General features: G+C 39.1%; 13 protein-coding genes across 14 annotated transcripts in view; 5 read left to right on the top strand and 8 right to left on the bottom strand.

Moving 5' to 3' along the window:
• LOC107194598 (protein unc-79 homolog) overlaps positions 1-16311 on the top strand; it is a 27767-nt gene extending 11456 nt beyond the window's left edge. Inside the window, exons 15-48 of the mRNA XM_015584240.1 lie at positions 103-333; positions 854-997; positions 2191-2308; positions 2959-3131; positions 3329-3477; positions 3666-3823; positions 4277-4458; positions 4545-4746; positions 4828-5022; positions 5993-6106; positions 7754-7902; positions 7980-8101; positions 8173-8404; positions 8481-8622; positions 8797-8992; positions 9692-9968; positions 10274-10596; positions 11000-11295; positions 11361-11450; positions 11524-11709; positions 12232-12323; positions 12394-12617; positions 12906-13019; positions 13073-13213; positions 13288-13442; positions 13507-13601; positions 13675-13926; positions 14223-14450; positions 14536-14691; positions 14761-14936; positions 15037-15310; positions 15607-15747; positions 15849-15971; positions 16056-16311. Of these exons, the coding sequence (XP_015439726.1) occupies positions 103-333; positions 854-997; positions 2191-2308; positions 2959-3131; positions 3329-3477; positions 3666-3823; positions 4277-4458; positions 4545-4746; positions 4828-5022; positions 5993-6106; positions 7754-7902; positions 7980-8101; positions 8173-8404; positions 8481-8622; positions 8797-8992; positions 9692-9968; positions 10274-10596; positions 11000-11295; positions 11361-11450; positions 11524-11709; positions 12232-12323; positions 12394-12617; positions 12906-13019; positions 13073-13213; positions 13288-13442; positions 13507-13601; positions 13675-13926; positions 14223-14450; positions 14536-14691; positions 14761-14936; positions 15037-15310; positions 15607-15747; positions 15849-15971; positions 16056-16247 (6042 nt within the window). The 3' untranslated portion in view covers positions 16248-16311. The remainder of the gene's footprint in view (positions 1-102; positions 334-853; positions 998-2190; positions 2309-2958; positions 3132-3328; positions 3478-3665; positions 3824-4276; positions 4459-4544; positions 4747-4827; positions 5023-5992; positions 6107-7753; positions 7903-7979; positions 8102-8172; positions 8405-8480; positions 8623-8796; positions 8993-9691; positions 9969-10273; positions 10597-10999; positions 11296-11360; positions 11451-11523; positions 11710-12231; positions 12324-12393; positions 12618-12905; positions 13020-13072; positions 13214-13287; positions 13443-13506; positions 13602-13674; positions 13927-14222; positions 14451-14535; positions 14692-14760; positions 14937-15036; positions 15311-15606; positions 15748-15848; positions 15972-16055) is intronic.
• A 1815-nt stretch (positions 16312-18126) lies between these two features.
• LOC107194857 (cysteine-rich protein 2-binding protein) lies at positions 18127-20804 on the top strand. Its single transcript, XM_015584563.1, has 6 exons — positions 18127-18550; positions 18634-18782; positions 18858-19082; positions 19160-19495; positions 19721-20242; positions 20357-20804. The coding sequence occupies exons 1-6, from the start codon at positions 18147-18149 to the stop codon at positions 20710-20712; spliced, it is 1992 nt and encodes a 663-aa protein (XP_015440049.1). The 5' UTR covers positions 18127-18146; the 3' UTR covers positions 20713-20804.
• Positions 20805-21514: 710 nt separating this feature from the next.
• LOC107194671 (dnaJ protein homolog 1-like) lies at positions 21515-25529 on the top strand. The gene is made up of 2 exons (XM_015584324.1): positions 21515-21705; positions 23160-25529. The coding sequence occupies exon 2, from the start codon at positions 23171-23173 to the stop codon at positions 24236-24238; it is 1068 nt and encodes a 355-aa protein (XP_015439810.1). The 5' UTR covers positions 21515-21705; positions 23160-23170; the 3' UTR covers positions 24239-25529.
• Positions 25530-25786: 257 nt separating this feature from the next.
• On the bottom strand, positions 25787-28603 carry LOC107194597 (A disintegrin and metalloproteinase with thrombospondin motifs 2). The gene is made up of 4 exons (XM_015584239.1): positions 28370-28603; positions 27831-28043; positions 26980-27752; positions 25787-26897 (listed from the first exon to the last, which is right to left on the bottom strand). The coding sequence occupies exons 1-4, from the start codon at positions 28487-28489 to the stop codon at positions 25787-25789; spliced, it is 2217 nt and encodes a 738-aa protein (XP_015439725.1). The 5' UTR covers positions 28490-28603.
• A 3221-nt stretch (positions 28604-31824) lies between these two features.
• On the bottom strand, positions 31825-40300 carry LOC107194664 (histone-lysine N-methyltransferase, H3 lysine-79 specific). The gene is made up of 11 exons (XM_015584314.1): positions 39804-40300; positions 38470-38649; positions 38046-38372; positions 37685-37952; positions 36910-37588; positions 35968-36439; positions 35268-35879; positions 34703-35130; positions 34381-34614; positions 33698-33948; positions 31825-32261 (listed from the first exon to the last, which is right to left on the bottom strand). The coding sequence occupies exons 1-11, from the start codon at positions 39879-39881 to the stop codon at positions 31825-31827; spliced, it is 3966 nt and encodes a 1321-aa protein (XP_015439800.1). The 5' UTR covers positions 39882-40300.
• Positions 40301-41393: 1093 nt separating this feature from the next.
• LOC107194826 (bifunctional arginine demethylase and lysyl-hydroxylase PSR) lies at positions 41394-43814 on the top strand. Its single transcript, XM_015584530.1, has 6 exons — positions 41394-41693; positions 42193-42398; positions 42488-42770; positions 42884-43239; positions 43324-43559; positions 43658-43814. Exons 1-6 carry the CDS (start codon positions 41621-41623, stop codon positions 43683-43685), a joined length of 1182 nt encoding a protein of 393 aa, XP_015440016.1. The 5' UTR covers positions 41394-41620; the 3' UTR covers positions 43686-43814.
• A 439-nt stretch (positions 43815-44253) lies between these two features.
• LOC107194649 (kinesin-like protein KIF21A) lies at positions 44254-54129 on the bottom strand. The gene is made up of 16 exons (XM_015584301.1): positions 53816-54129; positions 52127-52511; positions 51590-52036; positions 51406-51514; positions 51113-51316; positions 50733-51034; positions 50245-50488; positions 49262-50163; positions 48839-49197; positions 48567-48755; positions 48361-48483; positions 47076-47244; positions 46906-47011; positions 46022-46561; positions 45426-45696; positions 44254-44347 (listed from the first exon to the last, which is right to left on the bottom strand). The coding sequence occupies exons 1-16, from the start codon at positions 53848-53850 to the stop codon at positions 44269-44271; spliced, it is 4464 nt and encodes a 1487-aa protein (XP_015439787.1). The 5' UTR covers positions 53851-54129; the 3' UTR covers positions 44254-44268.
• Positions 54130-54464: 335 nt separating this feature from the next.
• On the bottom strand, positions 54465-55465 carry LOC107194937 (eukaryotic translation elongation factor 1 epsilon-1). Its single transcript, XM_015584649.1, has 4 exons — positions 55257-55465; positions 54961-55164; positions 54698-54793; positions 54465-54596 (listed from the first exon to the last, which is right to left on the bottom strand). The coding sequence occupies exons 1-4, from the start codon at positions 55338-55340 to the stop codon at positions 54465-54467; spliced, it is 516 nt and encodes a 171-aa protein (XP_015440135.1). The 5' UTR covers positions 55341-55465.
• A 1007-nt stretch (positions 55466-56472) lies between these two features.
• On the bottom strand, positions 56473-58836 carry LOC107194716 (inosine-5'-monophosphate dehydrogenase). The gene is made up of 2 exons (XM_015584385.1): positions 58354-58836; positions 56473-57897 (listed from the first exon to the last, which is right to left on the bottom strand). The coding sequence occupies exons 1-2, from the start codon at positions 58678-58680 to the stop codon at positions 56653-56655; spliced, it is 1572 nt and encodes a 523-aa protein (XP_015439871.1). The 5' UTR covers positions 58681-58836; the 3' UTR covers positions 56473-56652.
• A 630-nt stretch (positions 58837-59466) lies between these two features.
• LOC107194595 lies at positions 59467-63515 on the bottom strand. Its single transcript, XM_015584238.1, has 13 exons — positions 63428-63515; positions 63150-63233; positions 63024-63078; positions 62809-62952; positions 62616-62735; positions 62415-62543; positions 62249-62321; positions 61914-62162; positions 61521-61826; positions 60131-61377; positions 59847-60058; positions 59589-59779; positions 59467-59499 (listed from the first exon to the last, which is right to left on the bottom strand). Exons 1-13 carry the CDS (start codon positions 63513-63515, stop codon positions 59467-59469), a joined length of 2931 nt encoding a protein of 976 aa, XP_015439724.1.
• A 1815-nt stretch (positions 63516-65330) lies between these two features.
• Positions 65331-67409, bottom strand: LOC107194881 (solute carrier family 35 member F5). Of its 2 annotated transcripts, none has more exons than XM_015584591.1 (8): positions 67200-67409; positions 66979-67116; positions 66837-66908; positions 66530-66793; positions 66277-66459; positions 65881-66197; positions 65549-65794; positions 65331-65461 (listed from the first exon to the last, which is right to left on the bottom strand). In XM_015584591.1, exons 1-8 carry the CDS (start codon positions 67359-67361, stop codon positions 65392-65394), a joined length of 1452 nt encoding a protein of 483 aa, XP_015440077.1. In that variant the 5' UTR covers positions 67362-67409; the 3' UTR covers positions 65331-65391. The 2 variants fall into 2 exon arrangements, with proteins under 2 accessions (XP_015440077.1, XP_015440076.1); XM_015584590.1 differs by having other exon boundaries at positions 66852-66908.
• Positions 67410-68765: 1356 nt separating this feature from the next.
• On the top strand, positions 68766-78394 carry LOC107194933 (Bardet-Biedl syndrome 4 protein homolog). The gene is made up of 10 exons (XM_015584644.1): positions 68766-68906; positions 69329-69471; positions 69548-69660; positions 70152-70246; positions 70809-70971; positions 72490-72643; positions 73544-73666; positions 76839-77010; positions 77839-78032; positions 78288-78394. Exons 1-10 carry the CDS (start codon positions 68822-68824, stop codon positions 78381-78383), a joined length of 1338 nt encoding a protein of 445 aa, XP_015440130.1. The 5' UTR covers positions 68766-68821; the 3' UTR covers positions 78384-78394.
• Positions 78395-85303: 6909 nt separating this feature from the next.
• Positions 85304-100141, bottom strand: LOC107194765 (sex peptide receptor-like). Its single transcript, XM_015584457.1, has 4 exons — positions 99534-100141; positions 87267-87375; positions 86394-86578; positions 85304-85706 (listed from the first exon to the last, which is right to left on the bottom strand). Exons 1-4 carry the CDS (start codon positions 100139-100141, stop codon positions 85304-85306), a joined length of 1305 nt encoding a protein of 434 aa, XP_015439943.1.
• Between the last annotated feature and the right edge of the window lie 42960 nt (positions 100142-143101).

Genomic DNA, 143101 nt, shown 5'->3' with positions numbered 1-143101 from the left:
GCCATTAGTTTACAAAATATTTAATGTTAAGTACCGAGCAGCCTTCGACGACTTATCCAGAATTTACTATATAACGAATGGATCTTTATGAAACGTTCGAAGATGGAGCTCCAAAACGTGGACAAACACACTGGCATCAACACGTGGGTGTGCAGGGACGCCTGCCACCTGATGAAGTCGATCGTCGCCTCGAGCTGGAACAGCTCGCACGTATGCAACTCGGACAGCGACGGTGCCGAGTGCACCTACTGCGAATCACGAGTGATCTGGCACCAGCTCTGCCTGCAGTTGGTCACCTACATGGCACCGGAAAATCCGGCTTACCCGCCTGACGTGAGTCCATTAAGCTGACCGCCACTGAAATAGCCCGTGATCGTATCGCGTTTGGAACAAACCCGTCGTTCGTCGTTTCGAATGACGCATTGCTCCCCGTGCGTTGGAAGAAGTGCGTTTGGAATAGATTCGACGTTGGCCTCTAGAGTCTTGAGCAAGACGTCGCTAACCGATTCATATATCCTTCAGTCTTCCTTTAAGGACGATCAATTCGCCAAGAATAACCGAGTTTAGGATTTCCAATTTCTATTTACTTTCTTGTGAAATGGAGTCTACGATTTCCAGAGAATCACGGAGTATAGGGTCTCCATTTTTTTTTATTTCCATTGAAACGGGATCAATATTTTCCAGAACATCGTGGAATTTAGGATTTCAAATTTCATTCATTCGCAATGAAATGGGATCTACGATTTCCAGAAAATCCTATAGATTCGAATTTTCAATTTTTTCTGTTTCCATGAAGATGAAGTCTACGATTTCCAGAAAATCGAAACATTTTAATTGGATCTGTATTTTCTAGAGAATCGTGGACGAGTCCGCGGAGGAGCATGGTCGCAAGAGTCCCGAAACCTCGCGAAAAGGTGACTCGAAGGCGGACGTCGTGATCAGTATGCCCGTACCGGAAATGCATTCTGTTGGCGGTGTTCTGGCGCACATGCCGCAGGTAAGCTACCCTTTCAATATTCGACTTCCACACTACGACTAAATGGTGATCTTTATATTATATACGTATGTCACAATAAAAGCGTGAAGTTTAGTTAATGTATACACTTACTAAGTCAATGTATGCATTTACGTACGATTTCAGTAGACGTATAAACCGAATATAAAAATGTACTATGTACTTGTAATATTATTTCTAGTAAATGTATTCATTTACTACGTAATGCATACATTTCCTACAGCACGTTAGTCAAAAGCATAACGTCGAAAGTATGTATAATTTTACAAAACATAGATATATTTGAAGAACAAAAATGAAAACTGAAAACTTAACACCTTATTTGATAATTTAGTGATCTTTTCTGAGAAAATCGGTATTTAGGTTATATTTTAATTTAAACTAGTCATTTTATCAGAAATTAATGCATTTCTGTATGTGCATACTTTTACTGAATCATAAATATAAATGTATGCATTCGCTTAGTAAAAATATAAATTTCGTACGTTCTGAATACATTTACTAACCAGATTATTAAGTGCATAAAGTTGCGTCTACACTATATAGCACAACAAGCTATAATACCAAAGTTATAAAACTTGTTAGGAGGACAGAAAGAACAAATATTATGTACCATTTCTCCTGTTATATAGCAGGTCACACGTTATCCATCAAGTGTGACGCCATTATTAATAACGAGATACGAAATATTATGCAAACTTGTTGCAGACTTGTCCAAAACGTATAATCTTGTAAGTAACCAGTTAAAAAAACATGTTGTATAACAACTTATATAAGTTATACAACAACTTGTTACATAACACTCTTGTGTTACATAGTGTAGACGCAGCTTAACATTGACCTAGGAAATGTATAGATTTACTGAATTAACGCTTTTACTGTAACATATACACGCAAAAGTATTTAACACCGCCTAAGAACACTCTCATCTATCTACCCCCCCCCCTATCTCTCTATCTATCTGTGGCAAATATTATTATAAACACTTCTCCGCAAGAAACATAACGCCAGCATGCTGTTCGTCTAAACTGTGTGTGTGTGCCCGCGCGCCTATTCTCTGTCTATCTTCTTCTCCACTGCGAAAAACCGGCGTTTATCTGACCACTGGACACGGTAGGCTAATCTATGTGGCCGGAGGTAGCTATTTTGATCGTTTATATCAGTTCTTCGAACAGATCATGACAGCCACTGTAGAGACAGTTTCGGAGCAGCTCGACCTCGCGGCCATCATGCCCACGGAGAAGGTGATGTCCGCGGTCGCGAGAGCCGTCACACTGTCCGAGACGGATGTAGGTAAGAACAAACATATTCAGAGATTTTCAACAACGAAGACTAGAATAAAAACAGATAGAATCAGATTTTCACTGGATCACTTTTTTTCATTATTTTGATTTACCGATTCACCACGATGTCACGAATAAACGTTTTATCGATCAACTCGAGCTAGTGTTCGATGTCTGACCAATCAGGGACTCATTCTACTTCGACGAATAGTCTCGAGTGTTTAAAGAAGTCTTGAACGCCTTGAAAGGTTTTGAAAGTTTTCGATAGGTACTTTGGAAGATCTAGGAACCTGTTGAAGACCTGGCAAATAAATTGAAAATTTTTTAAAAATCTTGAAAGAAGTCCTGAAACGTTGCGAAAAACTAACCAAAATGTTCGAAACTTTAAAGATTACTGACACTTCGAAGATTTTCGAAACCTGTAGAATCGTTAAAAACTCAAAATTCAAGACTTATCAAGACTTTGAGAAGTTTTAAGTATCGAATCGTGTTTGAAGTGATTGGAATTTTTCGCTACATATACATATACGCAACGATTTGAATTGCTTTAAAGCCCGTCACTAGGGTCCATGCGTTCGACGTCTGACCATGACTAGACGTATACTACTGTAGACGTTAGAGAAGATTCTACAGTGAATTCAACGGGTGTTTCTGTTTCAGCAACGGCAACAGTGAGCGTGGCCAAGCCACGATTAATAGGGGAGAACGATCAACCGCTGAATTTAAGTCCCGAGAACGAGGCTGCCGATTTTTGGCACACTTCCGTTGGAAAGTTTCGGTTCAAGATCGAAGATTTACCAGAGCAACTTCAATACATCCACAAACTATTGAAGGTACCGCAATTTAATTTGTCTTTGATAAAAAATAATATGAATGGTGTGATTTTTGAATTTTTCAAGTGATTATGAATATTATGAATTCTGTGAATTTTTTGAATGATATGAATTGTGTGAATTATGTGAATTTTGTGGATATTATAAATTTTGTGAATGGTGTGAGTGATCTGAATGATCTTGTTCTTCGTTAACAGGAAATAATGACTGTGGAGAAACCGGATATTCTCTACTACATGCTCCAGTGCCTGAACGTGATGTGCCTCTACGGAGACGCCTTCAACACCGCTGTGAAGGATCACCAAGGGTTCTTCATATGGTGCCAAGAAAATCTCCTGATCAAAAAGTACGAATTCAAACGATTCCGATCTATTAACGTAATCTTCTCGCTTACCGTTAGTTCACCTAGTTTACCTTTCAGACGTAATTGAAAAGCCTCAGGTATTTTTGTCTGGATGAACAGTAAATATCACCTCGATTGTAGTTTCTAATACCTCGCTGGTACTTATATTTCCTTCTTCTATCCGTATATAGCCTATGGGAGCTCCTGAACGCGGAGTACTCGCACATAGCTCAAGTCACTGTTCCATTGTTGCTCCATTGTGTGACTTTACCGTGTGGAACCGACACATTCTGGCGGCTGATCCAAGAAGAGTTTCACAATTCCGACTGGCGTGTCCGGTTTGTAGCCGGTAAATTTAACAGAATCGTTTTACAGAAAACGATACAGATATACAGGGTCTCAAGAAGTTAAATGTCACGAGTACCATCACTGGATTCTACACCTTTAGATTAGGGGTGGTTAAGGTAAAAAACATGGGCCTAGCCAGGGGGATGCAAGAAGGCACTTCCACCCCCTCCCTCCTAGAGGGAAAAAAGTGACTTTTGCTATATTCTAAAAGGCAAAAAAATTGAATTTTGCCCCCCTCCCCTCCAGAGGAGAAAAATAATATTATAAAATTTACCTTAGGTAATTAAGAAAGGTACTATAAGATTATATGAATTTCAAGTTCAAGGTCAATTTTGAGACACTCTTGATATCTCCACCAATCCAAAGGTGTAGAATCCAGATATGGTAGATATGACACATAATTTCCTGACACCCTATACACGATGCTCTGATCGATCGATGGATGATTTCACAGTCGAAAGAGTGACATTAATGGCGAGATTCATGGACTCGACTCCTCTGAGGAACGTGACCAGCCTCCAAGCGGCCCTGGCGAACGCCTTCTGCTACCTGATCGCCAGCATGGATGATGGGAACGTATATGTTGCACAGAGAGCCACATTGTATCTCGGTACCATCCACGACACGGCCATGAGAGTACGATCTTACGATTTATTAAATATTTCAAAGTGATATCCTCTAACCAGAAGTTGATATCCTCTAACCTTGATCTTGGATTACAGTCGTTGATCCTCTGCTTGGAGACCCAATTCGATTCGGTGATAGTGGATCGACCGATGGTGCTGCAATCGCTCTATCAGCTTCACAACAGCCTCAGCGACAGGCATATTCTGACCTGGGAATTCTTCTTGAACCGTTTCGACGCTCTGTTCCTCGAGGCTCAGATCAATCTGGAACGATCAGGGGATATATTCTATCTGCGTGGTCGGTTACCAACCTAGTTTCCATTTCCATTGATAGATTATGACGTTTGTAGATGCTTATGATTTTTGAACTGATCTCCAGATCTCAGGAACACCGATCTGAACAGCGAGATCTTTATGAAGAAGCTGCACAGGGCCCAAGAAGCCTTGTCGCAGTCGGACGGAAGCGGGACCAATTCGATAAAGACACTTAGCGCTAGTTTTGGCACTAAATGGCCCTACAAACGCACCATGTCCGCGCCTGCCTCGATGATCCCTAGGCAGGACACGAAGCAAGGTATAGGATCCACTGTGGATAAGTATAATGCGGTTCACCATGTGCCGAGATGAACAGAAAGTACTGAGCTCTTCGTTATAAGATCGTAAGATACCGAATGTTCGATCCAAACAGCGATTATAATTTAGACCACCACCAGACAGTATCCTTGCAACGTTAGAGTAACGTCAGGTTAGATCGTAGATCATCTCAGGATTGTATTAGTGTCGGGTTAATCCTCGAAGAAACCAGGTGACACGGTTTAAAGAAATTCGGAAGATCGTCACGATCCTTTCGAGGGTGCACTACGGTGCTGTCCAACGTGAGCTTCGGAAACATAGACAAGCTTTGAAACACTTAGGGAAACTTCAGGAAATTAGGAACACTTAGAGAAACTTGAGGAACTCCTTCTGTTTCCCATTCTGTGTTTCCTTCACTTCTCACTAATTAAACTATTGCAGTATAAATTTTGCAGAAACATCCAAGATTGAAAAATTACCAAAGGAGGCTAAATTGAACCTTCCAATAAAAAACAATCGTGATAGGTAATCCACAATGATTTCAATATACTGGAAATACAGCTTAAATACAAAACACCTGTCTGATCTTCTGTACAGTCCAAATGGCGGAGAATGATGGAAGCAAATAAAAAATACTATCATTATTTCAAATCAAACAAAATTTTCCCCCAAAAAAATAGTGAACTACTGATACACCTATTACCTATAAAACAAGTCTCTAGAATCCACTAGCTCACTGAAACTTTTTGCTAGCCATCCTACGAATTACCTCAAATCGATTTAAAATTACCCAAAATGAAGCTCGCTGAGGAACAGCACCGAAGTCCGCAAATTTTGTCGCTTGGCCCGAGTAGCCGCAATAGTCGTCGATAATTAGCCAATCCGCGCGCGCAATGTCGGACACCACTTCGCACCCCCCTGACCTGTACACGTGTCTTTCTGACTTGTTTCCACTACCCGTATCCGGTCAGAAAAGGAAAAGGTGTACAGCCGGCAATACTCCGCGCCAATCCTGAAGCGCAAGAGCTCCAGATTCGGACTGGGTCAGTTGCTGGGGTCCACCCCACCTAATAACAGTATACCAGGTAGAGTAGTGCGTGTGTCCGCGCTTACATTAGACGTGGCATTCCTCTGTGTTACGCGTGTATGTTTGCCCACACCCCACCCATGGGCGTAGCCAGGTTATCAGTCAGGGGGAGGAGCAAAAATATTAAGACATCGACTGCCACAGTGAAAAAGGCTGTACGTAGCCAGACACGCTTTATTTTGTTTTTTTTTTTTAAAGTCATAAATTATTGAAAATGTATGTGTTTTGTTAATAGAGGCTGTTGGTTGTGTTTCAAATTATACTGCAATATTAAATATTACGCAAAAATTTTATAACTCTGGGAAAGGAGGGGGGCAAAATCCAATTGTTTTTCTTGTAGGGTGGGGCAGAAGCTTTTTTTCCTGGCCCCGTTGGCTACGCCCATGACCCCACCCCTACGTTTTACCCTCTGTGTACGCGCGGTACGTGTTGGTTCGGACGCGGTACGTGTCAGTTCGGACGCGGTACGTGTTGCTCCGGACGCGGACGCGTGTGTTCGATGTGGGACCATCGGTAAGTCCCTTGTCTATGGGGTAACTTGGAGGATTGCTTTGGGAGTCGAGTGCTTTCTATCGCATGCAAGATGGAGAAAATTTTAAAGTAAAAATAAATCAGGTATCCGGTGAAGTTGTCGTAATGTCGCGAAAATTAATTTTTGAGGCGTCGAGACTTAAATTTTCTTAATATTGTAGAAACCTTATTTTTTCGGGTGGAAGAATTCCATTTTTTTTCATTTAATGTACAATCACTTTGCACTGATTTTATGCACCATTTATATGTGTGTTTGTTATCTTTTTAAGTACATAGTGAGAAAATAAGTTAAATGAATAGTGCATAAATTGCAATTTTGGACGTTTAGGAAGTATTCCATTTCGAATGAAGATACATTTTTTTTTGTTCTCAGAGTTTTTCAGTCTTGATCCAGTTATTGGGGTAAAATTTTGCCCATCTTTGCTACACACTGCTGCTTAAACATTTCAGGATTATACCGATGATGTTCAAGATTTAGGGCCTAGTGTTTACTAGGTTCTATTCTAGTTACTGATGTGTTAGTGATCCTAAATGTTTGAGCTTTGCTGATGATCGAGCTAAATATGCATGTTTTGAGAACGAAATGATCTTGTTCTTTTGATTGTAATTTTTGGTAACTATAAATAACAGCTGCTATGTAGATCTTATATCTATTTAAAACAGCCTATCGACTTTTCTATATTAAAAATATTTCAAATAGCAATATATAGAAATCTATGTATAAAATTTTCCCTACTGTACTAAGCTTTCATGTAAATACTGTAGATCCTTGTACAGCTACAGACAGATCAAATAGCGACACGAGTCCTTCCACAACCATTTCAAATTAAATATCTCAGAGAATGGTAGAAAAGGCCCAATGATCGTCTGATTGTCTCACAACTGTAGCAAATGCCTGTACCTTCTTCTATCTCTAAACATAAGCTACTTTAGTACTTTCAATGTATGTCTTGCTTCGACGTAACTTCGTTATTTTTATAAAATTATTTTTCTGTAATACGGTAAAAAGGGTAAGATTTTCTCACACTTCAGCTACTAATATTTCGTAGATTGAAGCTTTCGTTTGATCTAATCCACATTCAAATGCACGTGTTAATATCATTAAATATTACAGACGGCCACGTTCATTCGTTGAATATGGTCGACGAGGCCAGCGCCCTACCAGGATGCACCAACAAGATCGTGGACTTCGAAGAGGCTGATAAAGAGACGATGCACCTATTGGTGTTCCTTCTGATGCAGTTCCTTTCAAGACAGGATCAGGTAGACCGATCGTTTCTTAATTAAATCGATAAGAAAATGTTCATTCGTAGCTAATTATACACATACACAATCCACAGGCCTATCCAACCGACGAGAAATTATTATCAAAGACCCAGGGGATCGTCCTGCGTCACTTGTACCTTCTGTTGGGCTACAACCAAACCGAACGAACTTTCCATACTTCTCCTCAACGTCTAAGGTACAAATTTTTATAATTGGAAGAAAAATTCAGAGCTTCCTCCACAATATATTATCTATTATTCTTCACAGGGTTTCCCCAGTTTTCAACGTGTTCCTCGCCAATCTGCCCCAGCTACTGGACCAGAATCACGTGATGGGATGGGTGATGACCCCTCCAGTTCTAGCCATTTTACAACACTGTCCCTGTCCACCCCAGGGAGTATTAACCACGGACCATCAAGCTCCCACCTACAGCCTTTGGTACCTAGAACCGCAAAACAGACGTTCCTGGTTGATGTCTCTTCTGGTTATCCTCTATAAGGTATAATTCTCCTCTTCTGAACTGAATCTTCGTTGCTTTCCATTTTGTACATATATAAATCTATCACGTTCCTCAGTGTCAATATGGTCAACAACCGTGGTGCAACCAGCTGCAGGTGTTGATTAAAATAGTGCTGAATACCCTGGACATGCAACATCATCAGTGCAAGAGGATTCCAGCCACTGTGGTGATGGGCGGTCCGCCATCCAGATCTCGTGGTAATGTTAACTGAGAACCTTCTGGTATTCAGGGTTTCTGGTAGTATTATCTGAACATTCGGATCTACAATCAACTCTAGATTAGCTGAACATTTAACTAGTTGGAGGATTAGCTACACATTTAAACCTGCAGACTCTAGCCATGTGGCTAATCTGTAATTATTCCCAATCTAGATGTATCACAGCCATCCCTAGGCGTGGATCACGACCTAGCAGTAGGCACCATAGGAGAATTGAACACAGAAAGCCCTCCAATAAGGACACCCATGGTCTCGGTGCATCAACGCAGTCCAGGAGCTACTCACGGTCAGATGGAGACCCACTGGGAGGAGAGCACGACGAGTTGTCGTTACACCAACAAGCACTCCAGGTCATTTTACCACTGTTTTATTCCAGTGCATTTTAGATGGGACCTTAGACCCTCCCCAAGACCGGTAGAGCATTAGGCTACCCTTAGCTTGGAATGTTCCGTTGACTGACACGTTAGTGGACACTGCACTTTCATGGATTCTTTATCGGACCCCCTCCTCTCGTTGATCTTGCGGTTACTTTACCGTGAAAGATGTTGCCCTACTGATATATCGAGATAGCAAGACGATACTACTTGAAATCCAGGGGACAAAAGACCCCTAAAATGTTACGTAGAGTCGTCATCGAAGATCCTACATGGAAGAATTATCGGGTCGTCAGGCATCAGTCTCATAACAAAATTTATGAAAGTCCTGGGTACAGTATTCTCTCGTCCAAGCTTTTAGACTTTCCAAGACAACAGAGAACACGATTCAATCTATCCAGAGTATCTCACTTTCTTGAGTGTTTTGGTCATTGCTTACTAGTTCCACTTTGTGACTTCTGATTTTGTAGGGCCATCTGAGACAACGTGTCGACAGAGTACTGTACACTGTACCCTTCAATGTTGCATTCTCAAGATAAGTACGATGTTCAGAGCATCCTTAGAGTGTCTGAATAATAGAGTGTCCAGGACCCAGAAACAGTACATCACTCGTGCCTGTGCTTACACTTAGTAGCCGCTTGTTACAATTTCCGCTATTGTGAATGCTCTGCAAAGCTACTCGATCAATGCGGATGATACGGAGTCCGAGCTGGCGGCAATACCCGAGAGCCCAAAATCTGACAGCACCTTACATGGCAGTAGTGGTGGCTCGCTCGGTGAACTGGAGGAGAGCCCGGCTGCCGTCACTAGAAGCGTATCCTTGCACGGGCCCAGGACCACGACGACGCTTGACCCAGTCGGGAAATTGGACTGGAACAGTCAGCACGCTGGCAGAAGGTCAGACTTCACCAGGCCCACTTGGTTCCTGGGGAACGAGGACGACTCTCACCAGGTATTTATTTCAACGTTCTTCGACGAACCTTCTTATCCATTAGACTAAGTCAGGGGTGGCCAACGTATGGCGCATTTCATCATAAAATTTCCTCCCCTAAGCGAAGCAGATCCTACGCCTTTCCCTATTTTCCAACCCCAACCATGAACGTTAGAAGGTAGAAAAGGTGCTTGAATTGCATGGCGCATCTGAACTCGTATGTGAAAAAATTGGCGCATGGTATGTAAAAGGTTGGCCACCACTGGACTAGGTGGAGGAGGTAGAATTCAAGCTATCCCAAAATCAAACAATTTTCTGTCAACCAGCCTGCAAAGTCTGGTCCCCAGAAAAAGTGGAGCGTCCACGAGGGAGTGAAGATGATGGTAACGAGCACGTTCTTAGGCGGACAGCCAGATTTCCATAAGTACGCGCCTATGGTGAAGGCTCTGACTGAAAGAGTGCCAGAGAGGACAATGCCAGAGAAAGGGATCCTTGAGAAAACAATCACGGAGAAGCCAGCGTTGGAGAAAGCCGCCCAGGAAAGGAATATCACGGTGCAGGTGGCGTTCAACGGGGAGACTGCGTCATCAAAGCCATTACCAATGTCCACAGCTTTTGCTACCAGTACTACCACCTCGCAGGCTCAGAAGTAAGGCTTCGTTTCATCGTCGAGGTCTTCCTCAGTGTTTCCCAACCTTTTTTGAATCATGCCTTACTTAAACACCCTCAAAGATCTCTATGCCCCTCTAGCATAATAGTAAACCATGTTCTGAAAAAGTTTAACATCACTAGCTGCTTCAAATAAAAAAGGCTCATAGGTAATATTGTTGTCGATGAAGTGACAAATGTTAATGATTGTAACATGTCCCGTGTTGGGAAACACTGTCCTAGATAGAGGTGTTCAAGTACTCGTAATTTACAAGCTGAGCCGAACTCGGCTCGACCAACTGATCATTATTTGACACGAGATTCGAGCTACTCGAATAATTCGAGTACTCACACACCCATAGTCCTAGATCAATGGAAAAACGTACTTATGGACACTATTGCAGACACGAGGCGCCTAAGGAAAAGCCATCCAGTAATTCGGACTCGCCTACCTCGAAGCACCTAAGTCGCCAGAAGCGTATAGAGCAAACAGTGACGATAGCCTCACCAGTGTCCCCTGGTCAAGTGGTCACAGTTACGAGTAGCGATCAATCGAGTTCGCCAGCTGTTAGCTCGATCTCCTCTCAGATTACCAGCACCGAAAACGGTCAGCTACCCGGCTGGAACGACGTTCCTCATCCTTTGACGACACCCACGGTCGAACGTCTGCTGCCTATAGGGACGACCAGTCGGCCATCAGGTAAGGTTATCTCTTAGAACGAAATCTACGCAGCGAACTGTACGCATTCTGATGCCGATTTTTAGGTCCTAGACCAACGCAACGTGTTCTCCGTTGCGAAGACACCTACGGATCACCTGAGTCCCCCTTGTCGAAGATGGACGTGTTGACAGTCAGTGAGTATTGAAGAAAAAAAAATGTCAAGGAGAGAATCGAGGATTGACAAATTCTGGATAACAGGTTCACCAGGTTCGTCGTTCGATCAGAACAGCGAGACGTGTACCAGCGCGAGCGATATCGCGAGCCCTGGAAGCATTTCACAGCTCGAGCTACCGAAACCCGAACGATTGCTACCGGTTGGATCCCAGGGAATGTGTGACTTTGGTGGCTTGGTCAAGCACGTTCGACAGGCGCTTAATCTCCATGAAATCGATGGTAATATGTACCCCTATTTAGCGATCAAGAAGATCGTATATTACAGTAAATCATGGATGAGTGTTCGAAGGCTCCATACACTGAGTGTTCAGATATCATCCTCGCCACTGAGAAGACAGAGTTGCCAGGGATGGCTACTTTTAACCATGAACTTGGCGAATTTTTGTATTCGCATTCACCATTTAAGTCCACTGGATGATTAAGTCTACAGAGAGTCCAAGTTAAGTTACTATAGAGGTGAGTAAATGGAAAGCAATGGAAGATACCACCTGGACCCTCTGTAGACTTATCCATCCACTGGACCCAAAATGGCGGATGAACATATTCACCTCTCTAGTGCCTCTCCGAAACAAGACCCCTACATCTCTACAAAAATTCGCCAAGTTCATGGTTAATAGTAGATACCCATGGCAACTCTGCCTGCCCAACGGTGTCGATGACGTCTAAAGACTCATCGATGATTTACTGTATAGTAACAGGAACATATTCCTATGATATTGGGTGCTCTGTTTCACATTGCAGATTCGAACGATTTGGACAATAGTAATGGCCATCGAGGGAAAGATCCTGGACCTGGGCCAGTCAAGCAAGACAGTACAACGTCTGAGAATGCGGTACAGTTATCTAATTCAATGAAAATGATATGTCCCTAAATCAGGTATAAAGCTATCAATCGTCTTTCAGTCGGTGTCCTTGGCGCCATTATCAAACGAGGTACATACAAGCAGATCCACTAGTCCAAGAAGACTGACCAAGCAAGTAGCCCTGGAATCACCGTCCACGGTGATAGAGCTCCTGGACCATGACCGTAAGGCGAAGATAAGGGACCACGTTCGAATTCAACGTGACAATCCTGGAAGAGGGATCCTGACACAGGATGGACACCTGTCCAGACACGCTGAGCCCTGGTAGCTCTCAGAACACTATTAACCCCTTGCCCTATAACATCGATTCAGACTCGTGTTGACGATTTTAAAATCGATTGAACGAAGAAGAATATTATCCGATTTTTTTTAGTCAAAGTGAAATGCCACATTGCTGGCTTTAATATTTAATTTTGGGAAACTGTTTTGGGAAACTATCGACAACAATGTAATCCTGGAGCCAGCAAACGTCAAGAAAATCGTAGGGCAAGGGGTTAACAATCAGCTCAAAGATTTGGGAATCCTGGTCTGTAACAATTATACGACTTTCAGGTCCAGTAGCCAATTACAGGCCAGCTTCGACGTTACCTCCCAGCAGGCCTACCGCGCTGACTTGAGCATGAAGCAGAGCCTGTTTCGTATTGGAGACGATTGCATCTACGAGAGGTAATTAGACAGACGTTTGTTTTAAATATAAGTGTAACCCAAGGTACCCACAGGTGTTCAGAATGTGGAACACTAAAAGAGGAGTACTCTGACGAGGAGCTTGGCCTATGCATCATCAACCTGGGCACATTCATTCATCGTGAACCGTCCCTGGCTGCACCCCTCTTGCCAGAGATCCTGAGGGTTGTGACAAAGTTGGTTCTAATTGAATTGGTATATACACTTTAAATTCTGCAGAGGCTCTTAGTGATTATTGTGACTTCGACAGGGTAGCCTTAAACGCGATGTACCCCTGGCAAAGCGAGACCAACATGCACCTCCCAGGTGGCGCGATCAGCGTGGCGCATCAGTTCCTTCGTTGCGTTCTTCATCAGCTGGCACCCAACGGTGTATTCGTGCAGATGTTCCAGACCCACTTGAATGGTAGATTTCACTTGTTTAATTCTCTTCGAGAAACTATTTGACTATTGGCCTATTTATTCCCCAGAATCCACGAGAATGCAGTTCTTCAAGAGCGTCGCGCAGGCCTTGGTCGATTTCAATGAACTCAATCCCATTGCACCTCTGCAACTGTTGCTAGAGGTAAAATTCTCATTACCTTTGAATAAATCGTTATTTATGATCAGAGATTCAACAGCAAGTACTCTTGTTTCAGACCTTGAACGTGAAGAAATCGTTACCTACGGAACGTCTGCCGGTGATTCTCTACAACATAGCCTGCTACCTGGACTGTCTGCCATTGGAGGCAGGTCTAGGTCCCGGTGCAACGACCTGGAGCGGCCTGCTGGCGCAATTCGACAATCTATTTCGACGTCTGGTGCTGATGCTGTCCTCCATCGAAGACACCACGCCGTTATTAAGAATTATGATCTCTTTATTGAAGGTTCCGGGGATCCAACAATCGAAGGTCAGTTACTCACTGTGGCCAATGATCGTAAATACCGCTATTATTCATGATGGCTCCCATTACGACGAATATCGTAGTCTCTTCTGAGAGGGCACAAATGTAGATTTATATGTTGGCCCTTGTATGATAATGATAGTAATGAAGGATTTTCAATAGCGAAAAGCCATTCCAGAGATTTATATCTGGGTTTTACGAAGAGACTGAGTTTTATGATGGTGTCTCGTCCAATAGGCCAGTTTTAAAACTCATTTTGGTTCCTCGATCTAATCATCTACTCATCAAGTACGTGTTCGCAGGGCATGCTGGACCCGTTCGCCAAAATACTGAGCTACGCCATACAAAACTCCACGTTGAAATACAGTTACCTGACGGATCTGTGCTACCTTTGCCACAGAGGCTTCACACGGGACAGGGACAAACACTTTTTCGGCAGGACCATAGTGTTCGAGTTGATCCAGGCCATCAAATTCAAGATCACCATACCAGACTCGAATTTTCTCTTGCTTCTGCACTTCGTGCTTCAGGTGATAATCTTGCAAGATCCTTATCCTGCCCTGTCGATCCGACTTTTAGATTGATCCAATGTATTCCAAAATGTTGAATATTCAGGATATCGGGGGTTCTCTGCCCAACACAATCGCCCTGGAGAATATCCAGACCGATGTGTCGCCGATCTACAACACGAACGCCTCGGAGTCCTTGAAAAGCCAGTTGACAGACGTGCTGGACTTCTTGGCCGACTTCCATACCCTGAGCAAAGTGAAGGTGAGATCAATCTTGTCCACATTGAAATATTCTCTAACGTCTGTCTCATGAGTATCTTCGACTGTTCAGAGCTACAGCAAGGGGATGCAAGCAGGCTTGAACGAAGACACGCTGGGAGGGATATTAAAATGCGGCCTGGCCCAGTACGTGGCGTTGGAGATCACCCGAGGAAATAATAGAGAGAACAGGGCAGTAATTCGGTACCTACCATGGCTTAACAGCGCTCCTTCTGTACTACAACAAGGGTAAATATGTCCCTCTATCGTTGGATGATCCGAAGCTGAACGCTATGCTAAGTCTACTTAAAGCAACAATAAGAAATAACGAAGTCTGATTTTTGTTTAGAGCCCGCGAGTACGTCGACTGCATAGGACACATCAGACTGCTGTCCTGGCTCCTATTGGGCTCCCTAACGCACACAGCCATGTTCTCTGGTAATAATAACGCCCACAACCATGGACCATCGATTCCTACTGCGCAACCGATACCGCAAGAGACTTCCTGCCACGTAGCAGACCACGTGCAAGCGATATTCTCAGGGTTCCCTGAACAATCCAAGGAATCCAAAGCGTCGGTGCTACATATGTCCTCTTTGTTCCATGCCTTCATTCTTTGCCAGGCAAGTCTACGTACCGCTGTCGTTATCCTGTTGACATAAGCCCAATTTAGGGGCATCGTTTAGCCCCAGTATTTGCCTGATACTGGTTATTTCCACTGATGTTGTTTATAGCCATTGTCAGTGAGTTACTTCCGCCATAATTTGCTGTAAACTGATATATAGATGATAGTGAGATCGATGGATAATACCTCATGTAGCTACTAGTAGAGACAATGAATAATAGTCAGTATCAGGTTTCGAATTGTGGCATTAGTTCAATGTATCCCTGGATAATATATATTGGTACAATCGTCTAGTTGTGGACCATGTACCTGGAAGAGCTATCGAAGAACAATCCATCGAACAGCGAGGGTCATAATGTCACCATGAACATACTATTAGAGTTCTGGGGTAAAATAACGCCCTGTATATTGCAGCTGGTTGACTATAATAGAGTCGTAAGTTACTATTTCCTTACACGAAACGAGATTTTGATTTGGTTTGGACGTCTAGAAAATTCTATCTTCTATTGCTAACGGAAAATGTATCATTTTCACAGCTGGCCGAAATGGTGAATCTACATTTCTTAAGTCTACTGGAGGCCCTCCTCGAGTGCGGGTCCATCTTGCTCAGCAAGCTACTGCCACTTTGGAGCCCCATTCTACATTCCCATCACGTTCAGGTTCGATAATTGAACAGTTTCATTTCTCTGTGCAAAAATCACAGCCGTCGAGTGATTTTATAATAAAATTTTTACTATGTCCAGCTACCAGGTCACCTGCAGGTGCGTCTCCAGAACTGCAGGGATTTCCCGCCAAACAAGATGGCGGAGCACTTCACCTCGTCGAGACGAGAATCGAACGCGACACTTTTACGATGGTTGCACCGACTGCAGTTCAAAATGGGCCAAATAGAAATGCAGTCGTCAACGGCTACATTGCAGTTTTACTCGATTTAGGACATAATTTTCGTTTAGTCGATCAGAGTGTGTTTTTATATAGAATACCACAGAAGATGTTGAATTATTACGTAATGTTTGATACGAGTTTTAGAGCCCGTGCCAGAGTTGTACTTTATTAACTGTTACGAAATATATTTATTACATTGAATACTTCAGCAGATTGTTCACTCGCCCGATAAATTATTTTGGCGGGAAATTTAGACTTGGAACATCCTGTTTCGCGGCCAGAAGGTATACCGGGGAATACATGTAAAATTTAACAATCTAAGGAATAAACAACAGGCATGCAAAGACTCACCCGATGATAGACGGGCTCCGCATAAAACTTGAAGAATCTGAAAAAGAGCAATCAAATACGTTGCAATCTCTTCTCAAAAGTCTAGCTGCTTCGGTTGAATAATATAAGTAATAAAATATAAAGATATTTACAGTCTTTGCTGATGGTGCTTCGCCCGAGGACATCTTTTTCAATGACACACTGACTCTACCACCGTGAACGATCACTTTTAAATACAAAAAAATGATAAATAAATGGTTATTAATCACAACCGAAGATCCCAGCCTACGAACTAGTGACTCTACTTTCACAGTTTGGAAACAATTGAACATACGCACTAAACACTGACTCTATTTTCACGATGACTTAGTAAACACTCACTCTACTCGACCGCATTGCGCACGGTCGTTAAATTGTCTGGAAGAAAGGTAAATATCAAACTTTCGACATTTACGTCTTATGCTTCGCATGTCACTCCAACCTCCTCGAGACGAATGACCCTTCGGCTATCTTTGGGGGACCGCGGTGGTTGATGGGTAGGCAAGGGTACGTCCCCTCCCCACTCCAATTTCTATTTAAACGAAACCAAATATTCACCACTGTATTATACTTCCCTATTACATTTTTAACAATGACTATGACATGATAATGACTAATAGAACGGAAAAACAGAAATGCAAGGATGATATTCAATTTTGCACGAGTCCCTAAGTTATAAACAAGTTCAGAGCCATATGTTTTGCACATCTGGTTCACCAAGTTTCGAAAACTCGTAATTCCAATTTACTCTACGGTTAATAAACAAATTCAACTGTGTGCATACCTCGATCCATCTTCTTGGATCGCACAAAATTTGTGATTCCAATTCCTTTTAGATGCGTAGCTTTAATGTACGATGCCTCGTGATTCGTAGCTGCCCTTTTGCGATGTTTTTAAACCTGCGAGGCTTTTGTGAACGCCATCTATAATGATTATTTGCCGCCAATTTAATAATGGCGCCAAAGTTTATGAAATATCTGGGAGATGTTATCAATTTATATAATAGATAAAAAGCTTTTTTTTTTCATTGAAGAAATAAAGAAAACTCAGCTTTAGCAATACTATAGAAGTTTGGCTACCTGAACATCGGTTCCATTAACCATGACTTCCGAATTCAACGTTCTTGTAACGTAAAGGCACAGACGGTCGTAAAGACCGTTTAAAATCACAAGCTTTTTAAGGCGCCAATATTACAAGTCAGCGCTTTTAGAGGATTGGTGACGCCATCTAGCAAGAATAAGGGCATATAAATTATAAGTAGCTTAGGAATTTCGTCACGGATGGAGCTATGGTTGTCTTGACCAACTTCAGGTTGTTACAATAAAAAACAGGAGGACAACATTGTAGATGTATTCAAAAGTTTACTCTGTAAATACACAAAACGCTAAAAGATGTTACGTATAATATAATTATGCCGCGTGCAATTTTTTTAAATAGCCAAGGACATTGTAATAGCATAAAGGTTTGAATAACAATTTATATAAAGCCGATGAAATTGTTTTATTTTCAATATCCTAACCCATATTGAGAATCAACATTTCTTTACAACAACAATCGATAGATTATTTTGGGAATAAATAATGTCTGAAACAACCGATGGAGAAGAAATGAAAGTAGAACCTGTTGATTTTCCTGAAATCGAAATTTGTAAAAATTGCGAATGTTTGTGCGATCCGTACACGAGACCAGCATTGCGTTGTAGTGGATGCTCAAGGAAGATCCATATAGAATGTTTGAAAAGAGGAAGTGTCCCGGTGACATTTGTTGGAGATGTGTTCTTTGAATTTAATTGTTGTAATTGTAGTCCGTTTGGTGAAGAAACAGTTGTTCGAAACAGAATGCCTTGGCTTAATGTAATTATATTGACACTGTATAATTTACGAGAGAAATCAAGTGGTATCAGCAAAAGGGGATACTTTCATTGGAAGTCTGATATCAGTACCTTTGTAGATCGAAATTGGGAATACTTATTTAAGAAAACTGTGTAAGTTTTTATTCATGGTAACAGAATTAATTGCTCGAGAAATATTTACGTGTGTTAATAGTTTTGGTTTCTTATATTTTTAGTAAAAGAAAAAAGAACTGGATTGGTACCATATCAGGAACACTTTCTCATTACAGTGGTATTTTTTTTAAATCAGGAACAGTAGAATTAGGAGAATCTGGTTGGTGGAGATTGATAGACAATGATCCACCAGAAATACTCATTGCCAGAAGTAATGACATGTAAAATATTATGTACAATACTTATAAGACATACATACAGTCCTATTTACAGTTTTCAATTGCAGATGATAAAATGATATTGGATCGTAAGAAACAAGTTGGTAGCCAAGTAAAATCAGCAGGTAGACTGCACGATAGTCCAACTCCATCAGAATCAAGCATTTCAGTTGGCGAAGATACCACTTATGGAAATGAATTGTCAAAAAGTGAAGGATGTTCTATGTATTCAGAAACTTATAGCCAACCAAATAAAACATTGTTCGACTTGTTACTGGAGGAAAATGAACTAAGTACTATACACATATACAATGCAGACGAAATACATCAGGAAATTATAAATGTATTCATCAGTACCTTTTAATTTCAGATATGGATATCGAAGATGATTCGATACTTAACGAGCAGAGCGATACACCGTCTTTGTGCGATTTAATAAGGGACTGTCAGTATCAGTCCAATAACTTCCACTTTTCCCAATTACTAGATGATTTTACATCAGAATGGGCATCTAATACAGATACCACATCTGAAAGTAATACAAATTTTAAAACAGATCAAATAAAAGAAGAAGAAGAAGAAGAGGAAGAGCTATACGAAGCAGAGAGTAGCGATAGTTTAAGTTCAGTCCAGGAACAGCCCCCTGCTTCCTTATTTAATGTATCGAACCAGCGTCCCTGGCCCTGGAAAAGAAATCAGATTATTGGTAACACATATTTGTACAAAGCGCCTCCGGAAAGTGAGAATCCGATCGGCAATTATTAAATAACAGTAGAAGAAAAGAACGATACAAATATGTAGATACTTTGATCCTATAATACATTATTTATTCCTTTGACTATTTTTTTTAATAATTGCCAGTTATATCTGACATTTGGGACGCGACTCGTAGTCATCTTTGTACTAACATGTTATTGCTTCTATTTCGTAGAAGAAAAGGTCCCACGCATGACGCATCAAGAAGAAGCGTACTTATTACAGCAAGTCAATAAATCAAACATTAACTCTGCACCTCCGGCGATCAGACGATTTCACAGAAAATTAGCGACTCGAAAATTAAAACGTGAATACGGTTTGCCTTTACTGGATATTGATAATTTTGGATTCAAAACGGAAATACTTGATAAGCCGTTGAAAGATTCTGGAAGAGTATTGGATCGATTCTTTGGCGATGATTTGGGATTGTTTGAACAAAGATTGCAAGGATACAATGAACCTACGTCTGTACATAGTCCATATACGAATAGGCTTCTGAAGCCGTTCATAAGGAGAGATACTTTGTGCCGTCCTTTGTGGTTAAAAGTAATGGAAGAGCTTCGTTTCAAAGCGAATAAATCGAATCCTAAATGGAAACCGCCGCCGTTGGCGTCAATCGACTATTCCTATGTTAGGCCGCAACACATTCCCGCGATTAATAGTCTATGCAGTAATTTCTTTTGGCCTGGCATTGATCGTAAGTAACTACGGCAATTACGTAACAATACTATATTACATTGTCATCGACAGTTATTTTGATACGTCTCTGTTCTGGCGTAAGAAGAAGCAATGCCGTGTATGATTGTTTCAGTGACGGAATGCTTGCAGTATCCTGACTTCAGCTGCGTTGTTCTATACAAAAAATTGGTCATAGGATTCGCGATTTTAGTTCCCGATGTTGGTTACAATGAAGCGTACATTTCATTCTTCTTGACTCGTCCCGAATGGCGCAGATCTGGCATCGGAAGATTTATGCTGTATCATCTGATTCAAACGTGCATGGGAAAGGATGTCACGTTACACGTTTCCGCTACTAATCCGGCATTAATTTTGTACCAGAAATTCGGCTTTAAAGTGGAGGAATTCGTTCAGGATTTCTACGACAAATACATGCCACCAAATTCACGGGAGTGCCGACATGCAGTATTTTTACGATTGAGCAGATAAATGCAAATTGACTCTGACTGATACGTATGTTGCATGTATACAAAATACATACATATAATGTTGCTTCGATTGACCAGTCTTTTGTCATCACTATCCTATTGTAATGCATTTATGCAATTAAACCATATTTTTATAACGTCATCGCCACGGGACATCGTTTTATTATACTAACTATACAACAGACTATATAGAATTCCTACGAGCAACGTAAATAAACAACTAACAAGGGAAGTAATTAATGGTGAGTAAGAATAAATACATTGTAATTACAATTCCTATATTATGACTACTCGTTTTGAAAATTTCCGGAAGATCTTGAAGAATTCAACTAGCGAATTACAACTTTCAATTCGGAAATGGTATCACAAAAGGTATAGAAATATGTAATTGCGTCTATAAATTTAAAACCGAACATACTTATCATGCGCAGAATTCTTGCCATCTATAGCGTACGTCTACCCTGTATATATCAATACATGCTACAATCGGCCAACTTCAGGCTATAAAAAGACCATATTCCCGTCGTAGTTTTCGTCCGTTTACCATCGATTGCGCGAAATTTCTATTCTTCGACAGTACAACAGAAACCATTCCGCGAATGCGACGCGATAACACGTGTGTCTCGGTTCCTTATCGGTGCACCGACATTATTATTTTGTAAAACGCGCTCTTCGACGCCGATCACGTTTTCGATCCATTAATGCGAGTGGGGGTTACCGACGTCATCGAATAAGCGCCACGGAACTGCCGTCGACCCATTCTCGAAAGTTCCGGAAGCCACCAGAAGGAAAGTTTGTATATATGGACTGCGCAGCTTACGCGACACTTTAGTACGTGACGAGAGGTCTTAAATGTTCATTCGACCGATCTGTCAGAATCGAGAATCTCGTTGATCGTAGTTCGAAGTATTTTTTTCTATTTCAGAGGGCTCAGTGATATTTCAGTGCCAATTGGATTTTGTGATCTGTTGAGCAATCGCCAGAAACAGCACCGGTAAGTATCGAGCGAAAGTCATGAACGACGGGACACTCGATTAGGTTCCCCACCGATATTCTGTCAGATGTTCGCGGAGGGAAAAAGAAAAAATGGGCGACCCACGGTGAAGATTCGTTTCGTAAAACACGGTCGGTCGTATCGTTTTACCAGGGAAATTTTCAAGGTGGAGATCAGAACAAGCGTCGTGGACACGGTTGAATTTATTTTTATACTGCTCGAAATCGTTGCACGCCTATAACAGCGGACACGTTCGTCGCTTATACGCGCTCATCATTGCCAGAAATAGATATCGGTGAGATACATACGTGGGTGTGCGTTAGAATGATATACATGTTCCTTTTCTCGAGAAAAAAAAAAAAACGTGTTGGAAAATGATAAATCGTTGATATTGTATAATTTGATACCTCCGAGCTGATGGTAGTTCCACTTATGTCTTGATCGTTCTAACGAAGCCCTCTTGTAGTCGGAAACATTAGAGCGGAAAACGTCGTTCTTCTAATCTGTACAACTTTGAAAATGATGTAGCCAGCTCGTAATCAGTTATTCTTTCAATCGTAGGAGGTACAAATCGCATATATGTAATATAGCTGTAACGGTAACTACTGCGACGTTAAAGTTCCAGTGCACTCGAGAAAAGGTAGGGTATCGGAGTTTCGAATGGACGGTCTCTTTTCAAATTTAGAGTCTTAGATTGGTTATCTTTGATCTCGGTGCTAATTGTGCTACATACACGATAATCCTGGAGTTTCGTAGAACGAGAAATGACGAGCGACAGGCCAGAATACCGCGATTGTATAGTGTAAGTGGATAGAAAAAATATGTTCGTACTGAAGGTGATCCATGAGAGATGAAAAAAATTCATCGTACCGTGACGTCGAAGTCGTACTTGAAACTTCTGAAAGAGCCGTACTTGTATGGTCACGTTGCGTTAAAGAACGTTTCCCAAACGGTCGATATAGAACGTCGTTGTAGACCCTCGAAAAATACGTCCATAATGATGTAATAACGTTCCAATTAGGGCATGTAATATTATGTGCATCACGATCTTGACATTTACGATACGATTTCATAAAAATCGATGCCTTTTTTCGGTCAGTGTTCCCATGAAAACGCGCACGAATACCGAATCGCCTTTTATATCTGACAGAACTGTGCGCGGTTCAATAGGAAACAATTTAAGTAGATTGAAATAAGTGCACATAATTGAACTTGGTGACAATTTAGAGGGATACCGTAAAAAGACATTAGTCAAAAATAATTTAACAATTATAAGAAAAGCTGGAAATGCACAAAGTCCTTGAAAAATGATTCGCATTTTAAGTACTTAAGTTCAGTGGGTGCTGTAAATAAATACACTTGCATTTTGGTTCACTGAAAGGACTTCTAATGAGCCAAATTTGATACAAAAACTGTATATTAATACTTATACTTCTTTTTTTTTATTGTTACAGACTGTGAACCAATGGGGAAGGATTACTACAAAATATTAGGCATACAAAAAAATGCCACCGACGATGTGATTAAAAAAGCCTATAGGAAACTGGCTTTGAAGTATCATCCTGATAAGAACAGAAGCCCTGGTGCAGAAGAGAAGTTCAAGGAAATAGCCGAGGCCTATGAAGTACTATCTGATGCCAAGAAGAGAGACGTTTATGACAGATTTGGCGAAGAAGGATTGAAGGGAGATGCTGGACCAGCAGACGGAGGTGGAGGTGGAACGTCGTACACTTTCCATGGAGATCCAAAGGCAACCTTTGCTCAGTTCTTTGGTTCTGCGAGTCCCTTCCAAACCTTCTTTGAGTTTGGAGGTCCAATTGGGAATAGAGTATTCAGTTTCCATGACGATGATATGGACATAGATGATCCGCTTAGTGGCCTGGGAGGTGTACCACCGCGTCCAGGTGGCCAGGGAGGAGCCTTCAGATCACATTCGTTCAATTTTGTTGGACCTGCATCCGGTAGAGGTGGAGCTAAGGACCGTGCACAAGACCCTGCTATAGAACATGATTTATGTATCACCTTAGAAGAAATTCTACGTGGTTGCACAAAGAGAATGAAGATCTCTAGGAGGGTTATACAACACGATGGAACTGCTAAGAAGGAAGATAAGGTTCTAACGATTAATGTTAAACCAGGATGGAAGGCTGGCACAAAAATCACTTTCCAGAGAGAAGGTGACCAGGGTCGTGGAAAAGTTCCAGCAGATATTGTATTCATCATCAGGGATAAGCCACATCCATTGTTCAGAAGAGAAGGCAGCGATATAAGATACACCTGTAAGATGAGCTTAAAACAGGCTTTATGCGGTGCTGTCATCGAAGTTCCTACGCTTACCGGCGAGACAATCACTTTAAATCTGACGAGAGAAATTGTCAAACCAAATTCGGTTAAGAGGATTCAAGGTCATGGCCTACCATTCCCTAAAGAACCATCAAAGAAAGGTGATCTTCTGGTTTCGTTCGACATCAAATTCCCCGACACGTTATCGCAAAGTGCTAAGGACATACTTTACGATACTCTACCAAATTGAACACGGAAATCGAATGAAAAAAAGTATATGGATAATTGTCATCACAACGACAGTCCTCTAATCGTCCCGATTGACGAGAGTAAACACTCGTGTACGTTCTAGTACATAATAACGTGGGTTAGAGAGCTGTGAAAGATATTTGTTGAGGCAAGGCAAATAGTTTTATCTCGTAGCTAGGAAAAAAATGTGATTTTCACGTTAGCCAGATGTAAAAAAACAAAAGGAAATCAGTTTTTTGATTTTGATTTAGGCAAGCTTGTTTTCGTTAGAATTTTGAACGAAAAGAAATAAAAAAAAAAGGACAAAAGTTACATTCTTAGCAGAATGGGGAATGTACTTTGCCTCTTCACACGAGATAAAAGATCCTAAATACTGACTAAGATTAATTATATTACATTAAGTTATGCGATTTAACGATGAGAATCTGTTGCAACGCAACTCTGTATGAATGAAGTTTAATTTTGTTCATTATGTACATTCAGAGTATGTAGTCTGTATAGATCTTGAGCGAAAGGAGGTGAATGTTAAAAAGTGTATGAGTGATATGTAATGTGTTATAGTGTAAATGGTATGGAATACATGTAAAGTAGGAGTGCTAGTTTCTGCAGAAATATGACAAATTCAGTTCAAATCATTGTATATTATTTCCACATTCTTCATGCACCGACACTTCATTCATCTTGTTTACATCAAAATATAAATGTATTGTAACAAACTAAATGATTACCATTGAAACATTCTAAAAGAAAAAATGTTAAAAAAGAATTAGCGTACCTTTTTCATGTTCACAATGATTAGTGGAACACTTTGTCATATGAAAGCAATCGTGTGTCTCAAGAAGTAACTATTTGTAATATCGAGCTGATCGTTTTTCTTATGTCGTGCGTCTTCTTAATTTTAATGGTTGGTTAATTATTTGTACGTTAAAAATAATATCGATACAATTAAGTTACACGTGTTCTGTATTTTTTATTCGATCCTTTTTGTCTCTTGACTCGCTCCTACGCTGGATATAACATCGGGACACTCCTAAAATAGACACCGAAGTAGGTGACGTCATCGTCCTATCTCCCGAGATACTTTCACACACAACTGCATGGTGAAACTGTAGAACTCTGTGCAAATACGTGCACGTATATTTATACATACAGAGGGACACGTTACCCCCTTGCTTTTATATATATTCTACAGATAAATGATTGATTTGCAGTTGTCCGGTATATCGGCATAATTCTATTCACACTGTAATACACCAAGGAAGATGAGGGTTAGATAATAATAACTCGGATAGCGGAACACAAATAGATGGACATCGAAAAAAAAATATATGAGTGTATCGAACTTTGTAACATAAGTCACAGTCGAGGATAATTATTTTGAATATAAATCCGTTAAAATGACTGAATCACTGTGATCATTTACAGAAGCAATATTGAATATGAAATAAATAAAAGTGTACATGTGCGCACGTGTACAGTAATGATAAATGCTTTTGAAATTACTAGATAGAACTAAACATAAAATCCTCCATCACCATACGGGGTATCGTTACTTTTTCATTAATCGTAGGTATAGCGGATCGAAGGCAACCTCTTCCGGCGGTTTCGTTAACTCAATGTAATCTTTATCGATCCATTCGTCCTCGTCCGGTGGAAACCCAATACCGTGAGACAGCGAGGTCAACAGTGGCAGACCGTCCGGTCCCAAACTCAGATACTTGATCACCTGATCGTCGAGACGAAGCCCATCGGGATGGGCGTTCTGTGGCCCGAATACATTGTCGTCCCGTTGACGGTCGTTCGACAGGGTTTTCTCGAAACGAAAGCTCTCCGGCAGACAATGATGCTGCCGACAAAAATAATTTTGTCCGTGCTCGGCGTGGCACCATGTTCCATCCGGAAAGTATGGGTCAAGGCCAAGGTCGTTTAATTCGACACGCGGCGTATAATAAGACGCTATGTCTTTTCGCCGGCAGAATATAGCGCAGGCCATCCACGGTCTATCCGGTTCGTGCGGTGCCTGCAACCCGCCACCCTTACCGTCCAATTCTGTCAGCCTTTCGCTGAACTCTGCGCACCTGAGGGTCGCGAACTCGACAATACTACGACGTTTTTTCTTGCAAAGCTTATCGTCCCGGCAAAGAACGACATCGTACCGCGATCCTTGACAGCCCGCTTCCGTGTTCCTTGGAGGCGGTCTGTCGCAGAATCGTCGTCTGCTCTGTGCACCGGTGGACTTAAATAGACATCCACTGGTGCACGGTCCCGGCGACCACTCGCTCCATCCTCCAGGTTGGATCTGAGGGCCGTTCGTTCCCGGGGGAATTTGTAACGCGTTCTTACACTCACCACCACGACATTCCTTCCCTGGCGCGCAATAGGTTCCTACCGTAGCGTCCTTATCGCGTAGCAGGATCTCGCACTGCTTTTTAGCGGTCCATTCTCGTCCTGGCAGATCGAAGAATCGGGTATGATCGAGTCTGTCGTCCGGTTTGCCAAACGGTCGATCCATTAGGCAGGGTTTCGTGTAGGACAGCCTCTCGGCCACGTCACGGCTACATTCTGACCAAACTGTCTCGCCATGAGTGCCCCTGCTCGGGGACATTATGTAACCATCCTTCGGGCACGCGTTGCCCGTCGAATCGTGATGCATCCCTAGGCTTTTTGAACAAGAAATGGGGTCGAGCTCTTGTTGTCAGTGACTATTTAGTCTCGTCTTATATAATATCACTATTCACTTACTTGTGACCAATTTCATGCGCAGCTATATAGACAGACGTGAAGCCCGCGGACGGGAACGGCTTTCCAAATTGATTGGTGACACCTAATTCAGCGATAACACAGGAGTACTGATCGATGCATATCCCGCCTACCGTTGCCAGTCCCATGGTAGCGCTGTTCTTTCGTCCAGCCTCCATAGCATAGAAATCCAATCCGGAAACGTAGAGGCCCATGTCCCAATGATTAGGATGAAACTCGTCTGGAGGATTCCTCTTCATGGCGTAATTACAAAACGAATCCAAAAGACTGCCTCTGTGACCATCGAAATGGGGTAGGTCTCGCGGTTGTTTTTGCATGATCTCCAATCTCACCAGGGAGATATCAATTACAATTCCTAAACTGGGATGATGATAAATTGCCTGTACAGCATTTATATAGGCTAACATCATGTTTCGTATTTCCTCGTCGTCTCTGTCGAAGAAGGGCGCGAAAAGATTGTAACCCGGCTCGTCGAAGAAAACCGCCAGTTCCAAGGTCAAAGCCTCATCTGACTTCTTCGCTCCGAGCTTCTCCAATTGTTCTCTTGCCCTGACATTTTTCATGGTGTCATCGCGTATGTAATTGTTCAGCTCATTCTCGAAGAATATGGACGGAGTCTGTGCTCTTTTGACGATATGTGGCTCCCCGAGAAAATCTGAACGTTGTCTGATGCGATGGTCGTCCAAGAACGAGACTTCTTCGGTCTGAAGCGGCGATATTTCTAGTGTAACGTTGTCCAAGAAAATTAGACCATGCTGTGACGGACAAAGAGCTTTTGCTTTATCATATTTTCTTCCTGGTATATGATCACAGATTTAATTTTTAATACTGACCATGCCACGTTCCTGGCAGAGACTAATGGCCGCCGAACTGAAGTCGTTCCGATGCAGATAATGGCAAGAATGCGGTTTACCGAGTTCAGGTAGCTCTACCAGGTGGTCCTCCTCGTTGTGTTTCCAAACTTGAAAGTTTGGAGCTACGATTTTGTCGTTTCTACGTAATTTCAAGCGAACAGACCGATCGAATGCGTTAAAACTTAGTGGTACCTGGAATATGTTGATGCTATTATTGAAATTGAATTGTCTACCATCGAGCAAATATACATAGAAACCAGGAAACAAAATCTTTCCCCATAAATCACTGTGAAAGACAAGTAATACTGTAACATATACATATATGTACACATATATACTGTCAAGATTTATAAATATCAATACAAGTAGTAAGAATAATAATCAGTAATAGACACATAAGTCAAGTGTGTATATAGAATCACCTTCTTCTACAAAAATGTTTTAGAAACACGTCTGAATCATTATTCTTAATGGATACTATGTCCTCGTTCCATTAATCAATGTAAGTAAATGTCTACCTCTGTACGATCTTCCGTGTTCCATAGTGGCAACAAAACAATTTCCGTGTCCTGGCTGTCCTGTCCGTGTACCGTCACACCGAGTAAAATCAGTAATACAGTTTCTAACATGAAGGCCATATTGTGCGTTTAGAATTTCAAGTTCAAGTACTCGGAGGTATGACAAGGCTTGTTCTTATATACGCGTGTGGGTGCATAAAGCATTGCGAAACCCGTATGCCGTTTATCATTGCAAAAACCGTGCACAATACGAGGCGCATGCTGGCACCTGTATTGTAAAGGTCATTCGCACCAAGATCTGAATGAATTAAGTATAGTCACCCTAGAATGGCACACACGACTGCTTTGTATCGTACATGTATCTTCGTACATGTTTATTAAGTACAATTCTTTGTGTATAAACTTTTCCGCTTCTGCTTTCTTCCTTATATAAAGATTATGTAGAGGAGACCTGAAAGTATGTACATTAATCGTTATAAATATTCTTATAAAATACATAAAAAAAAGAAAGAGAGAAAAATGAATCTGACATAAAAGATCCCACCATGTATGCTGTTTAGTGGTTCCAAAAGTATATGTGTGCCATTACAGGAATAATATTATGCACAGGATAGTAATGCCTGCCATGTGAACGCAGGAAATGATGCCACATCAGTATAGCGTAGAAAACATTTTTAAGAATACAATGACATTATTGTGATGGATCAGTTAAGAATGTAATACATTAAGATAAAAATGATATATATATATATTTTAATGCATTGGTTGCTCGATGTACAAAACAGATACTGTATGAAATATAATCTGTTTCCAGGTAGAACTTTGTACTCTGTGTTTATGTATATATAATACGTGTATATACATATATGTATGACTACAGATGCTGTTTACATTCTCTGGTACCTCTTAACCACATTCACTCACGCAGCAAATGAATGAATATACCTAAAAGCAACTGGATCCATTACAACAAAATTCTTAATATCGAGGCAACATTCTAGTGAGTTTCTTTCCGTGAATGATATACGCTTAAAAATGTGTCTACTATTCCATGCTGTGTTTGTTCCATTCTTTCAGCGCGCGTCGAAGGAATCAAGAAGACAAACGAACATTGTCGGGTAACCACGGACTCACAAGATTCTGGATCGTAGCAAGACAAATACCAAATGGAAGGTAGGAATGAAAGAAATAAGTGTCTGCTTGTTACAAAAACCTTAGTATTAAAATATTTCAATAAAAACAATAAATAATCATGATCAATAATAAAATTAATAGAAGATTCGGCAGTGTATATAACACGCTATAAACTTGGCAGGTGCCTACATCGTTATTTAATTGTATGCGTTAGTGTATAGGGAGGATTATTAAATAATTTGATAACTAATTACAATTATATACGGCGAGCCGGTCAAGTTTCTTTTCTTTTACAATGTTCGTTCAATGACGACTGCTCGGAATCGCGTGTTTTTCTTTTATATTATTCCGATACTGCTATATATACGACACAGTGACTAAAAAATCTTTTATACATAGACGCGCATATTCGCTGTTGCGTCACTTCTATTTACAATTTCATTCTCTAATTCACAAAACGGGTATCGTTTAAAAAATGATCGAATTCCATTAGGAAATATTTGTTACTCTCGATACCTCGCAGAGATCATTCTTTGGATGTATTTCTGCACAATCTTACAAATCAGTGGGTAAATTTGTGCCGAAAAGAAACGAAAAAAAAAAAAACAAACAAACAAACGAATTAACTATCGGTGAAACGACTATTCTCTTCGCTGTTTGTCGCCCATAACGTTATATGCGCAACGGTGAACACTTCGATATAGACCTTCCCGTAACGATGGAAGATTACTGACAAGGGAACTGTTCTAGAATGTACTCTGATTCTAATGAAACTTTAAACGTACATGTATAGTCACTCGCTCGAGCGATGCGATGCATAGAGGTATAGACGGTTTATAAATACTTTAACACGTTTCGCTGTGTTCTTCCAATTAAACAAACAATTAAATCCTCAATAATTATTTACAAATCGTTTAAAACTATTCCAAAGGTATTTTAAAAATTCTTCCTAGATATCTGCATATAAAATAAAATGATATATGCCTAAAAAGTTTTTATATTACTAGTTATCATATTTAATTACATATTATCTCCTAACCACAATATTATTGAAAAACAATTAAAATACCTTCAAAGTTTTCCCTTATAGCAAGATTATGTGATATCTAAATTTTGTTATTGAATATCTTTCAAAAAAAAATATATATATACATATAAACAGACCATATCTACGATCGTACAAATATTTTGCATCGATAAAGTGAGACTTATGCGCGTAAAAAGTTTCATAAAAATCCAAGAGTACGTCCGAGACAGGCCTCCCATGAGAGCCGCGTGTATAAAACTTACAGTGAATATTTTGCTACGAACACACATTAGGTTTTGGTAGCTTCTGTCCACATTTCTTTTTTTTTTTTTTTTTTTGTTTGTTTACCAGCTATCGTCAGCTGCAACATCCATAATACATGGCACATTCTTTACACAGCACTTTGCTTCATTTTTCCTACAGCACTACACACATGTAACAGTCATGTACCATAATTACAGACGCGCATTACAAACCGATCGATTTTCCTTCCGGGAATATAATCTCTATGGTATAATAGCATATATTTATGAAGGCAAACACATTCTCACCGTATGTCATATATCAAATCGTGTAATTACAATTATCCTGTAAATTTTTCTGTTCGAATCCGTTCTTCGCCCCGAAACTGCACTGGCTAACAGTATTAAGTGTTAAAATGCTTATCAGTGAGTAATATATAACAGTGTGTCTCTGCGTTCTTTTTACCTTCACGTCTTTTTTTTTTTTGCTTTCAATATACGCGTGTGTATACAGCTAAATATTAAATAGCTTTTTTTATTACCACTGAAATAGAACTTCAATTTCGCAGTACATTTAGCCTCGTAAATTTCTCCATAAAATAAATATATTTCTCGTGAAATATAAAGAAAAAGAAAAACAAATTATCGAGCTTCCCCTTGCCAAGCTCTAAACATTATGCCCTCGAGTTCGGCATAAAATAAAAAAATATTAAACTCGGATGCGGAAGAAAAACCGCGTTTCGTGCTCGAGTCAAGTGTATCCCCAATGTACTGCAACATTGTACGAGTTGTTTAATAATAATAATGACAATAATAATAATCGATATAATGATAATAATAATAATAAAAAAATTACTTTAACCCATACTACAGGGAGCAGAGGAGAGTAATAACATTCCTATCATCAAAAGAAATGATACATCATCCGCAACCAAGAAACGCAGACGGCAATTCTCTCAATTCTGCAAACCTAACAACCGTAAGAGAAATCCTTTAGTTAAAAGCTTCAATAGTCAAATTTGATTATTACAGTGTATATAAAAAACATTAGATTAAGATTGTTCGTCATTCGAAGGCCACTGTCCCGAATGATTCCAATCCCAATCCTTGCCTTTCGGACGAAACTTACTGGTGCCTCCAGAGTTATTCCAGTCCCTATGAAAAAACTTTTTCTTAAAATGATGCCGCTCGGGGTCCGTTTGCCGTTGATACTTCAGAGGCACCGAAGATGTGCTGTTCGTGTTATTGTTAGAGGGATTCGGTGGCCGGGGGCTGGTCGGCGAAGGTGTACGTGGAGGTCCCAGGGCTTCGTCGGGCGAGGGGATCACCGGCGGTGGTCCTGTGACAGTGCTGTCTGACCCGAGACCGCTGTCAGGACTCGTGTTCACTCCCTCGGTAGATCTTCTTCGCTTGTCTAACTCGGTGGAGGCGAACGCTACCAATCGATCGAATCCAGAACTGATTCGGTCTTGCCAATCTGCTTCGCCATCTGCAACGGAAGATTTGCTTAACCATTTTGTCGCTGAAACATTGAAAGTTTTGTAACGGATTTTCATAAAAATAAGCCAATAACCGTTTATAATCACAATATACCTATTATCCATACAAATTTTTATGATATCAGTTCTATATATACGTGTGCGTTGAAGTATATTCGTGCATGTATGTTTTTTGTATTGTGTGCACTGGTGGAGAAAGGTGACATTGTAACTATTCAAGGTAGAAATTATTATTACATATCAGCTGATAAATGGTATATATATATATATATATATATGTATGTACAAGGAAAAAATGTGTTCATGCAAAAAGCATGCACTAACGGTTACACAAACCCATCAACATAAGGTATAATGTACTTATAGGAAATCTGACATGCTTCATTTATTTCTAAGTTTCTTAGAATATCACGAGTATGCTGTAGATGTTAAACAACTGTTTTCAAAGGAACCATTTTTGAGTTTGGCTTATTTTCATGGAAATATCATCTACCACCATTTTGTGTCTCGTTTTTTTTTTTAGATAAGATGTTTCTGGCTAAATCTTTGGCTTGTAATGGCTGTAATAATAATTTAAAAAAAAAAAATGGAAAAAAAATTTTCAACAACCCCTGTGGGACAACTCACCAGCGACCACGAACCAACCCACAGGCAGCCGTACATTTTCATTTCTCCCTCTGATTTGTGTCTCAATCTCTAATAAAACAAGCTTCAAGGGCTGTGAGTGAGATCGAGTATGTGACAGACAGAGCTAACCAACAAACAGCTACAGTGCATCTAACAAATACAGCAAACAACAACAAAAATAAATATAAATAAAGATCTTGTACCAGCTCCATAAGATACGGTAAACCATAGACAACAATCTTAAACCCTTAGTGCGTAAAACAAAAAAATAATAATAATAATAGGAGATGCATAGCAGAAACTAATTCAACAGTGTTTGAAAAAAAAAAGAGATAAAGCAGAGTGTTTAGTAAAAAGTTTGTACAGCAAAGGTATATCAAAACAAGAGTATTTATCAGCAGAATAAATAAATCATACTTTTGGTGTAATAGTAAGGATAAAACTACTGCTAATAGAATAGAAGTGAAATATACAGTAGTACATAGTTGAACTTATAAATTCCAAGAACTTTCCAAGTCTATTACCAGCTTGATAATTTACACTCTCTTACGTTGGATACTAGCCAAACTAGTTTATTTTTTACTTGTAAACATAATATCAAGAATACAAATATTCTATTTTCTGTGCCTCTAAAAATACTTCAAAATACTTTAACGTCTCTTCTGTCAGCCAGAACAAAAAGCATATCTCAAAACTTGGAGTGTGTTACATTCCGAAACATTTTCTGATCCGATATTCCGATAGAACGCGTATATATATATAGGGAGGTGTACAGTGAGAAGCGTGGACTTCTGCTTACCATCGTCGCCAATACCGTTCCGTTGTCTTTGCGTGGTCATTTGAGGTTCATCGACTAGCGGCGTGGATGTGTTCGAGTGCGGTTCTACCAGAGGACTTAACGGTGCCCCACTTGTGCTTATCGACGACACGACCGCCTCTGTTTTCACTGGCATCGAAGGCTGTGATTGACAAATGGCCGTTACAATGCCATTTGTAGTCGTACTGCCATTACTGTTACTACTGGTTGCGTATCTGGGGTACGGTTGAAATCTATCACAGAAGAAACACATGTTACATACCGTTTTTAAAGTATTAGGGTCACTTAGATAATTTAAATCATTATGTAGATAAAAAGTTTCGAATAACAAATAAAAGATAAAAAAAGGTATTTCGCCATTTTTAATTGTGTAAACGTGGAAATTTCCAATTTTATAATACAATAATATTTCTTTATCGACACTTATCGCCCAGTTATTTAATCTCATTAACTGTTTAAAGCTCAGAACACCCTTAGATACTGCTGCTGTACACTGTGTATTATTCGAATAAAATTCTGCCCAACTCTGCTGTATAACTATCCTTATACATTCTCCAGGGTCTTTTATATTTTAACCCTCTAGTCTTTTCTACGTGTTAAAAACTGGTTCAAGTATTACGGGGTGACGCAATGAAGGAAAAAAGATATCAATGAAATTATAATACCTTCGACTTGTAGAAAGCATCGATTCGGTTTTGGCGGTGTGATTGTTCAATATACGAGCGTGTAATGACGCCGCCAGTCCTTCTACCGGCAAAACTTCACCGTTCGAGCCAGCCTGAGACGAGTGCAAAGATGTCGGAGGATGGGTTTGTGGAAGTGACTGCGAAGGATTATCAGCGAAGTATGATTCATGGTATGGTTTGATGTCTGCCCGAGGTAATTGAACTGGTGTATATCTGCAGAAAACAAAAGAAGTTGTAATTTAACTTTTTAATAATAATCCTAGTTTAACACTCGAATAATACATAACTCTACGATTCGTACCTTTGCGCCTGTGTTACTGGAGTGAACAATACGGACGATCTTGACGTAGCTGTAGGCGTACAGGTTGAAACCGCGGTAGATGTCGGAGCGTAACTCGCTACATGCGCGAGAGTCGATAAACCAGCATCGCCCTCTGCGCTTGCCGGTCTGCTGATTGGGGAATACACTGTTTCCGGTCTTATTATCGCGCTCATATCAACGGCTGCGTTTATTATCGATTGATTGGATATCTCTAGTGTCCTCTCTATTTCCCCGCTGACCAAATCGCCGATTGTTCTGGTCCCGAGCAATCCATTTCCCCCTGCTACAATACGATTGTCATGACTCGATTGCCTGGAGTCAATAGTTGGCCTATCGGATGGTGTTAAGTGAGATGAAAGACGTTCTTGGGAGAGATGACGGCGAAGTGCTAACTTTGCAGGTGAAACCTACAATGCAATTAATATAAACGATGTTTTTATTCGTAACGTAATCGTCGAGGACGTGGGATTCTCTGATGACGATAGAAAAACAATGATCACAGAAAAAGAACCGGCCGAGTAAAACTTGTCACCGGTTTAATTACCTGTGTATAGTCCGGCGTAGAAACATTCTGCGGTAAAGCGATACGTTTTCTATCTGGCTCCGTTTGACTTTGTAATTGCATTTGCTGTTGCTTATTTCTATTTTGTTGATCTTCGTTCAAGACACTTGTGATTATACTCTTTAGCCTGTCCTCGAAGTTCGCAACCCTGGGAGGCTCCTGATTCCTATTTGATGTTTCTTTATTGCTTGCCTGCGGCTGCGAGGATGAAATTGACGACGACGTGGTAGAAAAGCTAAGAGATGCTTGTGGCAGTCTGGTTCTAGAATTGCTGCCTGCATTGGCGTTCTGTCGATTCAACATTCGACCAGCTTCTATTTGTCTGCCCGTTTCCAAAATTTTCTGGGCCAATATTTCCGGATTGTTCTCTTGTATTTTGCCGATGTCTGGGACATTAGGCCACTCTTGCGATCTGGACCGTCCTTCTCGGCTCTTTCTCGTCGATCCGCTTTTCCCGTTCTGTTGCTGATGATGGTGCTGATTTTGCGTGTGTTTCGCGCCCGCTGCTTCCCTCTGTTGCTGGGCCATCGCGGCAGCTTGCTTTTCATTACTTGCTCTTTCCAACACGTTCAGTTCGTGCTCTAATTTGGATACCTGTACATTTATGAAATTTCTCAATTTTACATCTAAAACACTGCGGTGGCTTTAGTCATCCGATTTCGTCAGTGCGAATCATACTTACCTGACAATGTAATCTTTTACGCTGAGATAAAGTCGCCGAAATTTCCTTTAGTATATAATCTTGCGTGAGCGGTTGCGGTGGATTTGACATACCATTAGCAGTTGTCAAGCTGCTGTATTTATCTTGTAATTCCTGATGTCTAAGCGCGGTCAGTCTCGATTGTTCGGTTTCCATGGATGCAACCTGAGCCTGTAATTTGCTCGCCTTGGCTTGCAACTGTTTATGTCTAAGAACTATCTCCTTGGCTTTAGCGAGTAAGTCGCCGGGCGACGTAGCATTTATACCTAACTCAGTCATTCTAGCTTTCAACAGAGCCACACTATCATCGATTAATACTTTTATTTGTTTCTCTAGCTGCGCGGCTCTCGATTGCAGTTTCGAGTTTCTCTCCCTCTCTTTTGCTATGTCTGTATTCACCGACACTCTGTACTGAGGTGTTCTCATTGATTCTAACATGAGCATAAATTGGTCCCTGTAAACGACACGGTCATTAATGAATGTTCTCTCTGCACCGATACTGTTTTATTATTTCCGACACTGTATATCGTATTATGAAACGCGGTGGTAGTACCGTGGCTAACATTGAAAATCGTCCACGACCTTTCTTTCTTTAATTTTCTTTACAGAATGTAATATATAAACATCGATGTCTATATAGATTAAAAGCTGTAGAAAATAGTAGAAGCCACCCGACAAAATATTAGATTTACATATAAAAACAGGTGGACGACTTCTAGTGTGACCATCTTTACTGTATATACTACCATTATAATATCGTTCCTTCGTTCTTATTCCATAAATCCTTTTATTTCCTAGTCATATTTTATAACAATAAGTAAAGAATATTTCTATATTGATTATAAACATCTTTCAGAATGGCGAATAAGGAGAGATTTTCCATGCGAGCCACTGTATATACATCATTAAAAAGAACAGACGTACCTGAACAAGTCCAGAAGTATTTGTAAAGCATAAGGAGTGGCGGACGGAGCAGGTGGTATACTGAGTTCTTCGTGCACAGAGGTGGAATGTGACTGCAAAGAGAGCGACAACGAAGACAGCTGCTGATCCACGCAACCAGGCGCGGGCGGTGGCTTTTTTCCGAGAGCCTGCGGTGATGTGCTAAGTAACGTTTGGCTGTGCAGCAAGTCCAGGCCAGAAATATTAATCGCTTTCTTCGGCTTGGACTTCTTCACGCCTCTACCCCTCTGTCTGCCTCTAGCAGGCGGTCTTGTAATACCATTCGTTTTTCTATTCAATTTCCTACGAATTTTATTCGGTTGCCGACGACTCTTAATGTTACTCTCGTCTACGTCTGAATCGCTATTTGTCCCTTGTTGTTCCGAATGATTCGGGCTGTCTAACTGCCGCGAGAGGTCTCGCTTAGCTCTGTCGCCCCTCTCGCCTCTACTTGTAACCTTATTACTACTGCTGGCAGTGTTGTTTATCACAGAATCAGAGTTTTCATCGCCACCTTGTTTGTTATTCTTCAAACGGTGGAAATAACGTTCTAACTTGGTACGGTCGATTACGTGTAAATAGTAAGACACTGGTTTACCAGTCCACGAGACAGAACCTTTTAACGGTGACATTTCTGAGACGTGCATTATCGTACCAATATCTACAGGGGGACAAACACTCAAATTACAATTCGTGCGCATTTTCTTAAATATTTCGTTAGCATTATTACGTTTGGAAACACAAAGGTATATATTACCACTAAGATTTCGATCCGTTATGCGAAAGTTGAGGGGACAAAATGATTTCGATGATACTATACGTGCGCCATCTCGTAAGTCAGCGAATCGTTCTTTCAGTTGGTGATCCACCGTCGGACCGAACGCAAAATTATTAACAAACACTATTGTTGCTCCGGTGATGCTTTCACGATGTTCGTCAGCTAAAAAATCGCCTTTTACCAAACGATACTCGCCGCATCTTTTCCCGTACCAATTCAACCATTTACGAAAGTTTACTTCCATACTCTAATGTTTGACAGAAACAAGAGACTTATGGGTATACATGATTGTAACGAAATAATACTACAGCGTATGAAATGCATTAGAAGAATGACATACTTGTGCATATCTCGATGGTACGTCAGCTCTTTCCACGCCGATACAGATTTTACATAACGTCGCTGCGGCCATTTGCAAAACTACTTGTCCAACGCCAGATCCCAAATCGACAAACACATCGTCCTCAGTTATTTCGATCTGATCGATCATTTGACAGACAAGTTCGTAACTAGTTTCTCCGTACACTTCTGGTGAAAAGGGCTCATACTGATTCAACTTATCCGGTTCTACTACAGCCTGATTGTAAGTTTGCTGAAGTATGTGTCGTAACAAACCGCGACTAGGTCGTTTATTTAGCCTCTGCGATGGTAAACTAGTACCCTTTTCCTGCATTAAATTAGTTTCAGGTTTTTTTAACACGAATAGGCAGCTCGTTAATGTATGGAATCATTATCGAGTTAGTTACTGAAAACACTTTACTCACCAATTGAACTAAACTATCGATTGCTCTATTGAATCTGTCACATAAATTTTTCATACTCTCGTAATCCCTGGTGTCATAATTGCACAGAATGTTGTTCTCCAATGGCAACTTCAAGTCTGGTAAATCCTCGCACACCCATCTCATTGTTTCAACAACATCGAGTGCACCATCGTGACGATCCTATAAATAATTAATAATTAATAATTATTTAGACATTGAATGTACTGGAATCCAGCAAATGTTTTTCTATGGAACATGATATTTATACAGGAAATATGTCTTTGTGCAAGTAAGGTCTCTTTAATATAAGCTGCTTTATGGCCAAAATATTCCAGCACAAGCAGTAAAAACTCTGTAGGAATTTCTCCATATAGAAAGGTACTTTAAATGAAGGGCAGCTATAATAATAAGAATTTACAACATGATGTAAAATGTACCTCTGCTTTCTTAACATTTCTTACTGTCATAAATCACTGTACCCAAATTTATTGCTACAATACAAATTTACTTAAGTCTGTCCATTTCTCTAGTTCAATACACGTACAACAATTTCCCAAACAGATTTTTCCAGGACACTTTGTATACTATGAATAATTAAAAAAACTATCAATGTATCTACGGTCATTGTATTAGTCTTACAATCATCTGAAAAAAAGGATATCATTCCATTAAAAAATAATACTGTTCACATTGACAGTATTAAAAAACATAACAAGAAAAAGTATTCTATTGTTTCATCTCTGTCCCTTGCAACTATCCATTTTCCGTTAACATACTTTTTTTCATAACATTGACTCGAAAAAAAAAAATATTATGACCTGTTTCCACTAGATCACCCTGTATAAATGAACTGTTCTATCATGTGACGCAATATGACGTGAGAATTGCATAAAACAACAATTTCCATCAAATGATACTAAATTAAACTTAAAAATAAAATATCCCACTTATAATTTACTCATTAAAAAGCACGTTCTATACTCTCCTCTCCCCTCCACCCGATGCTGCTCTATCTCTCTCACGTATGTGTATGTACACACAGGCGTGTGTGTACCGAGACGCAGAATGTACGATTAATTTTAACACACATTTACGATCACGGAGAGCGGAGGGACTACGAATGTCCAAAATATCTCCGTATCTCGAATCGAAATAAACGTGACAACGTGACGGACTTGTGACGGCAAGAAGAAATCGCGTCCCCGCGATGAACGTACGATCAGCTGTGAGAATGAGGAATAATAAACGATAGGGTCATAGACGGCGAGCATTCGCGTGGCGGAATATCAATGTTATGTATCCGTATATAGATAAACGGGGAATAATATACTCACGGATCCCGATCCGGAGGTGAGGGGCCATTGATAGACAATCGGTTCTGCTCCGGCTGGCGAATGTAGGCGCAGCTCCATTTTAACAGGGCCGTCGTCCTCGTCCCCGTCGTCGTCGCCGCTGTCCACTTCTCTAGCAAACCGTTTTCCTCCGCAAGCCCAGTCTCAGGGTCGTGTGACGTAACCGCGGTTTCGATGAAGAACCGTTTGCCGGAGAATCGTCGTCGCCACTCCTCTCCGCGCACCAGGACACTACCACCACGTAGACGACGACGACGCTCGCGGACCCCCCCGCTCCGCGGTCACTTCCCCGGACATGAAAAAGAGACGAAGGGGGCCACCTTCAGCGACCGTCAATCCACGAGGATCGAGAGTGCGTCTCGCAGACAGCGAGGCCAAGCATAAAACCCAGCAACGACCGATTGTGTGCCCGACGAAGAGGAGGCACGCGAAAACGGACCACCAGGAACACACGGGACACGAGGCGCACAGACAACAGAAAAAACACTGACAGAGACTATTGTGCCTGGCTCACGGTGAAACAACGGTGTTGGGGGGGGATGACGACATCAAAACATGGCGTCATGCCTCTTCCTTCTACCGTATCGTGCCTGTGCGGCAGCACATCCGGGTGTTCCGCGCCAACTTGCGAGCAACGCGCATGCGTCTCGGGAACCGTTGAACTTTCGACCGGCGGATACAACTTTCTTGTTACGTTCGGGCAACTTTAGATATACTTGCCACCGGTGGATTCATCACCTTGACGCGGTGATACCTTGTACGGTTTATATTACTGTATCGGTGATAAATATTCACTGATAATTACAGGACGAATTATTGTTTCCGTAATCTTACGTTGTTGGTATTATCGCCGATATTTTCGCTCAATACACCTCTAATGAGAAAGTCTTCGTACGATATAATTATTGACGATTCACTGGATACTGTAATAATCGTACAATTACATTATGTTACATTGAAACAAGTTATGCAGCTATTAACAGATATAGAGTAATGAAATGTATTAAACATTATGTGCACACGTAAAAAACAATGAACATCGTGTCAATATCAGTTGGATATCTTAATAGATTACTCGATTCTTTTTACAAGTATTGGAATGCATTGAGTTCATTAATAGGAGCACTGTGAATGATAATATTTAATATCTTCTAATGATGCTTGATTAAGGACACTTGATAACGCGGTAAAGATTACAAAAATTGTGTACACGGAAGAAGATTAGAATCTCGGTCTTGTAGACTGTTCACTATTCATTTATTTCATTCTTTACATTCCATTTGCTTCAAGTATACTAGTGCGTTGTATATAAACACATATTAATGTGAAAACGAATATTCCGATATCCATATTTCTATATAGAATCGTAATTAGATCTACAGGATGACCTACGGGCAGAACATGGTATTTGTCACGTAGGCAGTCGCGTACAATAGTCAGCGCCTCTGCAGATGATACATAGAACTTTACGTAGCCACCTAAGACCGCTGTGTTTACTATAATCACGAGGAAAAGTACATGGCCACACCGGAAGTGCAATCAATGAGATTTCGTAAGAGGAAATCAAAATAAGGGGATCTACGTGTCTGTGCAATATGGTATTCAACAGAGACAGAGTCTGATGGATGTTGTACTAACACATGAAGTTCTTGGCCAATGTTTTGATACACCAAACGGGATTTATGCGAACTAAAAAAAAGTACTGTTACCGTTGAATGACGTGTTGCGCATATTTCTCGTTTGTAAATTGTAAATACATCGAAATTAGGTTAATTAGGTAACAGAACAAACAAGTAGCCATGACCGACGAACTAAAGTTAGATCATCGTGCGAAAAAACGAATTAAAGAGGTTAAACGGAAAGCGAGACCAGGTAAACACGTCATAACCTTAATCTTCTAACCTATACGTTTGACGTGATAATGGGCGTAAGATGAATTTTACCGAAAAAAAATCTGTAACTTCACGTTTTATTTTGTATTGATAGTATCACTAGAAGTAATTGAGACACCGTTTCTCTTCTCGTGACACGCTCGTGGTTACAAACTGAATTTGGAAAATGCGATACAAGACCGAACTGTCTTTGCCGACCTTGGATGATGTAACTCCAAATTTACTGAAAGTATTACGATAACAATATGTGTAACAATGTAACATGACGTGCTTACAAGTAAATAGTTCACCGTTTCAATCTTTGTATAACGATCGAACGTTCTCTATCATATGTCAGTAATAAGTAAAAAAAATTTGTTATGCTAATGAAACCTTTAATGTTTATGTTATATAGCTTTTATATTTGTGTTCTTATAAGTATCTCTGTCTGAATTTCATGAGGTGATCGATTTATTTTCAAAGTTCATCCATTCTTATAGAACTCGGAGATAAAGCGGCTTGGATTCAACATGGCTACAATAAAAAATTTGAATCTTTTTGGAATGTTAATGACAATGTGGATCGCATTGAGGAATCTAAAGTGTCTCCGGAAGAATTTATAGAGAAATACGAGAAACCCTACAAGCCTGTGATAATACAAGGTGTTCAAAATGGCTGGAAAGCTCAACACAAGTGGACTATAGAGGTTCATAAGTAGTAATGCTCAGTTCATATTATTGAAATGCAAGATACATTATAGACATCTGTGTACAATAAATGTCTAATGAATTGCAGAGGTTAATAAAGAAGTACAGGAATCAAAAGTTTAAATGTGGAGAAGACAATGAGGGGTATAGTGTTAAAATGAAGATGAAGTACTATGTACGTTATATGCTTAACAATGAAGATGATTCACCTTTGTACATCTTTGATAGTTCCTTTGGTGAACACCCTAGGCGAAAGAAATTGTTAGAAGATTATGTTATTCCTAAATATTTCCGTGATGATCTTTTCCAATTTGCTGGTGAACATAGGAGACCGCCATATCGCTGGTTCGTTATGGGACCTGCCAGGTCTGGTGAGTGTAGTAATTACATTTACATAGTGACAGATATTTCAGCCAAACACTTCAATAAGTGCTATTGATGCTTTTGAATAATTGCATTAAAATACAAGTAAATATGGTTATAGGTACAGGTATCCACATAGATCCATTAGGGACAAGTGCCTGGAATGCACTGATCTCAGGACATAAACGGTGGTGTCTCTTTCCTACTCACACTCCTAGAGAACTTCTTAAGGTGTCAGCAGCCGAGGGTGGTAAACAAAGAGACGAAGCTATCACGTGGTTTTCCATTATCTATCCTCGCACAAAGTTATCCACTTGGCCACAGGATTGTTTGCCAATAGAGATTCTACAGAATCCTGGAGAGACTGTTTTTGTACCTGGTGGCTGGTGGCATGTTGTTCTAAATCTCGATGACACTATTGCGGTTACGCAAAACTTTTGTTCTCGTACCAATTTTCCGGTAGTTTGGCATAAGACGGTAATTGTCAACAAATAAACAAAGAGTCGAATAAAATATATTTTTGAATTTTAAAAACGAAATTTTAATAAGTACGTCATGTAGGTACGCGGAAGACCAAAATTATCACGAAAATGGGTAAAAGTACTCAGGGATAAAGAACCAGAATTGGCAGTCCTAACAGAAACTATAGACGTAAAAGAACACACAGGCGTTGCCAGTGATTCCTCGAGCGGTTCCTCGAGTAGCTCTTCGAGCAGTAGTACCAGTAGTCAATCGGAAGATGAGAGCGCGGATGACAGCGGTCAAGAGTCATTGACGGCACATAAAAAGAAGAAGAGGTATATAATACTATTCTTAATATTGTTACTAGTCCATTTATTCTTTTGTAATTATAAACATAATTAGACATAATACTGTTTTAAAATTTTTTTTTCAGACGAAAACTAAATAACAGCCAACCCTGACAATATCAAGCATTTGGGACCTACAGAGACCTCAGACTGTACAGTATTAACCAACAATTATTGTTTGTACTAAGAGTAAATATAATTATTACCACCTTCATGTTCATAATAAAATAAATGCTAGATAATACCAAAGTTATTCTTATTAAGTAAATTCGTTTTAAATCCTACATTTAGGCGTCTCACGATAATGCACTTAATCTTTGCTTAAACTTTTATTATTAAACGTTATATCTTTGGACTCGTAATATTACCATGTAATATAGAAAAGATTTCTCGTTCATTGTTTAAAAGTCATGGCTTATAAATTCTATTCTTATCCGATGCTTATGTGTGAGAACGCAGTGGACGCGCGAAACATAAATTATGAAACGTTTTAAAATACAAGAATACAATCCCATTCACGTTCAGGAACATAAAAATGCCAAGGCTAATATAGCCCAGCAAGCAATAAGTCAGGTGCATTATCACTTTTGCGTTCTAGTTATTGATCTACTATTTTGACATAAATTAATACAAATTAATAAATAAATAGGAAAATTATAGTTACGAAATAAATACAATATTTCATTAGATACATGTATTAACTTTTCAGTGAGTTGCTTCTCTGGAAAGTTCTTGCGTCTCTTTTATAGTAGCTCCACAGCCTCACCGTTCCGTCACTTCATGTTGACACGGTGACCATGCAAAGCACCAAATTGGAGTGTAAACAACATAGAAGCAAAGTAATGAAAAAATTAAATTAAACTTATGTTCAATAGACTTAGAAGTTTATGGTTATCGCGAAGATATTACCCCTACTAGTTCATTCGATTACACATAAGTCTCTTTTTACATACAATACACTCGTAACTGCAATCACACTATTAATATCCTACAAATCGACAAGTTTAGGTTTTAAAAAGCAGTATTTCATATACTTGACACACAACTTTGACAGAAATGAAAGTGATTTAAATGGGATCGAATACGTTAATATAGAAGTTTTAAGCTGATGCTGGTTCTTAGTAAGACATACCAATTTAGTATGGTTAATGGTAAACAAAAGCGACAACAAAAGATGTAAATTATTAATATAAATATTTAAGTTACATTTCCGACTATTCTTGAAGTTTAATAAGGTTACTAAATGCATGTTTTGTAACATTTAAAGCATGATTTAAATAATGGCCGATATTGTCTTCTCATTATGCCAAAGGGTAATTCCGAAAGTAAGCTATCAATCAAGAATAGATAAGTATGGAAATAAATTTAAAAAAAAAAAGAATGTATCGAATATGCAGAAGTTATTTAGATAGTGAAGCGGAATAACAAATAGCAGAAATAATGTTGACTAGCGTGTTCAATATTCATCGGTTGAATAATTAAGTTTTCTTGACGACGGACAAGTCCACACACTTTCTAAGAAAGGACAAAGTGTGTTTAGACAAGCATGCGCATTACCACAGTAACAACCTATAAATGCAAAACAATACTATGCAACAATATAGAAAAATAAGTTATAGGGAAACTGTGGAAAGAGACATGGACAATGAGGAATCGGGAATACGCCACAGCTTCACCTCTCCAGAGCTGCAATCAACATTCAAGATGTTATTCCATCCAGGTAAGTAGTTACAGTCCCTGAACCCAAGCACACACTTCAATACAAAGTATTCGAATACTTCGTTGTAATTAAACTCTGTGAGTATGCTTTGGATCAGTTCAATGGAAATAATAACGTAACGAAAATGTACGTACTTGCTCGCAGTAAAAATATGCTGTTGATTAGTTATCACAGCATTGATAGCAGAACCATGTGCCCGAACTTCCCCAATTGGAGCACATTCCCCGCCATGTTCCTTTGGTACAGACCACGCTTTCAAAACTCCTCCTCGACAACCCGACACCATAATAGATCCGTTGTTCACCATACACAGTCCTAAAATCCAATCTTTGTGTGCATTATTCAGTGACTGGACTAGCTCCATCTTGTCTAGATCCCATCGTTTAATGCACATGTCTCTCGAGCCTGAAACATAAAAATACATCACTTGTACAGTTGTTCTCTCAATAACATTACATTTAACCCTTTTAATCCCATGAACCGGTATCGGGCTGGGAGTTGACATGGAGGAGGGTTTTTAGCGGCTATACTGCACGAGATCAGAAATCCCTCACACTGTAAGGCATGAGCCTTCTGATGGTAGATAATGCATTTTCCCCGTCTAATATAAAAAAAAAATCCCATGAGCCGATTTGTTTCTCCCGTGGTATTTCTAACAATACACGGATGTTTTATGTCGGGAGTAAAAGAGTTAATATAATTAAAAGTCAAATCTGTGTGCGAAAGATACCAGAAAATAGTGTTGAATCGCAGGTGGTTAAACACTGAACACCGTCGTAATGTGGTGGCGCCAGGCATACCGATTGTCCAGATGTGTTTGGTTCAACGAGGGATATCAGATGATCTTTACTACCAGCTATCACTCTACCATCATCCGCAACAGCCAGACACATTACTGCCGCCGTATGTGGTGTACTTAATTTTCCAATATGCGTTAACTTCCTCAGATCCCACACTCTAACTTTATCGCTGGCCGCAGCGAATAATTCCTGTTCATCCAGACTGAGCACCAAATCGTTGATAGTTGTTTCACCCATAGGAACCTGAGTTGATAGCGCGATCTGACCGCTTTGGGCCTGGCCAGATGAGAATAATGTTTTCACACAACTGTTCCCTGCTCTTAAGTCCCAGACTTTTACAACAGCCGCAGACACGCTAAATAACAGATTATTTACTGGCGAGTACTTCACTGCGACAACGTTGTTCGGATGACCGGTTAAGGTCAGATTTTCAATTCCAGATCTTAAATCCCATACTTTAACCGTTCGATCTGGAAGCATTGTATTCGATAGACAACTTGAAGTTTAGAAATGTCTGCTTTTTATTCAATTAGAATTATCTTAATTCTTGTGTAGGCAACCGGATACCCGAGTACCCATTTTTAAATTTCCTTTCACAATTTTTTAGTCTTGTTTAAAACAGCACTTGGTATATTATAGGAAGGGAAAACTAAGAGTTTCAAAAAAGTATCAAAATAAAATTGTCTATGTTTATCTGATCTGGTAGAATAGGGGTGTTCCGAGTGCTCAATAACCGTGAATATTTTGGTTGCCCGTACAAGAGTGAAGAATAATCTTTTATTAGAATTAATACTAATTGCCTTGCATACTATACCTTTTGAGCCACTGAATAGTAGATCTGCGGTCGCGCATATAGTTAAAACGGCTTTACTATGTCCTTCTGCCACGTATGAACATTGCAACACGGCTCGTGGAGGTGTCTGAAATGTTTTAAAGGGAATTATTATCGTTCAAGGAATCTTCTAGGCTTCTGTCACCGTTTACCTTTCCCTGATATTGAGAAATGATCCCCTTCATAGGTGGTGGGTCTGTCGATGCTGGTTGCCTACTTGCGGTTAGCCTGGAGAAAACATTTTCTTCCCTACTGTTGAACCGACGGTACGTGGTTGGTGATCCAGGAGGCGATGACACATCTGTATGTGCTACCTGTTCCCTGGTTTGAGGGTTTGTTATGTTAGCGTGTTAGTTAGCCGGGTTCTTGTCAATTCTAATCCGGGCTAAGTTATGTTGGATTCGAGAGATAACAATTTCGGACCATGCAAGTGCACTTAGATACAGAGTTACAAATTGGTATAATTAGTAATCACATTGTTCAATTATAAGTGTGGATTAATGTTTGTAACAGTTTAAATTGTCGAATATATTAATACGGAAAAGTACTGAACATTGATATTCTTAGAAATTAAACGATTTAGTAATCAACATATAGTTTCGGATACAGTTAATTATAAGAAACGTATATTATAGTTTATTACAATGAGGTAGTATAATAATTTTAATACAAAAAAAAAAACAAACCAATGATCCACTGAAGGGTCTTTTCGAAAGTGTTGCCACAGGACAGTGCACGTTGAATATTTGTGCGTTTATTTATTAACTGACATGTATACAAAATAACTGCTTACATATATACAAATTTTATCAGCCTTCTTGCGAAGCTCTATAACATTTACACATATTTATATTGCAAAGGCATAGAAATATATATATATAAGTATAATACATTAGATTGTACTATGTTAGAATAACTTCTTGAAACACCTGTGGTAATAATTGTGAAGTAGCGTTATCGTAATTAGCAAATTGCCCAAAAATTAAAAAAAATTGAAATGCACTTGGAACATTAAACAAGTTTTTATAAAAATGCTATTTTTTTTCCTAATTTAACAATTCCATTAAGTTAGTAATCTAAACAGCCCCTAACGATCGAAACTTTTCCTACGTAAATTATAAAGACCTTCTTGATTAATAAAGAAATATGTTAACTCTTTTTAATATGTCCCCATTTTCCAATAGTATTTTCTTTGTGTGGTAATATTTGTAAAGGAGATCTTCTCTCATATTGCACTGTCTTCCTTTGGATACATTTCAAGGCATAAAATTATAAATTTTTTTTCTTTGTTGAAGGCACCGATTAATGCACTTGTTTCGAATGATACACATCTTTCTTCAAGAAAAGAATTTGGCCAATAGTGCGTAGAACAGAGCGTCAAAACAAAGATATGTAAAGAATACAAAAATAAAGATGTGCTGCAGGATTGTCACTCACATGGAGCCTCCACCAGGATGTAATGGTCGTCGCAGTGGCCTTGGTGATGTGCTATCACGTCGACTCAAGGTCGGGGATCCACCAGTTATGTTACTATGTTGACTTCTCGTTAATACCAACCCTCTGGAAAACATTAATATTAATTATATCACATTAGTTCTTGCATACAGTCTTTCACTTTTAGCTTTGTAAGAATTTATACTTACTTCAAACTGCCTGGCGCACTAGGCACCCTTGTAAGTGGATGATTATAATTTTGAGTTTGATCCTCCGTTTTTAAATTATCTGGACTGGCTTGAACGCCATAAAGAAGCTCTTGAGTTTGCGTGGTTCTTCGTCTTACTTTGTTATTACGTTGTCTATCCTCTCCCATTATAACTTGACTATAAGTTTCACTGATATTTCGAATTAAAATGAAAATATTAACAACGTACAATTTACAACACACACATTAACGAAGCAATGTTAGATGACTTACTTATCGGGCGACGAGCTTCTCGAACTCGGAGGACTGTGACTGTAATTCAAAGTATTATTATGATGACTATTCGTAAGGGACAGAAGATCTCGGTCTCTCAGTACATGTTCCAATAACTGATGTTGCACATCGCTTTCCTGCGCAACTTGATTCAGTCGGGATTCCATGTCCCGTACTTCAAGCTGCTTCTGCGCGGCCACGCAGCTCTGTTCCACGGTGAACGCCAGCATTCTTTGCAGTAAATACTGAGCTTCGTCCACCGTGTGAACCGTTGATACAAGACCTTCGACGCCGGGCTCGCCCTCCGTTTCACCATCGCCCATTTCCACCATATCGCGTTGGCATTCGGAAATGCTATCCTGCAGAGAACAGCTTGAAGACCACAACAGAAACATACTACTCGATATAAGAAAGAATATTTACCTGCAAATAACTAATTTTACTTTTTACATTGTCGATTTCTTCATCAACGTCGGCCGTGTCTCCTCTTCTACTTGTTATGTCGTTCCTGTGCTTTTGAAGCTTCTCAAGCTCTCTGCCCAGATCCTCGCGTTCCTGAAGCAGTCTTTCCATCTCTCTCTCCGTTTCTGCAGCCGCTTGTTTAGCCAACGCCTGTTTAGCGATAGTCCTCTCGAACGTCTGCCACCTATGCTTCAAAGCCTTCGGATTGGTCAGCTTAGGCGGTGCTCTGCCTGCTACTTTCTGACTAAGACCTCTGTCACGTTTTCTCAACGCCGTGACCTCCTCTTGTTTACGCCTGAGCACTACTTCTCTCATTCTTTTGTCAGCTTCCAGCGTTCGAATCATGTTCGCATTTTTCCTGCTCTCCTTGCGCAACTGAGCTATCTCCCTGTTCCGCCTTAATTCATTTTCTTTGTGCCTTTGAGCCTCCTCGCGCATCTTATTCAAAAGCTTCACTTTAGCTCTCTTCATCTCGGCCAGTTCGTTTCGTAGCCCCTTCAATCTATTCTCGTTCTGCGACTGACTCTTGAGCAACCTCGCGTGTTCCTTTTTCGCGGACTGCAACAGTCGCACTTCTTTTTGCATAGCGGACAGTTTCTTCTCGTATTCGTCGCGCAATTTCTTCACTTTCTCCGTGGGCGGCGTTGGCTGTTGTTGCAACGAATGCAACACTTTGTCCCGTTCTTCTTGAGTGTCCTTAATACGTGCCTGTAACTGCGTCAGCTTATCCTCGTAGTGTTGTTTCATAGTTTGTAGCCGTCGTTGAGAGAGCTCCAGCTCCTGGATTAATCGCTGTTTCATGTCTATATTTGACGTTAAAGCCTCTAACTCACGACCCATAGCTGCCTCCTCTTCGTCTTCTTCTGCAAAATATTTTACACATATTACGGAATACGTTCGTACGGAACATCATTTATTCCTTTCTTTGATAATACATTTTTTACCTTTCCTATCAGAATCGTCATCCGTGTCATCTTCGCTTGCTGTATCCTGGCAAACCTCTGCATCATCACCTTCTGTATCCTCTCCTGTCTTGTTGCCGACGTTGCCGCTGTACACTTGCTGCTCTTTTAATGCAGTTAACGTTTGAATCTCCTTCTGCAACTCTTTTTTGGCGTCGCTTAATACTGACGTAGAATCACTCTGACATACGTATCCAGAATCACCGTACGGATTTGCTGCATTAACCTATTAAGAAATTATTCTTTATTCTCGACATCTATAGATTCCAATAGATGGGGGGTGATTTTACGTGAAAAAATAAGTCGAAAATATGGAATAACATTGTTTTGAGACTTCGTTTTCGAGGAAATCGAGTGTGAAGATTCATCTGTATGTTTTATTCTACATTTTCGATTCAGTTTTTCACGTAGACTCACCCCCTGCTCGCTTGTACCGCCAGTTATGGGACACCTTGTGTACTCTAATGTACCTGCATCTGTCGTTTTTTTAACTGTTGATACATAGCTTCTGCTTCCAAAAGACGTGCCCTTAGTTCTTCTATCTCTTGAACATATCCCTGTACTAGACTCGTTACATCGCCATTTCCACCTGTCGACGATACCCACTGACCAGCAGCCTTTTCTGCCAGCAGGAGAACATTCTTTGCAGTTAACGCTTCGACCGTTTCTGAAAGAGCTTTAACTCTCGTACGTAGACTTTGTAATTCGCTATTCAACATCTGATTTTCGTGCCAAGCATCATTTACACCATCTTCACCGACAACTCTTTTACCTGACAAAATGAGTAACAGAGTACAGTTCGACAGTCAACAAATAATATTTTTTCAAACTTTGTATCTTATATATATACCTTGCCTATATTCCATTAACTCTAACTGAAGTTGTTGAATTTCTCTTCGCAAAGAAGCTATTGTCCTTGAACTCTTATCCTGATTAATTGTAACTTTGTTCTTTATATTTCTTGCTCTGTTTGCATACTTTAAAGTACTCAGAGTTTCCATAAAATCTCGGTCGCTCGGAGATACACACGCTATCATGACAGTCTGACTGTTTCCTAGAGATATTAGGTATAATTTCTTTTTAACATGCTATTATTAATCATTGTAACGTTTATATTAACATCACATTAAATACTGGGATTACCTCCAAGGGAATCTTGAAGTAGCCTAGTCAACTTTGAATCTCTGTATGGTACATGTAAAGCTTTCTTTGTTTTGTCGCCGAGTGCTGAAATCACATTACCCAGGGCCAACTATAATACGTAAGAAAAAACAATTTTTTAAATTCAGATTACTACTTCAAAATTTAAATATTTCAGTAAGCTTACCAATCCACAATTTATAGATATTCCTTCTTTTGCTCTATCCCCTGTAGCACCAGTTCTCTTTAACCTTTCTGAACCAGCTAAATCTACAAAGTGGAATTTCGCAGTCAGAGTCTCAAATTCATTTGCTGGTTCCGTTCCGCTTGTATCCACATCGGCGTCCGGATCTTCGACTCTGATGCATCTCTGTTGTCTTACATACAATGTAAATATTGCGTGTGATCTTGACGATTGAGTATTCATTTGAGTAGATCCAGTTGTGCGTGATAATGCTCCTAATCGTAAATATTCTAACGCTTGTTCCGGACTGGTTACAATTCGTGGTTCTACACCAGCTAAATGAATGTTGCCCGAAGTATCTTCATGAATGCGAGCACCACCTCTTGGTCCACCTGGTTCCAGTAGGTCTTTCAAGTCTTCATTGTATAGTTCCAAAAATTGTGCAGTAACCTATAGCAACATACACACGAATTAAGTAATACATACTTATAATGCTTACAAGATAAGCATAATATTCCAGAAAGTACTGGTACTACAAACCTTAAATTCTGGAGGCATTTGTGCACGTTCCTTGGCATGCTTTTGTTTCTCTGCTATTCCATCAAAAAGATGTGTAATTGCTCTAGGAATGATACCAACAATGGTTTCTTCAACTTCCACATCGAAACCAGTTCCCATAGTATAAGTTTTGCCAGAACCAGTCTGACCATAAGCAAGGACAGTTGCATTGTAACCGTCTAAAGCGCCTTCTACTAGCCGTGCAACACATGTGTCATAAATTGTGCACTGCCCGATGCCAGTATCAAAAACATAATCATACGTGAAGGCTTTGTCTGGTCCAAGAAAGACCTGGGGTTCTCCTAGAGGTACTTGAGTACATATTCTACACATGTCAATCACTTCACGTGCTACTTGAGGCCTTATTCTGCAATTAAAAATAAAGAAATATATGCAATTAAAATAGAATAATATATCAAATACATAAATAAATCGGAAATATTTTTGTCACGGAATAATTCTGAGAATAATCACTGAAAATTATTATTTGTAAAATATAAACAAATAAATATTTGAAATATTATTTGTTATTTTTAACTTAAATATTTCATCTTTGGATCTGGTGTGGGCATGATTTGACTATTTCGAATTTATTACAAGCAAAGTATGATTGATCGATGCGGCTATATGAGAGCGTAATGTATCATTGTTCCGTGGGGGAATATCATTACAGTCCACACCTTGCGCATCAGCTGTGATCGAGTGTCATTCACGGAAACCCCGCGGGAATGACTGAAAGGTGTGAACGAGAGAACACGCGACACTATACAACCGAAAACATAACACAAGTATAAAAAAAAAATACAAACAAACAGAACTTACGAGATTACGTAAAAAGGAAGGGAATACAATGAGAGGTGGAAAATTCATTCATCGGGAATCGAGATATGCGTGCATTATACAACCGGTAATGAAGCCTACGCACCTGGCTCTCTAAAAGGAGATATTATGTATGTGATTTGAGTTTGCAACGCGGTATTGCGTAGCAAAAAGTTTCGATGACATTATAATGACATTATAATGACAAAATTAATCGATATAGGAAACGAATGAAAATTCAAAATTAAATGAAGATTCATTAACACTAAAAAGGAAAACATAAATTAGGGCAGTTAACTTAACAGATAGCAATACAATTTCAATAATCCAAATTACTAGTTCACGTCATCGGTCTGACGAATCATTTAGTAGAAATAAAAAATCGTGCAGTCGGGTAATTATTCAATTACGACCGTTACAAGAACCCCGGTACCGTTGCGAAACACGAATAGATTGTAGAATTTTCTAAAATCGTGAAAGTGTGACACGAGCCAATACATTTCGCAATAAAAATGATCGAACTCGCGACAACGGTGCACCGATCCGAAAAAGAAGAAAATAACAGTACGGACTCAGATAAGATACACCGGGACAAACATACTAGAGACGGATGTAAGTCACATTGGTTACGCTGGAAGAATACAATGATGGATAAAAGACGAGCTGTTGCGCTTTGAATTCGAACGATATTCCGCGGGAATTCCTAGATTATTATTAACAGATTATTATCAGCGTCGTGAGCTGTCATCCCGCGAGACGCTTAGTTTGCGACAATGTCAGTCCGCTCGATAGGAAAAGCGTCTTCTCTTCGAAACGTCCGATCGAACATTTTCCCTTGTTCACCGAACTTACCGTACAGCGACGCGTACACTCGTGTCATCAGCCATCTCGACGTTGTGTATTGTGCAATTTCTTCGAGACGTGTGACAGCGATGGAACTTCGATGGGAAAATGACGAAGAATCTGGCGTGATTAGACCGAAACTGTTAGGCGACGGTTAGAATTCCTCGGATACGCGAGTTTTCTGAATGCGCAAGCGTTACAGTATGCGGTGTCCGTGAAAATCCCGCATTTTTCGTTGTGAACTGCGCGCACAGGCGACCGTGGAATCCACTCAAACATTTCTCATAACGGGAGGAAAATCGCTATCCTAGTCGCGGCGGCCCAAGGACTACACGGATCACGGATCTTGGACTGGAATCATACGTGACGGACATCTTTGGTTCTTTATGGCATTAGCGGCCGTCTAGCGTCATCCGTCGACGGCTACGAGAAACTACGGGAACACAGTCCTTGACGATTATCGACTATCGTTACTTGTCCATTGTCGGTAAGATAGTTAATATTAATTGAATAACGTGTTATTTAATATGGAAATTTTGTTTTGTCTGAGCGATCTCTGAATGTATAAAGGTAATCACTAGAAAGCTTTAAATATTCTTAAGTCACTTTAATTAGGATATGTAACAATCAGTAAATCATTATCTTGTATTTATTAAATTCATAAGAATAAATGTAACAAATCGAAAGAAATTAAGTCTAATTGCTGTCTTAATTCTTTTTCTTGTTGCATGTTATCAAACCACCTTGATACATGAACATACTGAGCCTTCTCCTGGTGACTTAACTCTTGCTGCAACAAAAAAGAAAACGGGTCAAAGAGATTAGATTGATCCGTACAGTCTACTAAGGATTCCTATGTCCCACTTATTATACAGTGTCCATTTGTATTACCATTATTGAATGTAAGGCATAATACAATGTTATGTCAGCTATGGTTTTCCTTGTTCCAGTTAAGTAAGTGTTGTCCCTCAAAGCGGTATTTAATTCCTATAAAAATTGAACATACTTGATGACTATGTCACATACTTTATACAATTACTGCCCTTCAATATAATTACTAAACTGTCTATGTAAGTACAGATTTATAAGAAATAATTTACAGGAATTGGAATCCATGAAATTTAGAATCCACATAAATGACAGATCAACATTACCTGCAGAATCCTCTTTGCGTTAGCTGGAGTATCAGCGTAATTGACACAGACAACTGCGTATTCGAGCCATTGACGCGACAAAGCTTCTATTTCATTACTATTGCCAAGTATGTCAGGGCATCTAGAATTCTTGATTAATGATTGAATTATAGTACTAAATCCTTCAATCGTTTTATTAGACGTTCGTTCCGTACTAACAATTACCTATAAAAAATAAAGGTTTACAAAACAATGACACGTATCAACCACAAATCTATTTAGAACATGATTTATTTTTGTAGAAACTTGTTATTTACATTTTCGTGCATTTCCAATTGCACCGGCGATACATCCAAATAATTTGAAATCCTCTCTAAACATTGGACGTTGCACAAAACCATTGTTTCAAGTATTTTTTACACTCAATTTCTGTATTTTTCGATCGATCGACGAACAACTGTCAGGTTATGTTTGAAAAGAGCGCGATATTTGAAACAAAATATGTAACTTTAATAGCTACGTAATAGAGTTTGGGTAATTGTCTTATCGCCTTGGTCAAGGTAATTTTATATATGGAATATAAGAAACGCAATTATAGTAATAACACGAATCGGATACTTTTAACATTATTTAGGGGTTTATTTCAAATATACAATTTATTATAACAACACCTGTATAAAATTTGACAGTTGGAGATAATAGAATGTCACATTAGACTTTTAGTTAATCGATATATCCAAAATTACAAAATTAATTGACTTAGTTTAAATACTTGGACCTAAGTCTGTTATTTTGAAAAAATAGCTCATATTAAACCAGGGCCATAAAAATATATTTTGATAAATTACATTAAAATACATGGTAAATTAACATAGAAGTCTAGTGATTTGATTTTTTTTTGTTTCTTCTATTACTTAGTAAGTAGGAATGAATAATCAGCTGACGGGTAATTATGCTAATAAACTTTCTATCTTCTAATGATCCCAAAATTTGGCATTTAGTTGCTATTCTTGTTTACATGCTAGTCATTTAGATATTTTTCTCTTGCCACATTATGAATATTCAGAAGTAGTTATTCTATACTTTTCAGAGACTTTCATTGAGATTTCAATACCAACTATAATGTAATTTTAAAGGGATCTTAGTTGCTGTACATTTTTATAATGTAAATCAGGTACAGTGAATGCAGCAAGAAGAAAATACTTTAGATACAGTTAGAATTTCTTTCAGGAATCAGTCGTGGTTATATATCATGCAATTTGTAAACTGATTAATCTACCTAGAAGACAACATAATAACATATGTACATACATGTGTCAATCATTTAAAACATTACAGGAATGGGTAACAAATCTTTTTCACAGAATTTCACATTTCTGAAGATATTGTTCTTTCTGTAAACTAATTTACACATAATTTTCTTTAGACGTGCATATGTATAAAATACATATTTGTATTCCAAATGAACTATTGTAAATACACATAAAACAATTTGTATATAGAATTAAAATTGAAGTTAAATATTATGCTCATTGTGTATAACAATCGTGAAACGAACTTCACTTGTCTGTTGAATAAGATCTTGTGTGACATGATTTCAGTAATCAATTGTGTATCATTATGCAAATCAGTACACAATTCATTGAAATTGACAAATCATATGCAATTAAATGCAGGTACCTTTTGCAAGCTGCTTATTTAATATTTACCTAATTAAAACAGTCTCTTTTCGTATGAAAAAAGACTGTGAACATTGCCTTCTTGTTGAGCAGAATGTGTTCTTCTTTCGAATTTCAACTCTCCACTATACATCATAGATCTTAAACCAGAAACAGATCTAGCTCCAATGTCTTGGCATCCATGTTTAATGCCACATTGCAAGTAAGGCAAGAATTTTAAAATAGTTCCTTTGTCTACTATCGAACCACTAACACCTTGAGCTACTTTCAGTTTGTCCATTTCATTGTGGAAGTATCTGTCCATTGCAGAGCCGTGTGCATCCTTCCTATTCATGGCTTCCAAAGAACCCATTCCTCTGTATTTCTTAAGACGCACACCATCACTAAAGAAGTATTCACCCGGTGCCTCTGAAGTACCAGCCAATAAAGACCCCATCATAACTGTACTAGCCCCTAAACTTAGACCTTTAATAATGTGGCCAATGGACTGAATGCCACCATCAGCTATGACAGGTATACCAAATCTTCTAGCATATTCTGAGACTTTGTACACAGCAGTTGCTTGAGGTCTTCCAACAGCCATGACTTCTTGAGTGATGCAGATAGAGCCAGAGCCCATTCCAACACGCAGAGCATCAGCACCAGCCTCTATAAGGTTCTTAGCTTGCAAAGTTGTCACAACATTTCCAGCAATTACTTGTAATTCTGGGTACTTTGACTTGATATATTGTATCATGTCAATTTGATATTTAGAATTGCCCTGAGAGGAATCCAGGACAATCACATCAACACCTGCTACAGCGAGTTGTTGTAATCTCTGCTTATCTGTATTACGGGTACCAATAGCTGCACCAACTAACAACTGTTTATTCTCATCTTTGCTGGCATTTGGATAGCTACGATTTTTTTTCAGATCTGTTCTAGCCATCAGAGACACTAGCTCACCCTTTTCATTGACAATCGGAAGTTTGCCTTTTTTGGACTTTTCAAGAATTACATTCGCTTCCTGTAATGTCACACCAGCAGTTGCTGTAATCAGATCATCTAATTTCGTCATAATTGTGTCCAATTTTGTTAACTGTTGATTAGGTGAACTCTCTAAGAAGTCAATGTCTCTGGACGTAACAATGCCCAACAATTTACCCCCAACTTTTCCTGTGTCTGTGATGGGAACACCACAGAAGCCATGCTCAGCTTTAACATTCAATATATCACTGACTGTGTGATTAGGTGACAGGACAACTGGGTCTCTAATAAATCCGTGTTTATACTTTTTCACCTAAAATCACAAGAACGTATTTCTTTTACAAACTGTACATGTTAGTTAATCCCAAAGTGGCTTTAATATACACACGTTTTATTCTTATGTACCCACTAGCGATATGTATATGTAGAAACGCGGCGCGAACCTAAACAAGATTAAAATAACCGATCCAATAAACATAACAGGAGTTTCTTGCATACAAAAGATTCCTGCACTGAAAATTTGTTTACCAACAAGCGAGTTGTTTGTCGTCTGTTATATACGTTTGAATGAAATTACCATTACGCGACAATGCACTTATTATTCAACTGAAAAAAGTGCGGAAAAGTAACAAGGTGATGGGATGAAACCTGTATTCGCATATGAATACGAAATTACATAGGAAGTGTTTCACATAGCCGTCGCAAACGCATAAGTATTGCGCAGCTGTTACCGAAGAAACAGTAACAATTTGAATCGAAATTAGTGTACCTTGTGCACTTCGTTGGCCTGATACTCGGGTGTACAATTATGGTGTATTATGCCGATTCCTCCGCAAAGGGCCATCGCAATAGCCATGTCGGATTCTGTAACAGTGTCCATGGGAGATGAGACGAGCGGTGCCTTGAGGGTGATCCTGTTAGTCAACGGCGACACTAATTCTACTTCGTCGGCGGTGAAATCAATATAACCCGGTAAAATAATGAAGTCATTGTACGTAAGACCGTCGCCGTTCGAAAACAATTGCGCTGCTGAAAGTCCGTCATCTGGTAGTGGTACATCTGCCGGTTTTGTGTTACCGATCACATAGTCTGCCATCGTTTAATTGTTGTTAATTAGTATCGCGTTCGTTCCCGAAAGATTATCCGATTTAATTGTAACTGATAATGCGACCAGCGTAAGACGACTCGTTGCTCACGTTGTTTTGGGACCAATATTCGAATGACAGGTCCTCCGTAGACACCCGATTGAAATCACCAGGCGAAATGACCGAAATCAACGTGCGCACAGTGCCTTTGTAGTCTGCGGGCAAATTGTGTTTCTATTTCTTGTCTATTGGTGGCATCGTAATCGCTTGTAACGTGCCGATAGATCGCTAGATGGCTACGAGCACGCTGTTGATTCTCGTAAGTACCTACTTTAAAAAGATTCAAATTGAATCCTTTGAATCAAGATCGAAGTAGGAAAACGGAGAATATTAATTTTAGATGAATGAGAAATTAATTATGGAATCACTTCGATAGCTTGCAAGAATTGATTGTTAGTTTCATAGACCCCTGGCAATAAATCGAAGAATTGTCGCTGAACGATTTCTGACGAATATTACGGATATTTCATTTACAAATAGACGTTTCATTTTGTATGAAAGTAACGAAGTATAATGTACTAACGATGGGTTTAGTAACGGTTAAAGATGAAGGAATCTTTAAAGAAATTTTTAATTGTAAACAGATCTATACAAAAATGCGAGTACACACATGAAGACTCAGGTATAAAAATACTTGTCCATCACAAAAAAACAAATACCAACTAATAGAATAAGGAACAGACCGTTTTCAAATATTTTTAAGCTTGTACATACATGATGCGGCGATCAGCGCTAATTTATGCAATATTGTTGCATTTCTTACATGCAGGCTAAAAATCATACAAAATTATGTAAACTTTCAGATGATTATTGCGATTTGCTCGAAACGCGCTTATTATAACTTCGTCTGTAATCTTACTGGATAGAAAAAAATTTTTTTTGCGCCACTGAAGACGCCGCCAAATGCTTCTTTAAATGAGGATAAAACGTAATCCACTATCAACTCCAGGTAAGTCAAATTCTCGTAATCATCGTACACCTCATGATAGAAGTAGTCATACAACATTGGCAAAAATATTATTAATATATACATCATACCACCAAAGAAGACTGTAAACGATAAAACTCAATATATAAACTGTATATTATAAAGAGTATATAGATATTGTATACTTACTGATAGATTTAAGTTCCAAATATTGTTTGTCATTTTCACTACCTCGTTTACATTTTATTTTATGAAGAATAGGTTCACCATCTGTCCAGTTTGTCATCACATTATTTGCATTAGCACTTTGTGTATCAGCCATAGGATCTGTCGATGACTTAATATTTCCATTCAGATATAACTGACTTGTCTGCACAATATTCGATTGAAGATTTGAGTCTCTGTAAAATAATATAATAATAATAATAATGCAAGTTTTTTTCCGAACATAATCGAATTTCCATGTGACTTACAATGCTTTATTAATCATGCTGGATAGTGCTGAACATTGTTGTAGGGTATGTAGTTCAGGATTTAAGTTTAATTGATTATGATAGTCCTTATCACATACTTCATCTGCCTTTCCTTTTATAGTTTCTGATTTATCTCTTGCTAGTTGATAGAAGTATTGTTGCTCCATGTTGCCAGTATTTTTTATTTTATGTTTTAATTTATTGTAATATTCCCAATAACTTTTATTCAGTAGTTCCTGAGTTTTAGGAGGGATGCCTTTTGTACTTTCAATCATATCATTTGTATTTGATCTTGGAGAAATATCGCACTTACATTTATTATTCTGCAAGCATGTTTTTGACATATTCGTCATACCGTTTTGGCATGAAGTAATGTTCTGTTCATTTTGTAAGTAATTTTTTTCAATGCAGTTCACGTTATTTTCGATTTGCGTATTCGCATTCTTTTCATAGATGGATAATTTAGCATTGGAGTGATGACCAATCTTTTTCGTTCTATGACTATTAAGTTTGTGAATGTTTGTTTGACTACATCTGTATTTATGATATTGGCAATTAGGCCACATTAAAGTGTAGTCAGAGTCTACTAAAGCTGAATGAGAATTCTTCTGAAAATAGGATCTCGCCTTTCTAGAAAATTTTCCTGGTCCCTTCCGTTGTTTGAATGTAATATGTGGTTCGGAACTTCTGCAAAGCTTCTTTGAACACTCGTTTCTGGAACAAGGTAAATTTTGTTCGGATTTATTTCTTACTTTTGTTTCATAGACAGCTCTTTTACGTTTCTGATATAGCTGATCTTCATCAGAAATAGTTTTATTCGATTGAGGTATTGTTTGAACACAATCCTTTCTGTCTTTTGATGAAAAATTCGGTTGTTCATAGTTAAATGCACTATTCTTGTGACTTTTTGTTGCAGGCTTGTTAACATTAGTAAATTCTTTTTTCTGAACATTTTTTTGTGGAATAAACTCAGAATCTGTTGTCTCTCCTCCGCTTGTATTGCACACAATTTTCTTCGCGTTTGTGTGCTGAAGAATACTGCTATGTACATTTTTTTTCATCGTATTTGGAATATAGTATTCAGAATCGCTAGATTCTTGTTGTTTTCGATGAATCTTTGATCTGTCCAACTTTTCTGGCACATTCGAATCAGAGTGAATACTATTCGATTTTGAAAAGTTTTCTTTATTTTCATTGGGTATAATATTTTGTGCTTTCACTGTATTTTGCTTTTTACTGTTGCACATCTGTGGTTCTTTAATATCTTTGGTTTCAGCATCTAAAAACAACACGATAATAAGAACAAATGAAAGATCTGGAAATATGTTTGAAAATAATTATTACCATTAACGAGAGATTTATTCATATTTTCTGTTCGGTCGAATGTTACTTGTTTGTCTTGAGTCAATGACTGTGTATCAGAAATATGTACACTGTGTTTTGCATCTTCTTTGAACAAAGGTGTAGTTTCACTTTGGTTTTGGTGTTCTGAATTAATCAAACACTGTTGTACGACATTTGTTCTTACAGCAGGTATTGGCATTGGTATATTCTGATAGGTAAGAACTGGAACTTGAACATTATAGCATTGCTTTAAATACTCTTGAGGTAATGTGATTGTATCAAGTTGTATTGTGTTTAAAGGTTGCGGTTGTAGTTTCTTGTCTAACACGAAAAACAACTGTCCATTATTTTCCTAAATACATGAAAGCGATAAGGGGACTTATACTATTAATGTTTTATGCTATTAATAAAAATTTACTTATAACATGAAGATACATACTTGTATTGGTAAGGAAGTTACATCCACCTGTATGTTTGCATCGTTCATTGTTGACTCTGACTCTTCGTTGCAGCTTATGTTTTTCGTACATTTATCATTTTGCATAATTTCATTTTTGCTAATATCTTCCGACATCTCACGTACGTCTGTTGATTCTAAATTACGTGCACAATTCCTTTGCTCTAAATCTTGTTCTACATTCATATTTTTACTTCCTCCAGAATTCTTTGTTTGTACCGATGATAAACCCTTGTCAAGTTGAAATCAGTAAAATGTTTCATTCGATAATGGTGTTAAAATTTATACCGTACGTTTTCTCACTATATTCTGCTTACCGCTTTCACATTTGACTCCTTAATTTTTCTTGTTTCGTGAAACATTTCTCCATTTGGTGTATTTATTCGATGTCTGCATGAAAATATTAATTGCAACAGACATTAAAAAAATTATTGTAAATGATAATGATGCAATATATATTTTTTTAATGAAAGTAATATATACATATTAGTTTCCCTTTCTGGTATTGTTTTAATTATTTCTGCATTGTGCAAAGGCTTTGTAGAAATAGAAACATCACCCCGATCTGTTTTCTTCTCTGTTAGATCTTGATTTCTTTTAACATTATTGACTCTGTTAACAAAGATACAAACCGTTTCTGAGACTGATCGTATTTTTACTTAAGTATAGAGGGAATGAAAATACTTCTTGAATCTAGGATCGATGGTACCGGGAAGTCTTTTTAAAGTGTGCACACTTGAAGTCAATCTTTGGTGATTAAATGAAGAATATGCACTGTCCCTGGTTATTGTAGATTTAGGAGATCTAAAATTTTAAATTACTCATGTTATTGTCAGAGTGCTTCAAGTTGTCTAGAAAACGTGGAATTAACGCTTACTGATTTAATGGTGTCTGGACCACAGTACGACTTCTTTTAGGTGATCCAGTTAATGCGATTATACACGGAGGCTCAATAGCATCACTAATATCATCAATTAATTTACGTTGTGGTATTTTTGGCCACGATGGATCAGCTGGTACACTAAAATTATTTAACATAAGCATAAAGATGATCTTCCATAAGCATTAGATATTCCATTTAACAAACCATACCGCAATGATCCTGCATTATATTTTTGTGGATATGGGAACAAGTTTTCACTGTTTACTAAAATGATTACACACAATTTACATATTATATTATTATTATTAAACAAGAACGTATTAATTTATTGTTACTTTTTATGTTTAACTGAAGTGCGTTTCGTTTATCTTGATATGCCATATTGAAGCAATCATACATTTCGAAACTTTCTATTCTTTCTTTTATCCGTACATTTGTCCAAATATTTTAGAGACCAATTGTTGAAATTATTAATTGTACAAAAAATATAAAAATTGTACAGGTTTAACGTTAATTTCATGTTTTATAGAATAATAGGTTTACACTTCAAGTGGAACTATACTTGTTTTCCTGAAGTCAAATGTTCTGTATTATACACATAACCGGAAAGAACTTGTATTGGAACAAACAAATTCATTTTTATTTGCAATTAGAATAGTTTCCTGTACAAAAAGAGCTAAGGTGTTAATGCGATCAGTCATTTTTATTAATAACATGTGTATTTATATGATATGTATATAATTATAATCTTAAATTTTAAAATATCGTATGTACAATAAATATACAACTGTAGTAGACGCAGGAACAATAAACTATGATCTACATCAGTATTTTATAGCTTGATTTATGTTACATTAAATTGAAGTATATTTGCGCACCATAATAATTATATCACAATATAAAGCTAACATTATTATATTTATGTTGTTTTTTTTTGTATTATCTTATTTGCAAAATATTATATTAATTTTTTTTCACTTAAGAAATGTAACGTCTTACTCTGTGTGTGTATGAATGTGGTATGTGTGCAAAATATAATATATGTCCGAGATTTGTTTTTAGATGTTTTTCTTATATATTGATGTAACAAAGAATATTGTGCGCATTGTTAGTTAAAACGCAACTGTTAATATTTTATCAACAAATCAATATAATCAAAGTAATAAAGTACACACGCGCATGTATGTCTACGTGTCTCATCACGAATAAATATATCAATTACAAATATTATGATGCGTGTAAAGACTACTTTAACAATGGAATGTTTCAGTACAATTATTTTGACTAGATTTGAGAAAGATGATGAAGTTATCACTCATATAAAAGTTGTATGCCATAAAATATATCAACCAATGTTCAATATTCTTTTTTCTCATCAGCATTTTCGACAATATTATTGAATTTTAAATTGGTCCGAGATTTAAATATATTTTTCGTTATTTCTGTCTTATGTAATTAAAATTGCACAAATATGTCATAGACATTGTCTTATAGTTTGGAGCATACTTCGCGTTGAATACCACAAATAAGTACGTAATATTTAACAGATATTTTTACATAATAATACACGTAACGTTACTTGCTCTGGGACTATGTAACAAAAAACATAAATTAAGCTCCATTACGATTCTTATACTTTTTTTTAAGGGACTCTCGAGCACTGGTAATTTACTGGAATAGTACTTAAAATACAGCAATAAGAATAGTAATTACAACGCGATCGTAACATGTAAAATAAGTATCTTTTTGTTTCTCAGACTTTTCTTAAATACAAATATATTAAGTGATTATTTTTCTAAAAATACCGAAAAACCAAACTGTACATAGTACTGACAGTTTTCTATGTTTCTGTAAATTCAAGACAGCTTAACGTACAAGATAAACTATTCAGCGATGTGTGGTAATTTGAGAGTATAGAGTTACTGAAGGAAACTTAATGCTTTCAACAAATTGATCACGCTCTACAAACTATCTTGGATAGAACATCGCAACATTATTTACCTCATATACTATAATTTTTTGAAAATATATAACGAATACAAAAGCTAAATACAAATCTTAATAGCCTTAATTGTGTATGTTTCATAATGAAATAATCAAATAAAGTTGACTCTTCACGCGCATCTAAGAAACACAGCGCGTTCGTGATGTTATTTCGATATACACGACCAAAAATTGAAGAACTAATGTCTTTTTTTTTTTCATCAAATAATATGTATATCGAACAATGCACAATTATTGTCTGGCAGTATATTCTGCATAAAGATAAAGTCTAGATTTTTATGGCAAATCAGCACAATAACGTATGCATCACAGAAAGTGAAATGATGTCTACCATTTGATGACATTTACTTGCACTAACTTTCTGAAAAATGTTTTGTAATTAAATATCCACAGATCGTTCAATTTAAAATATATACAGAATCTTCTCATCAAAAGAGACATCCATATCAAGAAGACATATACACAGTACATTGATAAAGTTTATGCTCATTGGTGTAGCATTTGTTGGTAGATGTAGAAATATACATACATAAAGGACGTTTATTACATAGTTTCTTCATAGTTATTGTCGAGTTAAGCTTCATGCTCACCGCTATTTATTCCTATGAGCGATTCGGTTTGCTCTGCTTCGAGATCGGGTATTCTGAAGTGTAAAATATCAAAAGTGTATTACAATGATATCGCTTGTATGAAAATTCACGTATAGCTTTGTATTCTTAATGTCTAATACCTTGTTGATCTGTTCCTTCTACAAATCCAAATGTAAATTCTTTTAATTAAATCCATGACTGGATCCCAATTATCATAGTAGGATAGAAGAGACACAGTCAGAAATGCTATAAGCATCGGAATGGTTCCTAAGTAGAAAATGCATGGATATTCGACCTTCTTTAATAACACGTCAGCTATCATGGACATCGGCATAACTAAACTAACTGCCAAAGTTGCTATAAGGGACGATGTTAAAAAACAACCCCTATAAGTAACAAGATGATGGGATGAATGCATCAGTAAAAAAACATATCATATACTTTAAATGAAAATCTATTTTCGCGAACTCACCATAGCCAAAGCACTTCGCTTAGAACTGTACCAATTAGACCATTGATGATCAAAAATGTCCACTGATGTGTGTCTGGCCATTCAAATTCTTCCCAATGACCATAATGAAGAATAAAGAACAACGGCCATAAAAGTGTCAAGCTAAAAAGTCCAACAAAACCAAAAAACATTGGTATATCCATCTTATCCTCGTGGTCTACCTTCCTTGTTAGAAATACAATGTAAGCAGCATAGAAAAATGCACTGACTAGCGCCAATATTATGCCTGTAGGTATCCTATTCGTTTCTATAGTTAAATCTGAAAGACCTACTAATACCTAAAAATTGAGAAACAAGAAATAATTTAATTATACTTTATCAATTGTAAGTTGAAGTGAAATATGAGAATTGACATACTAGCCCAAGAATGCTGACTGACACAGCAACTAGTTTAGACAATGTAAATTTATCTCCTCCATTACTTGGGAAAAAGGCAGCAAGAAATAAAGTGAATAAACTAGAAGTTGACGACAGTACTGTTACAACTCCTGCCTCAGTTTTCACTAATGAGATCTGATGCATATAGTTCGCCATAAACCACTGCAATAGAAAACGTTGGCATTAGCAGAATGCTTGTTTAGTCATTGCAAGTTGCTAAATTGTTACATACAAGTAAACAAAACATAAGTGCAATCTTAGCAACTTTTTGCACAGAAAATTTATTGGCTTGTCGCCTCACATGCTCCCCAGCCCTTAAGCTAGCTTGGTAACTAAGTCTTGCCAATAACGCTTCCGTGGCATCGGTTTCGGACATATGTCTAACTTCTGCTAACTTACTAAATCGGACAGAACGTATTGACGAATCATCACTTTCTGTACCCGAGGAACGATCACAGTGATCCGGTGTTTTTATTGGTACAAACATTGGATCACTCTGTAAAATGGTATTACTGGTTATTATCAATATCAATAACTACTAAGAAATTACTTACCAGACTTGTATTGGCTTCTGAATAAAAGTTATCATCCTCAACATTAGGATCTATGAACTAAGAAATAAAGTAAAAAAGTAAATACAGATAGAATTTCTTGGAAAAGGTTAGTTGTATTTAAACTTACCATATATGTTGCTGGTTTATTACACTGATCCCGCCATGGAGGCCAAAAGCACAAACCCAGCAAATAAAGCGTGAACATTGATGTTTTCACATAAGTGCTGAAAAACGGTTTTTCAAATGCTGATTCCCTATAAATGTACTGAAATGTAAACCATATGTTGTTATAGATTTATCAGAGCTTAAAATAATACTTTTAAAACTAATGTTCAAATTACATCTTACTTTAGTTAGTTCAGAACTAGAGACCCAAATTATATCAACTAAGAGTAACACTAAAAGTCCTAGTACAAGTCTTTGAGATTTATTCATCATTGCTGCAAGTTTGTGAGGATCCTCCGCCATCCCCTGTTGTCTACGCTGTCGTAATTCTACAGAGCAGCTCATGATATATCCAAAACTTTTCCTTTTTTCATTAAGACATCATGAGAAACTTGGCTGCTGAAACATAAATAATAAAATCATTAAGTCATAGATATTATTCAATAAAATATAAATATTAAAATTTACATTGAAATTCATAATAGAACATGAAATTATGAAAGTGAAATGGAGGCTACAATTACTTGATGAAGTTAACAATGGATGATTATAAATTATCTAACAAATATATAATTCAAACATATCACACTATAATTTTCAATGTTTACTAAACAGCAAGAATGCACTGCAAGAAAGAAGGAAATGCAATATACGTTGCACAAATTGTCACATAAATTACTGGAGAACATGTTAAGAAGGAAACAGAACGCATGGAGATAGGAAGCAAGGTTTGAAACGGTGGACGAAAAAACAATGTTCAAGGTTCCCACTACTTTAATATTCTCTTTTTAGCTACAAGTTCATGTCTGGCGGTGCTGAATATAACATGGCATAACAATTACAAGCACGTACATCTATTTAAAAAATCATTTGTTGGTCTTTGTGACTGATAACAGGTGGACAAGCGGCAAAATGTGAGACTGTGATCGTACGTAAAATAACCTATAAAAAATTACACCAAGAGCGACCAACAGTTTTTAAACACAATGTTCTACGAAGGATTCAACAGAGAATCGACTCACAATTATCAACAACCCTCAATTTTTTGCAGCACTGGGCAACTAATCTATGCAGTATTCCTACATCTTGCTACCACGGAACCACGAGCAGCGTGTGACCCTTGATCAACCACACTCGGATCAACAGTGTTTACTCGCCGGTGTTCGGTTTAACCACTCGATCTTCAAATTCCTTGCTTGTAACCCGACTTTCTTTATAATATAAATGTTACAATCCTTTACCGTAATCGCCTTGTTATCGCGTCGGAACAACTACCCGTAACCATGTTGATGCGCTGATGACGGTTTGTAGTTTTTGTTATCACCCCGATGGCGCTACGTGTCTTTTTACAGGGCACTCCAGGGCACCTTGTCTTGTGCAGCTGACTTTGAATCAACCACCGGTTTCCCTTATAGCAATTCGTTTTCCCCCGATTTCGTCATAAGGTAATCCAATTAACAAGATAAACGTCCTTAGAGCACAGTTGCAAAGTGACATCTGACACAAACGTTGTCACTTTCTTTATTCCAGACATGCCGGAACAAATGTTACGAGAACATTACAATACTTATTTTGTATGGTCTTTTGCTTGGCTGGCTAGCAAGTGGATTCGATAAGTCTGAACGATAATTTGTATTGCACCGTTTATTGGAAAACCCCCTTTCCGACGTTGCGAAAGAAGCTTAAAGGAACGGTTGTCATGAGAAACAACAACAGCAACATACCGCAAGTGGTCCCAGCGATAGCTTCTTCACGATGTAATTAGTTCGAAAGGTGTTCCGTGACGTTGTCTACGAGTTCTAAGAATGGCCAATAATATCCTTAGCAATGGTCGGATTCAGCAACAAACGACGGTTTCGCAACGGCTGAGAAGCGACAAAGGGAAGAAAGGTGTTTTTTCTTTAGCTCATTTTGCGCCAAACGGTCGCGCGCGCGTGTGTACGTGCACGTACGTACGTACACACTTGAAATAGTATTGACAGTACCGGATTAAAAATGGAATTGTATTTGCGGCTGATAAAAGATAAGAGTTTCGTACGTTGACTACGTTGACATCATTTTTGGTAATTCGACGGTGACACCGCGGCATCGTATTGAAATTTCAATCTAAAATCAAGTTGCTGCCATTTAATCCCTTCACTTCCGGTTGCGTTTTCAATTCAAATATCGTAAACTACATAGTTGAAAATCAATTATTTCTTGTATCATGAAATTAGTATGATATTATATTAATTAAATTTAAATTAACATTTAATTTATATTAGTAAGTAACCGTGACAATAACAACACTAACAATTTTATTGTCGAATCAGCGCCGGAAGTTCCAGCGATAGAGAGCAACAATTGGTTGCTGCATCGTCATTACACGCGGCATGAGTACAAAACCTGTAAAATTCTGATCGACCAGGAATTGTCGAGTTCGAAGGGGCACAATGAATACGCGAACTATTTGAAAGTAAGAGAATCATTCGAGATGAATTATAAAATCTTTCTATCGATTATAACGATATATTACGTCTTGTTACCACCAGGGTTTGATTCTCAGGCGAGAGGGCAAAGTGCAAGATTCGTTGAACTGTTTTCAGGCAGCGTATAACGTGAACTCGACGAACGTTAATAACGTGAAGCAGATTGCCAAGTCGCTGTAAGTAAAGGAAAATTCGATTTCAACGGCGCGTTACGAAAATTAAATTGGATTCAGACACGTGCGGAACCGGTACTCCATCTAATTGGATTGTTTACATACACACACACACATGATGCCATTCTTTTGCAGCCGGGCTGTGTCACGAATGTAATCCGTGTATCGTATAGTCTCGTTGAAATCATATACAGTAAATCCTCGATGAATGTTCGAAGTATCCTCTGCACTAACAACGAGAAGTCTCCAGCTGTGAGGCTGATTTTTTAACAAGGTTTGGCACAGTGATAGAGCTTGGAATTCTAAAGTCAATGATATTTGTTTCAGCCGAATATGGCCATTAGTTTATGAAGTAATTAATGTTCAGTGCCGAGGAGTCTTCGAACACTCATCGAGGATTTACTGTAGATATCATTCAGAATGCTATTTAAAATTTAAAGACCATACGAATTCGTTAACTTGTTAAATGTTATTAATTTATTGCTCTTTAACAGTCTGATAATGGGCAGCCATAAGCGTGCGATCGACGCCTACTTGGAGGCCGAGAAGATATCCAATGTACCTGATTGGGAACTCTATCTGAATCTAGGCAAATATATTAATTAAGTGAAAACGTACATGATGGTTCAATAAACACAGTTAACCATCAACTTGCAATTGGACACTGCATATTCATTAAAATTTCTACATTAGCTACAAGTGCATAAAATCGTCCGGTTACTTACGTTAAATTCACGGCTTATTAAAAAAAAAGGGAATGTACAATAATCTAGCACAATGTTTCACGTATTTGAAATTAAGATTTTTTCTAGTCACATGTAAGAGCTTGAATATCCAGTTTCTTATTTGTGGTCACTTGAAAACAGCGTTGGGCACAATTTAATTCGAATAACTTATACTGAATATCATCAGTATCTAAGATCAATATTCTACTTGTTCAAAAAGAAACATTATAAAAATTGGAATTTCTACCGTTCAATACAATTAAAAACGGCGAAATACTTTTTTTTATCTTCTATTCGTTATTTCGAAAATCACTGTACGTGTCTACCATAGAAATACTATATAAGTAACGGGGGCTATTCTGTACTTTAACAAGACTCAATCTATAACAGTCTGGTTCACCTAATTCCGTTCTTCCTCTTCTTCAGGCGAGTGTTACGCGAAGCTGAACCAATTATACGAGGCGAAGAGACATCTGAAGAGATCGATCGAGCTAACGAAAGCCGAACTGCCGTACATCGCTCTGGCGAGAATCTATCTCCTAGAAGATCAAGTTACCGAGGCCCGGAACGCGTACACCGCAGCACTCAGGTATAGAAGAGGCCCAGGCGTTTCCGTTTTTAATGTATTCCGCCCGATTAACGCTCGCTTGACCTCGCGTAGCATCTTGCACGCGCGGATTCAATTCCACGCGGCTCGAATGTTCTTGTTTACGAGCCGCCGTATTATATTCTGCCATCTCGCCGCGGGCTGACTATAATAGATCTCGGATGAAAAAAGCTGCGGAGCAAACAGAACACAACGTCCAGGACATAGTTTGGTGATGATTACCACCTCGGTTTCCAAGCTTCTTGAATAACTGCTGGCGTATGCGATTGGCTGCAAAGGGGCCCGTTTGTAAGAAGTTCCTTGAAGTTTCCACATTACACTTTGAATACCTTTATTGAAAATAGTAGAGGAGATGGTCTAAATACGGGCTAGCACCTTTACTTCTGGACTTATTGCCAAATCTGTTGAAGATTTTTTAAGATATGTATCACTTTGGTGTATTTAAAACGCGTTTGTTTTGTGGTATGGAGTTAAAATAAGCTTCTTTTGTTTTTTAGTTGTAGTTTCATACTATTCCCGCTATGGTGAAACACCTAACATTAGATTAGACCCTAGACTGTATTTGGACTACTTTCTCTGTATAATTCAGTTCTTGCTGGGAGAGTAAGGAGTTAGCTAATACTAATGAACTAAATGTCATTGGTAATTAATTATTACTGTATGTAATGACTCACTGTTTGTCACATACAGTGGCAGAAAAAAGTATTCATACAGTGGTGACACATACTAATGATTAATAATACTGTTTTCAGTGTAACATTGAGTTCATAACTTTATCTATATGACTATGGTGATTGACAGAAAACTAGATTATTATGGAATAATCCGCAGAAAATAATTTTTAACTTAGTAGTATACTGAAGGCAATATTGTCAAGTGATAATTAGTACTCCGGTGTACGAATACTTTTTCCCTCTCGCTGTACCTGACCTTAATTTCTCCATTTCCTGAAGGGGCACTCAAAGTAGCCATTGTCCATTCTGAAACTAATCGATTGTCCTCGTACTACAGCAGTCCGTGTACACTACCGCTCATAAGTATTACAACAGCTTCGTATGAATCAATTGTAATGTTCTGTAACAAAACTTATACACATTTTTCGCCACTTTTATTACTTCATAAGAATGATCAATTGAGCTTTAATATCCCCTAAAAATATTCCTTTCGGACGTTCAAGCAATTTCGTAATGCGTTGTAACATTTATTACATATTCGAGAAGTGTCCTAATACTTGTGACCGGGAGTGTATACCAAAAAGAAATTATCAAGGGGAGTAGTTCGATCTACAGTTTCCGTTAAAAATTTCACGTTCGAACATTTCGAAATTCCATGAGAGAAAGTTTCCCCAAAAAAAGTTCTGATTACGTAATTCGAATAATCGAGCTCTCGGTTTATCCAAACGTCAAGGATGTCTCGTTTCCGTGAAATTCCGAATAATTCACGGTGGAAACCCACGTTCTCGTAGTTTTCTCATCTGCAACATTTTTTCTGTTTTTTTAGCGTGAATCCCGAGTGTGTCGAAGCCGCGACCGAATTGGGGCTGCTCTACCTTAAAATCGGGGACGTTCAACGGGCGTTTCAGCAATTCGGAACCGCGCTTGCTCATTCCCCGAATTGCACCGAGGCGATTCTGCCGATTGCTTACGTGATCCAGGTGAGCATCACGGGTTGATCGAGGTATGCCAGGCACGAGATGACGTTCAAAGGGTAGACAAATTGGTTTCGTGTCCAAAAAATTAGTTAAGAAAAACGATCCTTTACGATTAACATTAAAAGAAATCAGGTGCGTATCTATAATAATTGCGGAGATAGAAATTTTTGTATTTTTCCGAAAAAATCGGTGAAAATTTATGGGTCTCTATCTGTTAAATTATTTAAAAATCAACGAAACAATTTTCGATTAGAGGTGCAGTGTAGCAATGTGCGTTGTTTTCGGATGGTCCTTTACATCGAAATTTGGCCTACGGTGGCTGCCCTTAATAGGCTCGATAAAATCGATGCTGCACTACGATCGCGGAATGCCAATGTTATCGAAGGCATTCAACCGAGTTAACACGGAAAATAAATCTTTGGAAAGAACGAATCGCTAGTATTCGGAGGTGCATAATATTACGTCAATATTCGTATGTAGTGTCGAAGACTTTTTTTTTTAATATTGGGTTGTTCAATAAGTCTTAAACCTTTCTGATTTATTGCATTCATTGATATTATTGCAAGGTGTATTGGAATAAAGTATATAATTCGTATCTATAATATTATCTGAAATAGTTTAAGATGCACAATATAGTTTCCGACGAACGAACGTTTCACCCTTAAAGATGGCTCCTTTAAAGATTAAATTTTTCCTTTCGATAAACACAACCGCCTCGTGAACCGCGACTGGCTACGAGATAACGCACACGTTTCGGTTTAAACTATGCACGTCATCCCCGTAATGTTCCTTAAGAATTTAATTAGAGGTATTAGCCCCGACAGATGGGAGGGTCTCATGAAACCCAGAATTCTCTCTGTCTCGACGTATGTTCGTAAATATTCATCGTTTTCGTGTTTTCAGAATCATCAGGAGTACGATGTGGCGTTGTCCAAGTACAAGCTCGCCGCCCAATCGATCCCGGAATCTCACGCGTTGTGGAACAACGTCGGAATGTGCTTTTACGGAAAACAGAAGTTCGTCGCTGTAAGTACACGGAGACGTGTGATGGTCTCTACGTGGACTGTTAGGTGCATGCCATTCGTTTTCGATTTTACGAGCTACCTTTACTCACGGAAGTCCACTAGGGGGCTATGAACTAGATATTTGAATTCTTTGGGGGAAACATAAAAAGTGGCCGAGGCGACTGCGAGACTGCGCATTCTTCGGTTTATGAAGAAATCGAGAATCGGAGAATGTGGTCAATGATCTCGATAAATTCTTCGTTGTACCGTTGAAATTAATTTATCATTTCAATTTTTAAACAGTCAACGAGATTAAATAATTCTTTGCCACATATCGACTCATTCAGGAAGAATTATTATTTCATTATAAAAATTGGAATTTCCACGTTTAAACGATTGAAAACGACATTGTACTTTTTTGTCTTTTATTCGAAACTCTTTATCCAGATAATGAATTTGCCCATCTTCGATGTTAGCGAAGGTATATTTCATTAATGAACATTTATTATCAAAGTAATATAACTGGACGATAACCACCTTCAAATTGGTTAGCTTTCATATCGATTACTCCATTCGATACGAGTACTTAAAAGTACTAAAGTAAAAAGTACTTAAGAGTACTAAAAATACCCGGTATCGAAACGAAAGTATCTGATTATTTACTTGTATTTACTTGGATTGGTTCATCCCTAGTCGATTCTGTGTGTCACGGCCACATAAGAGCAAACTATAATCGTTCGAAGCGGTTGTTCTTTCCTCCGATGAGCTAGCAAATCGGACGAATCAGCGGTGGACTTTATCCAACGACGAGAACATTCTACCGGATTTAACGATGACAATTAATTTAAAGGCCATTAAACGGGGGGTGGGGCGACTGTACACGCGCGCTACTCGCTCGCGGAATGACGGCCGGGACACACTTGCGTACCGCCGGAACTCAATTAGGGGATGAGACAGAGGCGTGTGCAGTTGTATATCCAGCTACAATGTGCAGCCGTGGCAACTGAGAGAAGCGGTGAATGTAAATTACTTGCCCGGGTATATCCTAATGAGAAGTGCAATACACTCCCTCCTCCAAAGAACTTGGCTCTCTTGTGCTGTACAGTTGTTCACTCTATTTCGATTTATTCGAAAATAAAATTTTGTTCAAACTTGAATTGCTAACCAAAAACAGGCCGATCCGGGTCACTTTGACCCATATCGAAGTTTAGATACTAAATATTGTTTAGGAACGCTTGTATCATTAGATAAGAAGGTGGGGTCAAAAGTGACCCTGCTCGGTTGGACGAGGATTAATAATCTTCATCGATAGTGGAACTTACATACACGGTATTTATTTATTTATACACGGGTTGGCCCTCTTGTTTTTATAAATTGTTAGAGAATTTATTAGCTAAATTTGATAGTCTGGTGATGATATCGGTATGATCAAATCTAGAGCTGCGTAGTAAATGTGTGAATGTAGGTGGATGACTAACCTTTTTCATAGGGGCATTTATGTTAATATTGTATTATTGTTGAGTATACAAGAATGTCCTTGATCGGGAATAGCTAATTACATAAAAAAGGAACCGAGAGGATTTACTACTGGAAACATTAAATGATCTCCTTGATGTATTATGTATCGCTGGTAACACGGTTGATCGTTGTTCAGACCAGAAAACGGACTGGATTAAGCGAATCGTATCGAGCGTAGTGTCAATAATTCAGGTAGTCACTGCATTTCCCATTTACATTAATATTACATAAAGAGCCGCGAATGACGCAGGGAATAACGAATCCGTAGTAAAGCCGTGGATAACGGTCAATCACGGATTATTAAGGATGATCGACGAGCATTTTCGCTCATTCGTGGGCCGTTGAAGATGTTTCCTATTGCATCGTGTAGGTCATGGAAAAATACAGTAGAAGTTACATTTAGGGGATGCAGTGATAACCTTGACCTTGACATATATTGTAAAGGACATTCCTTTTGAGTAACCCTCAAAAAGTTTTAGCTGTCGCGCATTTTTTGATTGAAAAGATATTAGCAAATAAATTTGCAACACATACCAGTTATTTTAAGTATTGAATGGCAACTGTCCCTGACCAACTCTGAATTACTTTTTTCCTTGAACTGTCTCTAACTAACTCCGATCAGTATAATGCTTCAGAGTTGATTAGAGACAGTTCAAGGAAAAAAGTAATTCAGAGTTGGTTGGATACAATTTTAGAAAAGGGTATCATGGTTCTTTTAATAAATTTTTAATACGTGAATGTGGAAAAGTGTATATGTATTTAAATATCGAGTGGTCGTCACGATCCATGTTCGAGATGCAGAGGAACGATTGCGCTCGGAAGTTTCTTAATCCCGCGCACTCCGCCTCCCATTATTCCGCGGGTACGTAGTTAACTTGTTAGCGGGGCCGAGGCTCCGCCGTTAAGTGGATTAAGGTTTAAACCTCGGCGTTGGTTACCTTGTCGTCGATAAGAGGCGTAAAGGACGGTCAGGTCGGCGGGACGCCGAGATCGGAAAAAGAAACGGGAGCCGTTTGCGAGGTCACGCGCCCTAAAGGCCCGTTTACACGTTCGAATAATTTTGCGCAAACTCTGACACGTGTTTTTACACGAACGAACAAATCGTTGCGTTTAAACGGAAGCTTGCATGTTCAGTATAATTTGCGCAAACTGACTTGCGTAGTAAGGCCCGTTTACACCGTCGAATAACTCGTGCAACACGACTTGTACATTCACATTTAAACGTAGCGTTAAGCACAAGACAGTTTGCACGAATTATTTGAATATGCAAATGTGCCTGAAGTGGAATATAACGAGTCGGTTTATTGGCGCGAATTTTCATGCACGAGTCAGTTTGCGCAAATTATTCGAACGTGTAAACGAACCTTAACACCGTTAGGTTCACCGCTGACGAGTTAATTTTTATTATCACAAGCATCGTCGTCGTCCGTTGAATCGATCCGGCGTCCCCCCACGGGATCCTCGTGTCGTTTGCGTAATCGAATCTCGTGGCCCGATCCCTGAATTATCAACACCGACGGTCCGATCGATCGGATAATTGCTACATCGCGGTGTGTTTATAAGACGATTGTTTCACGTGATTCACCGGGCCCTCGCCGGCACCAATTTAATGGGTCGAGCCCGGGGGACGATTGCCGTGCGCAAATCGGCTTAACGCGTTCCCGATTTACTTCCAGGCGATTAGCTGTTTGAAGAGAGCTCACTATCTGAACCCATTGGCCTTCCTACCTGCTTATAATCTGGGGATGGTTCTGTTAACCACTGGACAGCCGGCCTCAGCTGCTGTTTACCTGTGCGCCGCGATCAGCGCTGAATCGAAGAACCATATGCCGTATCTCCTGCTGGGACGTAAGGCTGACTATGTTCTGGTCAATTCTACTTTTTATAGTATCCCGTCATACGTCCACCCACGAGCAAACTCGGCTTCAACTAGGAGAAAAAGCAGTGTATGGATAAGGGCCTCCTATCATTTGGTAAATGTATTTTAAGTACTGAGACAAATGTTACATCGAATGTTAATTTGGTATAAATTTCAGTAATTCCCAATACCAAGTGGTAGGAGCATGGTAGGAGGCCCTTTCTCTGCGCCACTGTTTCTCCTAGCGGAACCTGAGTTTGTTCGTGAGGGTATAGTGGACCCTAGCTATATTGCCATGGTGGGGGCTGTAGGGGAGTAAAACACGTGCTATCGTGTTTTCAATAGTATCTTCGGTATCTCCTCGGTACATCCATTCCCCATTATGACCAAGAAAGATAGCACTATCAGATAAGTACCTACAACAGAGACTAAAGGGTAGATACTCGAATACTGTCTTCAGATCTATGTTGTTATTGAAGACAAAAACAATGAACGTACAAGGTTTTGTACTTTTGCCCTTTTGTCCACAATGTCTGTTCCCTTTTTCTTCTGTTACCGACGCCGTAAGCCTCGTCCGGTGAACGTCGCAACAACACAATATGTATGTTCCCATTGGGTTCTGTAAGAGAAGGAAGCCGGACGGTGTTGTGTGTGTGTGCGGTGTGCACGCGACGTAACCGCAGCAAACGGCCCACTATGTCATTGTCGCATAGGAAATTCTAATCTTATCGACTACCAGGCTGCTGGTCCCTTCTATTATCGTCTCTCGGATGGCCCCGATTCGTGTAACGACAGGAAGTATAATCGTTGTGCTACAGTTGCCTTGAAACGGCTGGACGATCCAGAGGGCGCGGAGAAGGTGTTGCAGAAGGCGCACGCCTTTTCGCCCCAGGATCCCCTGATACTGATTAATTACGCGATCGTTTTGGACATGCTGGGCAACGGGAACGGCGCCGCGGAATTATTAACGGCGCTAAACGACATCGCAGCTGTGATCGACGTCGACGAGCAGGCGAGTCTCTCCTAACGGCCGTTACAACCTTCTTTTGTCCCGTTCAAGCTGACCTTGGAACGGAGCGGAACGGAACTGAACCGACGCATAAGAATATTCCGCTTTGCTTAGTTTGAATAATTTAAAATTCGAATCCGTTCCGTTACGACAATTAAAAATTGAAACCGGTTCCGTTACGACAATGAAAATTAAAATCCATTCCGTCCCGAGCCAGACTGCAACAGTATTTAATACGCCGTCCGTTTATTTCCGTAGATAACGCAGACGGCGAAGAAGCTGTCGACGAAACTCCAACAAGAGAAGCCGTCCGGCAACGAAGGGACGAGAATCCTTCACGAGGACGAAGTTTGAAATGTACTCTACGGGGGCCATGGGACCGAAGAATCTTGAGGACCTTCAAAGACATGAATAAAAGTCATTTAAACGTTTCAACTTCTACATTGACTCGAGCATTTTATAAAGACCGGTCCCTACCGGGAACTTGACGATTTCCAGATTATTCAGAACTTTCTTCTCCTTTTTCCTTCAGGTGTTCGCCACGGATCCTCTGCATTGTCTGTCCAAGATCCTCCATCTTTTCCTGCCTGTACGGAACCACGCCACGTGTCAAGGAGACTTAGTTTTCTCATTTAAGTATTCTTTTTTTTTCTTCTCCGAATGACCGTCGCGCGTAAATTCGTACCGTTCCCACCGGATGTTGTATGATACTTCCGAAAGTGTCAAGGATTTACGTGGGTCGTAGGATCACTAGAATAGTATCGACGACTCGGCGCGCTGTGTGTTGCTACTTTCCTCGATTCTTTTCCTCGATATTCTCGTTGGATACGGGAAGGGAGGGGGAACGGTGAATTAACCTGTCGGTGTCTCGTTCCCGCAAAACTTCGCTCTCGAACCATTTCTCGTTCATATAATACTCGCTCGACGAACCGTGATCGCGGAACGAGTACGTTAAGGAAGTAATTAAACTGTTTCTTGGTAGATTGCCTCGAACAACTAGTCGTCCTTTCGGTTCACTCTCCCGATCTACCACGTGGCTCTATTAAAGACCTTTCTAAATTCTAATTACAAGTACCGGGCAACTTGTAACTCGAGTCGTTCTTCGAACGATGCAAGCCGAGATTAGAGTCTTATTTCACGAAACCCTTTTGCAATCTGTATATGCATCACTGGATAAAAGTATGGGACCAGGTCTGATAATTAAAGCGAAATGACAATCTTATTCTACAAAAAGATTAGATAAAAGTAACGTGCTAACGCCAACGCTGATCGTACCTGATTTGTAATATACCGATTCCGTAACTTGTATTATATCCTTAGAAAATAATGTGTTTAACGTTCCATCAATCATGAACTCTGGTCTCGTACTTTTGCTCGGTAGTAGTGTACGTTGTGTCTCTGAAAAATCTGCGTCAGACTTTATTGAAACCGTCACGTGGCCAACGAGATATTATTCATAGAGGGTTTAGAATAGATATACAGCGAGCTGTTCTGTAGAGAGATGTACGGAAATAGGAAAGACGGTGGGACGACGATCGAAAAATGTAGTTTATATTAAAACACGAAGGAAATACTGGGCTAGCGAATACACACCCCCTTTGCCCCCTTGTGGATCGGGCTTTCAAAGTCCCTCGGATCGTGTCGAATCTTATTGACGTTGAACGAGTTTCCCAGCGAATTTCCGTCGCGCCGACGCGTTTGCTCGGTCGCACGGAAACCGATGACGAGGCGTCCGCCGCTCGAACGTCTGGTCGAGCGTGAAGAAGAAGTCTCATCGTTACCGGAAATCGTCACTGGTGACCACGTGAAATATAGTCTCACGCCCATTATGATTAGTTTTTATATACAGGGTGTGATCGTGACTGATGATCACGGACAGATGACACGATTGATACGATGGTTCAAACGGGCTTCGCGTGATTCCTCGTGAAAAAAAATACATCGAGAACGTAAATCCAAGTTCTTTTTATTCGAGGCCTTATATCTGCGAGAAAATCGACTTTCAATGTTATAAGAAAAAACGTCTGCATCGAAACGAGCGACTGAATCGTTTATTGCTGATCGTTTTTGCTTGTAATTAACGCGGATGGTTGTACGGTACGGTCTGTTTTTCCATTGATTTATCACATTCAGCGTATCACTTTACATAAATTATTGTTACAAACACCGTGTCACTGTCAGTGTTGATAAACATTAACAGGAATGGAAATGATCAGTAACAGACACAGTGTAAGTGGAGCTGACATCGAAGAGTGCGTGTTACTAAATCAATTTTAAAGTTCGATTTTCTGAGGTATCCTGGAAATCGAGAAACTTCATTTTAGATTTCTGATTAGATTCCGAGAAATATTGTTTACGTAATTTAAATGGTTTCGAGAGACAAATCGGACGGTAGACAAAATTATACATATAAGTGAATTTAAAATTTGTGGAGTTCAAGGTCATTTCAAGGTCATATTATTATACATTGATAAATGCATAATAATGTCGGCTACAATACCATGAAAAAACTTTGAAAAAACCATTAGAAAATGATACTAATAACAAATTTTTGCCGCCATCCGATACGTTTCTTGAGACCATTTAAATTATGTAAAAAATATTTCTTATATGATCACAGATAGAGAAGCCATACTGCCATATTAATCGATTATCATTAAGAGTATCCACTCGTTGGTATCGAGATCTCTAGTATTTTTCATTCGTTTACAGAGCACAAGTGGCACTCGTCCATCAAGCACCGATCGAAACTATGTAGGTGGACGCCTGATCAGAATCGTTTAAACTTCATCCGGGCGGATGAAACGTGGATAATTAATTTAAAACCCTTGAAAGGGAGAAAGGGCGCGAAACACAGTGTACATCGGTTCCTGTGTAGCTTCACTCTGTTTCCAAGGGAACTTAATTAGGAGAGACGGCAGAACGATGCACTCTCGTCGGCGAAGGTGAAACGATCAGTGAAATTGGTGAAATTCAAATTGTCTTTCAACGTAACAGAGGATGCGCGTTATCGATTCATGGTTCCGTTTCACACACGGGACAACAGTTGGATTATTTTCATGGAAAACAAAAAACCGTAAAACAAACCACCCGAGGGAAATGGAATTGGTTGGTATTTCTATTTTTTCATCTTATTCCGATGGATTATAGGTTAAAGGATTTTCAGATCATGTATCGTAGTCTTGTAATTCCAATCCGTGGATATTCTGTCGTTAAATTACCACGAAATGGAACCTTTTGGATATTTTCTTTTTACTATATGTACTAAAACCTAACACTTGGGAAACAAATGTCTATGACCTATGCCTATGGAATTTCGATTGCAAATTTTTATGAAATTTAACGAACCACTGTACTGAATATAAAACTATAACTTCTATTTTTTGGGGGATATCTACTGGTAACGCGTGGACGTGGTAATTTTTCCATCATGGATGGGGGTCGTAATGGGCGCACCGACGAAATTCAGACTGGTAATTTAACGACACCCTCTATATGCGGCCCACAAATAACCAACGGAGTCGTCGAAACCAGCCGGAATAACGTCGAATATATTTAACCGCGATTTGCATGCGACGAGGTTTGGATATCAGTCCTGGGTGTGACGACAGTTACGCGAATCAGTGGGCGGGAAAAGCGTAGAGGCCCTCGGGAATTCCGGTTCCGCGTTCCAAGCGAGAAAACTATTCGCCCGTTCCGGAACATAACGCGCGGTCCAGCTAGAAGCTTCCAGCATTCTTCCTTTGTCGAGGAAAAACGGAGGTCTTTGAGGTTTTCGAAGAATACAAAAGAAAGAATCGAAGGGGTCTTTGCTCCGATCGGTATTACGTAACCCTGCTTTTAATTATGATCTATATACGTGATATAACAGTTCTTCTTACCTTTTATTTAGCGAGACGTCACTTTAATGCTTTAAAAGAATCGGATGCTCGAAGGTACTTGACCTGGCGATCAAATGAAATAGTTCACTCATTAAAAGATCGGAAATACGGAGGACATACCCTGGTACGTCGAAGGATTATTACTTCAAATTAATAAATGGATTGCAGGATTTTATTGATTTATAGTATATTCGATTATCTGAAAGTCATAGATTGCTTGAAGTTAATATAAAATGCCCGAAGGAAATAATCGATCAGAGGTCGTGCGTATAATCGATTCAGGAATTTGGTATCGAAGTAATTAGCATTAAACGGCCACAAAAAAAAGTACGTTCGTTTGATCAGGGTGTTTAAATAGTTTTGTCGGACGAGATTGAATCACGGTGTGTGTTTGAAAAGAAACTCGTCATATCACGACGAATCTAAAAACGTTTCAGCTTTTATGGAACGTCGCGGTCCGCATATTCATGAATATACATACGCCAAACGAATCGATCGTTTGCATAATTGTATAACCGCGTGGACGATCGTTGATTATGCCTCGGTCCCTCGACATTATTGGTTCTCCGCGTAATAGCCAGAGAATTGAAGGTTATGTTTCCTATTAATTTCAGACTGTTAACTGGAGCGCCATCTGGGCCGATTTTCATGGGCATTTGAACGATCTGGTGTTCGTGACTACGGACATGATGGACTTTTCACCATCGATCATCGACACTCTGTACATAATTCCATTAACCTTCGATCGTTCACGGTACATTTTTCGCCAAAGAAAACTGAAGAGGCAAGGATCGAATCCTGCAAACATTCTCAACGTTGCCTTCCTTTCAGGTTCCCGTTCACTTTTAAGGTGTCGTCTTTCCAAGGTGGCGAATTCCCGATAAAGAAGCGACGAACCGATGAAAACGAAAACCGATGGTATTTAAAGAGGAAAAGGGACAGCTGAAATAACTTCGCGGAGGAAATCGATGGCTGGATAAAACTCGTCGGAATGTGTTCCTTCGGAAGAATAATTTATGCTGGAGGTAAGTACTTTTGGCTGTCACTTACTGTGTATTTCAGAGGTTATTATCCAAAGTACAGTTCAAAGGGCAGTGTGCATAAAAATGATAAAATAGGTTAGGAAAGTAGAATACACTTTGTGCAAAACGAAAACGGATTATTATGTCCGACGAAGCAGGAGGGGGGTCAGTAATTAGATAAAAGATGGCGGTTAATACGGAAAGATTTATTCGTAATGTATATGTAAATAATTCGTCGTTAACGCTTACATACAGGTATCGGATAAAGCTTCAGCTGGGCTCATTCGCTGAAACTCCATCGCGTTTTTCGCTTGTTATATAAAATATAACAGATTAACGACGTCATATTAATTACCACAGTCACGCTCGTTTTCTATTTACAGACGTCTTGTTTCATAATTAGCTCGATACATATCCTATTATTTCGCATGATCTCGGGCTCTACATTGATTAATTGCATCTATATTTGAGTGTGTTAACACGGGTTCCGAGTAATACTTGCTTTCCTCTCTTTTTTTTGTTTACATCTAATTCTTCGTTATTCGTTGTCAAGTGTATTTACGACGTGGGATTCGCTGGCTGACACGAACAGTCGATTGTCGTTTCCTATCCTGTCCACTTCCGATGGTGTAATTTCCTTGGAAATTTGCGTTGCAAATATCATTAAACGCTCGCGATGTGTCAACCGTTAGATCCTAAATTGTTGACGCGTGAACGATTTATGTTTGCGTAATAAATAATAATTTGGTACGACGGAATCCATCGGAAACGATTTATCGCGATATATCTGTGGTTGTTAGGAAAAACGACGCACGTCACGTGCTTTCACTTTCGAGATAATTGTCTTTTAAATTTCTGAACACCAATTCTTATTAACAATATTTCATTGTTTTCTTTTTACGATATAAATTATAAATGTATATTTCCTCCACTTTGCACAATATTCTTCTGTGCACAAGTTCCATATTAATGTATCACTCGTATGTAATAGTGTGCGCTGTTTTTTGTAAAATGAAAATATTGAATACAATTTTCTTCGTTTCATTTTATACAGAATAAATTGCAGTATAAGCAGATTAATGAAAGTAAAAATATAAAAAGCGCTCACAAAAGAAACTATACGAATAATCGTCGTATTCTCTAAATATTGTGGAATTACGTTGCTTTGTCCAACGTGTATGAATTGAACATTGAACTTCGGTTAAATTGTATCCATGTTTTCGAACATGTATTATAGAATTGTTTTTTATGATTCTTTTCCCGATAAACATGTACATACATAAATTCTATATTCTACAGCTCGATTACTGCCTGAACAAAATTTTTTGTTAATTGTGTGTGCGACGTTTTTCCTTATGGTCGCTGATATACGTATTTACGCGATATTATAACACGCAGAACTTCTGTCATCGTGTAGAAATATCATCGATAATGTAACAAAAAGCAGAATTCGACAAATATTTCTCCGTTACAAATTCTGTGTAGTACAATATATTTAATGGGAGGGTCTGTCGTTTTTCATTCGAAAATTTCGTTCGAAGATCCGAATAGAAAAAGAACTGTACTATGCTTTTAGGTTACACGTGCGTGAGCTTTGATGAAGTTCTAGCATGTAACACCAAGCTTCCTCGTGTTTCTGTTGGAGGCAAGATTAACCGAGGATCAAGTCTCCCTTTCATCTGTACACAGTGTCTGCCATTTGCAGCAACAGCTCCGGAAACTTAGACGGATTCGAATCGATCCTAAGTCTCCCTTGGAGCGCAAACTTGCGGTTTATTAGCCCCCGGCGATACCATGGCGGACTTTATTGTTTATTTTCCCCTGGAAAGTAATCTTCGTTGTTCCTGCCTTCCGTGTACTCGCGAATTGGCTCTATGCGTTCCTGACAATTGTGTGTTTCTATACATTGTATGTCTGAACAATACACGCGATGGTGTCCTTTGAACGAGCTACAAAAGTATTTGCATAGACACAATATTGGCTCTTCCACGAACCCTTCTTACATACCATTTACTTGTGGTAACAGTGTAATACCAAACAGTTCACTTAATTCCTCCTACATTTAGTTTTCAATACCGTTGACACCTCGCAATTACAATGATCTCTACTAAAATTCACTAGATGTCCTATACTCGATGAGCTTCACTTTTGTAAAAAACGAAATCAGTGAAATTGCATTGCCACAGGATCCATTTCTATCGACAATTACGCTAGTTTCATCGATCATCAATAATTCTTTGGCACCACGCGATCATCAGCTAGTGTCACTTCACAACCCTGTTAAATAGAAACAAACTGTCCTGCGTACGAACATCCTCTAAAAGGGTCCATGCCTCTAAAGACGCGTGGTCTCCAGACCCTTCAGCCTGCATCATACGTAGGTGCTCTGCACGTCGGTTTGTTGCGTGGCAGGTTGCCATTTCTTCATGATCCGGGGCTTGAACAGTTGTCCGAAAGTGGTGCGAAACTGCCTGGACATGGAGCAGTACAGGATGAAGTTGATGGCGCCGTTCAGAAGCGCTAGTATGTCCATCACCTCGCCGAAGTTGTGGTAGCAGTTACGGAAGAAACAGTCCCCTAGGACGCCGGACAGAAGGCCAAGGACACCCTGGGGAATCTCTGTGATCAAGAATAGAAGCAACACCGCGACCAGCATGTTCGTCGTTCTGTCCGCCCTTTTGTCCGACTTGCTTGGCCGTTGTGGGATCAGTCCGTTGACTGTGGGGCTTGTGAACTGATTGTAGCTCTTCAACGCTTGCTTCCGGCCCTTCGCCCTGGAACATCGTCGGGCAATGTTAACACTTTATTGACCTGTAGCCGACCACAGACTCCTCTCGACTATTGTCCCGATTTGGGTCCGTGTCGGGACAATAATCATATAGGGAGAAATGCTTCAGACCCTCGTAAATTTATTTTTTGCTTCAAAAACGAATTTACGAGGATCAACAAAGCACCTGTTTGTCAGGTTTCACCCCCAGTGGTGGGGACAACGCCTGGACAGTAATCGTGTAGAACAAGCCAGACGATAATCAAGAGGAGTCTGTACTAGATTTTTTAAATTTTAGTATTTATTAATAAGAAGCCTGTTGATTTCTTTTTGGATCAGGGTCAATGAAGACATTGTTACGTTATTCTATTAGAGCTTTTGCTATATTCCATGAGTGTCATTTGCTACTGCGATTGAACTATTTAATAATAGTTCCTTGGCTGTTGATCGTTAGATCCACTAAACTTATTCAGGGAAGTACTGTGACTTATGCTTGACTGTGTCCGCTTGTAATTCGAGTCCGATGGCGTGGAATGATAACAGACTCTTCATCAAAGTGGAGAATATTTCTGGACCGTAGTATAATCGCCACTAGATCAGTGTTGGAAATGAAGATCCCGTTAAGGATGACAAGATGCTCAAGACTCTAAGTTATGTTCCATTTCAGGAGTGACAATTACCCTTCGAATATTACCTGTAAAGGGCTTTTATCAGCCAGCAGCTGATCACCGTGAGAATGACGCAGGGCAGAAGCTTCACGACCACCCCCAACACCCAGAAATTCAGCTGGTAGAAGAAGTCCTTGTGCTGAGAGCAATCCGCATCGACGACGTACGCAATTTCCACGGTCCCATTCTCATTCAGCGTCTCCTTTCTTATCTAACGATCAAGAGTTCGATCTGTTTAGCTCAATGACCAAGATTTGGATATCGTGGTTCATCAGAATATTTTCTATTCCTCGTGAGCAAACAGGTTTTCGAATTTTTTAACGTGAGATTATTGAGCATAGTAAATAGGGGGATAAAGGGGAAGCTTTATGAGGTTAGGACCTTTTTGGATAGGTTCGTTGATGTCGAAAATTGTATAATGTCAGGTGTACCAGTAAGTAATCCACTGTGTTATCCAATGATCTATAGTAGTGTGACCTTCATTTGACCTTGAGTAAAAAAAATTCACAAATCTAAGGAAATAGACTTCAATAAGAGAGCAATTACGATAGAGGGATCAGTGGAAAAATGTGTAAAATAATTTTTCGGAAAGTCAAAAGTAAGTGTATTATTTAAGGTGCCCACGTTAGGTAGGACACCTTGTATATTCTTCTTATCTGGTACTTTTATCAGCCTTTCGTGATCATTTTTATGTAATTTTGAAAGAAAATTTGCATTTTTGGTAAATAATTCGGTCAACCGAAAGTGACAACGTCTCGTGAACAATCTTGTAAGTCGCTGTAAGATTCAGGAAAATCGTCAGGAATATAAATAAATGATTTCAATAGAAGCGAATACAGATATTTTGGAGAAGTAATAGTGGATTACTTATCGGTGCATCTAACAGAAGGTGAACTTACGCCGAACACGAAGAAGCTGGGCGCGCAGGCGACGAAGGGCGTCAGGAAGCTGGTCCAGAGGGCCAATGTGCAGCGTGCTGGTGTACACCATGAGTTGTTCTGCGGAAATCTGCGTCAACAAAAAAATATTCTCAGTTTCCCCTTTCATTTACGATAGCTAAAAGCCAAAATCTACCTCGACGTCAATGTCGTCTAAAGCTCATGTTACCTCAAAAATTTGTTTAAATTTTTGTTGAATTTTTTTGACCCAAGTATCTTCACAGTATTTGCTGTTTTCGAGTATCGACTACGAAGGAAAGTAGCGTGTATTTCCGTGTCACGGTTTTTCATTTCGCCGTGTCCATTTTACTCGAGATGAACGCACAGAAGTAGGAACATAGAAGCAAAACGGTTGCAATCGCGGGCTCTCTGGAAGAGAATTGTTCGGGCTGATTGCGGCCAGATTAAACTTCTATTTTTCCTCGAATATACAAGAGAAAAGTAGCTGCCAGTCAGGCCACGATCTCCGTGTTTTTTTCGACGCCACTGGCTCACAAATTAACGAGGGTAATTTGTAACAATTCAACCGAACTAATAGGTACATAACGTGACCTTAATAAGTAAACATCGTAATTTCCCTTTTGGGCTAATTTTGCATTTTAGTGTCACTCAAAGCACTCAAAATAAATACATTTTCCTAAATATTTCCGCAACTTCTGTAAATTAAATAAAGTTAAAAAAAACTCACTTATTTTTTGCAATTTAATAAGTTCAATTCATTCTAAAGTGTTTTATTGATCTCCTGTAAAGTTCCGTCAAATGAAGTGACGAGTTTTACGGAAACGATATGACGTAGAAGTATTCAACGTAGAGATCTTTCCCAGCATTTATCGGGAATTTACTGAATGTATAACGTATAGATGTCAATTCGAGAAATTGAAAAACTGTAATTAATTAACTTAAAATGAAAAAAATATGGATTTCACCGTTAAATGAATTTCTATGTAGTGGCACGAAAATTGTTTTAGAAAAGAATCAATATTTAATCATTTCCTTATTTTAATAACTCAATTTACTTAATTTACTGGTGCATCCGCCATAGTAGAGAAAATATTATTCCGAACAAAATCGCGAAACAAATTCTGGCTTCGTCGAGTTAATTAAACTGGGAAAGGGTTCTGTATTCTCTCCGGTTTCACGTATACACAATTCCATTTCGTTTCATCTTTTCCTTCTGTATTTTAATTTTCCTTCGCCGGAACTCCTCGAACCGCCATGTGCGTTATGTGCTCGTGTTATCAAGACCGTCTTCTTGACGAGCGATACACAGGACATACTTCCTTTGTGTCTTCCCCCGGTGGAAGTTTGTTACAGCACAATGTGCTGGAAATTTCGAGTGAAGAATGGCGCGGCTCGTCGCTCCGTTTTTATCGCGTAGAGCGCTTGAAATGTAGCAACCAATAAATTTTCGGCTATCGCTACCTAACTGGACGATGATCAGTGCTTGAGACAAAAAAAAATGAGAAATTAGTGCATGTAACAGAAAAAAAAACAATTTTACGAGGGTCTGAAGCATTTCTTCCTATAAGATTATTGTCCTGACGTGGACCCGAATTCAGGACAATAATCGAGAGGAGTCTGTATTTAAAATGTGTGATCAACGATAAAAGTAGAGAATAAGAGGATTAGAATTTTTTCTACGGTTAGTGCGATTATTGGGATGTACGGATTGGTTTAAATAAATGGGGTTGCAACGGACACTTTTTCATTCTGTTTGTATGGAAATTCATTGAATATCTTATTAAACACAGTGATTTTCAGACAACTCTGTCCGTTGTGAATGCAATTCAAAATGTATGTAACATATTCTGTACCACGCGGAAAAGAGGTATTTATTCGTAATCGAACAAAAAGCAAAGTCCTGATTATATTCCGCCAAGCGCAGTGGATATTCTATCGATTTATTCATTTCATTCCTCTCGTTCCGTGCGCCACGGATTCTGTTTGTGCAAATTATTGAAATTTAAAATGGCCTCGATACGAAGCCACGATTCGATCGTCCCGAGAAAAAGAGAAACGATAAATGGGGTACTTATCTATTCTGTGGCACGTTTTTGAGAAATATCTCCTTAAATTTTCATTTTTGGAGCGTTGTCAAGTACGAACAAAAAATTCTTCACCCATTATTTGTCCCAGCGCCGGATTAAGGGGCGAGGCTGAGGGGGCTGTAGCCTCGGGCCCAATTTTCTAGGGGTGCCCCCTTCTAAATCTTCCATTTCATTTTGATTAAATGTTATTTAATTTCATTTAGAATAAATTTCAATTTTTTAAGATTTATGTTATTTGCGCCCCCACCCTCCATTTTCAATTATGGGGCCCTAGAAGGTTCGATTGCCCCAGGGCCCAAAAAATTTTAATGTGGACCTGATTCGTCTCCTGCCCAATAAATTAACCGACACAGAATTGTTAATTTTGTCAACTTGATCCCGGCCTCGCGTATCGTTTAACGAAGCATTGTGAAATTGGATCTAGCGTTTTTAGTCGGGTGCGCGCGCATAATTCGGGGCGAATAGTCCGTCAGGATCTGTTGGATGAATCATTTGGAAACCAGAGATGATTCTCTTTGTCAACAGTGGAAACTCTAGAGTCGAATTTCCGAACAATTCGCGAACGTTTATTCACGATAATTATTAATTAGAAGAAACAAGATTTCTGTTATTCGTATATGACATCGTTACGCTGGAAATATGTAATCCCTTGATTCCTCGTTTATATTGCATGTACGGATATATATTTAAATTAATTTCAATTTACGTGAAACTCACTTTGTTCCGCGTTTCAATTAGGTAGGTACTTAGGAAACATTCTCGTCCTTTGAAAACGCTGTAAGTCGGGTAACGTCGCGAACCCGCCGCAACCAAAGAATAATAATAAGAGGGACTCCGTTACAATGGGATTTCCATAACAAACGGCGAGACATTTCGCTGGGGGAGGTTACGAAATTAACGAACGAAAGAATATTATTCCTTAGTCTAATGACAGAATGGATCGCTCTGCTGAACGGAAATCCTACGCCTACAGTTAACAGAAGTGGTAAACGGGGAGGGTTCGGTTTGCCCTTTCGTTATCGCAAGACTAGGTGGGAATTTGGTAAATATACCGAAATCGAACATAAAGTTTGCTTTTATCGCAGTATTGGACAAGTATTCTCTGGATTAATGGAACGTGGAATTTAATAAGAGTGACTTATTGACAATCAAATAACGATGAAATGTCAGATAGCAAATCAATATTGTGCATACATGTGTACGTTAACTGAATGAGGGGGTTAGGTGTTGGCCGCCATCTTGTTGGCAACAAAGGTCAGCTTACGAAAGTAGGAAATATTTCTGCGAAACACATGTATAATGTTCGATTGAAAAATTCTTTCGTTCTGGAAAGAACCTTAAAACGAAGGAATATTCCTGTACCGATGTGTACATACGTATGCAAATAAAATGGCGGCGAGCTTGTATGAATTTTAAATGCAAACCAGGTCAAGTACGTTTTAATTGTAATGAAAAATTAATTTACCACGATCCTTTATCAACGTTTCATGAAGAATTCGAGAGAATATCGTCCTTTGTTCTGCAAATGTACGAAGCTTCTTTAAATGCGTTATTCGTAACGATCGACTGTTACTTGCACAAATATTCAAACAATTTTAACTAACAAGCACTTCATCGAAATATTGCCCCGTTCTTCGTTATCGATGCCCCGATTAAATTCGTCCATTCCAACCGATTGTACCTATTGTCACTCTCCTGAGGCAGTTTCCGTAAAAACGGCGACGATTTTCGTCAGATCCACGGAAAATCCGATTTCAGAACGCGTGTCACCCGTCCAATCGTTCGATCGATCGACGAAATTTAATAACGCAGACTTTCCGAAACACTCGTGTAATATTAAACGAGCCGGCTAGTCGCGTCGCTATCGACAGCTCGTGTCGGAATTAAAAGCGGAAATCAAATTGATTTTACGCGAGCCTCGACCGAGCGTGGTGTTGATCTGGAACGATTAATCGAACGGTTCTATCCAATCCCACGCAAAAACGTGTCCTGCATTAATTTTCTATTCTTTTTCTTTTTTTTGTGCATTTTGTGTAAGTGCTATTATCATTCGTGGTGTATTTAGCCAGAGACTGTGAATGCTTCAAATGGCACGTACCTTAGTACACCCAGTGGTGTATCACTATAACAATACAGATACACGTCGATTATTGTCTGGCTTGTTCTACACGATTATTGTCCATGTGTTATCCCCACCACTGCATTATTATTTAGTAAACTATACAGTATTAGTTGTATATGTGTTTATTTGATTCTCCTCTGAACCACGAATAAATACAACATTGACCAATCGTCAAAGGATGACCTGGTCCAGCGAAATTTGATCTTTATCCGTGTCTCTGGTGAAACTAGTTCGGCTTGGAGGGCAAGTTTCTTGTCTACCCTCACCCCCTTCGTCGGGGATGCGAACCAGTGGTCTAGTAAACGTGGCTAACAAGATTGTGAAACTTCGGAAATTCTTGTAGGACCGCGAACTTTGGATGAATTCCACGTGAACGAAAGGAGTTTTTCGCACGATGAAATAAGAGATCTCAGGAACGGGTAGGTACCTACCCTGGGGGGCCTGGTACGATATTCAAAGGCCCATTTAAAGCAGTATCCTTAAACCAAGAGCTTTCATTACTTTGTAAAACTGAAACAATTTGAAACTGCTCGTAAGTATATTACTGAAAGTTGCTGATAGTTTTAAAGTGACCGGAATACTTCGGAAGAATTCGGAACCATAGGTTAAGAGGACTAGGCAATTAGATTTGGTAAAAAAGGTAACTTTTCTTTGGGAATTAATCAGAAGGGAATTGAATACAAATTCTGACTAGTACTTTTGGGTAATGGTTATTAATACTATACACAGTAAATAAAAATTTTGTTTGTATAATATATACATATGTATGACGACGCTACAGTCTGATGTGTGAACGTTCTTTCTGTGGTTTTGAAGTGCTTGAAAAACGGTAGTTCAAATCGAGCGTACGGTCAATTTTAAAGTGTCCATATTTTTAAAAATAAATAGGGCTATATCCTCATTTTTTTCAAATTTTTAAATAGTTCCCCGGTATAAAAACAAGGCATTTATTTAAAACAATTGCAAAATAAATGTTTAAAAAATCTCTTTTTTTAACTGAAATAATTTTTATTTGTTACTCTTATGTCTCCACTGTAAGTACTCGCAAAGCTCATTTTGATCAGTTTGTTAGTTCAATAGTTATGACTTATTGAAAAAACGTTGATCCTAAATTTCAAACAGCTGTAAAATCAACAATTTCTAATAATTTTCAAAAATCCTTCGAGATACATTTATATATCGCTAAAGACTATAACATATCTAGATTTCAACAAAATCCGAAATGGTGCTCCAAAATATGTCCGATTTCGCGTTGAATGACCCTGTAAAGACAGAAAACGTGTGAGAACACATTCTATCGTTAGACGGTAAAAGCATCGGGGCGCTGGATGCTTTTAAGTGATCAAGGTACCGGATGCACTCAGAGCCCCCGAATGGACCAGTCATATTTAGACGACATCTATTTGCCACCATTGAGCGTGTCTCGATCCTCTCCGTGAAATTCGAAAGAACTTCTAAGAAGTTCACGGGTGATTTAATTTCTCGGCTTCCCGTGAGTACCTACCTGTTCCAGAAATTCTCTTCCCCAGCGTCTCAACGACGGGAAATGGGGAGGGGGGTCGTTGGTTTTTTTACGGAACGTTATGCAGATGCCTTATTTGCGCGAGTAAATGGTCCTGCACCGTCAAGAAAGTCACGGGAACTGCTCCATCGTTAAAGGGGAATTTCCTTACGGGATAATGGTACACAGCACGGGAAAAAACGGTTCTACTTTCCCGGCTAGACTGTTGTTCGCCTTGTTCGTTTTGGGTTGTCGTATGGAACCGTTCCCTTGGGATTTATGGAACGTTACGTGCGAACGATGGTCTTTTGAATGGAAAGAACACTTGTTTTAACAGTGGAATATGATGACGTTATCGCAGAGTAACGATACGTGGTCACTCTTTGCGCATGAAAGTGCTCTTTCGGAAAGTCCAAACGGATATAGATTATTATAAATATCCCACGTAACGCTTACCACGATTTTTCAAACACTTCCGGTGATCTGACAAAAAAGTGTTTTAAACAAAAGTTTTCAGTCTTTAATTTGTTACATGTTCCAAAGAAATTTTTCAGAAATAATTTTACAGAGGCTACACTTTCTCGATATTTTTTCTTAAATTATTTAAGAAATGTCGTCTATTTTTTTATTTTTAATGTATCAGAATTATACTGAAATATATAAATATCAGTTTATAATATTAATATAAATATTAATTTATTATTATTATAAATATTATTTGTAATGGATCAGAAAGTCCCCATGTTTGTTTTCTGAAAGAGTAATTTCATTACAGTTTATGTATAATATTCAAATATACAAATATTAGTTTATTATATTAATATAAATATTAATTTATACAATTATTATATTTGTAGTTTATTTAAGCGTTCAGGACTATCTACTCTTCCCCGTACAATGTAGCGTCCGCAATTTCTCCATCGATTTTCTCTGATTCGACCGAATCCCCAGATTTAATTCTACCCAGTTGTGTTCGTTTACTTATTCCAACGATCGATGGGACACGCAAATTAATCCGTGAAGCTCCTTCTACTAAACGGTTCGATCGACGTATTTAACACGCTATTTAACCATGTTGTACAAATATTGGACTGGATAAACAGTAGTTATTTCGAGGTAAATTACAGTTTTAATTAAGTCTTATCGTAATAAAATTGCCCGTTTTGTTTCGAGTTGAATATTATATTCTTAATTAAATGTGTTCCACGTGTTCTTTAAACAGTTTGTAAATTATACACATATTCAAATCTCTCGCGCATCATCGATCGGCTCTTGAATCGCATGAATTCTGCGAATACCGTTTATAATTCTATAATTTCAACTATCATCGCTCGCAAAGATTATAAAAGCATTCTCTCCCCTGGTTACGAATTAATTCCACACTGCCCCGGAATCAACAAATATCACGCTGCTTCGTATCTCGAGGCTCCCTCCGGTCCACAGTACATACATACATATACATATGTACATATTCACTGCGTGAAATTCAAATCGTATTTTTCGCGTGGCTACTATACAGGATGTAACAAAAGTGTTGCAGGTCCCTGAAATAGGTCACTCGTGAGGCGATTTGAAACAAGTTTTTCCTAAGCAAAAATATTATCCGAGGCTTTGTTAACGAGATATTAACGAAAAACCCCGACCAATCAGGGCACGTGGAAGCCCCACTGGGCTAGCAGTAGTCTGTTCATTGCATTTCGTTTCTACTTACTGCTATGGTGAATTGTACACGTGTTTCAGATTAATTTTCGAAGTCGATTTTCTCGAAAATTAAGCCTTAAATGAAAAAATTTTTATTCCATATTTTGTTCTTATTTTTTGATAAGGAATCACTTTGTACTGATACATAATCCCATTTTCGGAAATTCCCGTTCCGACGTCGGGTCACCGTTAAATACTCACGTTCATACGCTATTTAACGTTTCCTCGTTTCCGGACGTTCAAAGGATCGCAAACTCGTGGCCCGACGAATTTATACTCCGTTAACCGTTGGACGTTGGATTTACCGTTAAGGACCCAGTTCTTATTCAGAACCAAATTTCTGATCAGTTTAGTATAAAGTAAGTTTATGACGATAAAAGTTAATTCTAAATCAACTATTATTAAGTTAAAATGTTTTTACAAATAATTTTATATAAATTGAATTATAAACGGTGGTTTAAACTTTATATCTAATAAGTTTTTTTTGTCGATTGTTGCATAAATAAATAATAAAAATCAATTTCTGCGACAGCAGAACTCTTACATGATTAAAAATAGTATCGAGATTCTCGAACGATCCGAAGTTTGCCAATGAAGTTGGACCGTGAACGTCGAACTACAAACTGACTGATCGAGCACAGAAGAAATTGTTTAGACGGAAAGTAACGAAAAAATCACGCTAAATTGGAAACGCTGGTGGAGGGAAATGGTGAAAGAAAACCATCCCATCCCTCACCCTTTTTTTGTAGTTTCGTTTGAATGGCGACTCTCGAATTCCAATTCGTTCCTCGTTTTTTGCGTCGAACGGTGTTTCCATTCGATACAGCATCCGTTGCTTGAATGTAAGGCCGAGAGATTGTTCTCCGAAAAATACTCTCTACTTTCCAATCGAATTTACGATCGGCACTTGTGTTTGCCGAAGCCCAAAACTATCGACGCGCGTTTCGTTTCACGGCCCGTTCGGTTGTCCAACGGGGATAGGGAACAAAGAACGAAACTGTTTCTGTTTGATATACGGATTAAGAGGCTACCCCTCTTTTCGAAACAGAAGAATGTTCGATTTTTTTTTTGCATTTTATTTAAACTTACATTTCGTCTATTTGATTTCAGAAACTATTTATACGGTTTTGTTACACTTATACATTTTTTTTACATTAATATTTGGATTCAATATTTTTGTCATATTAAAAAGTGTGACTTAAATTTATGGTTTCAATGTTTGAAAAAAAATATTTAACCAATATTTTATGTCACTAGGGTTCCATCCATTTACACACTTTCACAGACAGTTCATTCACACACCTTTGTTTCATATTACTTTTATCATGTATAAATGGATTGTTCGAGGGTGAATAATACACGGAAACAACGGGGGATAATCTTACTCGGATCCGAACTTTGCGTACGTGTTTATTTCAGACCGCTGCTGCTGCGTCAGGGAAACCTCTTATCTTTCTATTTCCGGTTGCATGTATAAAGAGGACGTGTCTATCCGTTTCGTAAATGTCACACGATTGCAGATTTCTTTTCGTTCCTTTTCTTGTCTTCCGAAAAGTATTCGGTAGACTTTCATTAAAATGACTCATTTGTAATATAATTATTTAATATTGTTATAGTACTATTCATTGCACAGAATTCACTATTTGGTTACAATGATAACGAATTTGTTTAATATCGATGAACAAAAAAATTTGTTCCTGTTAAAGAAAATCTTTAATTTTTACATTTTTTAAATCCTAGCCAAATTAAAACTTTTATTTTCAAATACATTTTTCTTATCTGTTCTCTAGTTATAATATAAAACGGTTTTTTTTAAAAAAAAAGTTCCACTGTCTATGTTTTAAATAGAACCTGTTGAAAATAAGTTTCGTAACTTTTTCGATCCCTGGAATATTCCCAAAGCTTCACCACACCTCATACATATTGACATGGGTAAAATTCGATAAACAAGAACCGTCAGCGCATTCAGCAACAAGAAAACACGTGTCGCAGATTCAACGAACACGAGTCCCCCTCGTGTTTGTTGTTCTCACGAACGAGAATAATATTGTCTCTCTGGTGGTACGTAATTTCGTTCTGGTTGCTCGATAACCGCGAAAACCTGTTAAATCGACCATTGAATTTCCCATGGCCTTTAACTGGTCTCACCTGAAATGGAACGAAACGGAACGAAGGGATTCTTCTCGAGTGGAATTAGAAAGGAAGAAGGGCCTGGGGTGGAGATTTTCGTCTTTCTTAACCCTTTTCGCTATGGTGGAATTTAACGCTAATTTGCCATCGCTGAAGGGGATTCCGAGCAACAAGCTTGCACGTATTTAGTAAATTTCGATGTATTTAATAAATTTAATATACACCCAGATAACACATGACGCCTCGAAGACGTCCATTTTACGGTTATTTTAGGTCTAAGGCGCCTTTAAGCCGTCTTTAAGGCGTCATGTGCTATCTGACGAGTTTAAACTATAAAGAGTACTTTCTCTCTTTAATAATTCAGAGATTACCTTATGTTTATTTATATTCACTAATCAAAGGGTTGTGTTATTTTCGCGTGAACAAACAGGTGAATTTATTTAAATCTATTCTTCTTCGAAATTGCCTGATCTCAACATTTTCAAATGAATACATTCTCTGTCGATCATTGAAAGCTAAGTACATGTATCATTTAAAAAAAAAATGTTTGAATTGCGTTAATTACAAGGTGCTATAGACTCCCGGTCGACGATGACAAATTCTGAGCGGAAATATCGGTTATCGATATTACCAGCTTTTTGTATCTCGCCGGGACCATGGATGCTGTGTTTTCTTTTTGTAATGGCGGACAGGGGGTGGGGGAATACAATGAAACCGCCGATATTCGCCATTCGATCTAACGCCTCGCGTCCGGAGTCCTATTATATCGCGGTCATTGTCGAATATAAATTGGCTTTCGGCAAAATATTTGTTGAAAAATGTTACTTTTTCGCCCTAGATTTTGTTCCATAACCGAATTTTCCATTCGTCGCTATGCTTTCATTATTCTTTCCTCTCTGCGTCGTTGCGAAAATTCGTACCGGTCGCGGTCTCTCGTGGCTTCTCGTGGAAATAATCTCTATAGTCGTTTTAAAAAAAAAAGAAAATGGTAATCGACCCTCAATTTCGACCACGGTATAAAGAGGGGAGGAAGACCGTAACGAAATGAAAGGACGTCGTATTAAAATGGAATATTGCACGGCCTTAAATGTGATCCTGTGAGAGGAGGGTTCCGAAGAAGTGCGGTCGTTTGAGGTTAAGAAATTCCTTTTACATAGCTCGCGAACTTATACGAACCATTTCATGTTTTATTTACGAAATTGAAGCTGGCGTTTAATTGGGAAGCGTGTAAGGCTCATTGGAGGGATGAATAAAATTTTAAAAGTTCGTTCTTGTCATTATGAATTACATTAGAAAATATTATACTGCATAAAAATCCGCAGTCTAGTCACGACACTAAGTTTCGTGACTTTTGTCATCATGAAAACTGAATTAGATGTCGCATTATCGTGACATTGGTTTACATTATCATGCAATGTCACGACAACAAAAGCCACGCCTTACTGTCACGTGAAAACGTATGTACCTTGAGTGCAACAAAGACGTATCATTAGTACTGTCAGTATTCGTTTATTAATACGGTATCTTCGATGACGTGAGGTCCATATAAAACAGAACAATAATCCTTCGACGTCTGTGCACAGTCGAGGGGGTTTAATCCAACACCTGATCCGTACCCGGTCGCTCGTAGACAACGAATCCCTCCGTACCTCCGGTCAAAGGATCGTCCTAAACCGACCGAAATCTCTTACGAAATTGCCACGGTTAATCAATGGCTGAGACGCCCAGGGTTTCATTACCAGCCGGGGGCCACTTTATTACAGGCTGGTCCATCGTCCGCGTATAGTTCTCAACTCGTTCATCTTTTGTGAAGGGGCACATGTTTAATATCGTCATGGAACACGTCGCTGGGCCGGCGAAAACCCGTAATTAAGACCCACCGAGTGTCGCCACACTTGGTGAACCAGTTCTCGGACCACGGGATCGTTTTTCTTTTTCGGGGGGGGGGGGAGACGGTCAGCTTTTCGGGTCGTTGCTGAAATTGGCCGAATAATCGATATATCGAGCTAACCCGCTGTAATTCGCTGTAACTCGACTGTCACAGAGACCGAAAATCCAATTACGCTCCTTGAGCCCGTGGATCGAATTCAGCCTCGACACAGTCTAATCTCCGCAGCGGCGGCTTCCGATGTTTAACGACTTTATTATTCTCTTGTTACCGTAGCGACTCGCTGACGCTTTGAATGCAAATATACTTGTGTATACTCGGTTGTGTGAGAGGTCACGGTTAATTATACAGGGTGTAATAAAAATGTTGGAGGACTCGGAAATAGGACACTCGTGAGGTGATTTGAAACAAGTTTTTCCTTAGCAAAAATCTTATCCGAGGCTTTGTTAACGAGATATTAACGAAAAATCCCGACGAATCACAGCGCGAGTCTGTCGGCCGAGTTCCCGCGGTAACCTTGGCTACGCGCTGCGATTGGTAGCCAACATTACCGCGGGAACTCGGCCGACAGACTCGCGCTCTGATTGGTCGGGGTTTTCCGTTAATACCTCGTTAACAAAGCCTCGGAGAACTTTTTCGCTAAGGAAAAAGTTGTTCCAAATCACCTGACGAATGTTCCATTTCAGGTTCTTCCAACATTTTTGTTACACTCTGTATACACGATTCATTAAAAAGTAAATACTCTTTCTCCACGATAGAAGCTACGACACTTGCGACTCGGTATCTTCACCAATAAATTCTTACTTTACAATGTTCATCGAAGGAATTCACCACTCACCTGATCGCGATGTACCTCCAGATGGCCAGCGTGAGCGTGATCGCGATGCTGATCGTGTGTAGGGTCTGCGTGAAGTGCATGTGGCATAGGACGAAGACCGCCCAGCCGTAAGGAAATTTCTTTCTCTGTGGCAGCACCATGTATTTATAAATCGCGAATGGTATGTACTCGAGCATGACCAGCATGTCCGCAGCCGCGAGACCGGTCAGTATACGGTTTATAGGAGCGGTGACCATATTTTTCCTGGTCAGCACGATAATGTTCAGCATGTTCGCGAGGGTTCCAAACAGGCAGACAATCAGCGCCACGTAACCGTGATAATGATCCTTGTACTTAACCGCCAGGTCCCGGACTATCCCGTTGCAGTAGCAACCGGTCGGCTCGCTGTTCGTCGTCGTGCTCGTCTTCTGGCTGGTCAGATTCTCAATATTGAAGGTGTTCACGTAGTCGAGGTCGTCGACGGTGATGTTGAAGTTTAGGAACAGGTCGGTGTAGTTGTCTAAACGATTCATGGTGCTCACACGACGGATCAAGGATTTAAGGTGAAGCAGGGTTGCGTTCAGTTGCAGATGACGCCAGGTATTCTCGTAGCGTACGTGACGGAGCATTGCATTCTGGGGTATGGTGGTTGCATATTGCTCGCTGGAGTTCGATCCTCGTGATTCCTTGGACCGAATCCTTTTCAGTCCAGATTTAATTTATGGATATCTGACACGACTTAATTAGGTAAACTTGTGTTTAAGTAGCTTCTTCGGAAAATTGGGCAAAACTTTGTCATTCTTCACTCAGGAAGATCCCGAAAAAAGGTGAATCACACTATTCTATACTTGACCAGGTGCACTGACTAGTCGGCTCGGTTTAGAAGTGTCCCATAGATCTTCCTCGCGGTCGAGCCTTCCTTTTATTATTCCCGGCTGTGCTGTTAGCCGTTCTCGAACTGCCACGGCTGTACTGCCGGTTCTGTTGGATCGTATGTCCCGTTGACGGAGTTTACGCCGTGTGGAAAGGCGTCCAGCTTACGACGCGCTGGGGATGCATTCCTCCAAGGCTCGTAGTATCCTTTAGAAGCTACGTGACTGGATGACTGGTCCTTGAGAACTTTCCCCGCAACCTCGACGAAGGATCCTTGCTCAGAAAAGTTTCTTGGAGGTATCCGTGCACTTGGCCCAGCTAAGAAATCGTCGACCTTCGCTGGATCCTGACGTTTCGTCCGCCACACGTGGCTATTGGGTCCTCCTAGATCGTTCGTTGTTTCGTCCCCTTCCTCCAGGCTAATCCAGCAATCTGCATTCCCTCTTGGCGGCAGGTTCACTCTACAGAATCCATTATGTTCCTCCCTGGAATCATTCTAGATCCCTGGTCCCCCGCCCGGACGATCTTCCTCCTTGTGGTTCCTCTTCCGCCCCCGGGGCTACGATCGTTTTCCCGCGTCAGATAAATCAGTTCGAAGACACCACACCTATCCGCTTACGAGGAACCCTCTTCCACAGGTTTCTTCGATCGATTCGTGGGGGTGCTAGGCTCGATGGTTGCGGATTCTTCCGACGATCCCCACGGCGATCGTTCCCCCTTCATTCCACGGGCGTGCAGATTCGAAACGAGGAAATCCCCGTCGTTCGATGATCGTTTCACAGTTTCCTTGCCGTGGACCAATCTAACCCATGATACACACCCGTCGGACGTCCCCTGGGCTGTCTGTCCCCGAGACGAAGGACAATCCCGGCGGGACACGAACCCCCGCATTAAAGACGACTCTTGACGGATTGGGTGGCTCCTGAGGAACGACGTCTCATCGTCCTGGTGGATCGATCCTGTCTACGAAGTCGCTGTTGCGCGATTCTGAAGGATTCCCTGTTGAACGGACACCATGTGTCACACGTGGAACGGCTTCTGACTATCCCGATTCGGCGGTGATTACGGGGAGTTTCGCTTGAACGCCTTGCGATCCTCTTTTGGGCTCATCCCCCTTCTCCCCCCTCTCCAGAGTCCTTCGCCGCAGGTGCTCCCACGGGACCTCACCTGGAAAAGATTGTTTGCGTTCGATCAGCCGTTGTTGTGGGAAATACTAATAAGCTGGAGGATGAAGTGGAGGGGAGGGGGATGATGGTGTTTGGTTTCCCATGAGGGGATTTGGAATTAAGGAGAACTTCCGGGAGCGGGTAATTAAGTCTTCGATCGGTATGTCTGCCCTTTTGGAAGGGGGCAGTTGCGACAAGGTGATTTTTTATATTGTCGAAATGGTTGTTTGAGTAATTTTAGTTGGAACAAATGTGTTATAGGGTGTATGCACAAATTAGTGGACACTTAAGAGATTTTGTAGGTTTTAAAGTCGAATATTAAATGAGAACAATATTAGTATAAATATTTGGCACATGACAATTAGGTTTTTTAATGTCAATACATTTTTATAACGTATAGATTTCAATTTGAAAAATTTGAGAAATGTAATTAATTATATTAAAAAGAATGAGAAAACATTCCTAGTCAATGGCGTGAAAATTGCGAGTGTAAAGCAGGGAATTGAAGAAATCATTATTTAATCATTTGCCTACTTTAATAACTTAATTTACTTATTTTTATATGTAATGTTATAATATACCATCTGGGGCATGATTAGTGTTAAAAAACGAAAATGTGGGATGATTCGTATGTGTAGAGACAAATCGAGAGTTTATTTGGCTTGTATAAATCCTCTCGAGAAAATCCAGTTGGAAAATTCGTGGAGCACGCGTGCTCGTGAATACGGTTGCCGGGTCTGGTAAATACCGAATATTTCCACTTGCAACGATCTGTGACTGAGGTACGGTACCTTTCACATCGAACTTACTATAGTGTTTTTTTTACGATAGCAACTTGCATATACAATATTTGTTGTGTTGCACAACAAATTGTAATTCTCTGTGTATAAATAGTTTAAATATATATATATATTTTTCAATGCATAGTGTCATCAGACGATTACTATAATTGTGGTATAAACTCGTCGAAACTTTCGAATGAGAAATTTCACGACAGCCAGGACAGAATTTCTTGCCACGTCGCATCTGGCTTGATCTGACAATCTCAAGGGTTCTTCATTACCTCCATAGCCGTTAGTGGGATACCATTTAGAGGACTTCGGCTCTAGGGATAGAAAATTTACGTGCTTAATCACACCTGCGTCACGGTATCAAACTACCCTAGTTTCGAACGGTGCTAAACAGATCTGGAGATCCCTCGAAAACACATCAAATTACTGACACAGATTTATATCTCCTCATCTATAGATATTTATTTTCTTTATGTTATATCGTACAGACTTTCCATTTATAATACCCATAAATAGGAAGAATAAACTTTACAGTCACTAAAAAAACACCCAGCTACTCTCCCTCTGAAGAAAATGTAAGGCGAACGGGCCAGAAAGTAAAAAGATCCTCGATTCCCCGTTGCCATTTAAAATTTAAGTTGTGTTTAAAGTTTAACTTTAAATTATTCATGCGATCCAAATGCACTGTATTTTTGTAAATTCTGCGACTATCGATTTCAAATTTTCAGATAGTGTTTTTTTTGAAGAGTTAAACTTTAAGAAAATGTATTTAAAAAATAATTGAAATTTGTTTAAGTTTCATAATAGAGTTCTCCCTTAATGATTTTGCATACTATCTCTAGTTACAATGTCTCTCTGGGAGCTTTAGAAAGACGACTTTACTTCGTCGCCCGTGAATTTACATGTGAATTCACCCAGTCACACCGTCTCCCGCCGAAAATTCAAACTGCATCGCAGTGGCTGAAATAATAGTTCATTGTAAATGCAGACAGAACCGGGGAACAAGGAGTTCGTCGCGGGTCGGAGCGGAAACGGTGTAATGCGCGCCAGTTAACAACATTCGCCACGCCTGTATTATTTCGTTAGCATTTCAATAGAAACGCTGCGACACGCTCTTGTCACCGGATTATTATAACAAAAGTGTTCCTTGGAAACGGAAACGCCTCGATTCGCTGCGCGCTTTAAGGCAGATGCGCATTACTTACGCTTCGAGTGCGTATACATTACTGAACGTTTGTTATACAGTAAATCCTGGATGAGTGTTCGAAGGTTCCTCGGCACCGAACATTAAATATTTCATAAACTAATGAGCATATGGAACTGAAACAAATATCGCTGAGTTCAGAATTCCATGCTCTATCACTGTGATGTCGAGGAACCTTCGAATACTCGTCGAGGATTTACTGTATACCCGAAAGTCAGTTTGAATTTATCTATACAGTGTCTAGAATCGGGCTTTTATCGATGTATTGAGGGTTCGATATATTTATGACCGGATTGTGGATTGTTTATGTACTAAAGTAAAAAGGTTTACTGAAATTTAATACTGTTTATTAGGGGTGGGTTGAAACCTAATTTTAGAATTTTAGAAACTTGAACCCGAAACTTTGTAGGATTTTATTACCGTCGAAACTTTTGAAACTCGCGAAACTTGGAGTGCTGATTTTGTTTTGTAAGAAGAATATTTCGTTTCGAGAGCTGATCTCGAAACATTTTTGCGTAAAACTTTATTGATTGTAGTTAAACAAAACATAAATGAAAATATAACAATATATTCACTTATCCGTTTTTTTAACACTAACTCTCGATAGTTCAGTAATTCCTACTTTCTAGTATTATTAAATAATATTGTAATACGTAATTGAAAAAGTACAATTTGAAAAAAACTGAGTCAAGCTTTCACGAATCGCGTGCTCCTGACTTGGAAAATCTGCTTATACAAGGTGTCCCATTTAAATCGACCCGTTCGAATATCTCTGAAACTATTCACGATATTAAAAAATGATTTAGACAAATTTTAAATAGTATCAGTTAACTTTGTTTTTTTGAAACAGAATCGTATATTTTTTAATATAAATTCTCGCAATCCGCTTATGACATTCAGAATTTAGTTCAGCAAAGTTACTCTTTTACTTTTAATTCAACTATGAATTTAACCTTATTTCTCTTCAATTCTGCCGGTCACGTGTTACTGCAACAGACATCACATTTTCTCCGTTACAAAAATGAAAATCCTTTTTACACAAAATTCACAAAGACTTCCGATAATCTGAAGTGAATCATTCCTCGAAAACTAAACGCTTCAAAGCGTACACGCGATGGAAGATGGAAACGGGTTTCATAACTTAAAAATGAAGAAAATGTTTCCGCGAAGCTGCCGAGATTAAAGGGGATGGGGTGGGGGATCCTTATCCAGCAAGGAACTAATCCCAAACGACTTAAAGGCTCATTTTTAATAACTCAACTTTTTTTCACTCGTTCCGTGGAAACGTTTTTCGGCTTTGACGGAAGCGCGTCACACAGGACGGAAAGACGACGCGGAGTTTAATCCTACTTTTTTAACCACGGTGGGACGAAAGGAGGTCATCTAGCCCGCGAGTAAATTGAACGGAGCCGCGACAACAGTCGGAAAATATCTACACCCTGGTGGAAGTGTATCTTAGTTGTGGATCCTTCGGTGCTCGACGAATCTCGATACTATTTAAATTGAAAAGTATCGATACTATATTGCTATACACTATTTGACGCCACGTGTATGTACCCAGGGGTCTTGTCTCTTGTGGACGGTTAATTCGAAACAGCGATACTACAGGCGTCCCTTGAAACTGGTAGGCAGCATCTTCGTTTGAGTCGTCACGTAACGATATTAAGTCTTCATTAGTTCTATCAACGGGGACGCTGATGTATTTAGCGACTGTGCAAGGCTGTTGCAGGTTGCTTTGCGAGTTCGCAAAGGAACTTTGGATCGCAGTATACGAACCCTTTACTTGCGTGAAACTCGATTCTTATATTTATTTAGGAATTTTTTAGCCCACCGTTTCCATACGGAGTGCAGTAAAAGGTAATATTATGACATTTTCCTTAAGATAAATTTAGCCCCTCCCTCTACCACTTCCCCGCCTCTCCCACCCCTAACTGACAACCTGGATACGCCCATGAGTGCAGTCTTTTAATGCTTTCCACCGAGGCAATTGATTCGCAGTAAAGAGTTACGAGGCAGAAACCGATGATTCCTCAACGACCCACTAGAATTAATAACAACAAGTTGCACGATAAATGGTATGAGCTAAACGAAATGTTTGGTTAAATATTTTATGAAGTTTTTTAACGGGTCCGAGATAAATGCACAGGGGGCAGAATTTATCTGTTCCCCTGAATAATTCAGAATCATAGTTCTTGTAATTAGTATGGTCGATCAGTGGGCCGGTAGTTTCCGTTAAACTTTAATTCGTGACAAATCGGTCGCTTAATCTTGCCAGGCGTGCCAAGGCGTTCCCCCACGCCACCATCTTGAATCGCAGGGTGAGCGGAACGAAATTCTGAGCGTTCCGCGTGTTCCATAAATCTCTGTCGCCGTGAAACAACGTTGCGATTCCATTTTCCGTCGTTTCTTTTCCCGTAGAACGATTCGATGAATATTCCACGGAAGTTTTCGTGTACGATTTCGTTTCTTCTCTCAATTCGAACTTTCGTTCTTTTTCTCGAACTTTCTCTTGCAATGTTCCGCGCCAGTTCGTAAATTCGCGATCGGAGGGGCGAAATAGAGGTGAACATTTCGCGGGGGATACACGGAGAAGAAGAAAAAACAGCATCGGCCGTTCCTCGACAAGTTTCCACGGAAAGCTTTGAGTTCTTTACGCTCGGGAAGTTTAAAACGGGATAACTTCACGCCGTGGCAAAGTCACCCCAACCCCCCCGAAAGTTAGCCGGACTAAACAGGCAGCAGCGAAATAAGCTTTCTGAACGAGGACAGAAAGTTTTACTAACTGGATCGTACTGAATCGCGTGAAAGTGTTAGCGAATTCGATTTCCTAATGGTTGAATCGAGACTGACGCTCGGAACTTTAACGGTTATATAAACGACAAACTCACTTTTGTGACATGGGCGTCGGAATAAACGCGATCAGAGGATTGTTCTTCGGTTTGTTGTGCATTAGGAGAATCAGGGGTTTTAGTGTTCGGGCACGATTCAGACAACATGGGAATCTCGAAATTAATTTTCGGGCGAAATTGAAGATCCATTTGGGTGATTCATACGGTTGGTATGGTGGAGGTTTCATATTGATCCTGTAGTACAGGGGATTTGTCGACACTTGTTGTCTGTGCAAATTCAGTATGTTTGTTAAGCGGTTAGCCCAGTCTGACCGAAGCTTGAAAATCCTAGGTACCTGGGGAATTGTTTCTCTGGGAATACGATGAAGTAAACTGGAAATCAGTTGCAAAGTCTATAATCATGGGCGTAGCCAGGGGGGCAGCTCCTCCTGGACGGAAAAAAGTGGCTTTTGCCCCACCCTACAAGAAAGAATTAAATTCCTACCCCCCCCCCCTCCCTTCCCAGAGTTACAAAATTTTTGCGTCATATTTAATATTACAGTATAATTTGAAACACGACCAACAGCCTCCATTAACAAAACGCATACATTTTCAACGATTTATGACTAAAAAAAAAATAAAGTGTGTCGGGCTACGTACAGTCTTTTTCACTGTGCCAGTCGATGTGTTAATATTTTTTCCCCCTCCGTGACTGATAACCTGGCTACGCCCATGTCTGTAATATACAAAAGGTAATTCGGGGGAAGATGCCAAACAACAATGAATTCGAATTGATTCGGTAGATTCAATTCCGATGAAAGCACAATTGTAGCTTCAGTAATGGTAAAATAAGAAATCTGCAATCCGTCATTTTGATGGGTTTGGTAGTTCTAGTGTTAATAAGAAACCTTAGTCATTTTCCCCTCCAATCACCTTATTTTTCTTTAGTTTTCTGAATTTCATCTCCCACAGAGGTCAAACAGACCCACCAATGAACGTCATTGGTCTTCCCCGTAACGAATCTGATTTTCGTTGGAACTAGCCAACATCGGGGATGTAAAATATTTTAAACGAAACACGGTCGTTTCCGTGTGTGGCCGGCCAAGTTTGAACGGCCACGCTCATGAATAATTTATCCTACCCGTCTATGCACAGACGACGTTCGAGAAATTCTGTACACGCGGTGGTTGCTTTTCAAATTATTCGCGCCGTAAATCGCCAATCGTCGACCCCCTTTCATTTTTGTTCTCGGCGATGCTGGCGCCACCGCGGCAAATCACGCAACCTTGTGAGATAAAAAATCTCGAGGGAACGTTAATTCAGTGTAAAAAAAGAATCTGGGAAATAAGGATTTAGTGGTGCGTTTTGGTAGAAACTTGTTCCTTGGGGAAAAATTCATTCGATCTTAAAATCGCCGTTCCCAAATGTGTCCCCAGCAGGGCTTTTCTCTGAGATGCAGTTCGCATCGTGGGGACACGTGTTGCGGTTACTGCGGCATTAACTTCGGTGGAAATGTTGTTTTACCCAAAGGAAACTTTAGCTTTGCGAAATGCTTCGCGTATATATTCGGTGCTGCTGCATTATTTCACGATAAAAAAAGCTGCGATTTTATGGGTTTTCTAATGAATGAGGTGGACGCTATTTTTTTTTAACAGTGCGAAATTACGTGATATTCTTTGACGCACCGCAGCTATGTTGTTACTCGTGATCTCGTTATTTCGAATTATACGTTATTCTGTTCGGATATTTTAGCTCTGGGGCCTCTGAATATTCACGTGAAAGTTGAAATTTTTATACGGTAATGTATTGGAAAAGGATATAGAGCGGAAATCTCTTGCTTCCATTAGGATTTTCAACGTGTACACGCTGTTGCGAGTGCTAAGAATCACTTTGCGAATTAGAGGAAATAAATACTCGTATTTCGACGAAATAGTATAAGGGGCCCAAATTCCCCCCCCCCCAAATATTTTGATTCTTGTTTTCGAGAATTAATCTACATTACAGTCTGACAAAAATTGTAGTTACTTTTAAACTTTAATTACGAAACCCTACTATCACTTTTTTCACGAAAATTCATACAAACCAAATAAAAAATAAAATTGCAACAAGATGCATTTTTCACTTTCGAAAAAAGGTGTTTCTAATTTTGTCCCACCTGGTTTTAAAGCTCAAACAGCTTTTAGCTGGTTGAAATAAATTTTACAGTTGGCTTTTATACGCTTGAAAAATGTTTCATTTATGAAAATGTAAGAATAATGTTTTCACAGAGTAAAATAAAAAATATAATGTTGCGATGATCTTTTGCCAAGATACATCGAGTTTAAGAAAATATGGAATTTGGTTTCACTACTTTAACGCGAGAATCGACCGGTAAAACAAATACATATTTTTATTGTTACATAATTTGGCGCCCTTTACAATTCCACGAAGTTTCATTAAAATCTAGACCTGCGGGTTGGGAAACCTTTCTTGTTAATTATATCGAAACAGGTAGAATTTTTAAGAGTCGTAAATTTACTCATACTATATCAATTTGCATCATAACATTAGTATTTTTTTTAAATCACAAATATCTACTTTCTCTATTACAACGAAGAAACTGTTTAAATATTTAATAATTAGAGAGAGAAGAATTGTTTTACAATGTGACAACTATCCCCGGTCTCTCCTAAAATTGTAGAGAAATTGGGGGACGAAATTAGACACGGATAATTAAATAAAAGTGTAAATAACCAACAATCCCTCTTATCTGTTTATCGTTAATCGTAGTGGTTTGTGGTAGATTTGGTCAAGGAATAGGGGACTATAAATCGGTTGCAATCCGCTCGTGTATCGACGTTAATGCAGGGATATCGATCGTAGCGTGTGGCCAATGTTTGAGCAACAAACCTCGTTAGACTTGTCGACGTTTCATAATGATTGAACTGAGGTAGTGGCGATGGATCATCGGTCAATATCCAACTCTATGGAGGCTTCATTAGAACAATATAATACTGTACTGTCGCTAGGGTCACCCATATTTCGTAACAATGGGATTTAGCGGGGAAAAAAATCCCTCTAAGGTGGCTCACGCAAATTTTTAATAATTATAAATTCAGTTGAAATTTTAACAGGACATTCTGAAAAGCTTCAACTTTCAATTGCTACCAAAAAATCGCAAGATCAACGATAAAATTATGGATCTGAGCTTTATGGATCTGTAGTCGATACTGAGAAACTAATCACTTCTTATTTAGTTAAAAGATTGTTTAAAAAACATTCGGAACATGAACAAAATTTAAAATAAGAAAAATATGTATCTGTGCCTAAGGCTTTGTGTGAAATTGTAAGATACTGTATGTACAAAAATGTGACCACCAGGTCTGAAAAGGGTTTAATTAATAGCATAAAAATTCGCTTTTATGCATTTGAACTTAATAGCAGAAAAACTGACTCTAACAAAATTAAACAAAATTTCCTAAATAAATAAGTTCGCGTCAATTTACAATAGTTTCGTTTTACATGCGAACGAGCCTGCAGTACTCTCCAGAGTCAAGTACATATCTATACAGGTGTTCCAGTACACGCGAAAACCGAAAATTCCTGGGTATAAGAGTGCAACAAGATACGGTTAGGTGCGCGTCAGAGCAAAACTAACGTTTTGAAAAAGCTTTTCAGCAGCGAATTCGAATCGCAGCAACGCGTTTCGCAATGGTGGTAAAAAAATTTGGAAAAACCGCTCGGCTGACGTAACGACCATGAAATATTAAATCGTTGCGGGTGGGTAGCCAATTTTCGCTTATAATTCTGTTTCCATATGCCCGGCCGACATTCTTTCCTCCGCGGACCGAAGTGAATCGCTGCAGCTGAAACTGACAAGTGTTTCCGTTATGGAACGATTTCTCGAACTGTGCTTCGGGTATCATTTCGAAACGCTGTAAGAAGCCGATGGGAACGTAACAGGCTTCCATTGCGCCATTCCGGCAATAATTCACATTCACGAAATAATATTTCTCTTGGCTGTTGCCTCGAGAATCGCGGCACAAAGGCCGAACAATTTGAAAATCCTTCACTGGTTACAACAACGGTAACTTCTAGGGCATCTGAAACCTTTACAGGCTCAACTTTCTTTTTAAGGGGCTAGCCTCCACACTGACCATTTTGCATCTGAAACCTTTACAGGCTCAACTTTCTTTTTAAGGGGCTAGCCTCCACTCTGACCATTTGAAAATCATAGGTGCCTTTGTGAATTTTTTTCTGGGAATACAATAAAGTACGTATAAAAAAAAATTAGTCCTTAAAATTAATCCTTTAAAATGCAGCATAATTCATTAAAACGTTTTCTCATACAATCAATAGGTAACAAATTATTTTAGATAGTAGTTCTTATCGATTCACCCTGTATGTATAGTCAGACAAGTGGAATAGGCACAGCGTGTAATTCGACAAGTGGAATAACATCCATACGAGATCAGACGCGCGAAATTGGTACCTAATATGATCGGGCAAGTAGAGCAAGCCTGTATGTGATCAGCCAAGCGCATTACAGGTCGTATGCGGTTAGACAAGTGGAACAGGTGTTTAATGCAATTACACGAGTAGAACAAGGTTCGTAGGGAATATGTGGAGTAAAACAAGGCTCGTATATGAGCTGACAAATAAAATGGAGGACTGTATGTAGGGTGGAACAAAATTCGTGGTAAATATTAGGTGAGGAAGACAATATATCTGAAAATAAAACGAAAGTCCAGAATAACGAAATTGCATTTAAGGCTTCGTTTTCGAGGTAATTGAATTTGATTTTTTCAGTTATCGAATAGGACTTGCCTAGTGTGTCTGTCCATTCAATTCCGTTTCTACTTAATGCCCTGTAATTCGATTCTGTCGAAAACAAAGCCTCGACGGAAAAAGTTTCATTCGACATTTTCGACTTATTTTTTCACGTAAAATCACCCACTATTCGGTTGCACCAACATAACACCCTGTAAACCATATTTACAATTAAATTAAAAAACAATCTTTACGTATAGGGTCAAAAGTGAGATTACTTATTGTATTCAGCAATTTCATTATTCTTGATTTTCGGTTTATTTTGAGTCGTACTATCATATCGAAAATGCGTTGGAGGCTTCCTTTTTGAGAAAATCCAATTCGAAAGTTAATCTGAAACACGTGTTGTTCGTCATGATATTAAGTAGAAACGGTGTGCCATGAACAGACACGCGAGACAAGTCCTATTCGATAACTGCCCTCATCTCCAGCAGATATTCAAATTCGATTATCTCGAAAACGAAGCCTCTAACATAATTTCGTTATTCTTGATTTTCGTCTCCGTTTGAGCTGTACTATCCCCCGACCTTGTTTATACCTCGAATTTTGGCCCATTTCGTATAACCGAACAAATGGAATACGGTCCATGTCGAGATCGAACAAACAGAATTCAGTAAATTCTACATCAACCAGTTTCAATCAGTCGAACGAGGTCACATGTGCACAGGTGCACGCCGTCTGTGGAGATACTGAAAAATTAAAGACACACGTAAGATCTCCGGGGGATTCGGTTTCTCGTGGATCCTCTGCCGACAGAAGCGGATCCAGGCATCGTCGTCGAAGTGAATTCTCTTCGGTGCATCTGTGATTGGTTCCACGCGTTCGAACGTACCAATCAGTCTTCCTTTCACCAACGTATGTACATATATATACGTATATACACATATGAAATCAGGCATTTTGCATTCCAGTATGAAATTCAATATCCACACCGAGGTGATCTCGGCCAGCGGGGCCAAAGCAGCACTCTCTCTGCCCTTCAATTTTTCAATATTCCAACAAACATTTTCCCCGTACACGACGTATCCACAGTGCTCGTCTGCGTAGAGTTTTTTTTTCTATGGATTTCAATGAACACAGTGCTATTTTATTTGAATACTTCCTCGAATCCATCAAATGATTTCCAGAGTTCGTATGTACGATGCTTGTGTTTGTTTGACAGCATCCTAATAATTAGGAGCTTCGTTTCAGTCGACTGCCTGTAAAATATTTGTCGAAAAGAACCTCCACGTGATATATAGGATGTTTTATTCTTCCATTAGGTATACGAATAGTAATTTGTAAAAGTCTTTTGAAATGTGAAAACAAATTTTAAACCCGTTTTTCTCCAAAGATTTCTTTACTTTGGAAAAAATTACTGGATGTGTAGAACATGAGCCATTTCCCGCGGGATTTCTGATATAGTCTGTAAAAATTCGAGATTTTTCTAAAAAATTTAAAAATTCACAGGTTTTTAGTAGCGCACAAGCAAGCACGAATTACCAATTTTGTTTCGATTTTTGATTTCTTAGGTTCAACGGGAAGCTACGGATCTAACAAACGAAAATCACCTTGTGAAATTGAATTACCTTACTTTTTAAGACCTATATTACGGTAAAACCACAACAAAAGCGTTTACCAATCTGCACCCCCATTTTGAAAGTATATCTCATACCAATTTTTTTTAAACCTGATGATAGTAGTAAACATTGAGTAGAAGGATATATCTCGACGTGCTTTCCTTTTCTTATAAATAAATGAAAAAAAAAAGGTTTTTTTTCACAAGAAACGATTGCCCAATCCTCTTAAGTAAAACAAATAAAGTGGACAGTATTTTGGGCGACACTGGCGGTAATTGGGACATTTATTCTATTTACCATGAAATCGTTAAAAGACACGTCCAGGCATCGATCATCGGACGACCGTGTGTCTCTAATGGTTCCGTATACACACACAAAGATACACATCATTCGTTCCCATCGCTGTGTCTCTAAATGGCAGCCGGGTACAAGTGTTCGAGAGGCGTCCTGGAACGACAGAAATTACCGATGGAACGTGAGTACACGGTGTTCTATACTCGTGTACGCGACGGCGGAATCCCAGCCGTTATCTCTTGAAGCTTTCCACGGATCGATCCACAACTACTACCGCGACAGACGATCCAGACGCGTCTGTAGGAATGAACCGATCCGATGTATCGCCATCACTATGTTCATCAAAGTTGGGCAAAATGTAATCTAATTACAAAATCTGAACTCCCATTATAATGTAATTGCGGAACAATTACAATTACATTATAATTTTATAATTACATTGTAATTTTACAATTGTTGAGGATATAAAATATACAGGGTGTCCCATTTAAATCGACCCACTCGAATATCTTCGAAATTGTTGACGATATTAAAAAAAGTTTCAGATAAAAGTTAAATGGTACCAGGTGGCACACTTTCTGATATAACTTTTTTCTACGTGGACGTGTAGAGGCTAGTCGGAGATTATTTCTGATTATTTGGTGTTTTTTTCACACCTGTGACGGCGTCTGTGACCACAAGCGAAATGTTGTGGTGACCCGCTTTGTTGACGGGTTTCGAAACGACTATTTTATATTCCGTCCGTCCACGTGGCCCGAGGCGTTTCGTATTATATAGGAAAGTCTCGGTTAACCCGGCGAGCGATAAAACGGAAGAATTTCAATTTCTCATACCTGACACGTGTTTACGAAGCACAAAACAGTAGACAATGTGATGTGACGTCGATGAATTTGTGTTAACCCTTTAACAGCCAGTCTGACACGTATACGTCGCGTCTAAAAAATCATATCTCCAGGGGTTTTATTTGTCGTGAAAATACAGACGAGGTGCACGTGTTGGGACCGTTTTTTAGTGAACCAATCGCGAGAAATAAATTTTATTTTCCACCCCCAGAAAGTAGCGTTCAGGCGTTAAAGGGTTGAAAATATGAATGAAGAAAAAATTAAGAAAAAACAGGTTGGTTTAATCCTGAACTATCCCTTATTTCAATTTCTTTTATTAAAATTATTCACAATTGTATTTTTTTTATACTTAAAGTTTACTAGTTCATTATATCACTTTATTTTATTATTATACTTCATTTTGATCGGTTGTATATTGAATAAACGTGAATTATAGTGGGCCGGCTGTGCACCTCAATTGAATTTCGGTCATTTTCTCCTGCACGGATCGTAACGTGACAGTTTCAGGGCGAATTCGTAATTAAACCTAATTGAAATTCCATCTAAATTTTCTCGGTCAACGAACTGGGAAACATTTGACAAAATCCAGACAGTCGAACATATATCTCCGCTTATGTTTCGTCGATCCTGATCCGTCCACTCAAGTTTCCCCACTTAAATTCGTCCCTTGACGTTAAATTAACACTGTGGTAAACAAAATTTACGTTAAATCTGCAAATTCTTTAAAATAAAATAATCACTAAGCCCCGTCTAAATGTCAGAATATCATTTCTCGGGAGCAAAAAATGTATGAAATTGACACAAGCTAATGTTAAGGTGCGTCTCCACTGGTCGAACAGTTTTCTCGAACTTTACACGAATGTTTCTTTCTACAATGATCCGAAGCTTTAAAAAGAATTTTCGGAACTTGCGAGTATCGTTCCCAAACAGTATTTACTTTTCACCAGTGAATACGCACCTTTAACGTGTCACCTCTGGAATCGCTTTAGACACATAGGAATTCTGCCATCGACAGAATTCGTACGCAAAGATAGCAGAAAACTGGTCGAAATCGACCCCTCCAATGGTGTAAAAACGCCAAGAAAACTGCAAAGAATCTACGGGTCCGAGTGAGAGGTCAGTCGTTATCTGGCCGCGATTACCTGAACCGTCAGTGACCTCGAGGGGTGAAACACAACGACGCTGTTAAGATAGAGACACAGAGATTTTTTTCGAGGGGGGGGGGGAGGTTAACATCGGGTTCGCCGTGAAATTGCAAGGATTCCGCGGGAGCCGAGCGAAGAATAATGGTCATTCATCGCGAGCCTTTGAGCGATTACGAAGGGAGGCGCACGATTTTACAACGGTGAATAATGACGTAGCTCAGGGCCCCTTGGGGGTGATGGATGAATATCGAAAGTGGTTGGTGCTGTGCTCGATCTGTTACAGTAAAACCGTTAATTCAGGGAATGTATACAGGCTATGTTTTAATTTCAGCAAAAAATATAGAAATAGAAATTATATTCGGTTGCTGCTTCTTCTAAAATCATACGTAAACGCATGCATTGCCCAGTAAGTGTGTAACATTTATTAAACTTCACGTTTTTACTGTCACAGATCGATGGGTAGAGCGAATAAAAATTGTGGTAATCATTACTTCTAATTTCTTAACGAAAACGAACGTTCCACGAGGTGACGTCCCGAGTTTTTCCTCCGTCGTTAACATTTCAATCTAATCTTTCACAATTTCCTCGGAGCTATTGTACATACGGGCGAGAGAGAAAGAAGGAGAAACACTTTCGTCCTGAAAGGCGTTACGAAGAATAGGAGAGGGTCACCTTGGAGGGTTTTTGCATAGCAGCGGGAAATCGAGGTTGACGAAAACATTTCAGGCGATAAAAGTACGCAGGCAACACTCGTTCGAGAACATTCGACCTCATTTTTTTTTTTACTTTTCCTTAGAATATAAAATGTCCTTGCTAAATATTCGATCGAATGAATTCGACTGACAGGAGAACGACCATAACTGGTCTGGCTTCGATTTTCAAGATTTAAAAGGTTCTTATACGATGAGGGTAAACAGGTTCTTAATGATATTACGTGAAATATTAGCTTCAAGATGCATACTATGAATATACAGGATGAGTCAATAATAACTACTATCTAAAATAACTCGTTACCTATTGATTGAATCAGAAAACGTTTTCACGAATTACGTAACATTTTAAGGGATGCATCAGATAGATACAATTTGATTTTTTTACATCTTATTGTTTTTCAGATATCAAGGTGACTTTGAATTTTTTCAAGGTCAATGCGTTTTTTTTAATACCACATTGTTGCTAATTGGAGAACGAATTCAACGACCTATGTCATGGTGGTATTGGAAAAAGATGCATTGACCTACAAAAAACTGAAGGTTACCTTGATATCTGAAAAAAATAAGATATACAAAAATCAAATTGTATCCACCTGATGCGTCCCTTGGAATGCTATATAATTCATTAAAACGTTTTTTTGATACAACTAATAAGTTATGAGTAATTTTAGATTCTTATTGTTTCACTCTGTAGGTGTGATTCTCCTTGTCTGATTGTACACAGGTATTATTCCACTTACGAAGCTACAGACTGCTTAATCTACTTGGCTGATCACACACAGGGGGCTTTGTACTACTTACACGACCACGTAACTGGGGTTATTCTACTTGGCTGATCATATTCAGTACGTGTTGTACTTGTCTGACAAACACTACATTGTTATCGAATTGTTGCATAGATTGCTTTCAGTACGAATACTTCTGTATTTCACTAAAACTACCATCAACTCATTTTTTTCAAAAAATGGACTTATGCCATTTAACAAAAAAAACAGTTCATATATCTGTTAGGACAATTTAGCTAAGTACTATATTACTAGTGATTGCTACCTAAAATTAAATAGAAATTCATTCACAATGAACAATGAATGGTTTTATTATCCCCAACGCAAAGTCGTAGGTGTTAAAGTGTTCACCTTATTTTCTTGGCGTTGAAGAAACGGTCACATTTCTAATCAAAAGTTTTTTAATTTCCCTGTTTCTACCGGTTCCGTGGACCCAGTGGATCCTGCAAAGACTTCAACCGTACCCTTTCAGTTGCATACTTTTTAAACGCTCTAAAAACAAACACGAGTCCGTTCAATTACCCACAAAGCTGGAACACAATTAAAAGTAACAAAGAAAAACCTAATGCACGGGATGAAAACACGTTGAATGCATTAATTAACTTTTTCGCGACGCTGAAAAATCAACACCAGAGGCTGCGCTGTTCCTCATCGATTATTCTCCAATCGAAATATTCTCCAATGCAGCACACATTTTTCCGTAACGTTGTAACGAGATATGTAAAATTTTCACCGGGGTAATTTGCAATACCGAAAGGTTGCAACAGTTGCGTCCAGAGCTCTCGTCACGATATGAAAATAAATACCGTGGCTGGCGTTCTATAAATTGCCAATAAAACCAAATTCGCACTTTACCCAATCGAGGAAAAATAAAAGGTACGAAAAGTTTAATTCGTTTTCAAATTTTCTTTTCACGAGCTATACCGGGTGATTCATGAGAAACAGAACACCTAAATATCTTCATTAAAATTGGAGGTAGAAAAACATGTTACAGAGAAAAGTAAAAAAAAAACACGATGTTTCTAAATAACCCGGAACAGGATCTTTATTTTTCCAACGTTAATTGGACTCTAGCCCACCGTGATGGATAACTGTGACGTTCCCCCCAATATTTATATTGGACCAACATCGTCAGCGAAGATTTACACGTGGGCGCCCCTCCAAAAAACCCATCGATTCCGTAAACAAGAGTGTGCAAACTAGAAGCTCTTCTTTTTGCACCTTTCCGTACGGAAACCATCACTTGTTTCTTCCTGAGCAATTGGAGAAAAGAAGTGCTTCTTCTATTATTCGTGTGTGCTGACTAAAGTTACGCGCGTGTTTTAGAACTCTTTTAAAGGAGGGTGGACACTTGGAGGCGTCATTTTTCAGCGATTTTTAGAACTACAATAAATCCTCGATGAATGCAACATGAAATCAAAACAGAGTAAGCAGTAGCTAAGCAGAGGCTCGACTTCGGGTAAAAAGCAAATTTATGAAGGGGCTGAACACTTCCGCGTTGCCACGAATGCTTCGAAATGGACCCAAGTATGTTGCACTCATGGAGATATTACTGTACCTGAAATATTTTCGTTGTTTTTAACGATACGACAAAATGTGGTACTTAAAAGTGAGAACCAGAAGAGTTCACGAAAGTAGGACTGAATTCAAATGATTTTCCAGATTGTTTGATATATTAATGAAAACGGTTGTACTGAAAGTTACAGCGATAATGAAATATCTTTGTGATTTCACACACCCTTTTCAGTGATTTTATTTATTCACAATTTACGAAATACTTGTGCAATCTGTGCTTTGAAATTCTATGAATGCAGTATTTCCCAAGTTAATTAAAGAAGAGACAATCGACCGTCGCTTTTGTTAACAGGTCGCTGCGCATACAGATTGCGAGGTCAAGTAAATATACAATACAACCGAAAAAATCGTCGTATTATACGAGACTGCGAATTTGTATTTGTCAAATGCAGTATATACTTATTCTCGAGGAAATCGGACGCTTATGCTAGTTCAAGCAGACCTGGGAGAATTTCACTTGAAATGAAAATAAAAAGTAACTATTTGAAATAATTGATTGTGGAACTTTATTTTCAGTACTGTCATTTGAAAATAAAAATATTATCGATTCATTTGAAATAATAGCAATTTTAACTAATGAATAATATTGTTATTTTTTTAGTTCAAATTTGGCAAAAGAAATAATGCTGAAAGTAACATGCAGCAGAAAGATTTTATCTTAAGAAATCTTCACTTTTTTCTAGGGAATATAATCTATTTCTAAACATTATTTCTCAACACGATTTCAGACATAGAATATTCCTTGGTTCGTTTTTATTTCAACCGCAATATATAAAAATTCAAGAATTTCAGGGTCGTTTTATAGTTCCTCCACGCAGTGTATTTTGTAGTGCGTTCAAACAAAAGTTCCTTCAGATTTTAACCGTTTAACAATGGAATTTTTGATTCCATTATTCTAACAAGAGAAGTGTATTTTTTAAACTTTACTAAAATTTCTATTTTTATACCAAGAAGTATTTTCTTTTTTTTCACACAAGTATATTCGTGATTACCGAAAACCGTTGAACAATCCATCCAAATGACTGTTTTCGTGACTTGTCTGTCATGTTTTTCGAGTATTTCGTTCGGTTCGATGATTGCTTTCACGATTTACTGTGCGCAGCAGTGCACCTTTAGGATACAGCCGCGAGCCACTTGTTCCATAATGAAGTTCGAGCCCCAATAGTGGAATCTGTGCCTCTCCGAAAGCGGAAGTAATAATCAAACACGGGTAGGAACACGCGATTCGAGCGTAGAATAATACTCCCCTAAAACTAAGGGTGACGTTAATGGATATCGATGGAAAAGGCTTATTTCGTTCATCCCCTCTCCCCCAAATCGTAGCCACGATGTCGCCTCCATCGACAAAGAACTTATTTTTAATCCAGTAACTTTTATTGCTCGAATCCTCTCGATCGAGAAGAAATCACTCGTGAAAAGTATTGACTCTCCGATATTATACGGTTCTCGAGATTTTTCTTCGATAATGTAGAGTGAAAGAATCAGACCCTTTTTGGAGTAACATGTCGGATTTTGTTGACACTTGTCAATTCTAAAAATTTGGAAATTGTTGATTTTACAGCTATTTGAAATTTAGGATTAACATTTTTTAAATAAATGATAACTATTGAACTGACAAACTGATCAAAATGAACCTTGCGGGTACTTACAGGGGAGACATAAGAGTACCAAATAAAAATTATTTCAGTTAAAACGAAGATATTTTTTAACCATTTATTTTGCAATTGTTTCAAATAAATGCCCTGTTTTTAACGGGGAACTATATAAAAATTAGAGAAAAAATATGGATTTAGCCCTATTTGTCCTCTTTATGGACATATCTTCAAAAATATGTACACTTTAAAATTGGCCGTATGAAAATTAATTGACGTCACACACATATAGGAAAAGTGATTTTTCCCTATTTGTTTGTCATTCTAGTTCCCATTTAAGAAAGATACGTACTAAAAAAAAGTCTTAATAAAGAAGATACATTAAATGAACAAAAAATCGATCGCATCGTAGCTTGAAATTGACGCGCGAGCACCAGGTTAGAAACAGAGTATAGAAAAAGTTACGGGCATGTTTAATATTAACGACGAAACTTTGACAGGAAAAATTACCCATGAATTCTTCATCCCCTTATTATACCGTAACCTTCGATGCTCCATAATCGACAGCAAAAATATATTTAAACTGAAATGCAATCTGTACTCACTGTAACGTTCACCTGTAACTCTTCTAGCTTCTCCCACAGTAAAAAAGACGAACAATATACACCATCAAAAGCACCATTAAATTTCGAGTCACTTATAAAACCGTTCTCAGACGATCTATTCGATATAAAAAAATGTCACTGTCTTCAGCGAGAAACTTTCACACGCTCGTACCACAGAAAGTCTTTTCACTACCACGAAACGACTAGAACGCGAATTTTCGTCGTTCTCCTTAAACGGCCAGGTATACAACGGATCGTCCAGCAACAGGTTACTGGGTAATATGAAGACGCGAAAAAAAAAAATAAAAGAAAAAAAAATAAGAAATATTAGATCACGACCATGTGGGTTTGTCTACCACAATTCTCTTCGAAATTAAAGGACCACGTGGCACGAAATGAACGTGAAATCGATCACGTTCGATTGACAAATTGGATAGGGGGTGGACACGTTCGATCGATGTCTGATAGGACGTAGATAGATTTTCAATTATTGGACACGGTTTTTGGTCGGGCAACAGGTTACTGTGAGGTGACAGATCGTAGGCAACGAGAGGAACGGACAAATGGGGACGGTTTGGTGGTCACGGGGTTACTGGTGAAAATTCACGAGGATCGCTCCAAGTATCGCCCCCCATTCGTGTCCTGTGTTCTCTCTCCCTTTCTCTCCATCGTCAAGGAGGAGCCTGCGCGATACCGATCCTACGCCCCACAGCATCCCCCGACTCGTAATTAGAAAGCCTCTGTTCGACTAAGAGGGGATGGTAATACTATTTTATTACGGAAGCATTCGATTGTTGCACTCACCTGGACAGAATCGTTCCGGAAAATGTTTGAATTAGGTGTCTGGCAATGTTTCTCACAAAGGAAGGCACGGAAGTATCCCCCTCCGATTTTAATGAAACTTCGTACGTCTGTTAAACAGTCAAAAATAAGGGATACGTATTTTTTTTTATCGGCTGAGACACTTCTTTAAGGGGTGAAACCACCCCTCAAAGTTTTGATCCGAAATTTTTTTGTTATAAACATATTATTTTACATAAAAAACCGCAAATCTTGTCCATTAGAAGTTTTCATGTGTCTTCTCTGGTTTTCGAGATAGTACTTTCGGGTCGAAATTTCGAGGGGTGGTTTCAACCCTTAAAGTCGCGTCTCAGCCGATAAAAAAAAATACGTATCCCTTATTTTTGACTGCTTAACAGACATACGAAGTTTCATCACAATCGAAGGGGGACACTTCCGTGTCTCCCCTTGTTGGTAGGGGAACCTGTTGTACCTTGGGTACACTTTTTATTTTCATCTTTTTTTTTTCAAAAATCTTAAATAATGTATATAGTTTACTGATTAATAATACGAATTAATTTTCGGGAATTTCTGGTAAAAAACTTATTAAACCAATCTCTTTGAAACTTTGAGAACACTTTATTGTACAATTGAACTGAATAAAAAAATGTTTATTTTCTCGACGGAATCCATAATTATTATAGTTACTTTTTTCACAATAAGTTCCCGAAAATTCCTTCATTTTCAGCTATTTACACCAAGTTACCCTCTTAACTACTTGTCCCCATTTTTAAGTGACCGTTTAATTCCCTTCGTTTCTTCCATTGGCCACCTATACCTTGGACTCGGCTTACACCTCTTTGACCCAGAACCGTGAAAGTGATGGGGAACAGGTGAGGAAATTGTATTTTAATGGCCCCCGAAGCAAGTACTCAACGAGGGAATAATTGATCGTAAAGAGGCTCTTCGAGGGAGCAATTAATTTAGCAACGGAAATAATTTGTAAAGAAGAATCATTAAAAAAGAAAATCATTCCCGAAGTAATATAGAAATGTGATCGCTGCTCTGATTACCGTGCGAGAAGTTACTTTCTTTCTGACATTTGAGTGCTTTTTCATCGAATCACGAATGAAGGGGGAGGGGGGAGATACTTGAAGAATATGTAATTTTTGAATAAAGTGTGATAAAAGAGGGGCTGTGGGCGATATCCGAAGGGACGAAGGGTAATACAAGATTCACAGTCGCGGACAGAAGAATCGTAAATCTGGGCAGGGGAAATGCTACAAAAATAAGAGTATAGGGTGGAACGGCTCGGTGGCGCAGTGGATAACGCGCTTTCCTATGACGGACGAGGTCCTGGATTCGAATCCCCGGTGAGGGAGGGTTGGACTTTGCCACATTTTCCGTTGAAAAAAAAATCCTATAATAATGATAAATGACGGGCGCGTGTGGAAGGCATTCCTTCGAAACACGACTGTGCAATATTAACGTTACTGCAATTGTTATCGATTACCCTTGTGTTATGGGTCGTTTTAATTGGCGCTATGCATTACCCCCACCTTCTGTCATATACCTTTTCTGTCACTAACATGTGACCTTCGAGGTTCTTCAGTTCCTTCCAAGATTTTCTAGAAGATGGTTCCTTAGGAATTCTCGAGTCACCAAAGTGCTACTTCGATAAGTAATTGCATCTTATAAATACTTGAAGGTGCGTATACGCGTGTGATCGGGAAATTAAAAATCGGTGTTTAAGTCTGAAATATTCAGAGGTTTTAGGTTAAAAGTCTTCTTAACTTGGGTTTTTCAGATTCCAAGAATTTTCAGGGTTCACTTCTGAGTTGTATGCGTTGAGTCAAAAGTTCGAAACTTTGAAAAGTTATTATGAATGGTGAAGTAAGTTAGTGACTTCGAAATAAAAATCATAAAACATATGAGTTCTCAAAAATTTAAAAATTAGTGTATGTAGAGTTGTTCCAAATTTACGTGGAAAAAGTGAAATATAAATTCACAGAATTCCGAAAATCCTCCAATTCATCCAAGAGTGAAACATACGATGAAATTTCCTGGAATTCCCACAGGATTTAGGTTCGTTAGGCAATCGAGATCGAAAATTTTTAAAAATCCCCTTTCAAACAAAAATCAGTGCGCGCATAAAGCATCCATCATGTGCTTCCGACATTCCAGCTGTGTGCAGCTTCCATTAAAAGTTAAGATCCCTCTAGTACTCGACGAAAAAAAAAAAATAACGAAACCTTCAGCAATAGTAACAGCAAAAAGAGAACGGCCTAAAATATGAAATAATATTTGATTTATTCTTCTCTCTCGGTGTTTTCCGTCGACCTCTTTGACATTTTCCTGTCGCACTTATGGTGCTTCCCTCTGAAACCACGACAGAGATCCACGCTAAACACGCAAATGCACGGTACAATGGTTCCTTCATTTTCCTTAGAATTCCATGTAAATTACTTTCGCAGTTCCATCGAAAAGTGGGTCGTTTTACGCGATTTGTAGATCAAGAATATTTATGGTCTCGAAGATCGATATTCTGTCATGGATATCTGTATAACAAAACTAAAGTTAAATTAAACCAGAATCATAAACGAATAGGAAATGACGGTGAAAATGAACTAGGAAACTCAATTATCGTAGCGAAGATGTTATTACTCTTCTGTCAAAGGTTTATTGACAGTTTTGACAGGACACTGTTACTCATTTCAATAGCAAATGTATTTACCATTATTTCATATTTTATTTTCGATTTAACACTGTTTTCTTAACAGTAATAATTTATTTATCCACGGAACAAAAACCCATTGAATTCCAAAAGTGAATTATACATATACTTGTGAAGTTACACGTGTAAAGAATATAATGTGAATAATTAGTTATCATTTGGCAGTTCAACACCAGAGTTCACCCTTTATAGGATTCGTCTAATCTCTGCTTGAATAGCCAATTTACCTTTGAACACGCAAGACGCAATTAAGATTGCAAATCAAGTCGGCCAACACCATACACGCCCTCAGTTCCTGCGCCCTCTCATTCTTGCGATCGAAATCCAATCATGCAATTATCGTAGACCGGCGAGAATTAGCGCGTGGCCCAATTAGAGACGATCATAGGTTCACGGAATTATTTCCCTTCCTGCAATTGTTAATTTCCATGGATTGCATCTCGTCTTCCGCATTAATTCCTCGGTAATTTTCTCCTTCGTGGATACCATGAAAATTAATTACGCGTAGACTCGATCGACACGGTCGGAGAATATTTTCCATATACAAAATTAACGATGCAATCGATTCGATATTCCATTCAATTGGAAAATTCCTGGACTGTTCCGGGTGTTCAGGAATGTATTACTAAAATAATTATATTACTTCCAGGCCGATAATAACGACCCACAAAATCTGCGAAACACGCATCGTTTTCCGGGAAACCACGGGTGTGTACACGAAATTTCTGACAGAGTCGGAGCTTTGCGCTTCGTGGTATAATTTCCGTTGGACTATATTGACGCGCAGAACGTGTAAACAATGGACAGAATTTCATATTTTGACGTTCGGCGGGTGAAGTGATCGACTGAAAGGAATGATTCAAATAAATAAATATCACTGGAAATTAGGAAAATGCAAGGGGTCTGAAGAGAGTGCCAAGAGGTTACCCGTCTTATGGCTCGTTGAACCATTTCGCGGCGATCCTCCCCATCTCACACGATAAGGAGGGTGTCTCTAGCTTTGTTCGAGTCGATTACATTCGCAGAATACGTCGATGAACATGATTCCAACTTAGATACTAGGCTCGAGTGATTGTCTTCCCGCGAATCCTCGACGAAATTTCATTTTCCCTGAACTCCTTAATATTCCTCCTCGTCTATGACGCGCGTATGGAACATCGAAACGATGTCAATTTAACTAGTATCGGAAGTATTTGAATGATATATTTTCCAATCGTAGGCTATAGACTGGCGGCGGCCATTTTTGTTTGGGTTAGGTTAGTCGTCAAAACGAAGATTTCAGCATTTAATTCCGAACTAAATATTGCATCAACCACCGGTGCGTAATCCCGACACTTGAATTGTTAACAGAAAATTGTCTTTAAATATTAACAAAACAGTGTTAAACGCTTGAAAAGATATGAAGCAAATACTCAGATAATGTGCCATCCGAGTTAGGCGCCCAGCTCTTCATAAATCAGGCTTACCAGGATGCTTCCAAGCATTAAATCGCCTGTTTTAAGCAAGAACAAAGACTACTTACAGTCCTAAACAACATGCACGAAACACGTCGAAGTTTAATGGAAAATTTATGTTCCCGTTTCCGAGCTGAACTGCCGATTTCCTCTCGTCGAGATGAACGGGCTCCGTTGAAACTTTCGAAAGTAACATCCGGCGTCTTCGACGAACTGTTAACCAATTACGTATCAGTTTCATGAAACTGTAAACCGAATTAGCGAAAGCCCTGTCGCTCGATCGGAAGTTTCTCCAACATTCGACGTACATCGGTCATTAGAAGTCTTTGACAAAAAGAAAATAGCCCATCTCCCTTAACCATCGATCTGGAATCAAATATTCCACTGGAATTAACTCAACCCCCAAACTATTCATTCTACTATTCCTTACTTCATATCACACAAAAGATACGAAAACGAACAATTCTTTTTCAGACACTAAGGACATTTTATTTATTATATATTCAGGTAAACGAAATTGCACTGTATATAAACGGTGCCCATCGTAACGTAAAAACAAAATTCCTTTTGACATTCTTTTTGCAATTGAATCAGCTGTCGCACGACTTCCATTGCAAATTTTGAAAAATAAGTTCTGTTCTTATTCACAATAATATACGTAAAATTTCCTCTTTTTTTTTTGCATGTCTATGTTAAAACTCATGCCAAATTCGCCAGTTTTATTTTTTCGACTTTACAATAGCTCGTGCGATGCGAATGAATATGCTTTCAAAGTGTATACTCACTTTCGACTCTCACTGTGAAGGTTCAAAGATCCTCCAATTTCCTCCCATGATCGTTCATTCAGTCGCGACAGGACGCCTGGGGAATGGGAAATTTTAACGAGAATCGAAAAGTTTATTCCTCCCCGGAGATTGTTTTTCGTTAAAGTCAAAACCGATTCTATATTCAAAGAGCGAACAGACTGAGTGCTGTTACCCGCCTAATGGACGTCGTGTCGCATATTTACGCGTTCGTTAAAGCACACTTCCGGACTGGGGGTGGGGGCTGCATTTTTCATCGTAAGCCAGTTCCACGAAAGAGAAAAAGTTCTCCATCCACTTTCGAAGAGTCCCGCCATCGAACGATGTTTAGGAGAGCCTGATCCCTTCCACGTCGCCGAGTTCATCCGGAATCACCGTTTCAGAATTGAACGGACTTGGTCTACGAACTTTTCCGCTATACACACGTTTTATATTTTTTCTTTTTCCTGTCGTAAAATTCAAGGCAACTTTCATTCCGCGGAAAAAAGCCCCGTCACTCCGGTTTTATGGAATAAACGTCTTCAGTTTCGCCCCAGTGTTTCCCAACGTTGAGCGAACGCCCTATCGAGGAGCAATTTGATTATTTGGGAGGGGGCAATTATTAAATCATTGACGTTCGTCATCTCATCGGTAACAGTTTTACCTACAGTAAGAGTCAAAAGTGAGTATACATTTTGAAAGTATGGGATTCTATTGATATTTATTTCTCTCGATTTGCAATCCAGAATTTAGGCCCCTTTCCCCTTTAGCGGCCCAAAAAGAAATGTGATATTTAGGAATTTTTTTGTGAAGAATTGCATGAACCTAGATAGCACACAGGCGGCTTAATGACGGCTTAAAGGCGTCTCAGACCTAAAATAGCCGTAAAATGGGCGTCTTCAAGGCTACCATGTGCTATCTGGTTATGCCAGGGCACATCGAGATCGTCGATAAGGTAGGGCACGATCCAAAAAAGGTTGGGAAACACTGGTTTAGCCGAAATATTCCATGAGAACCGAGAGATCCTTTCGGTTTTACAGGCCGAAAGGCACAAAACTCGTATTTGTTTTATTTTGCTCGCTTGGGAATCCAATTGTTCGCGATCTTCCTCGACGTAATCCTTTTTCTGATTTAATGCAACGCTTTGTAGCCACTTGGGTGCTGTCCGAGCCGATGTTGCAGATCCGTTCTGTAAAGCCTTCTGGCTTTGCCGTTTCCGTTGAAGATAAATGGGACTACACAGACCTGATTTGTCTGTTTTTTTTTTTTACTTCGAGGAAGGAGTTGATTTCTGGATAGTTCGTCGCGTTCATTTTTTGAATTTTCGAAATTGGTTCACCAGATAAAACTGTCATTAAGACATTTCGGATAATACTGCTGCAGGCTTTTGGTAGCTTCATTCCCTGGTACATAATTTTTATCTTTGAACGCATTTTCGACGACACAGGTTAATACACTTTCGTCTACGGGAACACGATACTTTCTGAAACTATTTGATACTAATTTATTCAGATTTCCGAGACGGCTACTTTCGAGGATTTACCTCATTTCCTTGACTCGATTAAAAATTAAAGTACTTAAGCAGAAGGACGATCCTCGTGACCCAGCTTCGAGGAAGTTGTTCGCGAAAGATTCTGAAACTTAAGATGGTGGAAGATCCTCGTTACTCTCGAGGTTCCATTTAAAAAGAAAAAAAAATAGAAGGAGAATCTACTCACAAGTGAAGATTCCGAACCCAAAAATTCAGATTTTATCGAAACTTCGAACTTGAGAATTATACTCGGGGTAATTTTTTTTCCTACCCGTTTTTACTCTGAAGGGGTGAAATCATTTCTTATGACCTATTACGCTACCGAATAAGAAATGTCTTTCATTGAATTATGAAAGCGTATAATTTTTACAAATATTTTTATTTGCATAAACATTTGTCCACTTTCATACTTCTAAAAGTTATAAGTAGTAGTTTTCGACCATTGAACCTGTTAAAGTTTCATTCTGAACTAGTGCATGCCAAGTATCTCTAGTATGAAAGATACCACAATCAGGAACACATTGTCCAGACCGTATTCAGTCGGTGAGCTCGTCTTTCACGGAAGGGTAAACGGCCCGAGTTACAAGAGCTATCCCTATTGAGTTTGCTTTATAGAGCACGGAATCAAAAAGTTACACACAATCGGGGATATTAACATGGGCTACGATGTATACATTTTCCGTGGCAAACAAGCATAGTTTCACGAGGGAACAACGAACATTAATAACGGAGTTGAGCACAGGTTGACCAAAGAAATGAACGATTAATGGAACAGTGTGTGTGTTCCTCATTTCAAAGTACAGTAGACCTCCTCTGAATGTTGTATTTTCTAATTAAAAGTACTATTTATACTCTGGGAAACAGTAGACAAAGGGATTTTCATTTTTATTTGGGATCCTTCATGTAAATAAGAGTTTTTATCTATCTCTCTAACTACGGTAATGTAAGAGAACTGTGGCCAGGCACGAAACCTGCCTCCAAATATAACTGAAAAGAGTGTAACTAAAATGAGGCCACCTTTTTCTTTTTTCTTTCGTTACGAACAAGCGTTGTTCGCGTACAGCTTACCATATCGTGTTTGTAAAGCAGGAGAAGAAAAGATTCCAAAGTATAAGATCCTATAATAGTATTATCGTATTAATATAATTACTTATTATTGCAGTACCGCTATTCATTGAACAGTATTCAGTATTCGTTACAATGATTAACACTAACCGTACCATTACAAATGACCAATGTACAATTACAAATCCAAGTATCGCCCCCCATTCGTGTCCTGTGTTCTCTCTCCCTTTCTCTCCATCGTCAAGGAGGAGCCTGCGCGATACCGATCCTACGCCCCACAGCATCCCCCGACTCGTAATTAGAAAGCCTCTGTTCGACTAAGAGGGGATGGTAATACTATTTTATTACGGAAGCATTCGATTGTTGCACTCACCTGGACAGAATCGTTCCGGAAAATGTTTGAATTAGGTGTCTGGCAATGTTTCTCACAAAGGAAGGCACGGAAGTATCCCCCTCCGATTTTAATGAAACTTACCATATCGTGTTTGAAAAGCAGGAGAAGAAAAGATTCCAAAGTATAAGATCCTATAATAGTATTATCGTATTAATATAATTACTTATTATTGCAGTACCGCTATTCATTGAACAGTATTCAGTATTCGTTACAATGATTAACACTAACCGTACCATTACAAATGACCGGATTTAAATACGGTACAAATAGGTATATAAAAGTCTCTGTACGGTTTGTGTTAATTACGTTTTTTAACATTAACGATAAAAATATCTGTTTTAGAAAAATTGTTATTTTTCCACTTCCAAGTTCTATTCAAAATAAGATTTTTATTTCCAATATCCTTTGCTTATCTATTTTCACAGAAACTTATAATATATGAACGTTTTTTAAAAAACTTCCACAGTCCATGTTTTAAACAAAACCAATTACAGTGTCCCATATCATTTTCGATCCCTGCATTTACACACGAAATCCCCGAACTTTTCCACAAGACCTAGTACATACACGCAACTGTCAAAGTGACAGCAATTCGAGGGATTTTTGATGGCGTCGATTAACGCCCCCGAAATTCCGCTCTCTATCGTCCCGTCGACAGCCGCGACCACGTTGATAAATTATACACAAACCCCCACCCCGTCCCACGAAACCGATGCTACGGATCGCTATCGTGCGCAGCATGAAATATACACCAACCCTCTGAATCCCCACTTGAAATACCGTGTACACGCGACCGACCAAAGAGTGGCACCCAAAAAAAAAACAAAGGAACAACCGTCGAGATCTCAAAACGATACTGACCCTCTTTAATGCTCTCTAACTCCCCTCCCCCCTTCCCCACTACCTGTCAGATTTTCGATTCGAAAACGCTAACGTCTGTTTCGAGTCTCGAAGTTCCCAGTGTCCCAACAAAGCTCGCCTCGGGAGGCTTCGAACGATCCGGAACATCATTTTTCCCTACATCTACATATATCCGTGTTTCGTCGATACGATCTTGAATAACAAATACATCACTGCATAGTCCTCGAGAGCTTTCAACAAGGGAGAAAACACACGTAAGTCTCTGTTTATGTGAGTTGTGTGTATTCAGCATTCTTGCTCGAAGCTCGAACCTCGGCAACAAAGTATGCGCTTCACAGGCTGCACGCCCCCAGTGGTGTTAGGTTGGTTTTTTTTCAATACTTTTATCATTGACCTTTCGATGTTTTAGTAACAATCTAAAGTTAAAGCTTTTAAGAATGGTCTGTTAAATTTTCAACTAAATTTATAACTATCTGCGTAATATAACAGAAAAATCCAAAAAATTACCGGTAAATCTAGGTAAATATATTTATTTATTTTCGTATATAATATGTATGTAACATGTAGGAGGCTATGCAATCGAACGTGACGCGTAGAGGGTAATTACGAACACCTAAACAAACGAAAGCTGGGTGAGAAACGAATTTGTTTATTACATATAATTAGAGACACGTATTTTTAGCATCTATTTTAACCAATTTTAGCATTTTGAGTTTTCGTCTTAGCGTTTTGTAACAGTGAAAATATTTAAATTAACAGCTATTTATCTTTTAATTTTGTTAGACGAAAATTTAAAAAATGCAAAGTCGTATTTCGTGCGATTTATTTAGAATTCTTTCTTCAAAATTCAACGTCCATTTCGAGCAAGGTTCAAACGCAATATTATAAGCCTCTCGGCATATTTAAAAATAGGTCTCGAGTCTTTGTACGTTAAGATGCACGTATGTATCTTCGGAAACTTTATTATCTCCCGCGTGTTTCTCATCGCTCGCAACTTCCTCAGCGATGAAACTGCACACGCTGAGGAGGGCATCACGATGCGAGTGGAAGATGCAATAACGTGAATATTGCAGCTCCGTATTTTTCAAAGGATCCTAACGAACAAGGATATGTAACTTTCTACGATCGTGAGATTCGGTTCCAGGGGTGCTCGGAAATATTATTGCAGAGATCCAGCTCATCGGAGCGGTGCACAATATTTTAGAGTTCATACGGAAAAAATTAATTTGCCACCACATTTTGTTTTCGACCCTTTTTATTTCGGTGAATTGTCGTGTCTCTGATTCGAGAGAAAAACTGACACGATGCAAGCTTATTATGAGGGGAAATGATACTCGAAAATTGCGTGTACGCATGGTCATTGCTGAATAACATAATGATTAATTCCAACTTTTTAAAAATAAATGTTATATTTATGTTTTGAAACCCATGTGTACGTTTTCTTTGATTAATACCAAAATGCTACTATACATAAATTTTTCATCGGTATGGAATAATTATAAGAATTCAATAAAAAACGTTAGTGTGTTGATTTATCCCTTGAAGTATTGACATGCATTTATAAATCACCCTGTATAGCTAAACTTTTCAGAAATTACTAAGGAAATAACATATGCTAAGATGTACATGTTGAATTTTTAACAAGCAATAATTCTGTATATAGAAAAAAAATTTTAATTTTCCCTCTTGTTTAACAGCTCAAAGATATATATCCCCTTAACAATGGTTCGAATTATTCCCTAATCCTCGAGGATCTACGCTACTATAGTGCATTCGAGGGACGAACGTGTCTCCAGTTTCCAATAACCAAGAATTAAACGCGTCGGAACGGTCCATAGGACGCGACAACGAGCCTCTAGAGTCTAGAGAGAAGCGAAAACAATAAGCGAGTCAATCCGAGAAGTCTCTTTCTCTGTCTCTCTCTGGCATCGAAAGCGCAAACAACTCTCCGGACCATCTGCATGCAAAACACCGGAGGCGGTGGTGCTGTATTCTCGTGAATAACGACGAGGAAAATTTAATCAGATTCTCGTAAATATTCAGCGGGCTGAATTTCTGAGCGTTCTCGCCTCCCCCCACCCCAGAGGATGGTAGGGTGATGGTGGTGGTTCGACAAAATAATTTCGACGCGTCGCACAGAATCCACGTGCGAACAGTAAATACTCGATGAATGCTCGGTGTGCCAAGGGTTAATAATTTCTCGTGGACGGTTTTGTCGTCCGTGGAATATTAGTCGCCAGCAGTCACTGAACGAACTCCGTTCGATCTGTCGTGAAACGATAGTGTTGTTAAATTCACTGATCTGACAACGTTCAGTGACGCGGTTAATTGCATTCATGCCGGTTAATCGTGCGAAATTTTCCGAGCTACGCCGTTCCGGCATGGTTTCCGTGAGTCTTTTACGGGAGGCCGATATAATAGGGTTCCCCCTCCAATCTCCCTACATTGTGAGAACGTTATCGATGAAATCAATGAAAAACACTCTGTGTTATACTGGGGAATTCGTTTAAATTTCGCGACCGGTAGTTAAAAGCATTGTTTATAAACTATATCTGAAATATCGGGTACTGGATGGATATCTTTGTTTTCTTGGTACTCCGAATACTCCGAATAATCCGAATATGTGGAATACTTCAAATACTTCGAATATTTCGTATTCCTTCTGTAAAGATTTTGATTTTTTTTTATTGGCTCTATCTAAGCTTAGTGTCTTTTAATTACCATGTGGTTTCTCTCTTTTGTATTTTCCAGTTATATGTTTCATTAAGTTTTATTATTCGTCCGATTTATATTTATACTTTGTATGAACATGTTTACATTTTTTTTTTCTTGTATTCTAATGGGAATTACCTCGTAAAATAAATAAATATATAAATAAATCACGTTAATCCGTGGAAACGTCAAAACTGGCGAACGGAAAATGAAAAGGTAATCCATCGATTCCGATGAAACCGCGTCTCCTCGAAGAAACGAGTTAATTCACCCGGCCCCAATAAGCTTCCTTCGAGGTGGAGGACTTCCGATACAAGCTACGGGGATCGTAAATCAGCTCGATGTCGCGATTCGAGTGAACGTCGTCTCTCGTAACCATTTAAAGCGTCTCCAGAAAATAGGACGCTAACATGTACACGTAAACCCGAAGTAATTCGACTCAACTGATACGTGGGTTTCGGTGAACATATCGCCACCATTTCACGAAAAAAGTGTCACAAGTCAAATATTCATTTTATTGCTTGAAATATCTTCCATTACACTCACGATCATAGGTATTAGGACAATTATGCAATGAATGTAAAATTGCTGAAAAAAATATATAAATCATAAATAAAAAAATATACAATTTTTATGAAACATCATATTTTTTTTATACAGATCAGGTGTCTAATACTTACAAGTTAGATTGCGGATGTTTATGCATCTATAATATTCCTTAACTTGAAAAATACAATAAAACAAAGATTTTAATAAAATTCAGCAATATTTATGCGTTATTGGTGATGTGGTGAAGCCTCTGGTACAGAATTCAAGATTTTATTCAATTTTTTAATTTTTAAATACTCATCTGAAATTGTGAATTTGTCCACTGAAAACAGAATATCGCCATTTCCCTCAGTGGTTGAAAAACATGATTTTTTGTAGTAACGCATAATTTTGGAAAAAATGACGTATTACGTGAAAACTAAAAGCACTACAAAATTCATATACACTTATATATTCAGGACACTCTCCTCTAGCTTTTGAGACAAAATTAAACTTCATGGCGTTTTTAGTTTTCACGTAATACGTAATTTTTTCCCAAAGTTGTGTTTTTTTTTTAAATTCATGTATTTAAAAAACTGAGGGCGATGGAGACATTCTCTTTCTGGATTCGTGATCTGAACAGAAAAATCTAAAAGGATCTTCCAGTGAATATTGCAGATGAGAAAAAAAGTTTCAATTTGTTGGACAGTATAATTCAAGCGAGCTGACACTTTAGTGTCACTTTGATGAAATGCCACGTAATAAATCAGTTTCTTCTTGCTCTCCTGAAAAATCACACGTAATTTCGTGACTTATGACACTTTTTCTAGGGGCTGCAATACATCTTTGTCGCCTGAAAAAGATGCAAATGTTTGGAAAAAGAATTTATGTCCAGTCTGTCGGACCGATCAGCTTAATCCGAATTATTGAAGTCGTACAACTTATCTTCACCTACGTTCTATAAAAACGACCTCTTTCGCTCGATTTAACCGTCGCGAATTATTCCCTCTGAAATAATTGCCCCGAAAGGGAGACAATTCTGCCCCCTTCGAGGCCTCGAAGGATTCCTCGGACGAAAATTTCAGCGTGTTAAACTGCGTCTACACTATAGCATAGCATAACAAGGTATGTAGCAAAGTTATAAAATTTGTTAGAAGAACAGAATGAAAAATGTTATACAACATTTTTCGTGTTATGTAGCAAATTACATGTTATCCATCAAGTATGACGGTATTATTAATAATGAGATGTGAAATGTTATACAAACTTATCACTGATATTTCCAGAAGGTTTAATTTTGTAACAAGTTATAAAAACATGTTGTGTAACAATTTGTTATATCACAATCTTTTGTTATATAGTGTAGACGCAGCTTTATCCTGACGGAAATACGAACTCCCTCTTTGTCTGGCTTCTTGATCATTCCGGACGAAGTACCACCGAATGCTTCTCAATTTACTTTCTTCCTTTCTGAACGGAATACCTTCCTGATTAATTTAATTAAGACACCAAGAACAATAAGAATTCTCGTTATTACCCTCCTTCGCACTGCGAATTTCTTTTACGTTCGAGGGTAGATGGTTACACAATCCTACTTGAAGCTTTCTTCTTTTGATCCCCGAGCACATAGGAGGGCGTATCCGAGGGTGATATTCTCTTTTTCAGCGCGGATCTGACACACTCGAGCAGTAAAAAAAATCATAACGTCGAGAAACTTCTCGGCTTGAATGTTCTAGGTACGATCGACTCTTAATTACTTGGTGGAATTTAATTTAATTTAAGTACGGGATAATTCCCATTAGAATAAGAAAAAAAATGTAAACATGTTTATATAAAACATAAATATAAATCGGACAAATAATAAAACTTAACGAAACATATAAACTGGAAAATACAAAAAAGGAAAACAAAATGGTAATTACAGAATGGAATTTCGTCGCGGGGTTCGCTCGGAACGAACGTCTACGATTTCTGCTTCGCGAGTTGGCCAAGAGAACGGGGGGACACGTTTCAGCACTTTGTTAAGATCAGGATTTATAGAACAATGTGTCCACGTGCCGATGCTTTTACCTCGCAGCTGTCGACAGGTGTGAGAAACGCATTAGGTGAGAAAGCTCACCCGCCGCTGCAGCCGTTTTACTATTTACGACTCTTCGTGTCGTTGCGTGGCTCTGTGAAATGATAACATGTAATACATAATACTTGATCTCACGTATCGGGTTGTACCACGAGATCGAACCGAAATCACTTCGAACTTATCGACATTCACCATTTCGAACTTACGTGTTCAAACTGAAATCACTTGTATCTTAAGATATTGAACTTCATTACTTTGAACTTAAGGTACCGAACATCATTACTTCGAACTTAGGATATCGAACTTCATCGCTCTGAACTGAAAAGATTGAGATTCATCGCGAGTAAAAGCACAACACATTTCCAAACTTGAAAATTAGCAATTTTTTCTAAAAATCAATTTTCTCAAAACCTGGCCATTCTGTTGGAAAAACGGTCTACAGATTCCTATTCAGATCACAAAGATCTACCAGAAACGTCTACTAACAATTACAAGATATTTTACGTGTCGAACAATGTAATTTGCACGTCCATCCATTCAATTTTCTCTATTTCCAGCCAGCAACAAAACGATCTACCGTCTTCCCAAGGATGTCTACCGTGTTTCCGGCGATCCTCCTAACATCCCTCCTCCTGATCCACATCGCCAGCGAATTTTCTGGGCCGACTCAATCGACGAATTATTTCTTCGTGTCTTCGTTCCTCGAAAAATGGGCGAACGCCACCCGAACGGGTCGACTGGCCGTCGTGTTCGACGATTACAGCCACGTCGACGATTTCGACGTTCCTCGGGGGGTCCTGGACCGTTTCAACGTCTCCGCCAGGCTGGTCACTCTGAAACACTTGATATCCCAGCGGCAGGAGCGTTCCAGGGGGTACGATCAATCTTTCGAGACGGAGAGTTGCGTGTTACTGGTGTTCACGGACATCGATCACCTCAGGGACACGCTGAGCTCGCCCCACTTGGTGCCGTTTTGGCAGCCGGAGAACTTGTACATCCTCCAGGAACAGGGACCATTTCGGTCGGATGATCACGAGCGTTTTTGCGAGTGGGCGTTCGCGAGACTCTGGCGACTCAGGAGGATCAACAGGCTGGTCCTGTTTACGACCGACAAAATAATACGATACAATCCATTCACCTCCGTTGCCAATCGTCTCTTCAACAACAGCTGCGACTGGCGCTGCATGAAATCCCTCGACGATGATTTCCTGGTTGTAACCAAACCGAACGGAACCGACTTGTCAAACTTATTCGTGAATGATCGACGAAGTTTCGATAAATACACACTGAAAGTATCGATCTTTCAGTCCACCACGATGACTAAATTTGGGAATAAATACGGTGGTATCGATTACAAGTACCTGGAAGAGATTACCAGGATGATGAACGTCACGCCGGTTCTATTTACGACGAAGGACCAATACGGCTGGAGGGAGAACGGAACGTTTTTTGGGGTGCTGGGTCACCTGGTACACGAGTCCAGCGATGTGTCCTTCAATCAATTCTTCGTCAAGGATTATCTGACCAGGCAGATCGATTTCACTGCGGCTTTTACAGCCGACAAGCTGTGCGTCGTGGTACCAAAAGCTCCTCCTGTTCCTGATTATCTGGTGATCGTTAAAACCTTCAGCGGTGGTGCATGGTTACTCATCTTTGCCGGACATTTTTTCATCGCTGTGATCTACACGACCTTGAAGGGCAGAGTAACTAAAGAAAAGGAGATCGTAGCACCTGAGGCTGTCGAGAGGATCCAGAATGAATCGGGACGGTGCGAATGTCCCTCGAAGAGACGACGTCTTCACGTGGATCAAAGGGAAACAGGGTTCGAAATCGTTGCTGGATCAAGGGGGAAACGTGACCACAGGTAAGTGGAATGGCTTGCGGATTCACCTTTTGGGTTTTGCATTCGATCGGAAAGTTCTGGGGGAAATTGCTGTATAGTTTACTGTGCTATGGATCAATATTTTGGTTTGTAGATCGACGGTTATCTCGTGATCCTCGTATTTCGGCGGGTTTGACAAACAATGTTGGGAGTTCGTCGAACGGAGGGGAAATATTGGATGTGTCGAATAGGTGGAGAGTTCCGTTCCGATATATGAGCCCTTTAGAAGGCAAACTAAGTACCTTTCTAGTTTAGCACAATCCTTAATAGATAAATGTTTAATTTATGTAGTTCTCTGTGTTATTGGTGGATAAACAACAGTTATTAATGCGAGTTGAAGGTTTTATACAAAACGTTAAATAGAATATCTTTTTCGCCTATTAATGATCTTATTGGTTGAATTTTATTAGTCTTTTAGACCACTATTCGTATTAGTAGAATTCTATTGGTCTTTTAGACTGCTACTTTTATTACTAGAATTCTGTTAATTTTCTATACAACTACTTTCAAGTTTTATTCGTAAAATTCTTCAAATCAGAGTTTCTTTTATTAAGACGCATCAAATTATAAATCCCTACGTTCGAAAGATACACAAATACTGGTTGGATTCCGTCGAAAGTTATTTCTTCTCTCACTGAACGATTCTCTGTTCCAGTGGCACTGTTTATCCACCCGAAACGATACGGGCGGAAGGATCACATTCGGGAGGATTCGAGCGAGCAGCTTTGTCTTCCATCGTGTCGCTAAGCAAATACATCACGACCGTCGTCCTCCAGCTGATGCAACCCTTTGAGGGGAGAAACAGCGGCCATCGGCCACGGTTTCCGGTCAGGCTGTTCGTGATGTGCAGCTTGTGGCTCGGTCTCATTCTGAATGGGTTGTTCACGTCCCAGCTCGCGTCCATCCTCAGCAAACGGATGTATTACGACGACATCGACACTTTGAAGGAGCTCGAGGAGAGTGGTGAGTATCGACTTCCAGTCTCTTGAGATCTCGTTCACTCGTCGATATATGAACTCGAAGGTGATCTTCTGAAACTCTTCTTTGGAAATTAATGTGGCTCACGGAAATTTTTAATAATTATAATTTTAGCTGACAATTCAACCTTCATCTGTCCATTGTGAACTTCTGTTCCTTGTGTAGATGAATTTACTTAAGGCTTCGTGACTTTTATTTTAAAGAATTTGCATATTTAACTATTTATGTCTTCTTTATATTCATTTTTACCACTGTGTCAACTTGACACCGAGGAACAAATTAAGTTGGGAAAATGAGGAACCGGATGAGGGTTAACAGAACATTCTTAAAAGCTTCAACTTTCGAAAAAGAAACGTTATAAAAATTTCTTTGTAACACGAGCCTTATGGAACTGTAGTTGATACTGAGAAGTTAAACCAAGTACAGTAAATTTTTTAGGTTGTTCCCGTAAACAATTGGACGAAGTTAGAGAAAGAATCGGTGTGTATCACTTCGCGAAAATCCCTTGTAAGCATAACAAAGCTTCGAAGTTGTTTTAGCAATACAAGCTGAATGTATTCAGTGGAGTGCGTGTTCCACTTGGAATTGTTCTTTTTTTTTATCAGACTCCTTTTTAGCAATACAAGCTGAATGTATTCAGTGGAGTGCGTGTTCCACTTGGAATTGTTCTTTTTTATCAGACTCTAAGCCAGCGTACGTGTAGTTTAGGATACACCATAGAGAATCTACGACTGTAGAAGCGTTTCTTTTCCGTATGTTTTTGTGTCTCGAGGTCTAGCGATTTTAACCGGCTCGAGGGACATCATAGAAGACGCTCTGACGGATGTTACTTCGCCCGTAATGAGACGTCTACACGCGAGAATGTTGTACGCTAACGAGACTGAGATCAACAGGAGACTGTTCGAGACCAGAGACGCCGGTTACCTTCAACGACTGACGACCCTTCCCATAAAGTATAACGAGCGCCAGAGACGGAATCTGCACATCGTTAAAGAGTGCCCCAAAGAGTACGTTGTGGCTAACGTCATGACCAAAGGTTAGCTTCTTTCCGTCCCATAACAACCTTCGATATCCAGTATCCACTCTCGACCATTTGTAACACGAAACGTTTACGGTCACTCTGTATATTCACGAAAATGTCGTGACATAAACGAATTCAGGGAACGGTGAATCGTTCGTTTGCAAACGGGAACGATTAAGAGTTCTTGTAATTATTCTGAAAGCTTCTAGTGATTTTTTTTAGGTGTTCCAATTGTAGATATTCCAATTGTAGATATTCTAATTCTAGGTATTGTGATTGTGGGTATTTCAATTGTGAATATTCCAACCCTAAATATTCGAACTGCAGATATTCCAGTTCTGGATATTCCAATTCTAGATGCTCCAATTTTGGATATTCCAATTCGAGATATATTCCACCTCTAGATATTCCAGTTCCAGGTATTCCACTTCAAGATATTCCAATTCTAGATATGTATTCCACTTCAAGATATTCCAATTCCTACATATTCGACTTTTAAAATTTCTAGATATCCCAATTCTAGTACAACCTCGTCCTGCCAAAAATATTCAACACAAACAGTAGAAAAAACCTAAAATATCCCTAAATTCACACAAGCAATGATAAAAACAAATAAATACCCCGATTAAATTACTGTTTACCCCTATCCGAACACCCTTCCCCAAAGGCCCAACGCTGTTCAAATATCCATCCTTTTCACGAATTAAAGTGGCGTGCCAGGGGATCGCGACTATTGTTCACCGATCACCGAACTGTGAAATGCAAACACTGTTTTCCAGGATCGCCTTTTCGCAACCGAATAAACGACATCCTCGGGAGATTAAACAACGGCGGCTTCTACGGAAAATGGTACCGGAGCATGTCGGGATCGAGCGGTCGGATTCGTCGTGATGGGGGCAAGTCGACCACGCATCGAAAGATCACGATGAGGCATCTGTTTATCCCGTTCGCGATCCTCTATGTCGGGCTGACGACCAGCACGATCGTGTTTATTTGCGAACGTTGGCGAACCGGCCGTACCTTGCCCGAGGAAAACAGTAATGGACAAGACGATGGTAGAAAAAGGGGAATATAAAACGTGGGAGTCGATGTGGAAATAAGCAGAGGAAAATAGCCAGATATGGAATAGCAAAATTCTCTAGCAAAATTCCTTTTCATCTATTCAATACTCCTGTAACAATAATAGGGTGAATGCATCAGGGGGTGAATGAACATTATACATAAAAATAAGTAAATTAAGTTACTAAATAAGCAAATGATTAAATATCGATTCTTTTTAATTTCTTCATTTCCTCGATATACCACTAAGACTATAACATATCCAAGTAACAACAAAATTCGAAATGTTACCCCGAAGATTTTGCCTGAAATGTCCACCAATTCCATATTTGGCCACTTTCCTCCGTGCCTTTTCTCTTTTTGCCCGCAAACAAACGGCTCTCTAAGGATAGTACGGGAACACAGAAAAGAGTTTACCGACTGAGAAAGAGAAAATACGTCGTCCCCCATTTTCTGTTATCCCTGAAGGAGATACTGGGATTCCGATAAATTGGAAATTCGCGACACATTTGTCGGTTCTCTCCTCGTTTCCACGCTCGTAGAAACCATCGTCGTGGTGACAATAACAGTTCGAAGACATTCCCCTCGAAATAGGCAAGGTGACCCAGAGCTACGGGGAGGGAAGAATGTTTTCGGCCGCCATCTTGCTTTCTCCCGATGTCGCCGGGCCGAATTTAATACCAACGAAACCTCCGTATGTCGTTTAAACGTTTCGACGCGTTGTTTCTGGATAGAATACAAGTGGATGACAGAAGCTAGTCGCGTATTCTCCGACAACATATTTCCTGATCGTACCGAATTTTCACCGAAAAGGACCAGATGGAGGGAGGGGGGGGGAGGAATGCTTCCGGCGGGACGCGATCCGAATATCGATGTACGTATCGCCAGCGGCGGGTGGAACAACTGGAAATATTTCTGCGTCGACAGCAGTACACGGATATCTGTCGGCTGTCAAATCTATTCCTTTATGCGCGGAAACACATATCACGGATCCTTTTTGATCCTCTACGAGGCAGGTTGCGAAAATGGAATTGAAAAAAAGGAACTGGTGGACTCTGGTATGTTAGGTTCGATCTTAGCGATGCAACTGGTTGTTTTCAGACATCGGCTAATAACGATAAAAAAAATGTGGACCCCAATTTCGAAATGCGCTAAAAAGTAGAATAATTTCTATTTTTACTCATTATTTCGATTGGCATAGGTATATTTCTATTTTTATTAGTAATTTCTATTTTTATTAATTGTACAATAATGGGTAAATATTTACAATAAGCCACTTCATCGATTTCGATGATTTTTCAATATGTCATCAAGGTCGTGATTCTGAGTAATGTTGTGAAGGTTTTAGTTGGGGGTCGCCGTTTCTAACAAAAAAATTAATTCAAAGTTGGATAGTGATAGTTACTTTTTTTGGGAACTGTCTCTAACTAACTCCGATCAGTATAATGCTTCAGAATTGATTAGACAGAATTCAAGAAAAAAAGGTCATTCAGAGTTCCTTAGACGTAGTTCAAGAAAAAGGTATCATTTTTTTCTTAATAACTTTCGCTGAGAACATACAAAAAAAAAACACAAACTCGATTCGAATATAATTTGCCCAGGTCTGAAGTGGTCCTTGCACGCGTGACTCGATTCGCGGAAAGAGGATTCCGTGGATCTTACGGAACGCGAGTGGCGTTTCGATTTGTTCCAACAGATTCGAATTCGGTTGTCTCGACGAACAATAGAAGAGACTGACAGAAGAGACGTTTCGCAACGCCGACAGGTACAACTTAATCGTATTTAGTAGAGCATCGACTCGGAAGAAATTAAGTACGTGCCACGAATTCTCGATCTTCTCGGAGCGCGAGCCTACCTTGCGATCCTCCAGCTGCCGATAGAATCCACGGGCGTAATTAATTAATTAATTCGATATTATGTGCGAATCACCGATCTAATTCTCCTATTTTCGATACGTAAATGAACGAGTGAACGCTGGACACCCATCAATTCATAAAGACTAATTAATGCATTAATAATTTATACGTGACGTAGAATACAGAGTCTAGTCATTAAATAACTGAATAATGTCATTCTGTGTGTGCGCTATGATGACATCGTAGGTGTTTAGTTTAACCCTTTCATTACCAAATATTCTGTTGCATTTTCTTGTATATTACATAACTAGACTGCAGATTTTTATGCAAAATCATATTTTAAAAGGTTGTTCATAAAGGCAAAAACAAAAGTGGGAATTTCTTTCTTCCTTTAAGTATCTTATTCGGCTCAACAGGAACTAGAAAACTCGTTGCATCTGACGAAAGTTTTGTCCTTCATTGTATTTCGGAGACCTACAGTCTATAAATAAAACAGAACACCAAACATTATAATATGACCTATGCCAATCGACTCAATATGGTTTCAATTTATTTTTTCTTTTTGAAAGTATGAACTTTATTATCTGTATGAAAAAGTTCGATGCAACTTTGAACATCTAAAAAGTACCATTTGGCATTCACAGAAACGCCACTATGACGTCATGATATACCGTGATAGTGTTAAAAAAAGTGTGTATTTGCATTATTCTTCTGTAGATTACAAGAATAAAGAACGGGTATAATTAACATCATTCGCGATCACTAGATTCGTTTACCTACTTTCATTACGGAATAAATCATACGATGTTTTTTCCATAAGCTTGCCAGCTTAGCATAGAACTGACGGTCTACCAAAATTAATAATTTCTATACCGAAGCGTGCCGCGTGTAATGCGGCTATGTTCCCCCCGAACCTGTGCTTGCATAATGCACGTAATAAGTTACAGCCTTTCACATAATGAAGCCTGGTTATTAATGACTTTGCGGCCTGGCCGTAAAACTGCACCGACTGCATATCCGTTAACGGTGTGGTGCCCGATAAAACAGGCTCTCGCGATTCGTCAACACGCGCCGCATCGTGCAGTGGTCGATTC

This window comes from Dufourea novaeangliae, unplaced genomic scaffold (genome assembly GCF_001272555.1).
Source record: "Dufourea novaeangliae isolate 0120121106 unplaced genomic scaffold, ASM127255v1 scaffold8, whole genome shotgun sequence".
Taxonomy (NCBI): Eukaryota; Metazoa; Arthropoda; class Insecta; order Hymenoptera; family Halictidae; genus Dufourea; species Dufourea novaeangliae.
The sequence above is the reverse complement of the archived record's forward strand: the minus strand, read 5'-3'. Positions and strand labels throughout refer to the sequence as shown.

Bases quoted from the DNA above. Each gene is read 5' to 3' on its own strand.
- LOC107194595 (XM_015584238.1), bottom strand. From the start codon at position 63,515: ATGACTGATCGCATTAACACCTTAGCTCTTTTTGTACAGGAAACTATT. The intron at 62,953-63,023 runs GTATGGTTTGTT...AAATAATTTTAG, and splicing joins TATAATGCAGGATCATTGCG to TGTACCAGCTGATCCATCGT. The intron at 62,322-62,414 runs GTATATATTACT...ATTTTCATGCAG, and splicing joins CCAGAAAGGGAAACTAATAT to ACATCGAATAAATACACCAA.
- LOC107194664 (XM_015584314.1), bottom strand. From the start codon at position 39,881: ATGGAGCTGCGCCTACATTCGCCAGCCGGAGCAGAACCGATTGTCTAT. The intron at 36,440-36,909 runs GTACGTCTGTTC...TGTCGTTTACAG, and splicing joins ATACTTCTGGACTTGTTCAG to GGACCAATTTATGCTCATGT. The intron at 35,880-35,967 runs GTAAGTATGATT...ATAAATGTACAG, and splicing joins GTAAAAGATTACATTGTCAG to GTATCCAAATTAGAGCACGA.
- LOC107194716 (XM_015584385.1), bottom strand. From the start codon at position 58,680: ATGGCAGACTATGTGATCGGTAACACAAAACCGGCAGATGTACCACTA. The intron at 57,898-58,353 runs GTACACTAATTT...TTGTGATTTTAG, and splicing joins AGGCCAACGAAGTGCACAAG to GTGAAAAAGTATAAACACGG.
- LOC107194857 (XM_015584563.1), top strand. From the start codon at position 18,147: ATGTCTGAAACAACCGATGGAGAAGAAATGAAAGTAGAACCTGTTGAT. The intron at 18,551-18,633 runs GTAAGTTTTTAT...TTATATTTTTAG, and splicing joins TACTTATTTAAGAAAACTGT to TAAAAGAAAAAAGAACTGGA. The intron at 19,496-19,720 runs GTAACACATATT...TCTATTTCGTAG, and splicing joins GAAAAGAAATCAGATTATTG to AAGAAAAGGTCCCACGCATG.
- LOC107194933 (XM_015584644.1), top strand. From the start codon at position 68,822: ATGGCCAATAATATCCTTAGCAATGGTCGGATTCAGCAACAAACGACG. The intron at 69,661-70,151 runs GTAAGTAAAGGA...GCTCTTTAACAG, and splicing joins AAGCAGATTGCCAAGTCGCT to TCTGATAATGGGCAGCCATA. The intron at 70,247-70,808 runs GCAAATATATTA...CCTCTTCTTCAG, and splicing joins GGAACTCTATCTGAATCTAG to GCGAGTGTTACGCGAAGCTG.
- LOC107194937 (XM_015584649.1), bottom strand. From the start codon at position 55,340: ATGGTTTTGTGCAACGTCCAATGTTTAGAGAGGATTTCAAATTATTTG. The intron at 54,794-54,960 runs GTAATGTTGATC...CAATTTTTATAG, and splicing joins ACGCAAAGAGGATTCTGCAG to GAATTAAATACCGCTTTGAG. The intron at 54,597-54,697 runs GTAATACAAATG...TTTTTGTTGCAG, and splicing joins ATGCCTTACATTCAATAATG to CAAGAGTTAAGTCACCAGGA.
- LOC107194765 (XM_015584457.1), bottom strand. From the start codon at position 100,141: ATGCTCCGTCACGTACGCTACGAGAATACCTGGCGTCATCTGCAACTG. The intron at 87,376-99,533 runs GTGAGTGGTGAA...TTGTTGACGCAG, and splicing joins TGGAGGTACATCGCGATCAG to ATTTCCGCAGAACAACTCAT. The intron at 86,579-87,266 runs GTAAGTTCACCT...CTTGATCGTTAG, and splicing joins CCAGCTTCTTCGTGTTCGGC to ATAAGAAAGGAGACGCTGAA.
- LOC107194671 (XM_015584324.1), top strand. From the start codon at position 23,171: ATGGGGAAGGATTACTACAAAATATTAGGCATACAAAAAAATGCCACC.
- LOC107194826 (XM_015584530.1), top strand. From the start codon at position 41,621: ATGACCGACGAACTAAAGTTAGATCATCGTGCGAAAAAACGAATTAAA. The intron at 41,694-42,192 runs GTAAACACGTCA...CCATTCTTATAG, and splicing joins TAAACGGAAAGCGAGACCAG to AACTCGGAGATAAAGCGGCT. The intron at 42,771-42,883 runs GTGAGTGTAGTA...ATATGGTTATAG, and splicing joins TATGGGACCTGCCAGGTCTG to GTACAGGTATCCACATAGAT.
- LOC107194597 (XM_015584239.1), bottom strand. From the start codon at position 28,489: ATGGCCTTCATGTTAGAAACTGTATTACTGATTTTACTCGGTGTGACG. The intron at 28,044-28,369 runs GTAGACATTTAC...AACATATTCCAG, and splicing joins ACACGGAAGATCGTACAGAG to GTACCACTAAGTTTTAACGC. The intron at 27,753-27,830 runs GTCAGTATTAAA...TGTCCGTCACAG, and splicing joins TCTGCCAGGAACGTGGCATG to CATGGTCTAATTTTCTTGGA.
- LOC107194881 (XM_015584591.1), bottom strand. From the start codon at position 67,361: ATGAGCTGCTCTGTAGAATTACGACAGCGTAGACAACAGGGGATGGCG. The intron at 66,909-66,978 runs GTAAGTTTAAAT...TTTATTTCTTAG, and splicing joins ATAAACCAGCAACATATATG to TTCATAGATCCTAATGTTGA. The intron at 65,795-65,880 runs GTGAGTTCGCGA...TGTTACTTATAG, and splicing joins AGCGAAGTGCTTTGGCTATG to GGGTTGTTTTTTAACATCGT.
- LOC107194649 (XM_015584301.1), bottom strand. From the start codon at position 53,850: ATGGCTGATGACACGAGTGTACGCGTCGCTGTACG. The intron at 52,512-53,815 runs GTAAGTTCGGTG...TTTTAATTGCAG, and splicing joins AGTGTACGCGTCGCTGTACG to AATAAGGCCTCAAGTAGCAC. The intron at 47,245-48,360 runs GTGAGTGACAAT...CCCTCAAACCAG, and splicing joins CATCCTGGTGGAGGCTCCAT to GGAACAGGTAGCACATACAG.